The following is a 144,179-nucleotide window of genomic DNA, read 5'->3' on the forward strand; positions in this document are numbered from 1 at the left end:
TGATCAGAGAAATGCAAATTAAGACCACTCTGAGATACCACTACACACCTGTCAGATTGGCTAAGATGACAGGAACAAATAATGATGAATGTTGGAGGGGATGTGGGGAAACTGGGACACTAATACATTGCTGGTGGAGTTGCGAAAGAATCCAGCCATTCTGGAGAGCAATCTGGAATTATGCCCAAAAAGTTATCAAACTGTGCATACCCTTTGACCCAGCAGCGCTATTACTGGGATTATATCCCAAAGAAATACTAAAGAGCAGAAAGAGACATATATGTGCCAAAATGTTTGTGGCAGCTGTTTTTGTTGTAGCTAGAAACTGGAAGATGAATGGATGTCCATCAGTTGGAGAATGGTTGGGTAAATTGTGGTATATGAAGGTTATGGAATATTATTGCTCTGTAAGAAATGACCAGCAGGAGGAATACAGAGAGGCTTGGAGAGACTTAAATCAACTGATGCTGAGTGAAATGAGCAGAACCAGAAGATCACTGTACACTTCAACAACAATACTGTATGAGGATGTATTCTGATGGAAGTGGAAATCTTCAACATAAAGAAGATCCAACTCACTTCCAGTTGATCAATGATGGACAGAGGTAGCTACACCAAGAGAAGAAACACTGGGAAGTGAATGTAAATTGTTAGCACTAATATCTGTCTGCCCAGGTTGCATGTACCTTCGGATTCTAATGTTTATTGTGCAACAAGAAAATGATATTCACACACATGTATTGTACCTAGAATATATTGTAACACATGTAAAATGTATGGGATTGCCTGTCATCGGGGGGAGGGAATAGAGGGAGGGGGGGATAATTTGGAAAAATGAATACAAGGGATAATATTATAAATATATATATATATATAATAAAAAATTAAAAAAAAAAATACCTAGAGCAATGTCCCCAACATCTTGAGACCCATCCCAACTTGTGGAGGATTTCTGGGGTAATACCTCGGTTTTTCACACTGTGCTGTCTGCACACCTAAGAAAGGAGTATTGTTATTAGTGTATTCATGTTACAAGTAATCATTAAAAACCTTATGTTCTGCAAAAAAAATAAAAATAAAATAAAATAAAATAAAATAGGCTTCCAAATTGCAGTTTGGTGAATTCTCTGCTTTCAAAGAGATTACCCAGATTAAAAAAAAATACCCCAAAAGCAGATACGTGACCAAAGGCACCCAGACCAGTAGTGTTTAAAAAATAAATAAATCAATAACACACTCAGAGCTGTGCTTAGAAACACACATATTTACCGTCCAAAGACACCCCGAACTAAGTCATGTTCAGTGAACACCCAGATTTATACCACAAGGCATCATTTTGGCACTTCCCAGAGTTGTATGGCTCATCAGTCCAACATTTTTCGGGGACCCAGATTTGCTAGAAATCAGACCCAACTGAAAACTTTCGCTGCAGGGATTTCAAAACAATTGCTCCACTGTGGCCCAAACAATGGTGTTCATGGTGAGCTCTTCTTGAAGCTGAAACTGCTTTTTCTCTGGGATTCTGGATGAAACCAGATGGCTGGCCTTCTTAAAAGAGCCCAGACCCAGCCTCTTCAGGGCTTCCAGCAGAGACCTGTCCTATAATCTCTAATCTTGCTCTCAGATCTCATCTCTTGTGCAGGCCTCCAGCAATGTAATACCAGAGAAACTGAGGCAAAACAAAGGTTAGAGGTTTTTAATATTTTAAGACTGGAGAATTGGAACAGATTCTTGTCTCTAAGCATCCAGCAAGGATTAAGTAATTCCAGAGACTTTTATAAAGCTCCAACAATCAAGGAAACAAAGACAGGGAGGGGGGCAGAACACCCAGTGAGTAGAAATTCCAGGAAAGACCATGACTTGTTTTTTTATCATATTTTTAATTGACAGAACATCTGCATGGGTAAAATTTCAAGTGACCCTTACAAAAATATTCTGTTCCTTCCCTCCACACACTTCCTTAAATGAAAAAATAAAAAAATAAAAATTAAAAATGCCACAACACCCCTACATATTGATAGAATTCTGGCTTTTAATCCAGTGTATTTCTGGTTTTTGTTTTATGGGAGAATTCATGTCATTCACATTCAGAGTTCAAATGACTGATTCTGTTTTTTCCCCAATCCTTTTGTTCCCCAGGCTACACCTTTCTTTCTCTTTTCCTCCCTCTACATCCTCAGCAGTTTTTTTTTCCTTCTAAACACTACCTCAATCAATCTTTCCTCCTTTTTATTTATTTTTATTCAGTCCCCCCCCTTACTTATCTTTTCCCCTTCTACTTCTCCCCTCCCATGTATTAGCCTTCCTTTTCCCTTTTGCCTTCCCTTTTTATTTTGTTAATCTTTGCTTCTGTATTTAAAGATCAGATGTTCTATTCAACTCTGATGTTTTCATTAAACATAATTGAAAATTACAAAAAAACAAACAAACAAACAAACAAACAAACAAATAAATAAACCAGGGCAGAGCCAAGATGGTAGAGATGATACACACATGATCTAAGCTTTTTCTTGCCCTCAGACACTTCTTTCATGAAACAGAATTCATGATTGACTGAAAAAAAAACAAAAACAAGAATATTGGGAATACAGCATATCACCAATAGAAGGTATCCTTGGAATTTACCAAAAAGAGGTCTGTTTTTGCTTGTGGGCCAGGACAAAGTTGGCAGTGACAGAAGAGAAGGCAGCTCAATGCTGAGCAGATTGGACAGGGGCAGGGTGTGATCTCAGCAAGTGGAAAATTTGCAGAGAGAACTTTACCAAAGGGCAAGCTACTTTGCTCTGGCAACAAGCAGTAGATCAGCAGAGAAGCTATAAACACAAAGGGGAAAGACCATGACCCTAAAACACTAGAATATCTCAGGACTTGGACATATCCACCAAGCACCTGGAGTGACTCAGCACCCTCTCAGAGAGAAACCCACTTACTAAGCAGTCACAGCGCAGCCATGGCTGTCCCACTGCTGCTTCACTGCTACCTCCTGTTGTCTGAAGAGCAAGCTAGATAATACCATACTGCCCCAAAAGCCGACTACAGTTGTCATTTTTTGTTTGTTTGTTTTCTTTGTTTCTTTTTTGTCAAAATGAATAAAAAGTTAAAGTGGGCTCTAACTGTAGATGGCTTTTATATTGATGAAGAATAGACTTCAAACTCTGAGGAGACTAAAACAGATTGTCTCTAGATGAAACCCCAAAGGGGGATATGATCCCATCCCCATCACACAAAACCCTCATAGAAGAAATTAAAAAGTCTCTTACAAGAGAGCTAGAAGAAAAATGGGAAAAGAAAAGGTAAGCTTGCCAAGAGGGTCTGGATAAATCATCCTACTCATTAAAAGATACAATGGATAAAGGAATTAATTCCCTAAAAAACAGAATTATTGAATTGGAAAAAAAAATAGCTCTCTAAAAATAAAAATTGGGGAAATGGAAAAAAAGTCCATAGAACAAAACAACTCATTTAAAAACTCAATTGTACAATTATAAAAAGAAAAAAAAAAGTAAATGAAGAAAACCATTCATCAAAATTTAGAATTGAACAAATGGAAATGAATGACTCAGGGCGACACCAAGAATCCATCAAGCAAAAAAAAAAAAAAAAGAAAAGAAAAGAAAAATTTGAAAAAATAATATTAAATAGCTACTTGGAAAACAACAGATCTGCAAAATAGATCTAAGACAGATAATCTGAGGATTATTAGGCTTCCTGAAGAGTATGAAGAAAAAATAAAACAAAACAAAACAAAATTAAGAAAAAACAATAAAGAGCCTAGATTATTTTTTGGGAAATCATCCAAGAGAACTGTCCAGATGTTAGAAACCGAGGGTAAAATAGACATTGAAAGAATTCACAGATCACCTACTGAAAGAGATCCCCAAATCAAAACTCCAAGAAATATTGTGGTAAAATTCTGGAACTATCAAACCAAGGAAACAACAGTAAAAGCAGCTTTAAAAACCATCAAATACAGAGAAGCCACAAGAAGCATTACTCAGGATCAGGTAGCTTCCACATTAAAGGATCTAAGGGCCTGGATTCTGAGATTCCAAAAGTTAAGGAACTTTTTATGCAACCAAAAATAACTTAGCCTGCCAAAATGAACATTATTTTCCACAGAAAAAGATGGACATTCAATGAAACTGGTGAATTCCTTCTATTTCTGAGGAAAAAACTGTGACTAGGAGGAGGTGGAGCCAAGATGGCAGAGAAGGCACATGCTCTTTAATCTTCTGTCTTGCCCTCAATACCAGTCTTTGAATTTAGCCTTAAAAATAGTGCTTGACTGGGGAAATGCATGAAGATGCAAGGTGCAACGACTTACCAGCTGAAGAGAACCTGGAAGATTGCCAGATCAAGTTTGTCCTGAGAGACAGAAAAAGACAAGAGGCAGGCAGGGAGATAGGAAAGTCTGGTATCCTGAGTGGACCAGGGACAGGGGTAGCCTCTGTGGCTAGAATGGCAGTGGAAACGACCCTGACATAGGCTTGTTGCTTTGCCTTGATTGTAAAGCAGCGGTCCACCACAGAGATTACAACCAGAGGTAAAGGTACTCTAAAAACACCAGAACTGTACCCCCCCATACAGAAACCAGAAGTGACTGAGCATAGACCAGCGCAACTGTGCAGCGGCACGCTGAAGCTTGGCCGGGGCAGCTATAAATCTACACAGCAGGGAAGTGCAGCCTGGGGAAGTCTCTAATCTACACAGTAGGGGCTCAGCCTGGGGCAACAGAACCTCAGCAGCAAGACTGTGCTTCTTAGGCAGAGACACTTCCTGTTTGAGCAGGGCTATTCAGCTAGTCATCTGCTAAAACCCACAGCCTTACAGCGGCTTTGAATTGGGTAGTGACACTTTCCTGCTCACACACTTGCCTCAAGGAAGTCATTAATCTGCACTGCAGGGTTCTTAGCAGGGCATTCGCCCCCCCACCCCATCTCCACTCCCCTAACTGTAAGGTACTGTAAGGGCCCTTTAAATGGGTGGCACCATAGCGCAACAGGAGATTGAGTGGCCCAGAAGTAATCTCTGTGGATATTAGGACTGCCCTGTAGGTGGGATCTTGGCCATATTGAGATAGCTTGGTAATGGGGGACGACTCTCTCGCTGGTTGGCTGTGTGTGTGACCTGACAGGCCCTTTAGAAGGCCACTGCAGACAGCAGTCGCTCTCTTGAACCTGGCTCCCTAACCTGGGCTAGCCAAGCCAAGCCAAGCTGATGGATAGCCGAGAGCTAAGGACTTTGGGAGAGAACACATGGGTCTTCACACCAGGTGTTCACTAGGGAACCAACAAGTCAGGGCATTATAGTAGGAGGTGTAATAAATGTTTGAGCGTGCTACCCGTTATTTAACTATAGATTCAAGAAATCATGGCCAGAGACCTTTGAAGGCCTCAGAGGAGGCAAGCCAGGAAGAGTTGACACTGCAAAAGTCAGTGGTCAAAGGTACTCTGTTGGGCCTAGGGCAGACTAGTAATTGTAACTGCCAGGAGGGCATGTTACAAGGTACTTGACATTCTTTTCAATGGTTTCATTTTTCTGGTTTTGCTTGACTACTTCTTGGTTTGCCTTGAGTCATTCATTTCTACTTGTTCGAGTCTAATTTTCAATGATGTATTTTCTATACTCACTTTTTTGTATCTTTTTGTACTTTTCCAATTGAGTTTTTAAGTGAGTTTTTTTTTTTCTTCTATGGGATTTTTTTTTCCATTTCATCCCTTTTACTTTTTAGAGAGCTGTTTTCTTTTACCAACTCACTAATTTTATTTCTCAATGATTTGTTTTCTTTGTCCACTCTACCTTTAAAGGCCTGGGAGGACTACTCAGGACTCTCTTGCCAAGCTTCCCTTTCTTTTTCATAGCCTTTTTGATTTTCTCTATGAAAGTCTTGTGTATTGAGGAGCAGATCATATTCCCCTTAGGGGATTCCTCTAGAGACAGTCTGATTTTAATCTCCTCAGGGTTTGAAGTCTGCTCTCTATCCATACAGAAGCTGTCATTGATAAGAGACCTTTTAAATTTTTTGTTCCTTTTGTCAGAGCGTGACTCAAAGAAACAAATTGACAAGAAAAACAAATGGTCTGTTTCTGGGAGTGGGGGTTGGGTCTGGATGGTGTAACCGGGCTTCCTGTACAGACTGTGGGAGACAGTAGCGAGGCACTAGCATGACAGCTATTGGCTGTGCTGCATCTGTGCTCTGAGACTCTAAGAATGCACTGAGTCACTCTGGGTGGGGGTGGCCAGGTCCTGAAAGACACTAGTTTTCCGGGGGTGTTATTCTTTACCTCTGGTATTTATCCCTTCTCTGCTGCGGAGTATCCACTCTCGGGTAAAGGTCGTTTTACAGAAATGGAAGGGAAGAAGGCCCCCTCTGGTCTGAGCAGTGTTAGCTGCCGTCTTTGCTCTCTGGGCTTGCCCTTAGTCTGCACCCAGTCTGTTTGTCCCCTCCAACAAGCAAGCACAGAACTTTTCCGGCAAATTTCAAGGATGTCTTCTGTTGGGGACTATTTGTTATTTATTTATTTATTTATTTTTGGTCCTGTCAAGCATTAATTCTAAGGCTTTTCATGAAGTAAGTTCTGAGAGAACATGCAGAGCTCAAGCAGCTCTTTGCCTCCTCTCCGCCATCTTGGCCGGAAGTCAGATTGAATGCAAATAGCTTCAGTTCTTTTTTGGACAGAAACCCTGAAGTTTTCCCCTTCCAGATTCATTCATTCAGGTGTTTATTTAGAAAGTGGAAGGAGGGTGTAGGTGTAGGAGTGCAGATTCTTTGATTGAAATACTACTTAGGCTTACTCATTGGTGTGAAAAATCTCTCTTCTCTTCCCACACTGGCCAGAGGTAAAAGATCTGCCTCATTGGAAAGCATGGATTTTATTCTACAGTGCCAGTTGGTTTTTCAACCTGCCCCCAGTTTTTCCCACTTTAATGTGTTCTCTACTCAGGTGGAAAAGAAATCCTCCAGAAGGGTATCCCCTCAACTTGTTCCTTCAATTTAACAAATACTGATTCCCTATCCAACTCCAAGATTAATTCTCAATAATTTTTGAACATATTCCTATTCACCCCTTACACACAAATAAACACACACACACACACACACACACACACACACTCTCTCCCTCTCTCTCTCTCTCTCACTCACTCTCTTACTTTCTAGGATTCCTCCAGACTTTTTGGTCCCCCATTACTCCAAAGACCTTACTGTCTGTATCTTCTGGGATCCAGTCTCTTTGGGCTTTTTAAATTTTCATCAAAATTCCAACTTTCAACCAGAGTCAGTCCTCCTCCCTGGTTTTCTCCTCATTCATGGTATTCTCTCCTGATTTCTGTGTCTTCGAGTGTCCTTAGGTTCTTTCAAGTACAAGTTAGAAATCAACTTTTTTTTTTTCCTACAAGAACTACTTGTAGAATCCTTATTATGAGCAATTTTCTTTCTTCATTTTGCCTCAAACTATGTTCTGTATGTAGATTGTACATACAGCATTGTTAGTATGTAGTCATCCCTAGTAGACTGGAAGTTCCTTGAGAGACAAAATTGCCTTAGATGACCACCCTTCTTCTCCTCAGCCCCTAGCACTGTGCCTTGGCCAGAGAAGATATTTGATCAGTATTAACTCACTGAACCACCTATTATTTTTATAGATTTTCAAATTCATTATGAATTTACTTACACATGTTGGGATTCCATTACACTTAACAGAATTGAAATGGTAATCCATGTACAAGGTTGAAGTCTAAGAGACGTCATTTGTGGAAGACATTTGGACTTTTATCTTGCCTGATTCAATGATGATGTTTTGATACTAGATTATGTTAGAAAATCCTACAAGTATTTTTTTCCCTTTTTCTCTTTTGGCTAATGCGTTACTTAGCTTAGATTTCAGATAGAATACATTTCTGACAAATAGGATCTGCTTCCTAATACATCTGCAGGGATTTTGGAACATTTTTCCTATTCTATATCCAAATTACAGGAATTTATCTTTTTGAAATCCACAGGTTCTTATTTGACATTATTAACTTTTATATTAAACCACATTTTTCCTATAGATTAATTTTTTTTCCACCAGTGATGTTATCAGATATTTTTCTTTAGAGCATATTTCTCAAAGAAAACCTCAGTTCCTCAGAATCAGTCTGAGGGGACTTAATGTTTAGGAACACTTGGATGACTTAAATCATGACATATGCCCACCAAAGAGAAAGTTCTACTTAATGTCATTGGAAAGGGAATCAGTGCTTTTAATCAATGGGAATTATAAAAATGTAAGCTTCTAAAAAGGTAAAACCAATCAAAACAAACACACCAAAAAAACCTTTTATCTGTGTGGTTAAGAAAGCATACATAGCAAAAAACTTACAACAAAGTTTTGAATCTGGACAACTCTGACAGGTATCATAATCAATCAGCTAATATGAGGTGTTGTTGCATCATAAAGCATCTGTTTTAAAAGTGGACAGAGCAACTAAATGGTGTCAGTCCTGACCATAGGACAGTGAAAAAAGCTGGTTTATTATTGATATAGAAAGACTTTTTTTTCCACAGACAGTCAAAATATACCGAATTTTACTTGAAGCCACGCTTCAGAAATATTGGGTAGGTGCTACTTTTCTACTTTACCATTCATTATCCTTCAGATATTACCATGCAGTATTCTAAAAGTGAAATCCCTTAAACCCACCCTCCTTTGTTTTGTTTTACTGTTTAAATATCTGCCCAGCAAAATAATTGTCTTCCTTAAATAGTTACTACTTCTTTTCCCCTCCTTCCAATAAGTAGCAATGCTTATCTGGTTTGATTTTTAATTCTTAAATTTTTTAAAATTCAATTCAATTTTAATTTGTAGTTATTTTAAAATTTCAATTTTAAAATTAAATTATTTTATTATATTTTATTCATTAATTTGACATTTGTTTTAATTTAATACTTGAATTTCCAAAACCAATCTGATTCTACTTGACCACCAAAAGGTCCTGGATCAAGCCCCATGTGGTCATTGTTTGGGTGTCCATTGACTCAGATTGAATGCAAATAGCTTCAGTTCTTTTTTGGCCAGAAACCTTGAAGTTTTCCCCTTCCAGATTCATTCATTCAGGTGTTTATTTAGAAAGTGGTTTTTCCCACTTTAATGTGTTCTCTACTCAGCTGGAAAAGAGATCCTCCAGAAGGGTATCCCCTCAACTTGTTCCTTCAATTTACTAAATACTGATTCCCTATCCAACTCCAAGATTAATTCTCAATAATCTTTGAACATATTCCTATTCCGCCCTTACACACACACACACACACACACACACACACACACACGCACACACACACACAAACACACACAAGTACACACATTCTCTCTCTCTCTCTCTCTCTCTCTCTCTCTCTCTCTCTCTCTCTCTCTCTCTCTCTCTCTCACTTTCTCTCTCACTCTTACTTTCTAGGATTCCTCCAGGCTTTTTGGTCCCCCATTACTCCAAAGACCTTACTGTCTGTATCTTCTGGGATCCAGTCTCTTTGGGCTTTTTAAATTTTCATCAAAATTCCAACTTTCAACCAGAGTCAGTCCTCCTCCCTGGTTTTCTCCTCATTCATGGTATTCTCTCCTGATTTCTGTGTCTTCGAGTGTCCTTAGGTTCTTTCAAGTACAAGTTAGAAATCAACTTTTTTTTTCCTACAAGAACTACTTGTAGAATCCTTATTATGAGCAATTTTCTTTCTTCATTTTGCCTCAAACTATGTTCTGTATGTAGATTGTACATACAGCATTGTTAGTATGTAGTCATCCCTAGTAGACTGGAAGTTCCTTGAGAGACAAAATTGCCTTAGATGACCACCCTTCTTCTCCTCAGCCCCTAGCACTGTGCCTTGGCCAGAGAAGATATTTGATCAGTATTAACTCACTGAACCACCTATTATTTTTATAGATTTTCAAATTCATTATGAATTTACTTACACATGTTGGGATTCCATTACACTTAACAGAATTGAAATGGTAATCCATGTACAAGGTTGAAGTCTAAGAGACGTCATTTGTGGAAGACATTTGGACTTTTATCTTGCCTGATTCAATGATGATGTTTTGATACTAGATTATGTTAGAAAATCCTACAAGTATTTTTTTTCCCTTTTTCTCTTTTGGCTAATGCGTTACTTAGCTTAGATTTCAGATAGAATACATTTCTGACAAATAGGATCTGCTTCCTAATACATCTGCAGGGATTTTGGAACATTTTTCCTATTCTATATCCAAATTACAGGAATTTATCTTTTTGAAATCCTCAGGTTCTTATTTGACATTATTACCTTTTATATTAAACCACATTTTTCCTATAGATTAATTTTTTTCCACCAGTGATGTTATCAGATATTTTTCTTTAGAGCATATTTCTCAAAGAAAACCTCAGTTCCTCAGAATCAGTCTGAGGGGACTTAATGTTTAGGAACACTTGGATGACTTAAATCATGACATATGCCCACCAAAGAGAAAGTTCTACTTAATTTCATTGGAAAGGGAATCAGTGCTTTTAATCAATGGGAATTATAAAAATGTAAGCTTCTAAAAAGGTAAAACCAATCAAAACAAACACACCAAAAAACCTTTTATCTGTGTGGTTAAGAAAGCATACATAGCAAAAAACTTACAACAAAGTTTTGAATCTGGACAACTCTGACAGGTATCATAATCAATCAGCTAATATGAGGTGTTGTTGCATCATAAAGCATCTGTTTTAAAAGTGGACAGAGCAACTAAATGGTGTCAGTCCTGACCATAGGACAGTGAAAAAAGCTGGTTTACTATTGATATAGAAAGACTTTTTTTTTTTCCACAGACAGTCAAAATATACCGAATTTTACTTGAAGCCACGCTTCAGAAATATTGGGTAGGTGCTACTTTTCTACTTTACCATTCATTATCCTTCAGATATTACCATGCAGTATTCTAAAAGTGAAATCCCTTAAACCCACCCTCCTTTGTAAAATAATTGTCTTCCTTAAATAGTTACTACTTCTTTTCCCCTCCTTCCAATAAGTAGCAATGCCTATCTGGTTTAATTTTTAATTCTTAAATTTTTTAAAATTCAATTCAATTTAAATTTGTAGTTATTTTAAAATTTCAATTTTAAAATTAAATTATTTTATTTTATTTTATTCATTAATTTGACATTTGTTTTAATTTAATACTTGAATTTCCAAAACCAATCTGATTCTACTTGACCACCAAAAGGTCCTGGATCAAGCCCCATGTGGTCATTGTTTGGGTGTCCATTGACTCAGATTGAATGCAAATAGCTTCAGTTCTTTTTTGGCCAGAAACCTTGAAGTTTTCCCCTTCCAGATTCATTCATTCAGGTGTTTATTTAGAAAGTGGTTTTTCCCACTTTAATGTGTTCTCTACTCAGCTGGAAAAGAGATCCTCCAGAAGGGTATCCCCTCAACTTGTTCCTTCAATTTACTAAATACTGATTCCCTATCCAACTCCAAGATTAATTCTCAATAATTTTTGAACATATTCCTATTCCCCCCTTACACACACACACACACACACACACACACACACACACACAAACACACACACTCTCTCCCTCTCTCTCTCTCTCTCTCTCTCTCTCTCTCTCTCTCTCTCACTCACTCTCTTACTTTCTAGGATTCCTCCAAGCTTTTTGGTCCCCCATTACTCCAAAGACCTTACTGTCTGTATCTTCTGGGATCCAGTCTCTTTGGGCTTTTTAAATTTTCATCAAAATTCCAACTTTCAACCAGAGTCAGTCCTCCTCCCTGGTTTTCTCCTCATTCATGGTATTCTCTCCTGATTTCTGTGTCTTCGAGTGTCCTTAGGTTCTTTCAAGTACAAGTTAGAAATCAACTTTTTTTTTCCTACAAGAACTACTTGTAGAATCCTTATTATGAGCAATTTTCTTTCTTCATTTTGCATCAAACTATGTTCTGTATGTAGATTGTACATACAGCATTGTTAGTATGTAGTCATCCCTAGTAGACTGGAAGTTCCTTGAGAGACAAAATTGCCTTAAATGACCACCCTTCTTCTCCTCAGCCCCTAGCACTGTGCCTTGGCCAGAGAAGATATTTGATCAGTATTAACTCACTGAACCACCTATTATTTTTATAGATTTTCAAATTCATTATGAATTTACTTACACATGTTGGGATTCCATTACACTTAACAGAATTGAAATGGTAATCCATGTACAAGGTTGAAGTCTAAGAGACGTCATTTGTGGAAGACATTTGGACTTTTATCTTGCCTGATTCAATGATGATGTTTTGATACTAGATTATGTTAGAAAATCCTACAAGTATTTTTTTCCCTTTTTCTCTTTTGGCTAATGCGTTACTTAGCTTAGATTTCAGATAGAATACATTTCTGACAAATAGGATCTGCTTCCTAATACATCTGCAGGGATTTTGGAACATTTTTCCTATTCTATATCCAAATTACAGGAATTTATCTTTTTGAAATCCTCAGGTTCTTATTTGACATTATTACCTTTTATATTAAACCACATTTTTCCTATAGATTAATTTTTTTCCACCAGTGATGTTATCAGATATTTTTCTTTAGAGCATATTTCTCAAAGAAAACCTCAGTTCCTCAGAATCAGTCTGAGGGGACTTAATGTTTAGGAACACTTGGATGACTTAAATCATGACATATGCCCACCAAAGAGAAAGTTCTACTTAATTTCATTGGAAAGGGAATCAGTGCTTTTAATCAATGGGAATTATAAAAATGTAAGCTTCTAAAAAGGTAAAACCAATCAAAACAAACACACCAAAAAACCTTTTATCTGTGTGGTTAAGAAAGCATACATAGCAAAAAACTTACAACAAAGTTTTGAATCTGGACAACTCTGACAGGTATCATAATCAATCAGCTAATATGAGGTGTTGTTGCATCATAAAGCATCTGTTTTAAAAGTGGACAGAGCAACTAAATGGTGTCAGTCCTGACCATAGGACAGTGAAAAAAGCTGGTTTACTATTGATATAGAAAGACTTTTTTTTTTCCACAGACAGTCAAAATATACCGAATTTTACTTGAAGCCACGCTTCAGAAATATTGGGTAGGTGCTACTTTTCTACTTTACCATTCATTATCCTTCAGATATTACCATGCAGTATTCTAAAAGTGAAATCCCTTAAACCCACCCTCCTTTGTTTTGTTTTACTGTTTAAATATCTGCCCAGCAAAATAATTGTCTTCCTTAAATAGTTACTACTTCTTTTCCCCTCCTTCCAATAAGTAGCAATGCCTATCTGGTTTAATTTTTAATTCTTAAATTTTTTAAAATTCAATTCAATTTAAATTTGTAGTTATTTTAAAATTTCAATTTTAAAATTAAATTATTTTATTATATTATATTCATTAATTTGACATTTGTTTTAATTTAATACTTGAATTTCCAAAACCAATCTGATTCTACTTGACCACCAAAAGGTCCTGGATCAAGCCCCATGTGGTCATTGTTTGGGTGTCCATTGACTCAGATTGAATGCAAATAGCTTCAGTTCTTTTTTGGCCAGAAACCTTGAAGTTTTCCCCTTCCAGATTCATTCATTCAGGTGTTTATTTAGAAAGTGGTTTTTCCCACTTTAATGTGTTCTCTACTCAGCTGGAAAAGAGATCCTCCAGAAGGGTATCCCCTCAACTTGTTCCTTCAATTTACTAAATACTGATTCCCTATCCAACTCCAAGATTAATTCTCAATAATTTTTGAACATATTCCTATTCCCCCCTTACACACACACACACACACACACACACACACACACACACACACACACAAACACACACAAGTACACTCTCTCTCTCTCTCTCTCTCTCTCTCTCTCTCTCTCTCTCTCTCACTCTTACTTTCTAGGATTCCTCCAGGCTTTTTGGTCCCCCATTACTCCAAAGACCTTACTGTCTGTATCTTCTGGGATCCAGTCTCTTTGGGCTTTTTAAATTTTCATCAAAATTCCAACTTTCAACCAGAGTCAGTCCTCCTCCCTGGTTTTCTCCTCATTCATGGTATTCTCTCCTGATTTCTGTGTCTTCGAGTGTCCTTAGGTTCTTTCAAGTACAAGTTAGAAATCAACTTTTTTTTTTCCTACAAGAACTACTTGTAGAATCCTTATTATGAGCAATTTTCTTTCTTCATTTTGCCTCAAACTATGTTCTGTATGTAGATTGTACATACAGCATTGTTAGTATGTAGTCATCCCTAGTAGACTGGAAGTTCCTTGAGAGACAAAATTGCCTTAGATGACCACCCTTCTTCTCCTCAGCCCCTAGCACTGTGCCTTGGCCAGAGAAGATATTTGATCAGTATTAACTCACTGAACCACCTATTATTTTTATAGATTTTCAAATTCATTATGAATTTACTTACACATGTTGGGATTCCATTACACTTAACAGAATTGAAATGGTAATCCATGTACAAGGTTGAAGTCTAAGAGACGTCATTTGTGGAAGACATTTGGACTTTTATCTTGCCTGATTCAATGATGATGTTTTGATACTAGATTATGTTAGAAAATCCTACAAGTATTTTTTTCCCTTTTTCTCTTTTGGCTAATGTGTTACTTAGCTTAGATTTCAGATAGAATACATTTCTGACAAATAGGATCTGCTTCCTAATACATCTGCAGGGATTTTGGAACATTTTTCCTATTCTATATCCAAATTACAGGAATTTATCTTTTTGAAATCCACAGGTTCTTATTTGACATTATTACCTTTTATATTAAACCACATTTTTCCTATAGATTAATTTTTTTCCACCAGTGATGTTATCAGATATTTTTCTTTAGAGCATATTTCTCAAAGAAAACCTCAGTTCCTCAGAATCAGTCTGAGGGGACTTAATGTTTAGGAACACTTGGATGACTTAAATCATGACATATGCCCACCAAAGAGAAAGTTCTACTTAATGTCATTGGAAAGGGAATCAGTGCTTTTAATCAATGGGAATTATAAAAATGTAAGCTTCTAAAAAGGTAAAACCAATCAAAACAAACACACCAAAAAACCTTTTATCTGTGTGGTTAAGAAAGCATACATAGGAAAAAACTTACAACAAAGTTTTGAATCTGGACAACTCTGACAGGTATCATAATCAATCAGCTAATATGAGGTGTTGTTGCATCATAAAGCATCTGTTTTAAAAGTGGACAGAGCAACTAAATGGTGTCAGTCCTGACCATAGGACAGTGAAAAAAGCTGGTTTACTATTGATATAGAAAGACTTTTTTTTTTCCACAGACAGTCAAAATATACCGAATTTTACTTGAAGCCACGCTTCAGAAATATTGGGTAGGTGCTACTTTTCTACTTTACCATTCATTATCCTTCAGATATTACCATGCAGTATTCTAAAAGTGAAATCCCTTAAACCCACCCTCCTTTGTTTTGTTTTACTGTTTAAATATCTGCCCAGCAAAATAATTGTCTTCCTTAAATAGTTACTACTTCTTTTCCCCTCCTTCCAATAAGTAGCAATGCCTATCCTTTCTTAAAGACCAGGATTAATCCTGGTTTAATTTTTAATTCTTAAATTTTTAAAAATTCAATTCAATTTTAATTTGTAGTTATTTTAAAATTTTAATTTTAAAATTATTTTATTATATTTTATTCATTAATTTGACATTTGTTTTAATTTAATACTTGAATTTCCAAAACCAATCTGATTCTACTTGACCACCAAAAGGTCCTGGATCAAGCCCCATGTGGTCATTGTTTGGGTGTCCATTGACTCAGATTGAATGCAAATAGCTTCAGTTCTTTTTTGGCCAGAAACCTTGAAGTTTTCCCCTTCCAGATTCATTCATTCAGGTGTTTATTTAGAAAGTAGAGGGAGGGAGTACGTGTAGGAGTGCAGATTCTTTGCCTGAAATACTACTTAGGCTTACTCATTGAATGGTGTGAAAAATCTCTCTTCTCTTCCCATACTGGCCAGACCTAAAAGATCTGCCTCTTTGGAAAGCATGGACTTTATTCTACAGTGCCTGTTGGTTTTTCAACCTGCCCCTGGATTTTCCCACTTTAATGTTTTCTGTATTTTTTTTCTTTTTTCCCCTTTTTTAATGGACTTAAGCTATCTCTGCATTGTGAGTATATGTGGTATGTTCACACACATTTGTCTATATGAAAACAGAAAGTTAACTTCTCAAATATAAAGGGCACCTAGAACAAGAGAATAGATTGGATCATAGGATATAGTGATGAGAGAAAGGAAAGGGGCAATCCCGCTGGCCTGCACAAAGATCCCAGGAGGCACAGTGTCCTCTGTAAATGAATTTACAGGCCCGAAAAACTAGATTGATAAATAAAAGGTTTATTGTAGAAATTTGGAAGTAAAGTTCAGTTAGAAAGATGCCAGGGCCAAAGGTGGCCGCTGGGCGGGCAGGAACCCTTACCTGGCCAGAAAGATAACCATGTGTTGGGGGGAAGGGCTCTTGCAAAGTGAGAGCTCCAGCTGGGCTCTTTCATACCTAAAAGGAGATTGTGGACAGTGCCAAACTCTTGGTGACCTTTTCAGATAAGGATGAAACTGACTGGGGGGGCTGAGAAAACCCAAGCCAGCTCAGATCCCGTGGGGGCTGGGCCCAGATATTCATCCATGGGGGTTGAGAATTTTAAAGGGAACCTCAACCCTTATCAATAGGCAGAGAAAGTGACAAACTGCAGGAAAAAATGTATGAATTTGATTACTTTTCAAGGCCCTTTCAATAGGTAATGCAAGATCATTATAAAATGAGTCCTTTTCTTATCTAATTTCATAATAATAGTTCAGTCTGTCTCTGCCTTTATCTGTCTCTTCATATGTGAATATATAAAATGATTTCACAGATGTGTATTTATATGTGTGGATATATATAATATTTCTATTTTCATTTTCATCTATTTACATCTATTTTCATTTTAAGGAATGCATCATGTGAAAGTTACATCAAAAACATCTTATTTATTTGAATGTGGTGAGTTTTTTGAAATGACATTAACATTTACAGATTACATAGTTATTGGAACACTACTGAAACGTAACTTTCAGGCAATCCAAGTATTCTATTTTTCTTTCCTGTTGAGAGTTGTCATCTATTGGGTAGGGGACAAGGATGGGGGGAATTTCTACTATGGAAAAGTCAAACATTAATTTCACATTAGGAAAATGACTGATGGTTCATTTTTTTCTCTAAATACTAATTTAAGTCACTTTCAAACGTTTGACTATTTCAGACAATGGTGAAATCCATTTGAAAAAAAAAAGATTCCGGAAAAGTTTTTGTTGGTGAGTTTCTATTGGAATCTCTTAGATTAGAATTAACTTTGTGTTGAGGTCCAATATTCATATTAAATGGGATCATTTAAAACAGCTTATGCTGATACTTATTCAAAATGGTCAAATAAAACAGTGATTGCATAACACAAAGAAAAACATGCTCTTGAAGAAGAGTGGTGAGCAGTGAGGTTCCATCTCTACCAAGGCCCTGGGGATGTTGATCAGTGTACCATTAAATCCATTTCACTCCTTTGGTCTCTCCATTCATCAAGCTAGCTCAGGAAAACTGTGTGAAAAGCACAGGAGAAAGCAGGAGGTGTAACAAAGGAGAGGGGGTGGGGCAATCATTTTTTTCAAGCATGTCTGGGGAATTTCCTATCCTCTCACAGCCAGGAAGGTCTCAATTGGAAATGACTTCTGAGAAAAGCTGCCAGGTTCTGATGAAGCAGCCATCCTAGAAAGGGAAAGGACTTGGCTGAGTCAGAAAAGGGCCAAAATGAGTGACCTTGAAACAACCCATCCAGAAGAAAAAGAATGAATGAATAATATCATATGATCTTTTCTCAAAATAATTGTATTGTGTTCTGCTAGGCGCTTTTCAGTGTAGAGAAAAGATAATTATGAGAAATGTTTTTTTAAGAAATAATGTTGTGTATTTGTCATTGAAATAAGCAGAGAGATGCCATCTCTACACAGCATGCTGACAGACATAAAAATCATCATGGGATATCTCATTACAAAGGGCTTTGAATAAAATTTCAACCTAGTGAGAAATATCTCAGCTTAAACAATTATGAAGGGATCCACATTCAATGGAAATATATGTATCTAATTATATTTTGGCTCTATCTTTGTTTAAGAAATTAAAGCTTTAAAAATAAACCTTGACAGGGATTCTCTATTGTCAGAGCATGGAGTACAATAACCTGTTCAGAATTATTTTCACCATCATGATCTCTTCCAAATTTTTGTTACTCTAGACATTCACAGTATATATATATATATATATGTATATATTTTTTTTTTCTTGGAGACATAAAGTGCCTCACACTAAAGAGGATTCCTCTTCCAGGGCCGTCTAAAATGTAAATGATGGTTTTCTTTTTAAAGATCCTTTAGGCAAATTGAGTCTATCTACCTTTTTAAAATGAGGAATTAACATTTCATGTATTTTTTTATTTTTTTCTCTTTTCAAATGAATACTCCCTGGAACATAAAACAAGGAGAGAAAAAGACAAGTTTTATAATGGTGAGGTTAATTCATACTTTATATTTTCTAATTTCATTATACAGAGATTATTTATTCAGTAACATATATTAAAAAAAAACATTAATTTCATTAAAAAAGAATAAAAAAATACAACATAATAACACAGAACTATAGGGAACCTTACAATGTGTCTAGCTAAATGCCGGGGGGAGGAGTCAATATACATAACAAGTTACCAGTTCAAGAAAGTTGTATATATTAATATAAGAAATTATATTCATGAAAGGTTGCTGTATATTTTTTTACTTTATTTTTTTCTTCCTTTCCTCCCTTCTCTCATGACATCAAGGTGTATTTAGAAAATGATGTATTTATAAATATAAAGGGAGATACATATATATATACATATATATATGCATAAACATATATATATATATATATATATAAAGAACCATATGACAAAAGTATTGCCTTCAAAAGTGGTCTGACATTCTTTTTGATTATCCACTTTATTGCTTCTTTGTTTTGACATTGGGATTTTTATAGTTATAGAGGAATGGGAACATTGTTTTGAAACACCTGACCCACCTGGACAAGCCAAAAGCGACAAAAGTTACTACGATGAAAAGTGAGCTTCCCTTCTTTCCCAAAACTGTAAAGAAATCAGATATATAATGAGAACATAAAAAAGTTTCTCAATATATCCATTTTAAAACAGAAAAATATACTTTGTAAAGAATCTACATGTCTTCAAATGCATCACTCCAAGTGATTTCTGCTTAAAATATAGAGATGTTTGCTACAAAAATAGCATTGCCATACATTACTAGCATAATTTTAAAAAATCATGTAGCCACTGATTTATTGTGACTTTTATCAAATGTTATAAACTAAATTTTGAGGATTTGGGAGTTGAATAGAATTAAGGCCCTTCAAACTCCAAAATCCAGTGCTCTATCCAATGTGTAAATTAGCTGCTGACACATTATTTATTTAAATTTTTTTCTACATTCTATATTTTTATATAAAATGATTAGAAACCAAATGATACTTTCAGTCATGCCAGGGAACAGAATTATTGGAGGAAAAAATTTCGGACTGGTGATTCTACTTGATTGGGAACATGTCTCTTCAAGCAATGACCAAGTGAAATTGGATTTAGAAAGAAAATGGAGACTTGATTGTAGCTCTTAGACCCCAGGAGATAAAGCAAAAATAAATTGAGCAAAGAGGGATCTCTATATGAGAAGACATTATCTCAAAATACATTAAAAAATTGCTGGATTTCAGGAAAATCGGAAACAATAATTCAAGCATTGAAATACATAAGGAGAGGTAAATTGACACAAAAATACTATGAAATTCACAATTACCTTGCCATTTGATATCCCTCGCTTTATGCTTATAATCTCTGAGCAATTTCAGGATATTTATGCTTCTCAACATCTTGGCTGTAGAGGAGAAATCCATGATGTCCCAACTGGGTCAATTTTGCAATTCTAAATACCCAGGTATTAGGTTCATAGACACAAATTCTCACTTTCCTTTCATCAGTGTTAAAAAAAAATGCTTCCAAGAATGGCAGCTACCTTAGTGAGCTATATTGTGAATATGAATTTTATATTTGGAGCTTTACAGATTCTCTGTGTCACACTGAAGAGCACTCATGCAAATGTAAATGATGTTTTGTTTTAGAAAAGATCTTAAATCTAGTTAGGCCTTTCTAGACTCTTTTAGAAAGAGGATTAATGTTTCATTTTCTTCTTCTTTCTTTTCACTTCATTCCTTGCTGAAATATAAAAAGTGATGAAAGTGAAGAAAGCAATTGGTCATCTGATGAGGGTGAGTCCCGCCACTTATTTTGTGTATTTGTTGATTTCAGTATAGTGAGATCATAAGAAGATTATTGAATGTTTTTAGAAAAACTAGTTTATTGCAAAAAATAATACAAACCCATGCAACTGGATAAGAAAACTACAGAGTGAACACTGAGATGTGGCCAGCTATAAACTGGCCAGGATTCAGTGTACATAACGATAAATTGCCAATTTCTTCAAAATGTATATATTTATACATGAAATTATATTCCTGAAAGTACATCTTTCTCCCCTGCAAATAGCTCTTTTGTTCAGCTGTGTATTTTTTTAGTTTATAGTTTTTGCTACTTTTTTTTTTGTTTCCTCTGAACACCATATCAAGTTGGAATTAAAAATTGATATATTTATGAATATAAAGTAAGATAAATTCATATATTTTCATATTATACACATACACATAACTCTCCTTTACACATACACACACGTTTCCTACAACAGTTAAGATTGCTTGAATTCCTCCCCGAATCCTCCAATGATAGCAATTCTGAGCAAACAGCAACCTTAATGAGTGAAATGAGCATGCTTAGGAGGGTCTTCCCTTAGTAGAGAACACTAAAGTATATTTGTCAGTTTCCAATTTAGAAATAATTAAGAGAAACATTCAATTCTATGAAATATCTAAAGTCTCAAAGTTTTTGCTGCTTCAGTCTTTTTCTTCGCACCAAAATGTCTCATACAGGCTGACTTGAGCAATATGGTCAGCATTTGAGTGTCCTTTGCTCTCCCCCTTTTTATTTGTCAGGGGTATGTTGTGCTCTAAATTACACTAACAAACTCCATGTTTGGTCATATTATGCATTGAGTGGATTCTGTAGATAACTGACACACACTGATAATCACATCTTAGGAGAAAAAGTATTTTAGCTGCTTGTTGGCAAAGGTGATGTCCATCTTCATCTTAGCTTCCTTTGCATCCCAGGGAGTGTAGATGGTTTACTATGTTTCCCAAAATGATTTTATTTCCAAGAAATTGCCCCACAGGTCGAAATATCTGTCATAGAGTGTTTTAGATTTCAGTGACATTTTAACTTTTGCAGTAAAGAAGCATGCAAGTCGTTAGCCCTTCGAGTTGATCATACATATTTGGGGGGAAGGAAGAGGTCCTAGAAACCTGTACCTGTGTCATTGTAAGGAACCACATGAGAAAACTATCACTTTCAAAACTTGTCTGATTTATGCATTTGACTGCTTCTTTGGTTTGTTATTGGATATTTTTATACTTACAGATATATTGGAATCGTATTTTCATTACCGTCATAACAACACACCTGAGTCAAACAGGATAAAAGATGAGAAAAAGTGAGCTTCCCTTCTTCCCCAAACACTTTATTCCAATTAGCTCTGTAAGGAGGACCTCAAAAGGTTCAGAATACCTTCATTTTTTTAGAGAAGAAGATACCTTGTATAAAGAATGTACATACCTTCAAATGGAAGGGACATTTCCTTGAAATTTAGAGGTCTCGAATTCAAAAATAGACTTCTCATATATCACCAGCAACATTTCCTTCTTTTAAAATATTTGCATAGTCACTGGGTTGTGACTATGAGTTGTGGAGTATCAGACACTTATTTTTAAGGGTTTCAGATTCGAACTGAAACTGAACTCAGGCCTCCTGACTCCAATGTCTGGTGCACTTTCCAATGTCCCTTCTAGCTGCTGTAACATTATGTTTTACTTTAAGTATAAGTATTTTTCTACATTCTCTATTATCATATTGACTGATTAGAAACCATATGATGCTTCAGTCATTCCAGAGAACAGAATTTTTGGAGGTAATATTCCTTGATTGGGGAGAAGATATGTCTCTTAAAGCAGTGATTGAGTGAAATGGGATTAAGAAAGAAAGTGGAAGCTTAATTGTAGCTCTTACCCCATAGCACTTAAAGCAAAAATAAGTTGAGTAGAGAGGGATCTCTACCTGAGAGGACATTAACTCACACCACAGTAAAAAAGTGCTTGATGACAGGAAAATCGGACCCAATAATTCAGGCATTCAAATACCTAAGGATTGTTAAATTGCCACAAAAATACTATGAAATTTACAATTAACTTGCCATATCCTATCCCCTGCTTTATGCTTATAATCTCTGAAAAATTTCGGGATATTTCTCCTTCTCAACATCTTGGCTGTAGAGGAGAAATCCATGATGTCCCAACTGGGTCAACTTTGCAATTCTAAATATCCAGGTATTAGGTTCATAGACACAAATTCTCACTTTCCTTTCATCAGTGTAAAAAAAAAAAAATGCTTCCGGGAATGGCAGCTACCTTGGTGTGAGCTATATTGTGAATATGAATTTTATATTTGGAGCTTTACAGATTCTCTGTGTCACACTGAAGAGCACTCATGCAAATGTAAATGATGTTTTGTTTTAGAAAAGATCTTAAATCTAGTTAGGCCTTTCTAGACTCTTTTAGAAAGAGGATTAATGTTTCATTTTCTTCTTCTTTCTTTTCACTTCATTCCTTGCTGAAATATAAAAAGTAATGAAAGTGAAGAAAGCAATTGGTCATCTGATGAGGGTGAGTCCTGCCACTTATTTTGTGTATTTGTTGATTTCAGTATAGTGAGATCATAAGAAGATTATTGAATGTTTTTAGAAAAACTAGTTTATTGCAAAAAATAATACAAACCCATGCAACTGGATAAGAAAACTACAGAGTGAACACTGAGATGTGGCCAGCTATAAACTGGCCAGGATTCAGTGTACATAACGATAAATTGCCAATTTCTTCAAAATGTATATATTTATACATGAAATTATATTCCTGAAAGTACATCTTTCTCCCCTGCAAATAGCTCTTTTGTTCAGCTGTGTATTTTTTTAGTTTATAGTTTTTGCTACTTTTTTTTTTGTTTCCTCTGAACACCATATCAAGTTGGAATTAAAAATTGATATATTTATGAATATAAAGTAAGATAAATTCATATATTTTCATATTATACACATACACATAACTCTCCTTTACACATACACACACGTTTCCTACAACAGTTAAGATTGCTTGAATTCCTCCCCGAATCCTCCAATGATAGCAATTCTGAGCAAACAGCAACCTTAATGAGTGAAATGAGCATGCTTAGGAGGGTCTTCCCTTAGTAGAGAACACTAAAGTATATTTGTCAGTTTCCAATTTAGAAATAATTAAGAGAAACATTCAATTCTATGAAATATCTAAAGTCTCAAAGTTTTTGCTGCTTCAGTCTTTTTCTTCGCACCAAAATGTCTCATACAGGCTGACTTGAGCAATATGGTCAGCATTTGAGTGTCCTTTGCTCTCCCCCTTTTTATTTGTCAGGGGTATGTTGTGCTCTAAATTACACTAACAAACTCCATGTTTGGTCATATTATGCATTGAGTGGATTCTGTAGATTATTGACACACACTGATAATCATATCTTAGGAGAAAAAGTATTTTAGCTGCTTGTTGGCAAAGGTGATGTCCATCTTCATCTTAGCTTCCTTTGCATCCCAGGGAGTGTAGATGGTTTACTATGTTTCCCAAAATGATTTTATTTCCAAGAAATTGCCCCACAGGTCGAAATATCTGTCATAGAGTGTTTTAGATTTCAGTGACATTTTAACTTTTGCAGTAAAGAAGCATGCAAGTCGTTAGCCCTTCGAGTTGATCATACATATTTGGGGGGAAGGAAGAGGTCCTAGAAACCTGTACCTGTGTCATTGTAAGGAACCACATGAGAAAACTATCACTTTCAAAACTTGTCTGATTTATGCATTTGACTGCTTCTTTGGTTTGTTATTGGATATTTTTATACTTACAGATATATTGGAATCGTATTTTCATTACCGTCATAACAACACACCTGAGTCAAACAGGATAAAAGATGAGAAAAAGTGAGCTTCCCTTCTTCCCCAAACACTTTATTCCAATTAGCTCTGTAAGGAGGACCTCAAAAGGTTCAGAATACCTTCATTTTTTTAGAGAAGAAGATACCTTGTATAAAGAATGTACATACCTTCAAATGGAAGGGACATTTCCTTGAAATTTAGAGGTCTCGAATTCAAAAATAGACTTCTCATATATCACCAGCAACATTTCCTTCTTTTAAAATATTTGCATAGTCACTGGGTTGTGACTATGAGTTGTGGAGTATCAGACACTTATTTTTAAGGGTTTCAGATTCGAACTGAAACTGAACTCAGGCCTCCTGACTCCAATGTCTGGTGCACTTTCCAATGTCCCTTCTAGCTGCTGTAACATTATGTTTTACTTTAAGTATAAGTATTTTTCTACATTCTCTATTATCATATTGACTGATTAGAAACCATATGATGCTTCAGTCATTAAAGAGAACAGAATTTTTGGAGGTAATATTCCTTGATTGGGGAGAAGATATGTCTCTTAAAGCAGTGATTGAGCGAAATGGGATTAAGAAAGAAAGTGGAAGCTTAATTGTAGCTCTTACCCCATAGCACTTAAAGCAAAAATAAGTTGAGTAGAGAGGGATCTCTACCTGAGAGGACATTAACTCACACCACAGTAAAAAAGTGCTTGATGACAGGAAAATCGGACCCAATAATTCAGGCATTCAAATACCTAAGGATTGTTAAATTGCCACAAAAATACTATGAAATTCACAATTAACTTGCCATATCCTATCCCCTGCTTTATGCTTATAATCTCTGAAAAATTTCGGGATATTTCTCCTTCTCAACATCTTGGCTGTAGAGGAGAAATCCATGATGTCCCAACTGGGTCAACTTTGCAATTCTAAATGTCCAGGTATTAGGTTCATAGACACAAATTCTCACTTTCCTTTCATCAGTGTAAAAAAAAAAAAATGCTTCCGGGAATGGCAGCTACCTTGGTGTGAGCTATATTGTGAATATGAATTTTATATTTGGAGCTTTACAGATTCTCTGTGTCACACTGAAGAGCACTCATGCAAATGTAAATGATGTTTTGTTTTAGAAAAGATCTTAAATCTAGTTAGGCCTTTCTAGACTCTTTTAGAAAGAGGATTAATGTTTCATTTTCTTCTTCTTTCTTTTCACTTCATTCCTTGCTGAAATATAAAAAGTAATGAAAGTGAAGAAAGCAATTGGTCATCTGATGAGGGTGAGTCCTGCCATTTATTTTGTGTATTTGTTGATTTCAGTATAGTGAGATCATAAGAAGATTATTGAATGTTTTTAGAAAAACTAGTTTATTGCAAAAAATAATACAAACCCATGCAACTGGATAAGAAAACTACAGAGTGAACACTGAGATGTGGCCAGCTATAAACTGGCCAGGATTCAGTGTACATAACGATAAATTGCCAATTTCTTCAAAATGTATATATTTATACATGAAATTATATTCCTGAAAGTACATCTTTCTCCCCTGCAAATAGCTCTTTTGTTCAGCTGTGTATTTTTTTAGTTTATAGTTTTTGCTACTTTTTTTTTTGTTTCCTCTGAACACCATATCAAGTTGGAATTAAAAATTGATATATTTATGAATATAAAGTAAGATAAATTCATATATTTTCATATTATACACATACACATAACTCTCCTTTACACATACACACACGTTTCCTACAACAGTTAAGATTGCTTGAATTCCTCCCCGAATCCTCCAATGATAGCAATTCTGAGCAAACAGCAACCTTAATGAGTGAAATGAGCATGCTTAGGAGGGTCTTCCCTTAGTAGAGAACACTAAAGTATATTTGTCAGTTTCCAATTTAGAAATAATTAAGAGAAACATTCAATTCTATGAAATATCTAAAGTCTCAAAGTTTTTGCTGCTTCAGTCTTTTTCTTCGCACCAAAATGTCTCATACAGGCTGACTTGAGCAATATGGTCAGCATTTGAGTGTCCTTTGCTCTCCCCCTTTTTATTTGTCAGGGGTATGTTGTGCTCTAAATTACACTAACAAACTCCATGTTTGGTCATATTATGCATTGAGTGGATTCTGTAGATTATTGACACACACTGATAATCATATCTTAGGAGAAAAAGTATTTTAGCTGCTTGTTGGCAAAGGTGATGTCCATCTTCATCTTAGCTTCCTTTGCATCCCAGGGAGTGTAGATGGTTTACTATGTTTCCCAAAATGATTTTATTTCCAAGAAATTGCCCCACAGGTCGAAATATCTGTCATAGAGTGTTTTAGATTTCAGTGACATTTTAACTTTTGCAGTAAAGAAGCATGCAAGTCGTTAGCCCTTCGAGTTGATCATACATATTTGGGGGGAAGGAAGAGGTCCTAGAAACCTGTACCTGTGTCATTGTAAGGAACCACATGAGAAAACTATCACTTTCAAAACTTGTCTGATTTATGCATTTGACTGCTTCTTTGGTTTGTTATTGGATATTTTTATACTTACAGATATATTGGAATCGTATTTTCATTACCGTCATAACAATACACCTGAGTCAAACAGGATAAAAGATGAGAAAAAGTGAGCTTCCCTTCTTCCCCAAACACTTTATTCCAATTAGCTCTGTAAGGAGGACCTCAAAAGGTTCAGAATACCTTCATTTTTTTAGAGAAGAAGATACCTTGTATAAAGAATGTACATACCTTCAAATGGAAGGGACATTTCCTTGAAATTTAGAGGTCTCGAATTCAAAAATAGACTTCTCATATATCACCAGCAACATTTCCTTCTTTTAAAATATTTGCATAGTCACTGGGTTGTGACTATGAGTTTTGGAGTATCAGACACTTATTTTTAAGGGTTTCAGATTCGAACTGAAACTGAACTCAGGCCTCCTGACTCCAATGTCTGGTGCACTTTCCAATGTCCCTTCTAGCTGCTGTAACATTATGTTTTACTTTAAGTATAAGTATTTTTCTACATTCTCTATTATCATATTGACTGATTAGAAACCATATGATGCTTCAGTCATTCCAGAGAACAGAATTTTTGGAGGTAATATTCCTTGATTGGGGAGAAGATATGTCTCTTAAAGCAGTGATTGAGTGAAATGGGATTAAGAAAGAAAGTGGAAGCTTAATTGTAGCTCTTACCCCATAGCACTTAAAGCAAAAATAAGTTGAGTAGAGAGGGATCTCTACCTGAGAGGACATTAACTCACACCACAGTAAAAAAGTGCTTGATGACAGGAAAATCGGACCCAATAATTCAGGCATTCAAATACCTAAGGATTGTTAAATTGCCACAAAAATACTATAAAATTCACAATTAACTTGCCATATCCTATCCCCTGCTTTATGCTTATAATCTCTGAAAAATTTCGGGATATTTCTCCTTCTCAACATCTTGGCTGTAGAGGAGAAATCCATGATGTCCCAACTGGGTCAACTTTGCAATTCTAAATATCCAGGTATTAGGTTCATAGACACAAATTCTCACTTTCCTTTCATCAGTGTAAAAAAAAAAAAATGCTTCCGGGAATGGCAGCTACCTTGGTGTGAGCTATATTGTGAATATGAATTTTATATTTGGAGCTTTACAGATTCTCTGTGTCACACTGAAGAGCACTCATGCAAATGTAAATGATGTTTTGTTTTAGAAAAGATCTTAAATCTAGTTAGGCCTTTCTAGACTCTTTTAGAAAGAGGATTAATGTTTCATTTTCTTCTTCTTTCTTTTCACTTCATTCCTTGCTGAAATATAAAAAGTAATGAAAGTGAAGAAAGCAATTGGTCATCTGATGAGGGTGAGTCCTGCCACTTATTTTGTGTATTTGTTGATTTCAGTATAGTGAGATCATAAGAAGATTATTGAATGTTTTTAGAAAAACTAGTTTATTGCAAAAAATAATACAAACCCATGCAACTGGATAAGAAAACTACAGAGTGAACACTGAGATGTGGCCAGCTATAAACTGGCCAGGATTCAGTGTACATAACGATAAATTGCCAATTTCTTCAAAATGTATATATTTATACATGAAATTATATTCCTGAAAGTACATCTTTCTCCCCTGCAAATAGCTCTTTTGTTCAGCTGTGTATTTTTTTAGTTTATAGTTTTTGCTACTTTTTTTTTGTTTCCTCTGAACACCATATCAAGTTGGAATTAAAAATTGATATATTTATGAATATAAAGTAAGATAAATTCATATATTTTCATATTATACACATACACATAACTCTCCTTTACACATACACACACGTTTCCTACAACAGTTAAGATTGCTTGAATTCCTCCCCGAATCCTCCAATGATAGCAATTCTGAGCAAACAGCAACCTTAATGAGTGAAATGAGCATGCTTAGGAGGGTCTTCCCTTAGTAGAGAACACTAAAGTATATTTGTCAGTTTCCAATTTAGAAATAATTAAGAGAAACATTCAATTCTATGAAATATCTAAAGTCTCAAAGTTTTTGCTGCTTCAGTCTTTTTCTTCGCACCAAAATGTCTCATACAGGCTGACTTGAGCAATATGGTCAGCATTTGAGTGTCCTTTGCTCTCCCCCTTTTTATTTGTCAGGGGTATGTTGTGCTCTAAATTACACTAACAAACTCCATGTTTGGTCATATTATGCATTGAGTGGATTCTGTAGATTATTGACACACACTGATACTCACATCTTAGGAGAAAAAGTATTTTAGCTGCTTGTTGGCAAAGGGGATGTCCATCTTCATCTTTGCTTCCTTTGCATCCCAGGGAGTGTAGATGGTTTACTATGTCTCCAAAAATAATTTTATTTCCAAGAAATTGCCCCACAGGTCGAAATATCTGTCATAGAGTGTTTTAGATTTCAGTGACATTTTAACTTTTGCAGTAAAGAAGCATGCAACTCGTTAGCCCTTCGAGTTGATCATACATATTTGGGGGGAAGGAAGAGGTCCTTGAAATCTGTACCTGTGTCATTGCAATGAACCATAGGAGAAAACTATCACTTTCAAAAATTGTCTAGCAATCTTTCTGATTATGCGTTTTACTGCTTCTTTGGGTTGATATTTGAATTTTTTATACTTACAGATGTAAAGAATTTTCACTTGGGATTTCATCACAAGAACACCCTTGATCCACTAATAATAGAGGATGAGCAAAAGTGAGCTTCCCTTCTTCCCCCAAATTTTATTCCAATTAGCTCTGAATAGACGACCTCCAAAGGTTCTGAATACATCCACTTTTTAAAGGGAATAATATATCTTGGAAAGAATTTACATACACCCAAATGCATGACTAGAAGTGACTTTTGCTTAAAACATAGATATCTCTGTTAAAAAAATAATTTTGCCCCTTATATTAGCCACATCATTTCCTTCTTTTAAAATATTTGCATAGTCCCCTGGGTTGATATGTGTTGTGGAATATCAGACACTTATTTTTAAGGATTTGAGTTTCGAACTGAAATTGAACACAGGCCTGCTGACTCCAATGTCTGGTGCTCTTTCCAATGTGCCTTCTAGCTGCTGTCCAATTATCTTTTATTTGAAGTATTTTTCTACATTCTCTATTATCATATTGACTGATTAGAAATCATATGATGCTTCAGTCATTCCGGAGAACAGAATTTTTGGAGGTAATATTCCTTGATTGGGGAGAAGATATGTCTCTTAAAGCAGTGATTGAGTGAAATGGGATTAAGAAAGAAAGTGGAAGCTTAATTGTAGCTCTTACCCCATAGCACTTAAAGCAAAAATAAGTTGAGTAGAGAGGGATCTCTACCTGAGAGGACATTAACTCACACCACAGTAAAAAGTGCTTGATGCCAGGAAAATCGGACCCAATAATTCAAGCATTCAAATACCTAAGGATTTTTAAATTGCCACAAAAATACTATGAAATTCATAATTAACTTGCCATATCCTATCCCCTGTTTTATGCTTATAATCTCTGAGAAATTTCGGGATATTTCTCCTTCTCAACATCTTGGCTGTAGAGGAGAAATCCATGATGTCTGAACTGGGTTAACTTTGCAATTCTAAATATCCAGGTATTAGGTTCATAGACACAAATTCTCAGTTTCCTTTCATCAGTGTAAAAAAAAAAAATGCTTCTGGGAATGGCAGCTACCTTGGTGTGAGCTATATTGTGAATATGAATTTTATATTTGGAAATTTGCAAATTCTCTGTGTCACACTGAAGAGCACTCATGCAAATATAAATGATGTTTTGTTTTAGAAAAGATCTTAAATCTAATTAGGCCTTTCTAGACTCTTTTAGAAAGAGGATTAATGTTTCTTTTCCTTCTTCTTTCTTTTCACTTCATTCCTTGCTGATAAATAAAAAGTAATGAAAGAGAAGAAAGCAATTGGTCATCTGATGAGGGTGAGTCCCGCCACTTATTTTGTGTATTTGTTGATTTCAGTATAGTGAGATCATAAGAAGATTATTGATTGTTTTTAGAAAAATTAGTTTATAGCTGGCCACATCTCAGTGTTCACTATGTAGTTATGTTATCCAGTTGCATAGGTTTGTATTATTTTTTGCTAGTGAACACTGAGATGTGGCCAGCTATAAACTGGCCAGGATTCAGTGTACATTACGATAAATTGCCAATTTCCTCAAAATGTATATATTTATACATGAAATTATATTCCTGAAAGTACATCTTTCTCCCTAGCAAATAGCTCTTTTGTTCAGCTGTGTATTTTTTTAGTTTATAGTTTTTCCTACTTTTTTTTGTTTTCTCTAAACACCACATCATGGTGGAATTACAAATTGATATATTTATGAATATAAAGTATGATAATATAAGTAAGCTAAGTTCATATATTTTCATATTATACACATACACATAACTCTCCTTTACACATACACACATGTTTCCTACAACAGTTAAGATTGCTTGAATTCCTCCCCGAATCCTCCAATGATAGCAATACTGAGCAAACAGCAACCTTAATGAGTGAAAAGGGCATGCTTTGGAGGGTCTTCCCTTAGTAGAGAACTCTAAAGTATATTCGTCAGTTTCCAATTTAGAAATAATTAAGAGAAACATTCAATTCTATGAAATATCTAAAGTCTCAATTTTTTTGCTGCTTCAGTCTTTTTCTTTGCACCAAAATGTCTCATAAAGGCTGACTGGAGCAATATGATCAGCATTTGAGTTTCCTTAGCTCTTCCCTCCCCCCCCACCCCCCGCTGTGATTTGTCATTGGTATTTTCTGCTCTAAATTACACTAACAAACTCCATGTTTGGTCATATTATGCATTGAGTGGATTCTGTAGATTATTGACACACACTGATAATCACATCTTAGGAGAAAAAGTATTTTAGCTGCTTGTTGGCAAAGGGGATGTCCATCTTCATCTTTGCTTCCTTTGCATCCCAGGGAGTGTAGATGGTTTACTATGTTTCCCAAAATGATTTTATTTCCAAGAAATTGCCCCACAGGTCGAAATATCTGTCATAGAGTGTTTTAGATTTCAGTGACATTTTAACTTTTGCAGTAAAGAAGCATGCAACTCGTTAGCCCTTCAAGTTGATCATACGTATTTGGGGGGAAGGAAGAGGTCCTAGACATCTGTACCTGTGTCATTGCAATGAACCACAGGAGAAAACTATCACTTTCAAAAATTGTCTAGCAATCTTTCTGATTATGCGTTTTACTGCTTCTTTGGATTGACATTTGAATTTTTTATACTTACAGATGTAAAGAATTTTCACTTGGGATTTCATCACAAGAACACCCTTGATCCACTAATAATAGAGGATGAGCAAAAGTGAGCTTCCCTTCTTCCCCCAAATTTTATTCCAATTAGCTCTGAATAGAAGACCTCCAAAGGTTCTGAATACATCCACTTTTTAAAGGGAATAATATATCTTGGAAAGAATTTACATACACCCAAATGCATGACTAGAAGTGACTTTTGCTTAAAATATAGATATCTCTGTTGCAAAAATAACTTTGCCCCTTATATTAGCCACATCATTTCCTTCTTTTAAAATACTTGCATAGTCACTGGGATGTGACTATGTGTTGTGGAATATCAGACACTTATTTTTAAGGGTTTGACTTTCGAACTGAAATTGAACACAGGCCTCCTGACTCCAATGTCTGGTGCTCTTTCCAATGTGCCTTCTAGCTGCTGTCCAATTATCTTTTATTTGAAGTATTTTTCTACATTCTCTATTATCATATTGACTGATTAGAAATCATATGATGCTTCAGTCATTCCGGAGAACAGAATTTTTGGAGGTAATATTCCTTGATTGGGGAGAAGATATGTCTCTTAAAGCAGTGATTGAGTGAAATGGGATTAAGAAAGAAAGTGGAAGCTTAATTGTAGCTCTTACCCCATAGCACTTAAAGCAAAAATAAGTTGAGTAGAGAGGGATCTCTACCTGAGAGGACATTAACTCACACCACAGTAAAAAGTGCTTGATGCCAGGAAAATCGGACACAATAATTCAAGCATTCAAATACCTAAGGATTTTTAAATTGCCACAAAAATACTATGAAATTCATAATTAACTTGCCATATCCTATCCCCTGTTTTATGCTTATAATCTCTGAGAAATTTCAGGATATTTCTCCTTCTCAACATCTTGGCTGTAGAGGAGAAATCCATGATGTCCCAACTGGGTCAACTTTGCAATTCTAAATATCCAGGTATTAGGTTCATAGACACAAATTCTCACTTTCCTTTCATCAGTGTAAAAAAAAAAAATGCTTCCGGGAATGGCAGCTACCTTGGTGTGAGCTATATTGTGAATATGAATTTTATATTTGGAGATTTGCAAATTCTCTGTGTCACACTGAAGAGCACTCATGCAAATGTAAATGATGTTTTGTTTTAGAAAAGATCTTAAATCTAATTAGGCCTTTCTAGACTCTTTTAGAAAGAGGATTAATGTTTCTTTTCCTTCTTCTTTCTTTTCACTTCATTCCTTGCTGATAAATAAAAAGTAATGAAAGAGAAGAAAGCAATTGGTCATCTGATGAGGGTGAGTCCCGCCACTTATTTTGTGTATTTGTTGATTTCAGTATAGTGAGATCATAAGATGATTATTGATTGTTTTTAGAAAAATTAGTTTATAGCTGGCCACATCTCAGTGTTCACTATGTAGTTATGTTATCCAGTTGCATAGGTTTGTATTATTTTTTGCTAGTGAACACTGAGATGTGGCCAGCTATAAACTGGCCAGGATTCAGTGTACATTACGATAAATTGCCAATTTCCTCAAAATGTATATATTTATACATGAAATTATATTCCTGAAAGTACATCTTTCTCCCTAGCAAATAGCTCTTTTGTTCAGCTGTGTATTTTTTTAGTTTATAGTTTTTCCTACTTTTTTTTGTTTTCTCTAAACACCACATCATGGTGGAATTACAAATTGATATATTTATGAATATAAAGTATGATAATATAAGTAAGCTAAGTTCATATATTTTCATATTATACACATACACATAACTCTCCTTTACACATACACACATGTTTCCTACAACAGTTAAGATTGCTTGAATTCCTCCCCGAATCCTCCAATGATAGCAATTCTGAGCAAACAGCAACCTTAATGAGTGAAATGAGCATGCTTTGGAGGGTCTTCCCTTAGTAGAGAACTCTAAAGTATATTTGTCAGTTTCCAATTTAGAAATAATTAAGAGAAACATTCAATTCTATGAAATATCTAAAGTCTCAATTTTTTTGCTGCTTCAGTCTTTTTCTTTGCACCAAAATGTCTCATAAAGGCTGACTGGAGCAATATGATCAGCATTTGAGTTTCCTTAGCTCTTCCCTCCCCCCCCACCCCCCTCCGTGATTTGTCATTGGTATTTTCTGCTCTAAATTACACTAACAAACTCCATGTTTGGTCATATTATGCATTGAGTGGATTCTGTAGATTATTGACACACACTGATAATCACATCTTAGGAGAAAAAGTATTTTAGCTGCTTGTTGGCAAAGGGGATGGCCATCTTCATCTTTGCTTCCTTTGCATCCCAGGGAGTGTAGATGGTTTACTATGTTTCCCAAAATGATTTTATTTCCAAGAAATTGCCCCACAGGTCGAAATATCTGTCATAGAGTGTTTTAGATTTCAGTGACATTTTAACTTTTGCAGTAAAGAAGCATGCAACTCGTTAGCCCTTCGAGTTGATCATACATATTTGGGGGGAAGGAAGAGGTCCTAGACATCTGTACCTGTGTCATTGCAATGAACCACAGGAGAAAACTATCACTTTCAAAAATTGTCTAGCAATCTTTCTGATTATGCGTTTTACTGCTTCTTTGGATTGACATTTGAATTTTTTATACTTACAGATGTAAAGAATTTTCACTTGGGATTTCATCACAAGAACACCCTTGATCCACTAATAATAGAGGATGAGCAAAAGTGAGCTTCGCTTCTTCCCCCAAACTTTATTCCAATTAGCTCTGAATAGAGGACCTCCAAAGGTTCTGAATACATCCACTTTTTAAAGGGAATAATATATCTTGGAAAGAATTTACATGCCCCCAAATGCATGACTAGAAGTGACTTTTGCTTAAAATTTAGTTATCTCTCTTGCAAAAATAACTTTGCCCCTTATATTACCCACATCATTTCCTTCTTTTAAAATATTTGCATAGTCACTGAGTTGATATGAGTTGTGGTGCATCAGAAACTTATTTTTAAGGGTTTGAGTTTGGAACTGAAATTGAACACAGGCCTCCTGACTCCAATGTCTGGTGCCCTTTCCAATGTGCCTTCTAGCTGCTGTCCCATTATCTGTTATTTAAGTATTTTTCTACATTCTCTATTTTCATATTGACTGATTAGAAACCATATGATGCTTCAGTCATTCCAGAGAACAAAATTTTCTGAGGTACTATTCCTTGACTGGGGAGAACACATGTCTCTTAAAGCAGGGATTAAGAAAGAAAGTGGAGGCTTAATTGTAGCTCTTGCCACATAGCACTTAAAGCAGGATCTCTACCTGAGAGGACAGTAAAAAAAGTTCTTGAGTCCAGGAAAATCGGACCCAGTAATTCAAGCATTCAAATACCTAAGGATTGTTAAATTGCCACAAAAATACTATGAAATTCACAATTAACCCCTGCTTTATGCTTATAATCTCTGATCAATTTCAGGATATTTCTCCTTCTCAACATCTTGGCTGTAGAGGAGAAATCCATGATGTCCCAACTGGGTCAACTTTGCATTTCTAAATCTCCAGGTTGTAGGTTCACACACCCAAATCCCCAGTTTAATTTCACATGTGTAACAAAGCCCTCTGGGAGCACCAGCTACATCTGTGTTCTCACATAATTCCAACCTATTGATCATCTTTTATGTACTTTAGACTGTGATTACTCTGAGAAGCTGCACCTCGCAAAAGAAATGCTTCTCTTTGAATTAAGTGTCTTTCTATTTCAAGAAATATTTCTGAGTCTATTCAAAGACAATCAAATATGCTGCCCTTTAGCTCTTTAGTTTACAAAGCTAAAATAAAAAGGAACAAATTGACATTGCTAAACTTTTTATTTTAAAGGAGAGATTCTTTTTTTTTCTCTCTTTTTGTGTCTGAGACTGAACTGACTTTAGCTAAATTCCCTTGGTTGTCATAGCAAAACTGTCCCTGGATTGTCCCTTCTCTCTTCTCTTACTCTTTTCCATTCTTCACTCAGGCTCTTAGCTCTTAACTTTATCTTCCTTTCATGAACCTGGTGTTCAGAAGATATTGAAGATTTCTTGAGACCAAGACACACTTTTTATTTGGGGGAGTTGTTCTATAATGTTTTATTCCACACACATTTATAATCTATTGCCAGCCCCAGTGTTATTCCTCCTCATAAATACCAGTGTATGGAAGAAGAAATCAGTATCACTGAGTAGACCTTAGGTTCCTGGGGAAGTGACCCATCTGTCCTCTGACAAGGGAAGTGCTTGGCAGATAGGAAAAAGGCCTGAAGATACACCAGAGGCAGCCGGGTCGCAGAAATTTTTTAACAGGTTAGGGAGGAATAGGATTGGGTCAAGTTTGAAAGCATTGATTGAAGGAATTCTCCTATAGAAGGAAACTACTTCCATTCCCCCAAAGCAGTTGGGAACCTCCATGTCAAAATCTTTTCATACCTATGGAGTCCACCCAGAGCTGCAGTGACTTAGTCCATATTCAAGCAGCAAATATACATGTCAGGCTCAGAAATGCACTCTGCTCGTCCTCACTAAGTTGTCAATTCTTCTCTAAATCACGTTGAACTTCTCTGAACTCAGTTTTCCCAGGAGGAGGAGGATTGTATAAGAGACACTGGTCTCTAATTGTTTCCAGAACCACCTCCTTCCCCTTCCCCAATCCTCTCTACACTCTGTGATTGAGTTGGGACTTGACAGCAGGAAAACAATTCTTGTCATTGGTTTTTGTTTTTTTGCTGGCAAGTTCTCGACTTATCATAACTTTGTGAACTTCTTTACCTTTTAAAACTGCAGTTATCTGGCCCAGACACACAAACCCCTGCTTTAAGTTCACCAATATAAAGAACCCCTCAAGAGCAGGCTAGATGTGATGTGTACTATGGATGTGAACATTATTCTTGGAGACATGCCCTGACTCTCCCACAATAAAAAGGATTCCTTTTCCAGGTCCCTACAAATGTAAACAATGACTTTTTACAATGCCCTTTGCTCAAATTGAGCCTATCTGCCATTGTAAGTGAAGATTTACCTTTCATGTTTTTGATTCCTTTCAAGGATATAAGAAATCCCAGATAAGGAAAAATACACCCTCTCAAAGTAGTTAATGCACCTTCTTTCCAAAAATGTCAGATGCCTAGAGCACAGAGAGTGTAAGTGATCTCAGTGTCCACCCACAAGTCCATGTGTTAAAAGACATGAAGGTATGAAACTGAGACTGGGCCCTTCTGTCTGGGTGACATTAGGACAGCTGATTAATTTGAGTGAGCTTCCTTTTTGTGAGCATTTTCATGAGCTTTAATAGATTGGATGGGTCCTGTCTGACACAGCAGAAAAAAACAAAGCTCCTTTTTACATTCAGAAGCTTGTTTCATGTCTTACTTCAAGGTTTGTAGAACTTCATATGTTTAGTTCCACATGGTCAACTCCTAGAAATTTCTTTAAATCCCCTTGTGGATATGAATACTCTCAAAATTCTTTGAACATTTCTAATGGAAAAGACATCATCTTTAGCAGATTAGATGTATGAGAGATACTTAGAATGTGAAAATTTATTCTTAAAGGTATATGATTTGGCTTTTCCATAATCAACTGGATTCTCTTGCAAGGACTTTCCAGATATAAAAGAATGTGAAAGAAATAATTTTCTGAAATGTCATGTTGATATTTTCTTTTAAAGCCTGGATTTCATGGTGGTTGTTTTCATTTGCTATTCTAGGCATGTTTCTTTAAGCTACGAACCCAAAATTATTGAAGAAAGCATGCCTAATGAGAATGGTAAGTTTCTTCATTTTTGAAATACATCATTTAACCCAATTTGAAACGGATTTTTAGCAAGTACAACCAAATCTAGAGAATTTTTTTTTAATTTTTAAATTTTTTATTTTTGAGGAGCTCTCCTTACAAATAATTAATCATTGTCTTTGACTCAGGATTATTCAGCAAGTACAATCCATGTACTGGAACTTCCAAAGGTCACTCTAGTCCATAACAGGAGAGTCCTTCCCTGAAGCTGATACTCCAGTTAGTGCTACACTGTTTTTCCTATCCCTTTCTAACCCTACTACTTTCCCTTCTCCCCAAAATTTATTTATGTCGCGCTTGTCATCGTTAACTTTCCTTTTTCTATTGCCAGCAAGAGGACCTTGGTGTGGATACTTGAGTATTTGTGTTCAGCTACAGGATAAATTCTAAGTAAAGATTTGTGTAAATACTCAGGGAAATTGTTTTTCATGGCCTTGTACAAGGCAAAGTAAGCTCATTCAGACACTCATGTCCTCATTTCTTCTTTCCTTCCCTAGCACCCCTGGCAGAATAGTTGTTATAGATGTACACTGAATTGGTTTTAATTCAGCGGGAAGAAATACAACCTGACATAAAAAGTTTAACTTTGGCCCCCTTTTCAGGATTTGACTGTATTTCACTTATTACTCACCAGAGCTGATAATCACTACTTTTGGAGAGGTAGAATTGTAATAAAAATCTCAGAGATTATAATAATACCAATGTTTTATGTAGAAAGCTGTAAGGTTAATTAAAACTTTCTCATGAGTTGTTTTCCATAGATTTTCTAAATATTTTCTAAATAATCTTACTATGATTGATATTAATCTTTTTTATTTATTCAAAACAAAATACACATTTAGAGAAAGACTAGAAAGGAAAACAAAACCAAACATTGTTTATAAGTGCAGTGAAACCTGAGAGGATTCAAAATATGTAACAATTTCTATTTCAAGAAACCATATATCATAATAGAACAGATCCCTCTTTTCTTTCTTGTGGGTTATGTTTTTGATCGGTGCTCTACACTTTCACTTTACTCTTTTTTCCATTTTTAAATCCCCCTATTTCCCAAATAAGGCTATAAATTAACCCCCTAAGAATAGAGAGATGTGCGTATTTGTGTGTAGTGTGCACACACACACACACACACACACACACACACACATATAGTAGTGACATAATGTAGATTTCTCTTGATTTAGTCTTCAAATTTGGTTGTTGTCTGAGATCAGCGATTACTAATCTTCTTTTTCTTTCTTAATAAATTCTATTCCTGATCCTTATTGTACCTGTTTATTTCTTCTGCATGCTAACTCTTCTACTTCTAATCCTTAACTTTCCTTGTTATTTCATATAATTTACCTCCCCCTACCCATAAGTCCTTGCCTTATTTTCTCCCCCAACCACCTTTTCCATTTCTCTTTATCCCTGTGCTGTTAACCTACATACCTTGTCACTGCCATATATCTATACAACCTTCTACATCTCACTTTATCATGGCATATATGACATATTTATATCTATGTCTATCTATCTATATACACACATATACATGTATATATAGATACATATATGTATGCATATATATAAACACACATATGTGGGTGTGTAAAATATATACATATATGTATGTATGTATGTATGTATGTATGTATTGTTCCCTTTTTAACCCATATTCCTATTTTGAGTAGGTTTTCAGAACTACTAGTTCTTCTCCTAGCTCTATATCTCTCTGTCAATTCTTCATCTGGATCTCATTTATATAGAATCATTATAATTTTTATCTTTTACTAGATAGTTTTATTTTTTACTCTTCGATAATACTCAGCTCTATCCCAATCTGTCTTTTAGCCTACCTCATGACTGATGGAAATCTGAAATATATGGTACACAATTCCATGTACCATAAAAAACATTTTCCATAAAAACTTGTCCTTGAGTCACTTGAAATTAATCTTTGATGTCGGTTCTTCTCTGTTATTTAAGTTTGCCTTTAGTTGAGACAAAGTCCTGGAAATCTTCAAGTTCATGGAATGTCCTTTTTTATTCACATGTTAATTTTGCTAGATAGGATATTTTTGGGCCCAGGCCTAGTTCTTTTAACTGTCAACAAATATTATGCCAGGATCTACAGTGTTTTTAAGGCAGCTGATAATTTCCGTACAACTCTAAATGGACTTCAAGCATATTTGAATTCCATTTTTGGGGTTTTATTTTGTTTCGTTTTGGATTGTTGTTTCTTATAAATTTTTTTCTGTGATTTGGGGGTTTTAAAAGGTTGAGTCACACAATAAATATGTGTGTATTGTTTTTGTTTTTGTTTTGTGGTTAGTTTTTGCTGAGGCAACTGGAGTTGAGACTTGCCCAGGGTCACACATCTGGGAAGTGTGTACTGTGAGAACTAGGTCTGAACTCAGGTCCTCCTGACTTCAGAACCGGTGCTCTATCCTTCGCGCCACTTAGCTGCCCCATCCTATGTGTGTTGTTTTATGTAGAATCTTCTTGGAATGGTCTACTTTCCCCACTAGGACAATTGTCCTCCAAGACAATTTTCTTTAATTTCTTGCACTATTTTGACAAGGTACTTCTTTTGGTGACAGCTTTCAGGTACAATCCACTTATTTTTAAATTTTCTTTTCTTAATATACTCTCCAGATCTGTTGTTTTTCTTATGTTTCACATTCTCTTTTATCTTTTCATCCTCTCTGTTTTGTAATTTCTTGGTCTCTTATACATTCACTGCCTTCTCCTTCCCCGACTGTTATTTTTATAGAATTGGGTTTATTATTTTATTCTTTTTTAAGGATATATCTCATTTTCTATTGGGTTTAACTATGTTATTGAATGGTTATTAATTATTTTTTAAATTTTTTTTCTCAAATCTATCAGATTTTGGAAGTCTTTTTTGCATTTTTCTATACATTCTTTGCAGGTACGTAGCCATTGAGAGGCTTTTTAAAAAAAAAACCTCAGTGTTCTCATCTAAAGATGAACCCTACTCTTCCCTATTCCCATAGTAAATTTCTATGGTTGGGTGCTTTCTTTTTTTGGCATCTGTTCATTTTTTTTAATGGAAAAAATAGGTGTTGCTCTTACCTAGAACCCCAAACCAAAAGCATCGCTCTCCCGCCCCCAGCAAATGTCTGCAGCCAACAGTCTTCCTGCTCCTCTGGAGAGCTTGGAATTTTATACCCTACTCTTGCATCTTCCCAGAATATCCTCCATCTGCTACTATTTTTAGGGAATATAGTCTTAGGGAAAAAGCCAGAGAGCAGCAACTAGAATCACTCAGAGTAGCAGTCAGTGAAGTGAGTGAAGCTGGATTTGAATTTAGAGAATGTCCAGTCCAACATCAGTGGCACTTTATGCATGAGGCCATCTGGCTGCAGTGAAGCTTGATTCCTCCCCAAAGAGATGCCTCTTTTAGATGACTGTCACTTGGGACACACATGTATTGGTATATAAAAAAAGACATTATTTGGATCCGCATGATTTGGATAGACAACCTGGATAGAAGGCATTTTATGAAAGAGATTTTATCTTGAGTTCTGTAACTTAAGCTGCCCTCTTGCTTGGTATTGTGAATTCCAGCACATTTTTGGAGAACCACTCAGTTTTCTCTGAGAGATTAATCACCTGGCCAACTGAGCCTGGCCTTAGAAGCCTGGTTGGATAAGCAAGGGTCCAAATGCAAATAGATGCACCTCCTTGGCCAGCCTTTTGAGGCTACTTCACATTCTGCTTCATTTTAATGATATTAGCAAGGTGAAATTAGACTGTTAAATATTTGGCTAAGTGGATTATGCTTTTGAATATCCCAATCCTGCTTTCTTGGTGTGAAATTGCTCCTTGCCAGGGAAAAAAGTTCCTGAAAAACAGCACAGATCATAAACAAATAGTGTTAGTGAGATGGTTGCAGGCCATATTGTTTAGCTCCCCTTTGTGCAGTGAAAAAAAGCCTTAGAGCATACTAGTTAGTCACCCATCTGGGACTTCAGTTCTCCTGTCTCACACTGGAGGGATATGGCTTTCCCTCGTCAGTTTTTCCTCCCTGTGGCTGCTGTTTCTTGCAAATACTAATCGGACACTTTTTGTGTTTCCCTCATGAAATTATTCTTATTCTTTGACTCAGTAAAAGAAACCAAAAGAAAAACAGATAAAAAAAGAACAAAAGATAAAAAACAAGAGAAGAAAGAGAGACAAGAAGACAAAGATAAAAAGAATAGTATATTGGCATTATTTACTAGGTAAGTTCTTTCTATATTTATAACAAAAATTCTTATTGAATAAAACCCATTTCTACCTACTTGGCCCTTGTAAGCCTTAACCACTTTTTTTTTTTCTTTTTTGTCTTACATTCCCTTTTACTATTACAGTCCCTCTTAATTCCTAAAGTGATTGATAGGTGTTCATGCTTTCTGTCTCTCTTTATCTCCTTCCATGCCTCTTTCTGCCTTCCTTCCTCCCTCACCCTGTTTCCATAGGCCCCCTATCTCCTTCCCTTCCTTTCTTTGCCTCTGTTTTTCTCTCTCTCCCAGTCTCTCTCCCACCCCTCAACTCCTAATCCCCATCTCCTACTCTTATACAACACAAACATTTTAACCTATTAGTTTACTCTTAGCTTGTTTTTCCTAAATCTAGTCAGTGTCTTAGCTATAAAGTCTATATATATATATAGCTTGATTATATTTTACATAGAGCTCAGAATATGCAGTAAATAAACCTTATAAACTTACTCTGAATTACAGATTATTCCAGTGCCATAAGAAGAATCAAAAGAAGTATATAATCACAGATGTAAAAAGGTATTATTTTATTTATGACACATTAGTAAAAAAATTTAGAATTTATTAGAATGCTGTAGTTTTTAGGCCAGGAAGCTTCCCATGGATTTGTGGGATAAGACAATAAGACATTCCTCTTTATGGAATTCAGCTATTTCTCAGATCTCTGAGGAGATAATGTTCCCAGAGGTGCTTTGTTTCTTGGAGTTGATGTCAATCTTCAGACAAAAAATAAGAGTAACAGGATGGTACCAGTTCCACATAATGAACATATACAAGACACAGATACGCCCAAAACCCCTGGCATACACCCCAATTCCCCCCAACTCCCCACATACTCACACATTGCCCACACACAATCCTGGAAAAGCTATCCTGTTTCTACTACGCCCCCCTCAAAAACATGCAATGTGAAAGACTTGTGTCATCCTAAGCTGTGTTTTTGTCCTCTATTGCAAATTGTAAATTTTTGACAAGATGTTTCATATAAGTATCATTCAGCATCATGTTACAAAATCTTTTCTTCTTTTCCTCTTTAATTTCTTCTCTCAAACAGGAATGAAGCTAGAGAAAATGCTCAAACAAACAAAGCACTGAAAAGCTGTTTTTGTAGAGGGATGTTCAAATGTTGGAGAAATTAAAGCAAATGTCAGAAATTATACCCATAGTTGTCATCTTAAATGTAATGTGAAAATTGAAACATTCTAACCAGTCAGTAACCATTTCTTAAAGCCCACCTATGTGCTAATACACTATGCTCAGTGCTGAAAGTGGAAAGAAGCCAGAGTAGCCAGGAGAGGCAGAGATAGTAGGGAGAGAACTCTAGAAAGAGCTACATTAAAAAGGTTCCAAGCAAATGGCAGCAATGTTTCATTCAGCCATACTGCAATAATTCAGGCAAGACTTGACAGCTGGCACCAGGGTGGTGGGCGGGGTCAGAGGAGAGAAGGGGGCATATGTCAGAAATGTTGCAAAGATGGAATCTCCAGGTGTAAGCAACAGATGGGTTGTGCAAGTGAGAGAGGAGGAGAATTTGAAGATGACATCTAGAGTGTGAGCCAGGGAGACCAGGAGGATGGTGGTCCCCTGGACTGGAGCAGGTGAGTTTGGGAAGGGAGCCATTGTGATTTTTCCATTATGTTAATAAACAATTATTAAATTAGGAGTGTGGTCCTTTTCGTTTGTGTGCTTTCCTATTTCCTCATTTAAGTCGCAGTCTCTGTGGAACATTCAGCCCAACACAAGGGAGACAGATCAAATTGGCCAACTATCCAGGTACCTGCTCCTCCACTTTGAGCAGGACCCATCTAACTAGGAGATGTTAACTCTCTTGCACAGTATAAACAGAATGTAAGCCAGGTGAATTCCAGCCCTAAAGCAGTAAGTCCATGCCCTAAACACCTCAACTGAAGTCTAGGGAAACCAGCTAATGAAGGAGAAAAGCAACCAGGATAGTTCATTTCTCAGACTCCCTTCTGTTTAGAGATGACTCACCCACCCACTTTTGGAAATAATTCTTTGGGAACTCTGGACCAGATTGTAGGCTAGATCAATTTATTTTCAGGAATTGCTAAAATGAACCCATCCTGTATTTTTTTAAATCAACTATAATATTCTCTCTCTTACCTTCCCTAGAGGGAGAACTGCAACTTGAATCTTATAAGGTTTTATTGCCGTCTTTTTTTTTTCCCTTCTAGCAGGTTTTTGGAAGACTGCTTCTTTGTCAGACTTTAAAAGTAGCCAAGCTTTTTCTGTTCCTTTATCTTTTAAATTAGTACAAACAGGTTACAAGTAAGTCCAACAAGAAGTAAAAATAACTTTTCTTTTATGCGACTTTTCTTTTTATTTTTCTTTTCTGCTAAGGACCTTTGCAACATTGAAACAATCAATTGCCAAATTGTATAATCATTGTTCTTAAAACATAACAGAACTTCTTAAAACAAAAAGACAGTCAGTCAAATCACAAACACAGACAGGACACACACAACATTTATGACATGCAAACTAGGGACTAATTCCTAAAGTCTCAGGAGTGCCATGAGGGGAGTTTTCAAGTCAACAATTTCTCCCTCTCAGAAACTCAAATTGAACCTTTTAAAATAGGCTTCCAAATTGCAGTTTGGTGCATTCTCTGCTTTCAAAGAGATTACGCAGATGAAAAAAAAAAAATACCCCAAAAGCAATTATGTGACCAAAGGCACCCAGACCAGTAGTGTTTAAAAAATAAATAAATCAATAACACACTCAGAGCTGTGCTTAGAAACACACATATTTACCGTCCAAAGACACCCCGAACTAAGTCATGTTCAGAGAACACCCAGATTTATGCCACAAGGCAACCCTTTGGCACTTCCCAGAGTTGTATGGCTCATCAGTCCAACATTTTTCGGGGACCCAGATTTGCTAGAAATCAGACCCAACAGAAAACTTTCCCTGCAGGGATTTCAAAACAATTGCTCCACTGTGGCCCAAACAATGGTGTTCATGGTGAGCTCTTCTTGAAACTGAAACTGCTTTTTCTGTGGGATTCTGGATGAAACCAGATGGCTGGCCTTCCTAAAAGAGCCCAGACCCAGCCTCTTCAAGGCTTCCAGCAGAGACCTGTCCTATAATCTCTAATCTTGCTCTCAGATCTCATCTCTTGTGCAGGCCTCCAGCAATGTAATACCAGAGAAACTGAGGTAAAACAAATGTTAGAGGTTTTTAATATTTTAAGACTGGAGAATTGGAACAGGGGTAGCCAGCCAGCTGGATAAGATTTTTGTCTCTAAGCATCCAGCAAGGATTAAGTAATTCCAGAGACTTTTATAAAGCTCCAACAATCAAGGAAACAAAGACAGGGAGGTGGGCAGAACACCCAGTGAGTGGAAATTCCAGGAAAGACTATGACTTGTTTTTTTATCATATTTTTAATTGACAAAACATCTGCATGGGTAAAATTTCAAGTGACCCTTGCAAAAATATGCTGTTCCTTCCCTCCACACCCTTCCTTAAATGAAAAAAATTAAAAATTAAAAATGCCACAACACCCCTACATATTGATAGAAGTCTGGCTTTTAATCCAGTGTATTTCTGGGTTTTGTTTTATGGGAGAATTCATGTCATTCACATTCAGAGTTCAAATGACTGATTCTGTATTTCCTCCAATCCTTTTGTTCCCCAGGCTACACCTTTCTTTCTCTTTTCCTCCCTCTCCATCCTCAGCAGTTTTTTTTTTCCTTCTAAACAGTACCTCACTCAATCTTTCCTCCATTTTATTTATATTTATTCAGTCCCTCCCCCCTTACTTATCTTTTCCCCTTCTACTTCTCCCCTCCCATGTATTAGCCTTCCTTTTCCCTTTTCCCTTCATTTTTATGTTGTTAATCTTTGCTTCTGTATTTAAAGATCAGATGTTCTATTCAACTCTGATGTTTCATTAAACATAATTGAAAATTACGAACAAACAAACCAACAAACCAGGGCAGAGCCAAGATGATAGAGATGATACACACATGATCTAAGCTTTTTCTTGCCCTCAGACACTTCTTTTATGAAACAGAATTCATGCTTGACTGAAAAAAAAAAAACAAGAATATTGGGAATACAACATATCACCAATAGAAGGTATCCTTGGAATTTACCAAAAAGAGGTCTGTTTTTGCTTGTGGGCCAGGACAAAGTTGGCAGTGACAGAAGAGAAGGCAGCTCAATGCTGAGCAGATTGGACAGGGGCAGGGTGTGATCTCAGCAAGTGGAAAATTTGCAGAGAGAACTTTACCAAAGGGCAAGCTACTTTGCTCTGGCAGCAAGCCAGTAGATCAGCAGAGAAGCTACAAACACAAAGGGAAAAGACCATGACCCTAAAACGCTAGAGTATCTCAGGACTTGGACATACCCACCAAGCACCTGGAGTGACTCAGCACCCTCTCAGAGAGCAACCCAATTACTAAGCAGTCACAGCGCAGCCATGGCTGTCCCACTGCTGCTTCACTGCTACCTCCTGTTGTCTGAAGAGCAAGCTAGGTAATACCATACTGCCCAAAAAGCCGACTACAGTTGTCATTTTTTGTTTGTTTGTTTTCTTTGTTTCTTTTTTGTCAAAATGAATAAAAAGTTAAAGTGGGCTCTAACTGTAGATGGCTTCTATATTGATGAAGAATAGACTTCAAACTCTGAGGAGACTAATAACAGATTGTCTCTAACAGATTGTCTCTAGATGAAACCCCAAAGGGGGATATGATCCCATCCCCATCCCCTAGAAGAAAAATGGGAAAAGGAAAGGTAAGCTTGCCAAGAGGGTCTGGATAAATCATCCTACTCATTAAAAGATACAATGGATAAAGGAATTAATTCCCTAAAAAACAGAATTAGTGAATTGGAAAAACAAAATAGCTCTCTAAAAATAAAAATTGGTGAAATGGAAAAAAAGTCCATAAAACAAAACAACTCATTTAAAAACTCAATTGTATAATTATAAAAGAAAAAACGAAGTAAAGAAAACCATTCATCAAAATTTAGAATTGAACAAATGGAAATGAATGACTCAGGGCGACACCAAGAATCCATCAAGCAAAAAAAAAAAAAAAAAGAAAAGAAAAATTTGAAAAAATAATATTAAATAGCTACTTGGAAAACAACAGATCTGGAAAGTAGATCTAAGACAGATAATCTGAGGATTATTATGAAGAAAAAACAAAAAACAAAATTACGAAAAAAAAAAGAAGAGCCTAGACTATTTTTTGGTAAATCATCCAAGAGAACTGCCCAGATGTTAGAAACCGAGGGTAAAATAGACATTGAAAGAATTCACAGATCACCTACTGAAAGAGATCCCCAAATCAAAACTCCAAGAAATATTGTTGTAAAATTCTGGAACTATCAAACCAAGGAAACAATAGTAAAAGCAGCTTTAAAAACCATCAAAAACTGGTGAATTCCTTCTATTTCTGAGGAAAAAAACTGTGACTAGGAGGAGGTGGAGCCAAGATGGCAGAGAAGGCACACGCTCTTTAATCTTCTGTCTTGCCCTCAATACCAATCTTTGAATTTAGCCTTAAAAATAGTGCTTGACTGGGGAAATGCATGAAGATGCAAGGTGCAACGACTTACCAGCTGAAGAGAACCTGGAAGATTGCCAGATCAAGTTTGTCCTGAGAGACAGAAAAAGACAAGAGGCAGGCAGGGAGATAGGAAAGTCTGGTATCCTGAGTGGACCAGGGACAGGGGTAGCCTCTGTGGCTAGAATGGCAGTGGAAACGACCCTGACATAGGCTTGTTGCTTTGCCTTGATTGTAAAGCGGTCCACCACAGAGATTACAGCCAGAGGTAAAGGTACTCTAAAAACACCAGAACTGTACCCCCCCCATACAGAAACCAGAAGTGACTGAGCATAGACCAGCGCAACTGTGCAGCGGCATGCTGAAGCTCGGCTGGGGCAGCTACAAATCTACACAGCAGGGAGGTGCAGCCTGGGGAAGTCTCTAATCTACACAGTGCGGGGCTCAGCCTGGGGCAACAGAACCTCAGCAGCAAGACTGTGCTTCTTGGGCAGAGACACTTCCTGTTTGAGCAGGGCTATTCAGCTAGTCATCTGCTAAAACCCACAGCCTTACAGCGGCTTTGAATTGGGTAGTGACACTTTCCTGCTCACACACTTGCCTCAAGGAAGTCATTAATCTGCACTGCAGGGTTCTTAGCAGGGCATTCGCCCCCCCACCCCATCTCCACTCCCCTAACTGTAAGGTACTGTAAGGGCCCTTTAAATGGGTGGCACCATAGCGCAACAGGAGATTGAGTGGCCCAGAAGTAATCTCTGTGGATATTAGGACTGCCCTGTAGGTGGGATCTTGGCCATATTGAGATAGCTTGGTAATGGGGGACGACTCTCTCGCTGGTTGGCTGTGTGTGTGACCTGACAGGCCCTTTAGAAGGCCACTGCAGACAGCAGTCACTCTCTTAACCTGGCTCCCTAACCTGGGCTAGCCAAGCCAAGCCAAGCTGATGGATAGCCGAGAGCTAAGGACTTTGGGAGAGAACACATGGGTCTTCACACCAGGTGTTCACTAGGGAACCAACAAGTCAGGGCATTATAGTAGGAGGTGTAATAAATGTTTGAGCGTGCTACCCGTTATTTAACTATAGATTCAAGAAATCATGGCCAGAGACCTTTGAAGGCCTCAGAGGAGGCAAGCCAGGAAGAGTTGACACTGCAAAAGTCAGTGGTCAAAGGTACTCTGTTGGGCCTAGGGCAGACTAGTAATTGTAACTGCCAGGAGGGCATGTTACAAGGTACTTGACATTCTTTTCAATTGTTTCATTTTTCTGGTTTTGCTTGACTACTTCTTGATTTGTCCTTGAGTCATTCATTTCTACTTGTTCGAGTCTAATTTTCAATGATGTATTTTCTATACTCACTTTTTTGTATCTTTTTGTACTTTTCCAATTGAGTTTTTAAGTGAGTTTTATTTTGTCCTTCTATGGGATTTTTTTCCCATTTCATCCCTTTTACTTTTTACAAAGCTGTTTTCTTTTACCAACTCACTAATTTTATTTCTCAATGATTTGTTTTCTTTGTCCACTCTATCTTTAAATGCCTGGGAGGACTTCTCAGGACTCTCTTGCCAAGCTTCCCTTTCCTTTTCATAGCCTTTTTGATTTTCTCTATGAAAGTCTTGTGTATTGAGGAGCAGATCATATTCCCCTTAGGGGATTCCTCTAGAGACAGTCTGATTTTAATCTCCTCAGGGTTTGAAGTCTGCTCTCTTTCCATACAGAAGCTGTGATTGATAAGAGTCCTTTTAAATTTTTTGTTCCTTTTGTCAGAGCGTGACTCAAAGAAACAAATTGACAAGAAAAATGATCTGTTTCTGGGAGTGGGGGTTGGGTCTGGATGGTGTAACCGGGCTTCCTGTACAGACTGTGGGAGACAGCAGCGAGGCACTAGCAGGATAGCTATTGGCTGTCCTGCATCTGTGCTCTGAGGCTCTAAGAATGCACTGAGTCACTCTGGGTGGGGGTGGCCAGGTCCTGAGAGACACTAGTTTTCCGGGGGTGTTATTCTTTACCTCTGGTGTTTATCCCTTCTCTGCTGCGGAGTATCCACTCTCGGGTAAAGGTCATTTTACAGAAATGGAAGAGATTGCACCCTTCGCCCCCTCTGGTCTGAGCAGTTTTAGCTGCCATCTTTGCTCTCTGGGCTTGACCTCAGTCTGCACCCAGTCTGTTTGTCCCCTCCAACAAGCAAGCACAGAACTTTTCTGGAGAATTTCAAGGATGTCTTCTGTTGGTGACTATTTGTTTGTTTGTTTTTTGTTTTTTTTGTTTTTTTTGGTCCTGTCAGGCATTAATTCTGAGGCTTTTCATGAAGTAAGTTCTGAGAGAAAATGCAGAGCTCAAGCAGCTCTTTGCCTCCTCTCCGCCATCTTGGCCGGAAGTCAGATTGAATGCAAATAGCTTCATTTCTTTTTTGGCCAGAAACCTTGAAGTTTTCCCCTTCCAGATTCATTCATTCAGGTGTTTATTTAGAAAGTGGAAGGAGGGGGTAGGTGTAGGAGTGCAGATTCTTTGCCTGAAATACTTAGGCTTACTCAATTGGTGTGAAAAATCTCTCTTCTCTTCCCACACTGGCCAGACCTAAAAGATCTGCCTCTTTGGAAAGCATGGATTTTATTCTACAGTGCCTGTTGGTTTTTCAACCTGCCCCCAGGTTTTCCCACTTTAATGTTTTCTGTACTTTTTCTTCACTTTTTCTTTTTTTCCCTTTTTTAATGAACTTAAGCTATCTCTGCATTGTGAGTATATGTGGTATTGTATTGTGATTTTAAAGAAACGTTCGGATTCGCTCATATAAATGACGCTCTCAAGCTCAATTGAAAAATAAAAATAAAACATTTTAATCAAACAAGACAAGGTACAGACAATTTAGGTTTACACAAACAAATAGAAATAAGAACAATTAACAACATGACAATTATAGCAGATAGAGGAAGAGAATACATCACCAACTCAAGGCAACCTCAAAAACTTAAATGGCTGGGATTCCGGTTTCAGCCTCAATCAACTTGAATTGTGCAAAGATTTTTCCAGAGGTAGGACTCTCAGTCTTATATACCTCTCTTAAACAAAGAGGGCTTTCAGCCAAGAAGTCTGACATGTGTGACCATTTAGTATTTTGACTCACTTCATATATCATCTTGACATATGTATATATCAAATATCTAGTATTTTGACTCATTCCATATGTCTACATCTTGACATATTTCCTTAGTAATTGAATATGTTCGGGGGGGCGGGGGGGAAGAGAGCCAACCACCTTAAGCATAAACATTCCCAGGAATGGCTAGTTCCTGGTATCTATTGTCAAGGACATATAGAGTTCATGGAATGGTCAAAGTCCCATAATTTAGAAGCTCAGGCCTGTTAGATTTGAGTGAGCTTACAATTCTAATATGAAATTTTAATTTCTTATTCATTTGGCCTTAAGATCACGAAAATAATAAGAGGACTGAGCTAATGGAGGAAAATTAGAATAAATTGTTTTCATCTTCCAATACATATAACAATTACACATAGGGTATTACAAAAAGAATAACAACAACAATATGGGTATGGCTAAACTATTAAAATAAGTGGTAGTGCTACCTGATCTAAAGAAGAAGCCATACCCATGATGATTAGTATCTGATGTCACTAAATGAGAGGCCTCAATAAGTTATCCTGCAGCTATATGAGTCTGTATCCGATGTTCATTTAACGCGTGCTGATTAGACTCTAACAGTTTCTTCATAACTAAAAACTTGTTCAGGATATCCACAAGAGGTTGTAGTGACAAGGAGACATGGCGTAAAGGAAGAAGCTTGGGTACCCAGGTTATTAGAAGCTATGTTGCGAAGATACCTCATATATCATGGAGAAGTTATTCACAGGGTACAATGTTAAATCACACAAATTGGATGAATGTGAGAGAAGGCAGGGTTCCATATGCCGAAACATCATCCCACAAACAATCCCCATATCAGTTGCAGTACAGTCAGACAAAGTGTGGGTTACATTATTCAAATCTATGCAGTTTCCATACAGTTTCCATATAGTTTCCATATATATGAGGTAAAGCAAAGTAATTAGGTAAGACAAAAGGTAACACATGAAATTGACACATAACAGCCCATATCTTAACTTGACAATACACAATAGTTCCAGTACACCAAAAAGAAGTACACATAGCATTTTCAGGTCATTCTTTTTTCCATGCTTCTGGTAAATTAAACATATAATCCCACATTGCAACAATCTCTGAGCATTTTCTTTTTGTATCAAGGTATACATAATTTGTAAAGAGCATTTGGTCCAATTAAATAATTTACTAATATTTCCATTAAACCCAAACTAGTAATAATACTATCATTAAAAAACTTGTAAGAATTGGCTTTAATAATTTAAAGTACTTTGGTTGGTAGGGTAGGATCATCGTGGGCAACTCTTGAGCATTTACAGTCAAAGCTTGAGAAACATCTTGCCCAGCACTGCGCAGTCTGCTGGCCAAGGTCTCAAGGTCTATTGAATTAACTATACCCAAACCAGTTCCAGCACCACCAAGTAGGGTATCGTACCAGGTTCTTTTCTTTCTAACACAATTCATCAGAGGAGGAAAAGTTACATTATTGGTACAAGTTTTTAGGAACTCTTATGATTGATGGAGGATGTTTTGTAGGAGGGGGAGGTGTCAGTAATAGATATTTTATCTAATAGTGAGCCTTCAATACCGCTATCAAGATTTTACATGCACAGTTCATCAGTTGCTTTTCAATGTCTGTCTCAGCTTGTTCTCTGCATTCAGTTGGGAAGTCCACACCCTCGGAGTCCACCAGTCCTTTAATTCTGGTATGTTGAGTCCACTCTCTTTCCTGTGTAGCACTTCTGTATCTGGATCTGGATCAGTCCTTTCCAGCTCAGGGTCAGCTTGTCCTCCTTCCATGTCCGAACCAGGACCCCATCTCCAAGCTAGAACTCATGCACTGTTGAAATCCTAAGGGAGGAGTCTGAGCAATAAGCCTGTTTAGTTGTAAAGTTTTCAGATGTTACAGTAAAGACATAACATATTTCCTTAAAAACAAATCCTTGGTTTCAAGTATTGGATACAAGGAAGAATTTTGAGTCCCTTTTGGATAAGGGTGACCATACAATAATTCATAAGGTGACAATTCCACATCTCTTCAGGGGTTTTGTTTTAACTCTTAATAAGGCAAGGGGAAGGCACTTGGTCCAGGGCAATTGTGTCTCTAATGCCAATTCAGTCAGTTGCTGTTCAATTTCCTTATCCATCCTTTCCACTTTACATGATGAGGGAGGATGCTATGGGGCATGTAAGTCCCATCATATTTCTAGAGCTTGGATCACAGATTGGAGGATCTTAGCTGTGAAACAGGTGCCTTGGCCTAAATCTGCCTGCTCCACCATCCCATACCCTGGAATGATATGTTCAAGAAGTACTTTTACAATTACTGAGGCTGCTGCCCAGGCAAGGGGAATGGCCTCCACCCATAAGGTCAGATGGTCCACTACGACCAACAACTATTTGAGACACCCCACTGACTTGGTAAAGTCCACCTGTATGCTTTGGAAAGGCCTGATACCAGGAGGCCTTCTTCTTTTTAGACTTGTCATTGGGCCGCCCTATTCATCCTCTGACAAACAGGACACCCGCTGACCAGTTGCCTGCTATTGTGTATAATAAGCCAGTGCCACAGACCTAGTCAGCATCACATCACACAGGTCTCAGACATCCCAATGACTGCCCTGATGTAAATGTTGGGGTACATGTCTCATACCTGCTGTGGTCAGTACCTCTCTGCCATTAGGGAGGAGCCAGTGCCCTCTTTATCCTCCTGAGCACCAAGACTTTATATTTCCTGCTTCTCTTCTGGGATAAGGGAAAGTGGAGACACTGGAGGCAGAAATGCCAGAATTAGCACCATCATCTCCTCCCTACTTACAGATTTCTCTTCTCCAGGCTGCTTTGCCTCCTCATCTGCAAAGTAGTTTCTCCTTATCTCAAATGAATCTCCTCTTTGGTGCCCTTGCACAGGAATCACTGCTGCATTCTTAGGTAACATAAGATTAGTCAAAATTTCAGTGACCAATGCCTTCTGTGCCAATCCCTTTCCTTTACTGTTTACCATTCCCCTTTCTTCCCATATTTCCCGAATATATGAACAATTCCCCAAGCATATTTTGATTCAGTCCTTCAAGCAATTTTAGGGCTTGATTTACTGCATATAATTCACAAATTTTGAGCTGACCACTCTTTTGGCAAGAATCCAGCTTGAACCAGAGTCAAATCTTCCCCATTAACAATAGTATAACCATTTTTTCTTTTTCCCTTAACTATTTGTGAGGAACCATCTATGAACTATTCAGTGCCTTTCAACAAAGGGACTTCCTACAACTCTTCCCTAATCTTAGTTTGGTAATCAATCACATTTGGACAATCATGTTCAAGGGACACATGTTCCCCAGGAGAAGCAGATAAGAACATGGCTGGATTAAAAGTTATGGTCTGGTGAGAGTGCCAAATCATCTCTTTCCAATAATATTGTTTCATATTTTAAAATCCTTGAATCAATTAGCCACCTCCTGGCCTCTTTAATTCAGAATTGATTGAACCTGGTGCAGGACACACTATTAAACTACCCCAAAGGTTAATTTCTCACTTTTCTTCTACCAGAAGTGCTGTGGCTGGCCTCACTTTAATTGTGATAACACTCCTAAAGCCACATTATTTACTGTATTTATATATTGAACTATATCAGGCTTCTCTTCCAACAAATGAGTTAATAAAGGCTTAGTTAATAATGCATATTCATCAATCCAGGTTATACAATAGTCCATCCATCCTAGAGATCTCTGCAGACTCTTTTTCGTTCTAGGCTTAGTAATTTGAAGAATCCCCTCTACCTATACAGGATCTACTTTCTTTTTTTTTTTTCCTAAGCTTATAAAATGGCCTAAATATTTTACCTCATGTTTCACAAATTGCAATTTGTCTTAAGAAATTCTCAATCCCTGGGCTCCTAAGTAATTTAACAAACTGATAAGTGATTTGGACAAGGCCATTCTTTTTCTTCCTGCCACAAAAAGATCATCTACATTTTGTAAGACTTTTAACAATAAGAAATTTATCCCAGAATGTTCACACAATTCTTATATACCCAAGTAGATGTTTCATAAGTTGAACATTATACCAATTATTTTGTTTTTAAAATACCCAATACACAGAAAAATCCCAAATTACATATTGCCATAACAAAAACATTTTCAAAAGGACTATTATACTTTGAGTCCCTTTAAATAATTGGAATCAATACAATTAATTAAAACTTCTATTTTCACATAAAAGTATCTGAACAGTTCTTAAAAATATCAATTAAACTTTTTTTAATAACCCTTTCAAACTATATATCACATTTCTGATCATATTCTTTAAACACAAAAACCATTATGTATCTAAGGAAACAAATGTTCAATAAATTAACATCTTGTAAGAGCAGCTTGACCCTTTATCAGTTTGTTTTCTTCAACCAAAAACAGCTGCAGCTTCCTACTGCTGCTCTCCCCTGCAAAAACACATCCTGTCTCACAGTCATCTTTCTGTGACTCCCCTTTCCAACCAGTTCCTTCTTTTCCCCACTGATTTCTTCTTGAAATCTTTTGCTCCCACTTATCAATCCTTCTTTAAATCACCTTTTCTTTTAAATGTTAAACTTGAAGATTCATAACTCATAATGATAACAAATTACCCAATGTTTCAGAAGCAAACCAAATAGTTTTTCTTTTTCTTTCTTTCTTCTGACTGCGTGCTTCAAGGCCACTAGTAAGAAGCTTCCCAGGTGGTATTAAGCGGATAAGATTGTATTGCCATTACTCTTCTTCAGCAGACTTTGAAAATCTGCTTTTCAGAGAAAACTTCCCCACCAGTTTAAAATAGTCAAGTTTTTTTTTTCTTTTACTTACAAATTGGTACAACAGATTAAAAAGTTTAAAATCACAAACAATTTTTATATTAAGTAACATTAAAATAATCAATTCCCAAATTTCTTAATCATTGTTTTTAAAACTTAACAAAGCTCTTAAATCACCAAAACAAAGTAGAGGCTTTTCCTAAGACCCTCACTGCCAGAGAGAAGTTTGTTTCACGTTGAACATTCTTCCCTCCCAGAATCCAAACAGAGTTTCTCTAAAGTTCAAAGCCCATTTTAATGCATTTCTCTGCCTTCACAGAGAATGCCTAGATATTCCATGATTTAAGACCACTCTGAAAGAATTACTATTCTGAATGAATTCCAAATTCCCCAATTCAGCCTGATATTTTTCTAAGCCTGTAACACAGAAGCTGTTCTTATCTTATGAGCTTGCTAACTTTTAACACAGAACAACAACAAAAAAATTCAAAGCAGACAAACATACACAGACAGACACAGAGCTCGATTTTTCTTAAAGAGAGGCATTTATACAGCGAATCCTGCCGACTACGCCAATTTATGTATTGTGATTTTAAAGAAAAGTTCGGATTCGCTCATATAAATGAAGCTCTCAAACTCAATTGAAAAATAAAAATAAAAAGTTTTAATCAAACAAGACAAGGTACAAACAATTTAGATTTACACAAACAAACAAATAGAAATAAGAACAATTAACAACATGACAATTATAGCAGATAGAGGAAGAGAATCCATCACCAATTCAAGGGAACCTCAAAAACTCAAATGGCTGGGAGTCCTGTTTCAGCCTCAATCAACTTGAATTGTGCAAAGATTTTTCCAGAGGTAGGACTCTCAGTCTTATATACCTCTCTTAAACAAAGAGGGCTTTCAGCCAAGAAGTCTGACATGTGTGACCATTTAGTATTTTGACTCACTTCATATATCATCTTGACATATGTATCAAATATCTAGTATTTTGACTCATTCCATATGTCTACATCTTGAGGTATTTCCTTAGTAATAGTATATGTTCGGAGGGGGGGGGGGGGAGAGGGAGCCACCCGCCTTAAGCATAAACATTCCCAGGAATGGCTAGTTCCTGGTATCTATTGTCAAGGACATATAGAGTTCATGGAATGGTCAAATTCCCATAATTTAGAAGCTCGGGCCTGTTAGATTTGAGTGAGCTTACAATTCTAATATGAAATTTTAATTTCTTATTCAGGTATGTTCACACACATTTGTCTATATGAAAACAGAAAGTTAACTTCTCAAATATAAAGGGCACCTAGAACAAGAGAATAGAGAGGATCATAGGATATAGTGATGAGAGAAAGGAAAGGGGGAACCCCGTTGGCCTGCACAAAGATCCCAGGAGGCGCAGTGTCCCCTGTAAATGAATTTACAGGCCCAAAAGCCTAGATTGATAAATAAAAGATTTATTGTAGAAATTTGGAAGTAAAGTTGAGTTAGAAAGATGCCAGGGCCAAAGGTGGCTGCTGGGCAGACAGGAACCCTTACCTGGCCAGAAGGATACCATGTGTTGGGGGGAAAGGCTCCTGAAAAGAGAGAGCTCCAACTGGGCTCTTTTATACCTAAAAGGAGATTGTGGGCAGTGCCAAGTTCTTGGCGGGTTTTTCAGATAAGGAAGAAATTGTTGCTGGGGGCTGAGAAAACCCAAGCCAGCTCAGATCTGGTAGGGGCTGGACCCGGATATTCAGACATGGGGGTTTGGAAATCAGAAGGGAATCTTAAAGGGACCTCAACCCTTATCATTTCCCCCCTTAAACAATTGAGACTTAAATTCATTTAAGAAAAAAATTAGGAGCAGTGTCCTTCATTTAAGGCAAGGCTGAAGATTTTCACCAAAGATCTTCAGAGTAGAGGGGTCCCCTCATCTTGTTCCTCCCTCAAACCATCATCTCCAGATGCATGTGAGAAAAAGGGGCGTCGATCTCCACTTAACTGCTTCGAGCTGACAAGGATTATACAGATTTGGGGTTTCATGGCAGGAGGTGAGGCGTGAGGTGTAGGGGATGGCAGCAGGGCATCGAGGGGGTGTCCCGGTCAGTTGTCCCCAGTCAGTTGTCCTCAGTCAGTGTTCTCCAGGCTAAAGGGCAGCTGAGATTCCAAAGTATGAAACCTAGAGAAAACAGATCTCGGGAACAGATTAAAAGTAGGGTGTCAAGCAGGGTGGAGAGGGTAACATTCAGGAGACTGGGGCCTTTAGCTAATGGCCCATCTAACTATCAAAGAGAAATAGGAGAAAATGCTGAGAGAAAAGATAAATAAAAGGTTTTTGTAGAAATTTGGAAGTAAAGTTCAGTTAGAAAGACGCCAGGCCAAAGGTGGCCGCTGGGCGGGCAGGAACCCTTACCTGGCCAGAAGGATAACCATGTGTTGAGTGGAAGGGCTCTTGCAAAGAGAGAGCTCCAGCTGGGCTCTTCCATACCTAAAAGGAGATTGTGGGCAGTGCCAAACTCTTGGTGACCTTTTCAGATAAGGAAGAAACTGACTGGGGGGGCTGAGAAAACCCAAGCCAGCTCAGATCCCTTGGGGGCAGGGCCCAGATATTCATCCATGGGGGTTGAGAATTTTAAAGGGAACCTCAACCCTTATCAATAGGCAGAGAAAGTGACAAACTGAAGTAAAAAATTTATGAATTTGATTACTTTTCAAGGCCCTTTCAATAGGTAATGCAAGATCATTATAAAATGAGTCCTTTTCTTATCTAATTTCATAATAATAGTTCAGTCTGTCTCTGCCTTTATCTGTCTCTTCATATGTGAATATATAAAATGATTTCACAGATGTGTATTTATATGTGTGGATATATATAATATTTCTATTTTCATTTTCATCTATTTACATCTATTTTCATTTTAAGGAATGCATCATTTGAAAATTACAGCGAAAACGTCATATATATTTGAATGTGGTGAGTTTTTTGAAATGACATTAACATTTACAGATTACATAGTTATTGGAACACTACTGAAACGTAATTTTCAGGCAATCCAAGTATTCTATTTTTCTTTCCTGTTGAGAGTTGTCATCTATTGGGTAGGGGACAAGGATGGGGGGAATTTCTACTATGGAAAAGTCAAACATTAATTTCACATTAGGAAAATGACTGACGGTTCATTTTTTTCTCTAAATACTAATTTAAGTCACTTTCAAACGTTTGACTATTTCAGACAATGGTGAAATCCATTTGAAAAAAAAAAAGATTCCGGAAAAGTTTTTGTTGGTGAGTTTCTATTGGAATCTCTTAGATTAGAATTAACTTTGTGTTGAGGTCCAATATTCATATTAAATGGGATCATTTAAAACAGCTTATGCTGATACTTATTCAAAATGGTCAAATAAAACAGTGATTGCATAACACAAAGAAAAACATGCTCTTGAAGAAGAGTGGTGAGCAGTGAGGTTCCATCTCTCCTTTGGTCTCTCCATTCATCAAGCTAGCTCAGGAAAACTGTGTGAAAAGCACAGGAGAAAGCAGGAGGTGTAACAAAGGAGAGGGGGTGGGGCAATCATTTTTTTCAAGCATGTCTGGGGAATTTCCTATCCTCTCACAGCCAGGAAGGTCTCAATTGGAAATGACTTCTGAGAAAAGCTGCCAGGTTCTGATGAAGCAGCCATCCTAGAAAGGGAAAGGACTTGGCTGAGTCAGAAAAGGGCCAAAATGAGTGACCTTGAAACAACCCATCCAGAAGAAAAAGAATGAATGAATAATATCATATGATCTTTTCTCAAAATAATTGTATTGTGTTCTGCTAGGCGCTTTTCAGTGTAGAGAAAAGATGATTATGAGAAATGTTTTTTTAAGAAATAATGTTGTGTATTTGTCATTGAAATAAGCAGAGAGATGCCATCTCTACACACAACATGCTGACAGACATAAAAATCATCATGGGATATCTCATTACAAAGGGCTTTGAATAAAATTTCAACCTAGTGAGAAATATCGCAGCTTTAAAACAGTTATGAAGGGATCCACATTCAATGGAAATATATGTATCTAATTATATTTTGGCTATATCTTTGTTTAAGAAATTAAATGTTTAAAAATCAATCCTTGACAGGGATTCTCTATTGTCAGAGCATGGAGTACAATAACCTGTTCAGAATTATCTTCACCATCATGATCTCTTCCAAATTTTTATGTCACTCAAGGTGATGTTGCTTTCATCGACTCCAAGCATAGTCAGTACTAAAGATGTAATATCTGCCTAACTAAATTATCCTACTATTTCCCATTCCCCACTGTATGCTTACAATCAATGAACAATTTGAGTCTATTTCTGAACTCTCTAGGACCCTAGTTTTAGAGAAGAAACCAATCATCTCACAACTTGGTCAACTTCTTTGCATTTCGAAATCTCTCCACTTAACTAAATCCATACACACAAATTCCAATTTTACTTTCACATTTGTAAAATAGTCCTCCAAGAGAGGAGATATATATATATACTGTGGATGATATATTTGTAGCCACATGAACAAGTGCTCCAAATCACTATTGATCAGAGAAATGCTAATCAAGACAAATCTAAGATATCACTACACACCTGCCAGATTGGCTAAGATGACAGGAAAAGATAACGAATGTTGGAGGGGATGTGGGAAAACTGGGAGACTGATACATTGCTGGTGGAACCGTAAAGAGATCCAACTATTCTGGAGAGCTGTTTGGAACTATGCTCAAAAAATTACCAAACTCTGCATATCCTGTGATCCAGCATTGTTTCTATTAGGATTATATCCCATAGATCTTAGAAGAGATAAAGGAACCCACACGTGCAAAAATGTGTGTGGAAGTCCCTTTCATAGTGGCAAGAAACTGGAAACTATATGCTCATCAATTGGAGAATGGCTGAATTATGCTATATGAATGTTATGGAACCTTATTTTTTTGTGAGAAATGACCCGAAGGGTGATTTCAGAGGGGCTGGGAAAGGCTGACATGAACTGATTCAAAGTGAAATGAACAGAACCAGGAGATCATTATACACGTCAACAACAAAACTGTACAATGATCAATTCTGATGGACGTGGCTGTCTTCAAAATTGATGATTCAAACCAGTTCCACTTGTGCAGTAATGAAAAGAACCATTTACACCTAGAGAGTGAAATGGGAACAGTGTGTGGAAAACAACATAGCATTCTCACTCTCTGTTATTTGCTTGCTTTGTTTCTTTTTTTTTCAGTTTTTCTTTTTCTTCCTTCTTGATCTGATTTTTTCTTGTGCAACTGGATCGCTGTGTATGCATATTGGACCTGGAATGCATTTTGGCATAGTTGGCATGTGTTTTGGCATATTTGGCATGTTTTTACTGCCTACTGGATGAAGGAGCAAATAGGGGGATGAAGGGGGAATTTTGTAGCTCTAGGTTATTCAGTGGTTAATGTTTGAAAAATTACACATGAATATATGCTTTGTGAATAAAAAGCTGTAACAAAAAAACTGAAAAAAAATCTGTGAAAACTAGTTATACGTTCTGATGAAGCAGTCTTCTGAACAAAGACTCGTCAAGTCAAGCAAAGTCCAAAATGAGTGAGCTGAAACAGCACATGAGGAAGAAAAAAAAAGCTAAAGCTATCATATATTCTCACTATCCCCAAACTAGCAGTATTGTTTTCCACTAGAGGCTTAGCATAGTAGAGTAAGCATAATTATGGGAAAAACACTTATAACAATTTTAATATTCATTATAGAAGGATTTAACATATAAATGGATTTTCTATTCCAGGAAAGGGATGGAAAACCAAGGAGAGGACGACAAATAGAGTAAAGCTAATCGTGAAATTATTTTACATAATGAATTCAATACTTTTTTTGGTTATGTATGCGTTTCATAACAAATTTTCTATGGAGCAATAGTGAGGATGCAACCATATTTTTACATTATGACATACTTGTCGACATAAGGCTGTTTTTCAAAAAGTTTTCAAAATGATAGAATCAAAGACCACCCCCTTGTACTTTTAATAGTATCTTATGCATGTTGGCTATTTACAACTGGTGCCACAGAAAGTTTAAGATATCCACCATTCTGTACATAGGGAATTGCCTAGTATTGACTTTCCCCCAAGCTCAAAACAAATAAGGGAATAATTGTTAATAGGATGATTTCTAAAAAGACATAGCAAGACATCAGTGTATAGAACTATCATTGTCAAACAATTATACTATAAATCCTACATCAGAGACTAAAAACATTTCTGATTCTAAAGGAGGACTGTTGACTCTCACTTGAAATCTCTCGCAGATGTCATTGGAAGTGAAAGAATGGAAAACCTCATGGTCCAGAAAGAGATGGGATACTACAAATGAGGGTGAGCAAATTTAGCCCAAAGATGCTTAAATACACAGCCTTACTTTAACAAAGAGTTAAAAACTGAATAATAACCTGTGAAAATAAGCAAACAACAGAAAAAGATTCTGATGATAAAAAGTTACTATAGTGACAAGGAAGATCAAAATAAACACTCAGAAGAAGGTAAAGTCAAGGTTACTATTTCTAAAGCTTTCAATAAAAGTAAGAATTGGGTTCAGCCCATGAAGAGCTCAAACGGGATTTTGAAAATCGAGGAAGAGAGAGAGAGAAAAAAAAGTCAGAAGATAAATGAAAGTGATGCAAAAAGAAATACAAAAAGCTACTGAGAAGAATACCTTAAAAAAAAACAACAAAATTGGCCAAATGGTAAAGGGAGCTACAAAAGCTTAATGGGGAAAATAATTCCTTAAAAATCAGAATTGAGTAAATAGAAGCTAATGGCTTTAAGAGAAAGCAAGATAAAATAAAAAAATGCCAAGTTCTCCATGAAATTTCTCCATGAAAAATGGGGGAAAATGTGAAATGTCTCATTAAAAAAACTGGAAAATAGATCTAGGAGAAACAATTTAAAAATTATTACTCCATCTGAAACTCATGATCAGAAAAAAAAAAACCTAGATGTTTTAATTTCAAGAAATTATCAAGGAAAATTTACCTGATATTCTAGAATCAAAGGACAAAGTTGATATTAAGGATCCCACTGATCCCCTGCCTCTGAAAGAGATGTCAAGATCAAAAATATTTCTAGGAATATTATAGCCAAATTCTTTAACTTTCATGTCAAGAAGAAAATAATGGGAGCATCCAGCAAAAAGCAATTCAAATAATATGGAGCCACAGTCAGGATAACAAAAGATTTAGCAATTTTTACACTAAAGAACCAGAGAGCTTGGAATATGATATTTTGTAGTGCAATGGAGCTAGGGTTATAACCAAGAATTTGAATGCAATCCTTCAAGGAAAAAAGGATATGAAAATTCAGTGAAATAGAAGACTTTCAAGCCTTCACGATGAAAAAATGAGAGATGAAAAAAAATTTTGACTTTCAAATCCAGGACTCAGGGGAAACATAAAAAAAAAAAGTAATTTTAAAAGAGAAATCAGAAGGGATTTACATTTCTGTACGGAAGGATAATACTTGTAACTCATAAGAACTTTCTTATTGTTATGTAAGTTAGTAGGAGTAAAATATGGACAACAGAGCACAGGTAATAAAAAAGAGGTGAGAAAGTATGAAAGTATGAAAGTATGAAAATTCAGTGAAATAGAAGACTTTCAAGCCTTCACGATGAAAAAATGAGAGATGAAAAAAATTTTGACTTTCAAATCCAGGACTCAGGGGAAACATAAAAAAAAAAAAAAGTAATTTTAAAAGAGAAATCAGAAGGGATTTACATTTCTGTACGGAAGGATAATACTTGTAACTCATAAGAACTTTCTTATTGTTATGTAAGTTAGTAGGAGTAAAATATGGACAACAGAGCACAGGTAATAAAAAAGAGGTGAGAAAGTAATGCACTTGGAGAAAGGAAAAAGGAGATTTAGAATACCATAATTTATCCACCATAGAAGTATCAAGAAAAAGCTTTTAACAATGGAGGGGAAGAGCAAGAGAAAGGATTAAGTGAATCTAACTCTCATCTAACTCAAAATCTAATCTAACTCAAAGAGGAAATAACATACATACTCAGTATGGGTATAGAAATCTTATCTTACCCTGCAGCAAAATAATAGGAAGGAAATATGAGAAAGATGGAAGGTGATAGAAGAGAGAGCATATTGGGGAAGGGGATGGTCCAAAGTAAAACACTTTGAAGGAGGAAGAGGGTAAAAGGAAAGAGAAAATAGTATAAACTGGGGTAATTTTGAAGCAAATTTCTCTGATAAAGGTCTCTTTTCTCAAATGTCTATGGAATTAAGTCAAATTTATAAGAAATAAGAACCATTACCCCACTAATAAATGATCAAAAGATATAAATTACACCCCAGGTCTATAAGGTCATGGATATACTTTACCTTACAATACTATGACTAGGCACGAATACTGAAAGAGATTTTTAAAAGAAAATATTGTATATGCAAAAATATATATCTTTTCTAAGGATAACCAATTGGAAACTGCAAGAAGGTTCATCAGTTAGGGAATGGCTGAATAAATTTTATGTGATTATAATGGAATATTATGATTTTACAAGAAATGATGAACAGGATATTTAAAAAAAAAACTTGGAAAGTCCCATATGAACTCAAGGAAAGTGAAATGTAATGTGTACAAAATAATAGTAATGTTGTAAAGATGATCAGTTGTAAATGACTTTGCTATTCTCAGCAATACAATGATACAAGACTACTTTGAGGGACTTATGATGAGAAAATGCTACCCATATCCATAGAAAGAACTGATTCTGTTTGAATACAGACAGAAGCATACTTTTTTCTTTATTTTAAGTGATTTTTTTGAGGGGTAGGAGATCTATGTTTTCTTTCACAACATAAATTTGATGGAAATGGTTTATATAACTTCATATGTGACTTCTAAATGGGGGTGTTGGGGAAGTAAGGTGAAAATCGGGAACTTTAAACTTAAAATTTATACATATCATTTAAAATGTAAATGGAGAAATAAAAATAGTTCTACAAAGCAATGTTACCACAATTTTAAATGAGTATTAAAAAAGACCAATGGAGGCACTGCAGAAGAAAACATGTAGGAAGAAAATGAATGCTGAGGTTCTGTTTCAACATCTTAACTGATTAGAAATTCATTTTATCCTAAGGCCAAAGTGTAAACTGCTTAGCACCATTTAAACAGCTTCTCGTTTTTTATATACTATAAGTAAAATCGTAATCACAAAACCACAAAAACTTCAAGGGAAATTATTTATGGCATTATGTTTGGGAAAACATTTTAAATGAGGCAAAAATGTACTAACTATTTAAAACTGAATGGTCATTCCTACAAGGACAGTAAATGCAAGTAAGTTATCACATTCCAATTTTTAAAATATATTTTAAAATAGACTCTACTATTATACTGAGCTTTTTTATGGCCAAACCTATTATCAGTTCCTCTGCAGAGTAAGAAGTTTTTCAGTCCATCACAGCTTAAACCTTTATCACTGGAAAAGATGGGAAAAAATGGTGGCACTATACCTGGAAAAATGGAATTGATGAAAGACTATATTGATAAAGATCTTAAAGGTGGGAATACCTGGAGGCAGAATGTAAAATGTAACCTTCTACTTGACATTCTAACCTAATTAGAAATGTTTATCCTGAAGTCTAGGATACATCATGTATATAAGACCATTTGAAACACTTGATACACATTTTTGGGGTGAAAATCTCAGAATAAACCAATCATCACAAAAGCAGACAAGCCAAATGAAAATGTCTCCGGAAATCCACTTCTAAAAAATTTCCTCAGAAATAAGGCAAAATGTAACAAGTATATAAAACATGAGTGGTCAATTTTGGAAGGAGGGTAATTGCAAAAAATAACTTATCCTACTGCACTGTTTAAAAGTGCTATCAAAAGAAGCTATTTTTATATTCATCAGTTTTCAGGCCATTTCTTTTTTTCTTTTTTTTTTTCTTTTTTCCAAGTCAAGAGATAAAAGCTTCATTATAATATGTATAATGCAAGCAATGTTCCCTAGCAGAACTTCAACTTACAAGGGAAAAGTGGGGACCTTTTATCTGAAAGGACTTAAAAATAAGGTAATGTTGCCTCAGAAGCTAATAACTTGGAAGGCTGACATCTATAGCTTAGCTTCCTGGTTGTCTACAGTAACAGTGGGAGCCAGGATAATCCTATCCCTGTAAGTTATTCAATATGGGCCCACTTCCATAAAGGCCTACTGAAGAACAACCAAGGCCAGTGAAGAATTAAGGCAATCTTGTCAATATGCTTTCCTATCACCCACTTAAGACATTGGGCTGCTGGTAAGGATCTGGCCTTTTCTGGGCTCTTGTTCATCGCATCATTTGCCTGTCAAACCAATGGGACCCAGAACCTGTTGGGGTATAGGTTGGAGATCTCATCTTCTGAAACTACTTTCTGCGGAGACTGGATGTAGAGCTGTCCCTACCTTACAAGTCCCACTGGAAGGGATGATGAGCTCAAGAGCCCAGAAGCTGGTCTAAGCAGCAGCCAGTGGATGCTGAGTCTTGGGATCAGAACCAAGATGGCATCCAGCATCAACCATCGTTTGAATATATGGCAGGATCCAGCACCCTCAGCTCTGGCTGACCTCATGGAAGAGTCACAGTAGACTTCCAATCATGCAGTTATCACAATTCAGGAATAATCAGCTGGGAAACACAGAAACTAATTAGAAAACCAATCCCAGAAGGATCCCACCTTACATGAAGCCAAAGGCTATTCTCCCTGGTTTTGCCCAGATACACACCTCCACCTATAATATTTTGCCATTTCTCTCAAGCAGTGGGTTACTGACTTAATGACCAATCAGAAAATTATATATGCATACAAAACTCAAAAATAGCATCCTTCATCCCATGACATTTTATCTCAAGTAGCTAATCTGAGTAATCAAGAGATTTAGGTGAGCTCAGTTCTCAAGGATCATACAATCACTTAATAATGGATCCAACTGGCTGGACTTGTTTTTTTTTTTTTTGTTTTTTTTTTTTTTTCCTTTTCCCAACTTATTAAAATGTTCTGGGAACTCTCAGAAGAGATTGAATTTCCCCCTCCTGTTCCCTTCATTAAGTCTCCCTTTTGTTTTATGGGGGAAAAAAAGACAATCCTTAAAATTCAGTTAAGACCCCGTGTTACAAAAATGGCTGTAAATCTCAAATAATTGACAATCAAGACTCTAAATTCCAATTTCAAGATTCAATTACACTTTAAAAACTTACAATGCCACTGAGGAGCATTGAACTTTATATTGTAAGGCTGCCACATGCTAGTAAAATTTTCCAAACAATTTCACTCAGCTTGTGTTAGTTTCCCAAATGACACATAACTTTTTCATTGATTGTTGCGAGGAAAATCATTAAATACAATTTGTTTTCAGAATTCAAGCTTTCATCTTGGAATTTTCAGTGACATAGCCCCTCCACCCCCAATCTCGTGCCTTGATTCTTTTGCTCTTTCCACTCACCCTTGCTGTTGTCAGGAAGAGAAAAAATTGAAGTCTAATTCTTAGGGGAATTTTCACAGGGTGAGAAATTGTATGAAAAGTATTCACAGGGTCAGGTCATCTTTGATTCAAGTGGCAAGCAGCTTTATACTATGACAGCATAAGGGGGCTATGTTCCCGATCAGGACTCACCTTTCTGTCCTTTCCTTTCATCCAGGAAGGTTTTGAGTCAACTGATTTCCAAAGTACTCAGGGTGTTCAATTAGCAATGCAGCACTCAATGAATTGTTTCTGGCCAATGGGCCTTGAGATGGGAGGCTTAGGAAAGGGCTACGTCCATGACCCTGAAACACTATCCAATTCAACAATCATTTGACTAAAAAATAACAAGTTTCTGCCCCCATATTGGAACTATCAATCACGATGAAGCATCTGATTTAGGAAAAAGGATTATGTAAAAATTCCAATAAATTGAGAACATTGATATGCTGCAGACTAAGAGGACTCAGTTTGCTACACACAGTAGAGATGGCCCTCATTATACTTACGAAACATCCATACTCAAAAAAATTTCTTGGATTCATTCAAAGAAAATAACACAAAAATAAGCCACTTGGAAAGTTGCCTCTTTATCTCAAAATCTAGAAAGTAATAGGAAAGAAGTATATTTATATTTTATTTTACTATTATTCTCTCAATATTTCATTTTCTAATTACATGTAAAGATAGTTGTCAACATTCTCATTTGTAAAATTTTGAATTCCAAATTTCTCTTTCCATCCCTCTCTTTCTTTCCCTTCTTGCCTCTCCCTTCCCCAAGATACTAAGCAATCTTATATAGTCATTATAAGCTTTTCCATGTTTCCTATGTTGTGAAAAAAAAGTCAAAACAAAAGGTAAAAAACAATGGGAAAGAAAAAACAATTAAACAGTTTGAAAGAGTATGCTTTCATATGCATTCATTTTCCATATTTCTTCCTCTACATGGCGATAAAATTTTCCTTTCAAGTCTACTGGAATTTTTTTGATCACAGCATTCCTAAGAGTTAAGTCTATCATAAATGGTTATCACAAAATTTTGCTGTTACTAGTATACCCTATACTTGGGTTTAGGTTCTCCTGGTTCTGCTCATTTAACTCGGCATATTGATTCGTGTAAGTTTTTCCAGAGCTTTCTAAAAACACTTATTAATCACTTCATATAGAACAATAACATTTCCTTATGTTCATACACCACAACTTATTCAGTCATTTCCTAATTTATGGTCATTTATGCCATGTCCAATTTCTTGTCACTACAAATAGGGCTGCAACAAATATTTTTGGCAAATGTGGATCCTTTTCCCTTTTTTATATTCTCTTTCTATAGCCCTTTGGACATAGTGCCATGTTGGATCAGTTCACAATCCTGCCAACAATTAATGAGTGTCCCAGTTTTCCCACATCCTTACAACATTTTTCATTATTTTTTGCTATCATCTTAGCCAATCTGATAAGTGAGTGTGATACCTCAATAGTTGTTTTAATTTCCAATATTCATCCATTTCCTTCTTTTCCTCTCATATAATTTCTTTCCTCTTCTCCCATATAATCCTTTTTCACCCCTTAATTTTTTAAACGATTGCATCAAACTAAACCTATACCCAGCTACACTAGGTATGTAAGCTATGTCTAATTGCCCTATTTACAAAGATACAGTTATCAAAAGTTAAAAATATGATTTTACTGTGTAGAGCTATAAATACTCAGTTTACCTTTCTATGGTTCTTTTTTGAGTCTTTTATTTGAAGATCCAATTTTCTGTTCATCTCTCTTTTTTTTTTTTTTACATTGGGAATAAGTGAAAATTCCGTTTCATTGTATATCTATCTTTTCCCCTGAAAGATGATGCTCACATTTGCTGAGTAGTTCTTAGTTGTAGTCCAAGATCCCTGTGCCTATTGAAATATGTTTCAGGCCCTCTGATCATTTCATGTGGAAGCTGATCTTTTGGATAATCATGGCTTTGCTTCTTTGATATTTGAATTGTTTCTTTCTAGCTCCTTGTTAGGATTCTTACAAGGTGCTAAGTCATTGGAATGGATATAATAATATAATTTAGCATGGTACTTAACAATTCTCTAGTTCAGAATTCACAGCTTTCACACCATTAAGAGAGCATACTTTTAAGGAGCTCCCACAAGCCCCCAGAGTACCCACAAGCCCATTCTCTGGGAGGCAGAGTCAGATTCATTCCCACATCTACCTTCATGCTGGCTGGAGACATTGGGAGGATGAGAGTCTGAACCTGGCTGGAGACATTCTGATGAGAGCTCTCAGGGAACCAAAGAGAGAGCTAGGCCTCTAAGAAAGCTAACCAGGCCCAGCAAAAGATTCAGGACTTTGAAAGACAAAGTAAAGGATCCGGACTTTAACTCCTGGCTGCATTTTGGGATTATTGAACTGAGCTGAAATCAAAGCTGCCTCCAGAAGCTTCCTGAGAAACCTCCTCCCAGAGAACAATTATAATTTAGAGAAAGAGAACATTAATTTTGCCTTGATATTATCATTCTGAAATTCAGCTACAATATTTCTTGGGGTTTTCATTTTGTATGTTCTTTCAAGAGTTCAGCAGTAGATTCTTTCAATGTCTTTTAACCTCTGGTTCTGGTATATTGGGGCAATTTTCTTAAAAAGATTTATTGAAAGATGTTTTTCAGGTTCCTTTCTTGATCATGGCTCTCAAGTAGTCTAACAATGTTTACATTATCTCACCTGTATCTATTTTCTAAGTTGGTTGTTTTTTCCAGGAAGAAATTTTATGTATTTTCCTCTATTCATTGCCTTATATTTTGTTTGAAGGATTCTTGATGTTTCATTCAGGCAGTCATTTCCTTTTGTCCATTTCTAATTTTAAATGAATTAATTTCTTTGATTAGCTCTTTTAAACATCTTTTTTCCATTCGGTGAATTGTGCTTTACAATTAAGTAGTTTGTTTTTTTTTTCCAAATTTTTGTCAATTGTACCAAATCTATTTTTAAGGAGTTGTTTTCTTCAGTCAGTTGGGCTCTTCTGTTCATAATGCTGAAATAAAAAAGGAAAAAAAATAATCAAACCTTATATTTTAAAGTTTAGATTTTTTTCTCTTCTCACATCTGAGACTCAATTTATTTTACCCAAATTCCATTGGCATAACAGAAATGTCCTTGAATTGTCCCTTCTCCAATCTTCTTAGTCCTTTATGAAGGTTCATGCTTTCATGTCCCTTCCATGGATTCATGTTAGGATTACTAAGTGAGAACTCGGGTTGTCTGGATAGTGACAAGGTGAGAATTCAGGTTGGACAATTACAAGGTGAGAACTCAGGTTGACTTGATAGAAGGAGCAAGCCCATTGGCTGAAGTGGTTCTTCCCAGAAGCCCTTGCATTATCCCACGCCCATTCTCTGGGAGGATAAAGAGGACAGCACTCCAGGAAGAGGAGGAGACTCTGAATTGCATCAGGCTTGACGGGGCTCTCTGCAGGAAGGGAAGTCACTTCTTTGGACAAGAGTTAACAGCAACTGCCTGGAGACAACGGTTCGTTACAGGAAGAAGAATCTGTTGGAGAGATTTGAGTAGACACAGCAGATCTCTTCCCAGAGAGCGATCCAGCAGCTTCTGGAGACGACAGCTCGTTACAATTGGCGTCCACACGTGGGGCAAGGACATTTGCTTATCCTGACAAGAAGAGCTAGACCAGACCTTCGCATTTTGGCGCCCGAACAGGGACAGACACGGTCCTGATTCCAGTGGAAAAGCTTCCGATCTAGATCTCAGTCTCTCTGACCCAGAACCGTGAGTAATGAGGAAACTTTGTTAAAGATTAAGTGAGCATGCTAATAAATAAATAAGGAACTTAACTTGTTAAGGGCTAAACCAGGAATCTCTTATAGCTGAAATGGGGCAGATGTTAGCTATATTCAATCCCTGGACCTCAGCCGACTCATCCCCAGCCCCAGAAGCAACCTCAGCTCCACCCTCATTCAGGAGTGGTACTATAGAGAGTATAATCAAGATAATTGAGGAGCAGAGTTTACTTGTAACCTGGGTACAGATTGCTAAACTCTTGGCTGCATTAAGATGCACTTCCCCTTGGTTCTTAGAGGAAGAAAAGATAGATGTAGATAAATGGAAGCTAGTGGGATATGAAATGAAAGAATTTCAAGCAAAAAATGGGCCTCGTTCAATTTCTGCAGAAGTATTTTATATCTACAACATAGTTCAATTAGCCTTAAACTATCAAGCAAGTTGTAGGAGAAGGAAAAGTTCTAAAAATGAACAGAGGAGGAAGTGTGAGGATAAAAGGAAAGATCAAGATCTTGCCCTAGAGCAAGAGGATTTAAATGAGGAATTATGGTATGATTCTCTTGAAGAAGCTTCAACCCTGCCTAGAGAACAGATTATTGACAGGCCCACATCAACCCCACCTTCAGAGATGGAGGAAGAAAGAGGGGAAGAGGCAGAAACACAAACAGAATTGCCTGTGAAGAAGCCTAAGCCTATGACAAGATTAGAAAAAGCATTGGTTAAAGCTAAGAGAGAAGGACAGGATATAAGTGATTTTATACATGCATATCCTGTGATTGAAAATACTGACTCTGTAGGTAAAAAAAGGAGAAGATATGCACCTTTAGATTTGAATAAAATTAAGGATTTGAAAAAAGGTTGTACCCTTTATGGGGCTACATCAGCTTATGTCAAAATGTTACTAGATGGTTTGTCTTATGAAGTCCTAACCCCGAATGATTGGAAATCCATAGCAAGGACATGTCTGGAACCTGGAGAAAATTTATTATGGCTTGCAGAATTTCATGAATTATGTAAAATTCAAGTCAGATGCAATTTGGAAATAGGAGTTAACACACAATTCACTTTTGAGCACTTAGCTGGTGAAGGTCAGTATGGAGAGAATTTGGAACAGATTAATTATACCATGACAATATATGAACAAATTGCTAAGGCTGCAATAAAAGCTTGGGGTGTCCTTCCTGGACAGAAAGATCGCGGAGAGGCTTTCACTAAAATACAGCAAGGTCCCAATGAACCTTTTGCAGATTTTGTGGGACGTTTGCAAACTGCTGTCAAAAGAACTATTGGAGAAAATTCAGCTACAGAAATAATGACCAGACATCTGGCTAAGGAAAATGCCAATGAGATTTGCAAAAGAATTATATGGGGATTAGACAAAGATGCTCCTTTAGAGGAGATCATAAGACGTTGTGCTACAGTGGGAACAAATGCTTTTTACACCCGGACAATGATGAATGTGGAAAGACAGGGTCCCTCCTGGCAAGGGACTTCTAGAGAAACTCGGCGATGTTTTCAATGTGGAAAAATTGGGCATCTAAGAGCTCAGTGTAGATATGGAGATACAGTGAGAAGACAGGGTGAGAGAAGACCTAAAACCCCATGTACAAAATGCAACAGAGGACTCCATTGGGCATCAGAGTGTAAACTAATTCAGGGAAATGGGATGAGGGGCCCAGGTCCAGGGCCCCAGGCAAAAAAGACTTGGGGCATGATGGCAGCTGATGTTACACCCAAAGAGCCTTTAGAAGGCCAGGACTCTGATTTAATCAACCAGCAGAAAAGCAATCACATGGCAGAAAGGGATTACCTGATAAGTGAGCCAAAAGGCAATCAGATTGCAAAAATGGATTACACTTGGGGAGAATACAGGCCTTTTAAACCAACAGGGCTGTGTCCAGTGCAAACAATTCCAATGTAATTGCCAGATGATGAGAAGAGATTTAGAAAGTGGTAAATAGAAGGTAATTAGATAGGTTAACTGCCTGGGGGAGAGGGTTTGCTTGTATTTCTTCAGCAGGAGAAGGAATCAGATGGGTGCCAACAAGTCATATTCGCCTTGTCCATCAGAAAGAGACAGAAAAAGAGAAAGACCTCAAAATAAAGGAGAAGATCTAAGAAACATCTGACACTGAAAGAGCATGGATAATAAGAAGACTGTTAAAGAACTTTAAAACCAGCAGGAATCATTGGACTTCCTCACACAAGATGAGACTAATGGACAATGGACTTATGGACATTTATAAATTTTCAATTTATGATTATGTTATATACTTCTAGCATGTGTTACGTTACTATGTTACTATGTGCTTATGTAATTTATGTAATTATCTGTAATACTTCCCATATTGATGGATTTATGTTTCAAGGTCATTTATGTAATTATCTGTAATACTTCCCATATTGATGGATTTATGTTTCAAGGTCATGACTGTCCTATGTTCTAAATCAAAAGAAAGGGGGAGATGTTAGGATTACTAAGTGAGAACTCGGGTTGTCTGGATAGTGACAAGGTGAGAATTCAGGTTGGACAATTACAAGGTGAGAACTCAGGTTGACTTGATAGAAGGAGCAAGCCCATTGGCTGAAGTGGTTCTTCCCAGAAGCCCTTGCATTATCCCACGCCCATTCTCTGGGAGGATAAAGAGGACAGCACTCCAGGAAGAGGAGGAGACTCTGAATTGCATCAGGCTTGACGGGGCTCTCTGCAGGAAGGGAAGTCACTTCTTTGGACAAGAGTTAACAGCAACTGCCTGGAGACAACGGTTCGTTACAGGAAGAAGAATCTGTTGGAGAGATTTGAGTAGACACAGCAGATCTCTTCCCAGAGAGCGATCCAGCAGCTTCTGGAGACGACAGCTCGTTACAGATTCATTGCTCAGAAAAGATACTGAAGACTTTGTGGGGCCATGACACACTTTAAAATACAACTATTTTACAGTGTTCCATTGCTCTCATTATATTTATAATCTATTGGCAGCCCATGATATTCCTGAACATAAGTATCTTTGGTTTAGAGAAGAAATCAGTATCATTAAGCCACATAGACATTAAGTGTCTAGGTGGAAATGGGAGTAATCTTCAGTAGGAAGGTTCACATATTGACTCATTTGTTCCCTGAATAGGAAAACACTTAGCAAGTAGAAAAAAGGCCTAAAGTTACACAAGAATTGCTTTTTAAGAGATGAAGGATGGTGATGGTTCAAGTTCAAATGCACTGATTGAAGGAATGCCTCCACCAATGCAATTCAGAGACTACTCACAAAAATAACTCTCTAGCTCACAGAGAGCTGCAGTAACTTAGTCAACATGCAGATATACATGTTAGATTCAGAAATGCACTCCTCTCTTCCTCACTAAGATGTCAGCTCTCTGCATCTGGTAAAAGTCACTTTAACTTGTCTGGATTCAGTTTTTCCAGGAGTTCAATGAAAGAATAAGACCAGTTAGCTTCTTTGTTTTGTCCTCTTTTCCAAAACCTTATATGTTAAAAGTTTAACCTGCTTTAATAATCCTGAGACTAGATAAGAGTTGGAGTTCCATAGATCAAAAGTCCTAACAATATTTATCAGGATGGGAAAAAAGGCTTAAAGAAGAAGGTAAATGAAAAGGGAGGTCTGAGTCCTCCAGAGATTCCCCTATATCCTATGGGAGAAAGTACTCCCTCTGTCCCCCCTCTGTTGTTTTTCATTTGTGTTTCCATTCTCATCTTTATGTTGTTCTGAACTGAGAGAGAGAGAGAGAGAGAGAGAGAGAGAGAGAGAGAGAGAGAGAGAGAGAGAGAGAGGAGAGAGAGGAGAGAGAGAGAGAGAGAGACAGAGAGAGAGAGAGAGAGAGAAAGAGAGAGAGAGAGAGAGAGAGAGAGAGAGAGAGAGAGAGAGAGAGAGAGAGAGAGACAGAGACAGAGACAGAGAGAGAGAGAGAGAGAGAGAGAGAGAGAGAGAGAGAGAGAGAGAGAGAGAGAGAGAGAGTAAATTTGTCAGGACTTCATGTGCACAATGGGATATGTTTGGTTTGCTACAGCTTAAAGAGGGTGGTTATCTACATATAAGAAATCAGAACTGACTACAAGGTAAAGTAACTTTAAAAGGGGACCAAACCCAACTGTCAAAAATTCCAAGTGTCATTCTCTAATTCTGACTACCCAAAATGTAAAGCAAAGAGCGTATTGGACTTATGGTTTGGGAGTAGATATAACAGGTACAGATTCCTAAGGGAGATTTGGAATCAAGATTCTTAAACTACAGATGGAAAAAGGATCTCAATGCAGCTATAGTACATCCAGTAAAGGACTAGGAATCTCCAAATGACTCTAAAGTTGTAGATGTTATCAGAGTTAAGGATCTTAGACAGATGATGAAGATAGAAAAAGGAGATGGAGACACCAAAGCCTAGCTAAAATGGGTACAACATAATGTACTATGCTGGGGCAATTGGTCTTCCCCATACGCAGATGGCACCCATTGCCCTAATCCATGGAGAAATATGGGTATGAATTCAAATGCATGGTCCTCCTGTTCCATAGTAAGGGCCCTGAAAAGGATGTAGTGACTTGCCCCTTCTGTGGAGAAGAGGGCACACTAAAGCCATACCAGTTCTGTTCAGACTTGGGAAATTATTTGGCTTATCTCTCACAATAGTGTGAAGGATTCCAAAACCTAGGAACCTGGCTTTCACATATTCAGAGCTGGAATACAACTGGAGCTAACTCTGGTAATCTCTGAGAAATGAATATAACTTGGAAGTGACTTTTTGTGTTATTAGGAGAAACACGCTCTGACCCACTCTGGCTGGGCATTGGGCAAGCACATGTGCCCTAGTCCAATTGCCTATTCCTTTTACTCTGACATTCGAGAAAGGAAAGGAGGGTCAAACAATCAGTTTCAAAAGGAAGGAGATTAGTTCACCATATGAGTCATTTGATGAAAGAATTTATTTAAATAGTATAGGAGTATCTGATGAATTTAGGAAGTCAGATGACTGCTGGGAAAATATATTGGCTCAAGATGTATTAGCAGAACAAGCAGGAATGTGCAAAATGATAAGGGGGGGTAGTTGCTGTACTTTTATCTCAAATGATACCACATGTGATGGAACTGTGACAAGGCCTTAGGAGGACTTTCAGCACTTTCAGAAGAATTGGCACTCAACTCAGATACCAATAGTCCTACAACAGGTTGGTTAGAATCATGGTTAGGCAAATGGAAAGAGTTGGAAGTCTCCACCATCATTTCCCTAATTTTGGTAGCTGGAGAATTAATGCCTGTAAGGTATTACATAATCTCTTATTTGAGAGGCCGGGTACAAAGACTTATTGATACCTCCTTGACCAATCAAAGGTCAATTTGGAATAACCAGAGTAATCTATTCAAAATGAAGGAACAAGGCCATTTGGAAGAGTCCTGTTCTCTTACCTAGAGAAATTTGAAGAGAGATTTGAAATAGAAGGATGTAAGAACATAAAAAAAACAGTCAAAAAGAGGAAAGATTGTGAGAAACAAGAAATAGTTATGTTCCCATAGTGGAGGACAATGAGAAGTTTGCCACCAGAACTATTTTAGGGAAGGGGAGCTCTGGAAATCAGTTTTAACTAGATAAAACTGGACAGAGCTGTGTAATTAAAAAAAAATGGAAGGCAGGACAAAGGTTATAGTGTGCTTAATTGCTTGTTAAATATTAACTTGTTCCCAGGATTGCTAAAGCTCATTTTCATGATCATACAATGTATGTAGTAAGGGGGGACCATAGAAAGGAGTGCATGTTGTAGGAGGCTCCAGAAAAGTTAACAGCTCATCTCTACCACTGGGGAGGTGAGGACCAGGAGAAGGGATTACATAAAGGCTTTGCTTTTGCTACCATAAGGTGTGTAAGCTCATTTTGAGTTTCACACCTGCTTCTAACAGGAATGCATTAAAGGCTTAAACTGATTTACTCATCCCTATTGATCATGTTCTGTGCCCTCAGAATCTAGTTTTCAACAATTTCCTCATTAATATGCCCACCCTTTTATTACTTCTTCACCAACCCGGTTAATTTTCCCTGCAAGGGTCATTCCTTTTTCTCAAAGTATTAAAGGATTTCATTATTTCCATTAAATGTCTTTGAGAAAGTCTACTGAGAAAACCACTAACCATGAATTTGTTGATGATCAGCTAACAGACAGATTAAGATTTATGAATTAACCAGAAACCTGGTTTCTCCAGCTTGTCATTCCTCTCACTCACTGTGGCCAGTCACTGTGGCCAAAGACTAAGGGATTAGGGTTCTGCACTCCAGAATCTTAGCAGAGAACTTCCCTGTATCTGTTTGGGCCAAAGCGGCTTTATCCATAAGGGGGAACTTTCTGTTAGGACTCTGGCTATGACTTGACTCTCCCCCTAGATCAACAAGTAGATTTTCTTTGAGTAAGTCTGTGTGTTCTCTGTCTGTTTTCTTTGTGCTACAGACTTCTGATTCTCAGGCTTACCAATGGGACTGTAGGGGAAGGTGCTTCAATGGACCGTGTGATATGTGAAAGAAGTCTAATGAAATGTGGACTGAATGAAAAAAAAAAAAAAAAAAAAGGAAAACCTGGGCACACAGTCTGAGGGGCCACTCAAAGGGGAAATTCAGGGCACTTATGGACTTCAGTCCACAAACTTCAGTTTGCTTGCAAGGAACCACACAATGCTGGCAGTGTAATAGTGTTTCCACAAAGAAAACTGGGCCAGTGAGCTGATTGTGCATCTCTCCAATTAATAATCCTTGCTTTTTCAAGTGTTTGGGTTTGTATATAAGATAGCAGATTTTTTTGTTAGATTAAGCTGTGTGTGGAAGGATTTCCTTCAATAAAATAAAAATTAAGCAGTTTTATTCTAAGTAGAAAAAAACTGCCTTTTCAGCCTCAGCAGCCAGGTAAGGTAGACAAGTGCTAGAAGTTTGAAAGAATGTAAGGGAGAAGGAAATTGTGTCAAAACTTTTAATTTCTGATCACTAAGGCTCTATGTGTTCTGTGTTTGTATTTTTTATCTTTTTGTCTTTTGTGTATTTGTGGTAAGACTTTGCCTTTGTTATTTACTTTTAAAGATTAATGGAAGAAACAATTTCTTTAAAAAACAATCTCTGTCTTTGGAGTAGGACTAAAATCAAGAACTAGAAAGGGATATGGGACGTTTCCTCCAATTTATAAAAGTACAGATTTCAAAGGAGATTGAGAAAAATAATTTTTCTTTTGAGCATTTCCATGAAGTCACCACATCATCCCTGTTATTTTGGTTTAGATTTGGAGGGTAGAGTATCTTCAACTTTAATTTGCAGAGGTAAGATTTTAAATAAAGACACTAATAGAATCTTAGTTGAATAATTCATCTTTCAATAAATAAATCATCCAAGTAGAATTTTAACAAGTAGTGAGTGTGAAGATACATTTTGGTCTGGTGGAGGTGGTTACTTCTGGCTTTCTCTGGATTCCTAAAATCCACCTGTGAACTATTAGGGACAGATTTTCCTACGCAGATTTTAGAACTCTCTACTCCACAATGGTAGAGGGTTCCCTACAAACTGCCCACCCTAATCAAGCAATGTGTCTAAAAATGTAAATAATTAAACAAAAAACAAATAAGATTTTACTTTAAACTTTTTTTTTCCATCATAGTATATTATAAAGACAATTTCAGCAATATATGTTTAAAATGTCCCTTACCATTCTATAACCAACATTGGTTAAAATCGTGAAAGAAATACAACTTTCTTGATTTATGACTTATTTACTGTTTTGAGATTCTGGGGGGTGGAGTAAGCAGGAAAGTGAATTGAGTTAATTTGGAAAAGGGTTTTGAGTTAATTTCTGTAAATTACATAAAAGATCAGCTGTTGACCAGGTTGGGAGAACCGAGGAACTCTATTCCTGGGCTTCGGTAAGCCTTTTTAAAAGTTTTTCTAAGTACTAAAAATATTTTAATGGATCTTTTTAAAAAGAGTTTGTCCTACAAACTCCTGGGCCTAGGATTAGGGAGCACAGATTCCATCTCCCTGGGAGAGGTTGGGAGGTCTTTGATCTTGTAAATAACATCTGATTTTCAGCTAATCAAGCAACAGCTTATAATGGTTATTAATGAAGAAAAGCATCTGGGTTGAAATTAACTTTGGGCAGTTTAATAGCAGTATATGCTAGAACTATGAAGGAAATATTCGGGAAAATGAATATAGCCATTCTGTGCTTTACATGTAATGGAAAATGGTTTAGTTTGAGTAATGAGTTTGGAAGATTTGGAAAGAGAAATAAAGGCTCCAGGTAAAATAGTGAATGGGAGCAGGTAAATATTTCTTAGATGCTAGAGGACCTTAGGCCTAAGTTTCAGGTAGTGACAGCATTGCTAATCATTGGGCAATGGTTTCTTCCTTTTCAGTCCATCCAATGAATTTAAACATCAACAGAAAGGATGGTTATGCCTTCAGTTTTTCTACCATTTAATCCTTTCTCTATTTCTTACTGGAGGGGAGGGGGGGGACACACACCATGCTGGATGGCTGAACTGCTGTTCTTGGACCCTCCTTGCTCTCTGTATTTGGAATTTCCTGGAGGACTTCATTTGGGTAAGGGGGGAAGGGTCTAGCACCCCATCCTACACAACGTGAAAGGTAGAGAGCAGGAACTGGGGATGACGTCCTCCTCATACAGAAGGTAGGGAACATCTCCAAACTCCTTTTGTCCCAGGAGACTTCTGGGTTACTGTAGCTGTGTTTCAGATGGTTTAAGCCCATTGAGAGGATGGGAAAAGTGCTGATTTGGTTGAAGTAGAAACACAGAATGGAAATTTTGTAGTTGAATTTCAATGCTACTTGCCAAAGTGTATATGGAGAGTTTGGGAAAATTTGGTAACTAATTGCCTTCTTAAGTTTGAGGACAGGAGTAGATTACTATCACTTTTAAAATAGTCTACAGTGAGTTAGCCAGAAATAGTGAATTTTGTAATATGAAATGCTGGAGTAAATAGCCTGTGAGAAAAATACAACACTAAATAACTGATACTATAAATTGGGTTATATGTGATGCCAAAATAAATTAGGTACTATTGCATTTATTCTGTTCTCCTTTTAAGTAAAATGTATTATTATTGTTTTATGATTATGATGATGATTATATCATATCAGGAAACTTGTTATATCTATGGTTTTGAGCTAAGCTACCCTAGCTATGTAATTTGTGATCTGTCTAAATATAATTCAAACATTAATATAAGTGATGTGGTTAATTATAACAGGAACTATTATAATCAGAATTCTTCACACTGTTCCTTGTTTTAGAGTTCTGGCACAGAGAATGCCATCCTCATCAGAATGTTTGGTTTAGCTGTCAAATAAAGCATCCCAAAATGTAATCAAACTTATGTATTGATTGAGCAGGTTGCTGGTATGGTGGAAAAACCACGAGGCCTTAGATCAAGAAGATCTGAATTTGAATCAAGGCATATATACATACTTACAAATTGTCTGATCCAGGCCAAGTCATATAATGCTTGTCTCAGAGGTTCCTTATCTGTGAAATGAGGACACATTAGAAAAAGACATGACAAAACACTCTATATCTTTACCAAGAAAATGCCACAGAGTCAACTCTGAGATTTTTCTTTCAAATCTCCAGAAAATTTCATGTGAAAAACTTCAGCTAGCCATGTAACATCCTTAACTGGAGGATCAGCCCAGGACTCCCCAAAATTACAAGGAATAAGGATTATCTGGGATGGGGACAAGCTAGAAGCCTTTTCAATAATATCAGGGTAAGGATGTTATTATCACCACTATTACTCAATATTGCACTAGCAATGTTTTCTCTAGCAATAAGGGAAGACAAAGAAAGTGAAGGAATTAGGACTGGCAATGAGAAAATGCAACTGTCAGTCTTGCCAGAGAAGATGATGGTAGGCTTGGAGAATCCTAGAGAATCAAGGCAGAACTACTTAACTTTACTTTACATAAGTTAACTTAGTAGTTAACTTAACGTTAACAAAGTTGCAGGATATAAAATACATGCCCATAAATCACTAGAATTTGTTTAAATCGGCAAGAGAGCCAGCAGCACGAGAGAGAAATCCCATTTAAAATAACTCACAATATAAAGCGTTTGGGAGTCTCTCTGCCAAGACAAACCCAGACGATCCCAAAACACTTGCTTGTCTCATGAATAAAGTCAGATCTAAACAATTCAAAAGATCTCATCTTCTCAAGGGCAGGCCCAGCCAATATCATGAAATAACCATTTCACCTAAATTAACTTGTTTGGTGCTCCTTCCTGTCAAATTACCCAAGACAAAGAGGAGAGTAAAATATTTGACAGAGCTAGTCAAAATAACCAAATCCACGTAAAAGAACAAAGAGGAAGGATATCAAGGAAATCAACGAAAAGGGCAAAGGAAGGAGATCTGGTCTTACCCCCTCTCCAATATAAAAGTGGTTAGTTATGTGGCAGCAGCCACTGCGGCCCCAGTGTGCGAGTGACCATGGCGCTGGCGCCCCAACGGCTGTAGCTGCGCTGGGGCCGGTACTGGACTGGCGGCAACGCCAGCAGCCCCAGGAAGGGAGACTTCAACCGGAACAGATGCCCGGGAAGCGAGCTCGCCGCGTGCAGCCGCTCCTGAGCTGCAGATTCTCACCTTCCCTCCCTCCCAAACCCTCACTGAGAATGCCAGCCGTGTTTGGGATTCTGACTACCCCTTCCCTCAATCGGCCCGCCCTCCCATCACCATGTTTCCTTATCCCCTTCCCTCCCACCCTGCTGTCCTGTAAGATACATTTCTGTACTCAATTGTACATGTTTGATATTTCCCAATTGAGCCAAGCATGTTAACCCGCCTTCTACTCCTTATCTCCCTCCTCTTCCTTTCCATTGTAAAAGCTTTTTCTTCCCTCTTTTATGTGTCACAATCCCATTCTACCTTTATAGGTTATAGGTTAACAGCTTCCTCCCTATATATTCCTCTCAGCCCTTCATCTTTTTTTCTTAGATATTCCCATTCAACTCCCACCTGTGCCTTCTATGTATACTCCTTCTAAGTGCACTAAAAATGAGAAAATTCTGGTAAGTTACCAGTCTCATCTTCCCTTGGAAGAATGTTCACAATTTTACCTTATTAAGTCCTTCATGATCTTCCTTTTTATGTTTGTCGAGAGTCTAATATTCCAAAGTCAAATTTTCCATTCAGTTCTGGTCTTTTCATGAAGCATGTTGAAAGCCCTTTAGAAAATGTAGTTCATCTTATACCTTCGGAATCCAATTCTTATCTTCCAACAAGAAATTTGGTTTTACACACATATACTGTATCTGGGATATACTGTAACACATTTAACATGTATGGGATTGCCTGTCATCTAGGGGAGAGGGGAGAGGAAGGGAGGGGAAAATTTGGAAAAGTGAATGCAAGGGATAATGTTGTAAAAAAACAAACAAACAAAAATGTCCATGCATATGTACCGTCAAAAAAATTATAAAACTAAATTTTAAAAATGTAGTTTAAAGAAAAACTGCTTTGGCATCAAATAATGCAAATGAAGATAGGAAGAATCATAATAAACGGGATTGAATTTTATGCCCAGCCTAAGTCAGGGGCCATCAGAATTGCAACGTCTTTTAATTGCTTTTCACAGAATGCCCTACATCTTTAACTTTGGTTCATCTGCTTCCAGCAAAATACAAAACATTCAACAGGTTTTGCACAAGAAAATGTGTCGGCTTCTTAGGGAGCTTTCAACTTCTAGACATCATTCTTGCTGCCAAACATTTGTTGAGTCACCTGGGGCAATCACTATGTCTGCATACCTGAAGACACAAGGGCATAGGCTTTGGAAGATGGGACAAAACCACACAGCTGTTGCTCTTTGGTGAATCACAGACAACCCACAACATTTCCTCCTCTGAACGTGTGCCAAGTTCTCTGGAAAAAAAATAAATGAAGGATATTTCCCATGTGCTGTATTTTTGTTTCAGCCTCAAGGAAAAATTCTCGGAATCATCTCTTTATTCGAGTAGTTTGCCTACTGAAATATTAAAATGTGACTTTTGTCATAGAAATTCTCTTAACTTAGGCAAAAAATATATAAGCAAACTTAAGTAAAAACAACACCTCAGTCCTAACAAACCTTGGCCGATTTAGAAAAGGAATGCAGGTTGCCCTTTTCCCAGGTGGATTTCTGTCAAAACTAATTTCCCAACATCCAGAACATCAAAGGTAGCCTTTACCTCTTCAACTCACTTCAACAGGAATTGTGCCTTATTTCGTTTGGGTAAACTTGGATTGTTTTAAGGAGAACTATCTTTGTGACATCAGAAGTCCCTGTAAGCAGGGTTGAGTCTGAAATTGAGGATGTTGTTGAGGGGAAACTTTGATGTTGTTTGATTGCTTAGGACATAAGAGGGGCATTCAGTGTTAACAGCTAATATTTGTTACTATACATGAATTTAAGCAGCATTGTGATGGCCAAATGCATACCCTCCATAATCTTTAAAAAATAATTCAAAAAACAAAAAGAAACATTCCTATTCCCTAAGCAGCTTGGAAGCCCAGCCCTTATGTCTCCTGATGGTGTTAGTTTGCAGGAGGTTGTGTGGCTGGGAGTCTACAGATATGTCTGTCTTAGTGTGTGTGCATATGTGTGCATATGTGCATGAGAGCAATCCTTAGTGGGGGCTGCTTCTGCAGATTAAGATACAAATGTCATTTTAATAAAGGATGAATAATAAACCAAAATAAGTTTCAGTTGGACATTATATACAAAGTATAAGTCTGAATTAGAATATTGATGGCCAGGATTGTGTTATCAACTGAGGGAAAGGAAAGATCTTAATCATGAAAAGTGAACATCATTAGCTAATGTTACAGTCTCCACTGGAATTGTGATTTCTCAAGAAAAATCTGAAATGATTCAGATAAGAATCGGTTTATTAAAACATATCTATTTTTCCCTCTATGTTTTAATGGCATCAACAAATAATAGAGTCAAAGCACTCCAGGTAGCAATAATTGAAAACCTAATAAAAAGGAAGTATTTCACCATTGTTCTTGTAATTCTCTCATACCCAGATTGATTTCAAGATTGATGCAGTAAAAAAAAAAAAAAAAAAAAAAAAAAAAAAAAATGTGCAGTTTGTTGAAAAAAAGAGCAATTTGTGTTTGAATTGTAAAAGTGTTCTATGCATAATCTTCTGGATTTCAGTTAACTGTGTGGTTCATCTTGGAATATTCTTTCTTAGCAGACAGTGAATAAAGTAGTGGTAATTTCCTTGCCTTCCTCCCTATCGTTTCTGCCTTATTCTTTTGAAAATCTGAGCATCAGGCTAGCTGCCTCATAATCAGGCATTTAATGTGATGTCACCTACTTGGCCTTGTGTTGAATCCTAAAGTCCGCCAGAGAAATAGCTTTGGGTTCCAGTTTTTTTTTTTTTTTAATTGGCTTAAGGATTAAGAATAAGATGAAGAAAGCATCAGTGAGTCTCATCTGAATCTACCCAAGGTCTACTTTCATTGTTTCCAAATGCAATTCTATTTCTACCAATAATTAGCCTGGGCCCTTGCCACCTGTACTTAAGTTGAAATTGTGAGTGGGGAGAAAAATAGATCTACCTTTCCTCATCTCCTTTCCACCAATATTGATAGAATTATTGACAATGAGTGTTCTCTGTTTCTAGCAGAAAAAACAAAAAACAAAAAAACAAAAAACAAACAAAAAAAAAAACATCCCCTTGTCTCTCTGTTTTAATTCTGTTTCCTCCTGTTCTTTGTCTAAATAGCTAAAAATTTCTGCCCTAGAGAATAAAAGCCTTTCAGGATTATTTCGCATAGTGAATCTCTTTCCATTTAAGGTAAAAATGAGGTCACCAGAACCAGGAGAAGCCAAAGGGAAGAGGCCATAACTCCTGGACTTGGAGATCTTTGAGACTGAAGGAGAACTCAAAAAATGGTGAGACCAAATGTTCATTAGCTAGGCAACTAATTCACAAGGTTACCTTGGACAAAAATAATTGAAAATGCTTTAGAAGCCCAGAGCAGCTATCCAATGGAATTTTTAAACATTTTTTTTTTCATCACTGCGTTTAGTTATCGAGGTTTTGATAACTTTATTTGAGACGGACGTTGGATTTGCCCCATTGCTGTTTGGACCATAATAAGTATTTATTATTAAAAGTATCACCTCAGACAAAATGATTGTTCTTTCTAAACCTTTAAATCACTAATCAATATTGGTTATATAGGGCAAATGATAACTTTGGTAATGCTGGGAAATAATACTTGGGCCCCTATTTTAATAGCTGTCAGTCATGATAAGGAGGCTTTATTGAGATCTATTCTAACATCAAAACAACACAGTGCTGAAACACAAAAAAACACTCATGTTTTCTAATCAGTTTTACCAAAGGTTTATCTCTTTTATGTTTTTTTCATAAAATCAACTCTTATTTTTAGTTATTAATTCAATAGTTTTTTTTTTTATTTTCAATTTTATCAATTTCTCCTTTTAATTTTAGAATTTCAAGTTTAGTATTTGATTGGAGGTTTTAATTTGGGCTTTTTCTAGCTTTTTAAGTTACAAGCCAAATTCATTGATCTTTTATTTCTCTGTTTTATTCAAGTAAGTCTCTAAAGATAAAAAAAATTTCCTGTTATTACCGCTTTGGCTATATCCCACAAATTTTGGTATATTGTCTCATTGTTGTCATTCTCTTGAGTGAAATTATTGGGTCTATGTTTTGTTGTTTCACCCAGTCATTCTTTAGGATGAGATTATTTAGGTTCCAATTACTTTTTGGTCTATTTATCGCTAGTTTGTTATTGAATGTAGTTTTTATTGTATCGTGATCTTTAACTTTTCTTATTTGTTTTATGGTTTGATTTATCTAATTCTGAGAGTGCAAAGTTGAGATCTCCCACTATTATAGTTTTGCTCTATATGTCTTCTTGCAACTCTCTTAACTTTTCCTTTAGGAAGTTAGATGCTACAACACTTGATGCATATATGTTTAGTATTTTTATGGCTTCATTGTTTGTGCTACCCTTTAGCAAGATAATATGTCCTTCCTTATTTTTTTAATTAGATTAAATTTTTCTTTTGCTCGATCTGAGATAAGGATGGCTACCCCTGCTTTTTTTTTTTTTTTTTTTTTACTTCACCTGAAGTATAATAGATTCTGCTCCAACCTTTTACCTTTATTCTGTATGTATCACCCTGCTTTAAATGTGTTTCCTGTAAATAGCATATTGTAGGGCTCTGACTTTGGATCCAGGCTGCTTTCCTGCCTCCACTTTACAGGGGAGTTCATCCCATTCATGACTAATTCTGTATTTCCTGCCATCTTATTATCACCAGATTATGCTTTTCTTTTTTCTTATCCCCCTTACCGCCCTCCCCAGTATTAAACTTATGGATACCACTGGCCTCAAGCACCTCTCCCTCTTTATAGTAGTCCCTCTGCCCCCTGTGAATCTCTTCCCCTTTCTTATACCGTATTACTCTTTTCCTTTTCCCTTTTCTTCTTCCACTTTTTAATGAGGTGAGAAGTTTCTCTGCAAAGCAAATATGTCAGTTAATTTCTCTTTGAACCAAATCTGATGAGAGTAAGATTCATACAATGTTACTCCCACTCCCTAAATTCCTTCAAATAGGATAGGTTTCCTTTGCTTCTTTGTGGGATGTAGTTTCCCTCTTTTTATCTCCCCTTTTCCCTTTTTCTGATACTATCCCCTTTCCATTTCTACTTTCCCTTTTTTATATTATATCAGTAAAATCAAATTATACATGCACTCTTTATGTATGTCCATAACAGAAATACAGTTCTCAAGAGTTCTTTTTACCTTTTCCTGATACTTTTGAATCCTAGATTTGGAGGTCAAAATTTTTGTTTATTTCTGTTGTTTTTTTTTTCTTTCCATTAGAAACAAGTGGAATTTACCTGTTTCATTATGTGTCCATCTCCTTACCTGGAAGAAAATTCTCAGCTTAGCTGGTAGTTTATTCTTGGCTGCATTCCAAGTTCTTTTGCCTTTTGGAATATCAGATTCCAGGCCCTTTGATCCTTTACTGTGGGAGCAGCTAGATCCTGAGTGATCCTTATTGTAAAAATAATTTTCACATTTATAAAAAGTCTTCGTAAGGCTTAATTCACTCTGAGTTTATTTAACTTCTGTTCTGTATTGTTATAAGTTAGAATGGATGCTCCCTCCCTCAGGCAAAAAACAAATAACTATATATTTTGATAATTTTTAAGAGAACAAGGTTGGCTAAATACTGGTTTTCAAATGGGATTTTTCATTTATAAGGAAATATAATGAAAGTTGGCCTAATCTCTTAGAAAACAAAGATGAAGTAGACAATGAATGTTTAATATAACTATATTCTTAAGCAATTCTTATTTTTTAATTGCATTTTTGTCAATCAATTAAAATATGCCTTCTCTCAAAAAAAAAAAAGTGGCTATCATAAAAACTAAGTGATATTGGTGATGAATTGAACTGATGATGAGTGGAAATGATGAGATACACAAAGCAAAGAAGTAAATTCTATATGTATAAACTTTTCCTGGTGCAAAGGATTAATTATTAAATGAGCTTATAGATTCTTAGTGAGCACTTTCCTTATTTAGAACTGTACTTCCTAAAAAGGCTTATTTCTTAGGGCTGATAACCTTGCTTACCCTCATTATTTCAATAAAACTGGTAAGCTTATAAATTAAAGTGAGGTGAAAGAAGCCCCACGGAATTGGCTGAGCTTGTTTCTCAACAAATTCTTTATATTTTTATGGACTATTATGTTAGATACTTCCATACATGAAGTGGAACTGATAACAACTTCACCATTCATATACTTGAGAGTGAACTGATAAAGCCTTCATTTCTTCCCTGTTGTTCCATATACAATAATGATCAGTTTTAACATGATGCCAATACCTCCAAATAACTTAGTCAACCATTTTAGGTATTTCTTAAGTAATAGCCAGGTAGTGTTACTTGTAACTTCCTCTTAATATTCTAGCCAAGGTGAAAATACCTAATTTTTTAAAATTACGTTTACAAAAGATAAAACAGGATTAGCAAGGGTAGGTAAACTGTCCACCTTCTTTTAGTTGATGAATCTATTCTGTCCCTCAACTGTTGAGCTGGGAATTTCTCCAGGAGAATTTCTATTTCCTTAAATAATTTTTCTTTTGTTTTATGTTTTAGGGAGAAAATAAGGAACATTTTTTTAAGAGGGAGAGAACAGATTTTAAAATTCACTTAACTTTAGTTCATGAGATTGCCTAAATTCTAATTAAGTGTTCTAGAGAAACTGAATTGCCATTTGGATATTTTCCAGTTCATACAAATACTTCCCTTTTTATGAACCAAGAAGGAGTTAAGATGTCAGTTTTTTGTTACTGGTCACTGAGAAATCTGACTCTAGATAACTGAAAAGTAGTGTGTTTGTTGCAAGAGTTTTTGGTTTGTTTGTTTTTGTTTTTTAATAGCACTAAACTGCTTTTCTGTTTTTGCAAATTTCCAAACTCTTACATCTTCTTTTAACACAGTTAAAGTAAATAGATTACAATTTACATATCCCATTAGTGGGCTTTAGTTAGAGTTCCTTAAGAACTACTTTTACTATCACATCTCAAATAACAGAATTCACTAAATTATCTAATTTTGTTTCTCTTCCTCTTACCCCTTCTTCCAGTCAGGGAAAGAAGGAAGGAGCAAGAAAGAGAAAGGGATTCTATGCACTATTCTCCTAGGCCTGGTGAGGCCTTAATTTATTTGAATTTGCTTAATGTAATTTAGAAACACCCAAGCAGCTATCTCACCACTGGATTTGTATGTTGGTCACATCTAACATCCCATATAAAGTTATCAAATATAAAGCAATTTTGTCCAATAGAGCCGGTAACATTCTTATAGCATTTGCCATATGCTAAACACTTTTGCAATCATGGTCTTCACAGCAACAATCATAACCAATTATCTTTCCAAATCAGAAAACTGGGCAGAGATAGACTAATTTGCCATAAATCATATGGCTAATACAGTTTTGTAACTGAAACAGAGAATGGTGGGTTTGCGGAAAACAGGCTTTCTCCCCTCACACTGCCATGCTGGTGCTGCCAGGGGTGCCCAGACTCCTGCCAAGCAGTTGTTGGACAGAACTCATGAAGGCTGGAGTAGCTGGGACCAGGATTTCCCTTTGATGGTAGTTTCAGGTGCCAAGGTTTGGGGAATGCTGACCTTGCAGCCTGACTCCCACTCTATCCTCATTCCTCTCAGCCAGGGTGGGGAGATGTTTGGTCAAGGGTGTGTGGAATCTCCATGGCTGTTGCTGCTTTCCCAACAGCACTTCAGCATTCTCTTTTCTTATTCAGATCCCAGATGAGAGAAGTTAGCAAGCAGAGCGATTTGGGCTATAAAGATCCTGTTAGCAGTCCTTACAAAAGATGGGCATCCTGGAATTTGGGGAGCAGAGCAGCCAAGTGACCAGGGCTGTAGAGAGGGTCCCCTTAATTCCATCTGGGGCCCCTTTCCCAGAGGAATAGAAGGAGCCTCCAGACAAGACAGAGGTGCTAGCAGAAAGTTGCCATTTTTCTAGTTGTTGTTTTGATTAGTTGCCAAATTCCTTAATCAGTTTCTCTCAAAACCTTGAGAGAATCTGCTGTCATTTTTGCTTTTCTATAATTTTAATGAGTAACCTATTTTCTGCAGCTCCCAGTGAGGCTAGAACTGGGTCCATAGGGAAAAAGTTAGGCTGTTTTCCTTGTTAAAATGGGACTAAGGGATGCTAAGAATCTTTCTTGGTAGCAAAATCTAGCTCACAGAACAAACATGACACAGACATTATGCACAGAGACACAGACAAAATCACCAAGATAAAATGACATGAAAAAGATTCTATTAAAAAGCTATTAGAAATAATTCAGAACCTTAGCAAAGTTTCAGGACAAAATAAATCCACATAAATCCTCAGCATTTTTATACTTTACCAATACAATCCAAGAGCAAGAGATACAAAGGGAAATTCCATTCAAAAATGGTCGATAGTATAAAATATTTGGGAATATATCTACCAAAGGAAAGTCAGGAATTATATGAGCAAAATTACAAAACACTTGCCACAAAAATAAAGCCAGATTTAAATAATTGGAAAGACATTAAGTGCTCCTGGATAGGCTGAGGGAATATAATCAAGATGACAATACTCCCTAAACTGATCTATTTATTTAGTGCTATACCAATCAGACTCCCAAGAAACTATTTTAATGACCTAGAAAAAATAACAACAGAATTCATATGGAACAACAAAAGGTCGAGAATTTCAAGGGAAGTAATGAAAAAAAAAATCAAATGAAGGTGTCCTAGCTGTACCTGATCTAGAACTATATTATAAAGTAGCAGTCACCAAAACCATTCGGTATTGGCTAAGAAATAGACTAGTTGATCAGTGGAAGAGGTTAGGTTCACAGGACAAGATAGTAAATAAAAATAGCAATCTAGTGTTTGACAAACACAAAGATCCCAACTTTTGGGATAAGAATTCATTATTTGACAAAATCTGCTGGGAAAACTGGAAATTAGTATGGCAGAAACTAGGCATGGACCCACACTTAACACCACATAGTAAGATAAGATCAAAATGGGTCCATGATTTAGGTATAAAGAACGAGATCATAAATAAATTAGAGGAACAAAGGATAGGTTTACCTCTCAGACTTGTGGAGGAGGAAGGTATTTGTGACCAAAGGAGAACCAGAGATCATTATTGATCACAAAATAGAAAAATTTGATTCTATCAAATTAAGAAGCTTTTGTACAAACAAAACTACTGCAAACAAGATTCGAAGGGAAGTAACAAATTGGGGAAACATTTTTACAGTTAAAGGTTCTCATAAAGGCTGCATCTCCAAAATATACAGAGAATTGACTCTAAGTTATAAGAAATCAAGCCATTCTCCAATTGATAAATGGTCAAAAGATATGAACAGACAATTTTCAGATGATGAAATTGAAACTATTTCCACTCATATGAAAGAGTGTTCCAACTCACTATTGATCAGAGAAATGCAAATTAAGACAACTCTGATATACCACTACACACCTGACAGATTGCCTAAGATGACTGGAACAAATAATGATGAATGTTGGAGGGGCTGTGGGAAAACTGGGACACTGATGCATTGCTGGTGGAGTTGTGAAAGAATCCAACCATTCTGGAGAGCAATCTGGAATTATGCCCCCAAAGTTATCAAACTGCATACCCTTTGACCCAGCAGTGCTACTACTGGGCTTATATCCTACGGAAATACTAAAGAAGGGAAAGGGGCCTATATGTGCCAAAATGTTTGTGACAGCCTTTTTTGTAGTGGCTAGAAACTGGAAAATGAATGGATGCCCATCAATTGGAGAATGGTTGAGTAAATTATGGTATATGAATGTTAAGGAATATTATTGTTTTGTAAGAAATGACCAACAGTATGAATACAGAGAGGCTTGGAGAGACTTACATCAACTGATGCTAAGTGAAACGAGCAGAACTAGGAGATCATTATACACTTTAACAACATTATATGAGGATGTATGCTGATGGAAGTGGATTTCTTCAGCATAGAGAAGAGCTAATCCAATTCCAACTGATCAATGATGGACAAAATCAGCTACACCCAGAGAAGGAACACTGAGAAATGAGTGTAAATTGTGAGCATTTTTCTCCTCAGGTTATTTTTACCTTCCGAATCCAATTCTTTTGCAACAACAACAACAACAACAACAAAATTCGGTTCTGCACATATATAGTACCTAGGATATATTATAACATATTTAATATGTATGGGAATGCCTGCCATCTGGGGAGGGTATAGAGGGAAGGAGGGGAAAAATTCGCAACAGAAGGGAGTACAAGGGATAATGTTGCAAAAAATTACCTATGCATATGTACTGTGAAAAAATGTTATAATTATAAAATTAATTTAAAAAATTAAAGAAATAACATTACCATCAGTGGAATGATAAGACTTAGATGTCATAACCACGTTAAAGAATTAAACTCTTTAATGGAATGTCATATATCAGCAATCTTCCCAGCCTCTAAGCCTTCTGCTGAGGCGTGATCAATAATAATTTTCTTGAAATCATCCATATCTTATCCTATACTAGAGTTTCCCAGATGTCTTATAAATATTTCCTTATTTACTCCTAAGGAAACTTTGTCTTGTACCAAGCTTGGTAATACACAGAAGTATTTGTGTCTATAATCACAATTCATAAAGGACCTGATTTCTATTGCATCTTCATTCCCTCTATCCAAAGTTACATCTTTCAAATTATTCAATAGATGGCAAAATTTTAATTGCTACTTAAAAACTGGAATTGCGAATGATTACATTGGTTTGTAAGTTTTCTATGAATTTTGCTTGTTGTACATTGGTTTTCATACTGTGCTACCAACATTCCTAAAGATGTAGTGGATGTCATTATAGAAGCAAGCATAATTATCCCTAAAACTATACAAGAAATGCACCTTTTTTTCCCTTATGTGTTATCACTAACTTTTTCTCACATGTTTTCAGAGAATGCTCAGCTGAACGACCATGCCAGTTGCTCATGTTAGAACAAATAGCAGTCATTGGGCTATAAAAACCAATTTACTCCCAACTTTATTACCAATACATTGTGTGATAGTATAATTGATACAAGTAACATTCCAAACATCACCTTTTCTTGTTACATTTGAATTTTTACCCACAATAAATGCAAAAACATTAGTTCAGCAATTACACATCTGTAGTATATAATTGTTATGTATGAAACTCTGGTAACATTCTTTATGATTTGTGGAAAAGGGTAAAACAGTCCATAAATATAGGGAAGACTCTAGAAATAATCCTACGGGTTGGATAATGACAAATTTTAGGGACAGATATTAGGGAGACTGGACTCATTGCGCCAATTGAATTCTAGCATCTTTGATGGTGAAAGTGATTTTTGGTTTCACCCGTTTCCCATAGTGAGCCTACAACTTGTGTTTGTGTTTTATAAGGCAGATAGAAGGAGATGTGATGTTAGCATTGGAGAAACATATGGGGAGGGAGAGGTTCAAGAAGAAGCCAGGAAAATTCATTATTACAGGAAGTGTAGAACAGTTTGAACCAATTTCTCTGTCCAGTGCTTTCTCAAAGATCTATTGTACAGTACCAAAGATACCACCCTGCATGATCCCATCCAGTTTTTAATCTTCCCAAGTTATAAGATTGAAGCATCGTGATTTATATATGTAAACCCAATGCTGAGCACCAGAAACCAGTCCTATGAGGGACAGCATGGTGAATGTGACTAGAAACCATCTCATTATATGATGTCTTCTCCTTTGTCCATTTCGTCTCTTTTTTGACTGATATTTTCCTCATTTGTCATGAGATATGGGTTGAATTTCTTCTTTATTAGAGGAGATGCATTGGGGGTATCATTCTGGTATCCACTTTGTTTCTCCATCTGTGGAAACACAAGCATATTCTGGTCCTTCAGTTAGCATCCCAAGGATCTTTCCTCATGACCTCAGCTTGAGTGACAGAGAAGGAAACTATATCTTTCTGTTGTTTTTCTGTGGGTATAAGCCCATTATAATTTAATATAAGGAAATACAAGGTGTACATGGCCTTATTCAATCTTCTAGAAGGGGTATTTTATCCCCATCTTTCCAGTTTTGGAAGGGTTGCCTTGATGTCTCTGTGCCATTGTTTGAAAAGTGTAATGTTCTGGTTAGCTTTCTGAAGGTCTTGGAACTAGCCTTTGTTTCAGCAGAATAATCACCACCAGAATAGTCAGAGATAAAATCCAAAGTCTGTCTCCTTCGCCTAGGGCTGGGCTAGCTTTCTGGAGGTCCTCTGGAATGGGTCTTGGTCTCAGTGGAAAAATGCAGGAGGCAGGAGAGTCACCATGGGCTGGTCAAGTCTATTCTCTTAAAGTTCAAGAAGCAGGAGAACCATCAGGAGAATCTTTATCTTGAAGTCTGTCTCCTCTCCCAGATCTCTTTAATTTTTATATACTCTATTATAATTACATCATTGTAGGTTTCAATCTTGTAGAATAGATGTCAACTTGTAGAACTACTAAGTACCAAGTACATGTAAACTAGAGAATAATTATCTTGATTCTATTGTTAACACCTTGTTTTAGGATTAAATCAATCATACTGAACTAGAGAACCTGTTAATCACCATGCTAAACTAGATAATAGTTGTCTTTATCAATCCACTGAGTTAACACCTTGTTGTAGGATTAAATCCATCATACAGAGTTCCTTTACAGAAAAGAGCTGGCCCTGTAGGATTAGAGATTATAAGCAGTCCCTATGACATGGGTGATATGATAGCATAAGCAAAAAGTCTTGGGAGCTTTATTAATGTAGAAGGAACCGTTACCAATTTTAAGCATCCTTAGTCCCCTAAGGCAAAAGCAATAAGGAGATGATCTATACTATTTTAACCGATATGAACAGTAGCTATAATAAATGAAGCGTAAGTATAGATGGAGACATAAACATATTGAGATCTACCAAAGTCAGGGGTTTATGAAATCCATCTGTCACATCTACAAATTTCAGGGACCTCAAGGGTTAATAGTTGCAGAGGATGGTTGATGAGCAAAAGTTATTTAATAGAATCAGGGGATGGTTGAGGCATTTAAGTTATATAGGAGGGTCATTCTTTCACTAGTTGACGTACTTGTTCCCTTGTGATATGGAGCAACTTCAGAAGAAATTGGGAGGATTGATGCCAGATATTATGGGGTAGTGACGCATTTTCATAAGCAGTGAGAAAGATTACAGGATGACTGAGAGGGTGATCAACTTCCCCATTCTCTAGAAAAAAGAGGACCAGGCAAATGAATATGAGATGGAGTATGCATTATGTAAACAGGTGCAGATCTTACTCTGATGTTTTGGAGGGACAAAAATGCTGCCCCATTTCATCCCTAGAACCTTTAATTCAGTTGTTTCAATGCTTTCTAGAACTTCTATTATATAATGACTATCAAATACAATATTGAGATCTCTGGATTATTCTTCTAATAGTGTTAAGATAGCACAAAATTATTTTTTCTGAGTGGATGTAAAAATGTTTTAATTATACTTTTAATCTTTTTGTGTGGTATGTAATAAGGTGTATGTTTCCTTAGTGACATCAGTAAAATAAAATAAAATACATAGTAATGCCTCTGGAATAAGTGTGCATTTGACTATTTTCTATAATCCATTGTTATTTCTGTATAAACCCAGGCAAAGGAAAGAATGCATTGTCCATTTCTCCTTGAGAAATTGTAAATATTATAAATATTATATGCCAATCAGAGCTGTTGACTATTAATTCTTCCTTTTGTGATGTGTTGTATGCCAGAAGTATCTTTATAGGAACCCTATAAAGATACTTGTCCACTTAGTTGAATTCCTCTTTTTGCAGTTCATATAACTAATTGTGCCACTAAGTTAGAGGAAGGAGTTATGACTTTACTGGGTGAAGGAGTGGGACTAAACTATTCAGTGACGTCATCTCCCTGGTGAATGATGCTATTGGATAAATATGAATGGTGATCATAGAAATTTTAAATGGTTAGTAAGGATTTCCCCTGTAAATCCAAGCCATTTTCGATCTTCTGTAGCTTGTTCCTCTCAGCGATCTGGGAGAATTGAGGTCAGGACCTTTTTTTGAATATATTAAATAAATGTGTCAATTCATAATTGGGAATCCCCAATGATGGCCATATCCAATTTATATAAATCAACAAATTTTGCAAGTCCCTCAATGTCTTTTAGGACTGTCTTTTAATTTTTACCTTTTTTGGTCTTATATCTTCATTGCCAAAAATATATATCCTAAAGAAGTGTAGGGAGAATGTTTTTGTACTTTCTCAGGCCCTATTATAAATCCCCATCTCTTCAGACGTATTTCCAAGTTGGAAAGAGCTTATGTCTTAATGTTGACATTGGGGTGTACAAAAAAGATGTCATTCATATACTGTATGATATGATATACATGCCTATCCCTCTATATGACTGCAATGCTCTACTACAAGGTTTATTTTTGGAGTCACAACATTCAGTTAATACAACTATTCTATATTTTCTCTTCTTAATCTGTTCTCCAGATCTGTCACTTTTTACGTTTCATGTTCTGTTCTATTTTTTATTCTTTCCAATCTGTTTTGTTATTTCTTGGTTTCCCATAGCTTCACTGACCTCTTCCCCTTCCCTGCTGATCTTCAGTCATTTTCATCTTTAAGACAATTTCTCCTTTTCTACTGTGTTAGCACTTTTTTCATAATCTTCTTGTTTTTCTTAATTTTTTTTTAAATTTAGGTTTTCCCCAATGTGCTTTATTTGATTTTTGCATTCTTTTTTGAGTTCTCTCTGGGCAGGGAACCATTTCACACTCTTTGGTGTAGAAGCTTTTTTTTTTTTTTTTTTTTTTTTTTTTTGCTCTAGTGTTCTCCTTTGAAGATGAGCCCCAGGCTTCTCTGTTCCTGTAATAACTTTATATGATGAGGTTCAAATGTATTTGTTTTTTAATTTGGTTTTAAGAAGGAGGTATTAATGTATGTAAAGGTATTAATCTCATCACAGGGCAGGGGGATGGTGCCTCTAGCTTCACTTCAGCTTTCCTCTCTGCCCTAGAAGCCCAAACCAAGAGTTCAACCTCCTGCAAGAAACTGTACACAGCAGTATCCCTACCCTACTGCTTCTGCACAATTAGGCACTGGTTCCTTCTTGCCCAGAGCCATGTTTTTGCATTTGTTTGCAATTTCTCTAATTGGCTGAATTTCACTCAGTCTGCTTCTCATAGCTCAACTCCATATTGTTTCCAGGAGCTGAAAGACTCTGTGCTTCCTTCTGAGGTTCCAATCACACCCAGCTAGGGGGTCCCTGCTTGCTACATATCATGGAGTTAGCCTGAAGGTGTTTGCACTCACATGGGTTAATCCCTTGTAAGACTTGCTTTAAGTCATCTCAGGTGGTAATAGGGGGACCTCAATTCTGTCCCAAGTCTTCTTGATATTTCACCAGGTTACATTCACCCTCAGACCCAAATTGGTCCTGTTTGTGAGAGAAATCTGAAGAGCTGGCAATTTATCCACCTACTCTATCATCTTCCCAGAATTCTCCAATGACATCCGTTCTTAACCAACTACAACTTTACTGAATGAAAAATTTTAGAAAGACATGCATTGAGGATTCTCCCTCAGTATAGAACACTACCTATTCTAGTTAGTCTCCAATTTAGGAATAATTAACAGAACCATTCTATTCAATGAAATATCTAAACTCTAAAATGTGTTGTTACCTCAGTCTTTTTCTACACACCACATATGCAATTTGCCCTTACTTTGAGTATGTTTATTAAACTTTGTTTCACACATCATGCCTTTCTTTAACGTTATGGTCACTCAAGCAATGTGGAGATTTCACATATTTGAAGAAAACAGATAGTTGCCAGCATTAGTCCAAATTAGGAAAAGCTTTTAAAATGCTATCTTTAGGAGATCTCTTTGTTATTGAGTCCATATTTAATCCTATTTAGAATGGTACTAGTGAATATTCAACAAGATAATCCCAGTACTGGAACTTGGCCACACTTTGCCAGATAATGAAAATTCCTTTCCATTGCTCATGAAGACATGCTGGTATGCTATACCTAGTCTTCCACTAGTGTTCCAGTCTACTTGATCAGAAGTCCCTTTGGCAACCTTCCCATAGGCAATAATATCCAAGGGAATGCTCAATACTTATTTTTTGATACAGCATAAATTAGGGAAATGGATGTTAATCACCCAGACTCAACTAGCATTCTAACAATAGAATAAAAGCTGTTGGAGGACAAAGGCAAGACTGTGCCCTTACTTATCTTTGATTGTCTAGAATGTAAGAACACAATTTTGATTTATTAATATTTCTATTATTGATAAAGTGCTAACAGAAAGTTTTCTATATTAACCCTTTGTAACATTGGAAATTGCTTGCAATACATTTGCACTTAGGATAATTATTGGTTTGGTCTTTTAGCTGAGAGTCACCTCTGTTAGATTTTCCAAAGTAGAAAATTCCTTACTTAATCATTTACTGCATAAAACTATAGAGATCATCTCTCTAATATTTCATTTTTCTCTACCTTCAATCTCTTTATTATTGCAGATGAGATCATAATAGATGTAAATGTCATGAAAAATATGAACACAAAAACGACAAAGATATAGATAGACACAAAGGAAGAATATGAACAGTGAGTTTTCTTTTTGAATTCTCTAAATTTATTAGAATGTACTTTGTATTGAGGTCTAAGAGATGTAAACATCAGGCCATTTTAAAGTTTATACATGCATGTTGAAAAAATCAAAATAAAATATAATCAAAAAGACATAAAATCGCAAGCAGAATACCTCTGTAAAAATATCTGTAATACAGTAGAGGTCATCGATACAACAATAATAATTGCATTACTGCATAAATCTATTGAGATCAACTAATATTTCATTTTCTCTACATTTAATCACTTAATTATTGCAGATGAGATGATAATAGATCTAAATGTCAATGAAAAATATGGACATAAAAAAGACAAAGATATAGATAAAGACATTAATCAAGAAATCACAAAGGAAGAATGTGAATGGTGAGTTTTCTTTCTGAATCCTCTAAGTTTATTAGAATATACTTTATATTGAGGTCTAAGAGATGTAAGCATGAGACGATTTTAAAGTTGCAGACGCATTTTGAAAAAAAAAATCAAATTAAAACATAATCCGAAAGACATAAAATCCCAAGTAGAATACATCTGTAAAAATATCTGTAATACAGTAGAGGTCATTGCGACAATAATAATAATTGCACTTTAATACCTATCCTATTGCATTTTTAAAAATATTTTTAAAGTTCTTTCAAATAGACTTTTATTTTTATGTTGATCAGTATTCACTTTTTATTGTCAGTCTGTCCACTGAAATTAAATGTCTGAGTCAACATATTTCCAAAATAATCCAGAATATTCAAGAAGAACATATCACTTTACTATGTAACTGATTGAAGTGTTTCCGCTCCATGAATCTTGAGATTTTGAAACTAGGAAATAATTTGTTTACAATATTTTTCCTGAGCCACTATTTAATTCAATTACTTGTTGACCATAAAGAATACAATCTCTTCTATGATTGTAATGTTAAACCTCAGGAAACATCTGTTATACAAAAGCATTTCTCATATAAGTCCAACATATCGATCCATATTTATATACTTAGGCTATGAGGGCTCTGAGAAGCTGCAAAACACAAAAGAAATGCTTCTCTTTAAATTAAGTGTCTTTCTATTTCAAGAAATATTTCTGGGTCTATTCAAAAATCAAATATGCTGCCAGTTAGTTCTTTAGTTTACAAAGCTAAAATAAAAAGGAACAAATTGCCATTACTAAACTTTATATTTTAAAGGAGAGATTCTTTTTTTCTCTTTTTGTGTCTGAGACTGAACTGACTTTAGCTAAATTCCCTTGGTTGTCATAGCAGAACTGTCCCTGGATTGTCCCTTCTCTCCTCTCTTAATCTTTTCCCTTCTTCACTCAGGCTCTTAGCTTTATGCTCCTTTCATGAACCTGGTGTTCAGAAGATAGAGAGATCTTCTTGAGACCAAGACACACTTTTAATTTGGGGAAGTTATTCTACAGTGTTTTATCCCACACACCACACATATTTGTACTCTATTGCCAGCCCCAATGCTATTCCTCATCATAAATACCAGTGTATGCAAGAAGAAATCAGTATCACTGAGTAGACCTTAGGTTCCTGGGGAAGTGGGAAGCAGGAAGATTCCCACACTGACCCATCTGTCCTCTGACAAGGGAAGTTCTTGGCAGATAGGAAAAAGGCCTGAAGATACACCAGAGGCAGCTGGATCTCAGAAATTTTTTTTAACAGGTTAGGGAGGAATAGGATTGGGTCAAGTTTGAAGGTATTGATTGAAGGAATTCTACCATAGAAGGAAACTAGGCCCATTCCCCCAATGTAATTGAGAACCTCCTCGTCAAAATGTTTTCATACCTATGGAGTCCACCCAGAGCTGCAGTGACTTAGTCCATATTCAAGAAGCAAATATACATGTCAGGCTCAGAAATGCACTCTGCTCGTCCTCACTAAGTTGTCGATGCTTCTCTAAATCACGTTGAACTTCTCTGAACTCAGTTTTCCCTTGAGGAGGAGGATTGTATAAGAGAAACTGGTCTCTAATTGTTTCCAGAACCACCTCCTTCCCCTTCCCCAATCCTCTCTACACTCTGTGATTGAGTTGGGACTTGACAGCAGGAAAACAATTCTTGTCATTGGTTTTTGTTTTGTTGCTGGCAAGTTCTCGACTCATCATAACTTTGTGAACTTCTTTACCTTTTAAAACTGCAGTTATCTGGCCCAGACACACAAACCCCTGCTTTAAGTTCACCAATATAAAGAACCCCTCAAGAGCAGGCTAGATGTGATGTGTACTATGGATGTGAACATTATTCTTGGAGACATGCCCTGACTCTCCCACAATAAAAAGGATTCCTTTTCCAGGTCCCTACAAATGTAAACAATGACTTTTTACAATGCCCTTTGCTCAAATTGAGCCTATCTGCCATTGTAAGTGAAGATTTACCTTTCATGTTTTTGATTCCTTTCAAGGATATAGGAAATCCCAGATAAGGAAAAATACACCCTCTCAAAGTAGTGAATGCACCTTCTTTCCAAAAATGTCAGATGCCTAGAGCACAGAGAGTGTAAGTGATCTCAGTGTCCACCCACAAGTCCATGTGTTAAAAGACATGAAGGTATGAAGCAGAGACTGGGCCCTTCTGTCTGGGTGACATTAGGACAGCTGATTAATTTGAGTGAGCTTCCTTTTTGTGAGCATTTTCATGAGCTTTAATAGATTGGATGGGTCCTGTCTGACACAGCAGAAAAAAACAAAGCTCCTTTTTACATTCAGAAGCTTGTTCATATCTTGCTTTAGGGTTAGTAGAACTTCACATTGCCAACTCCTTGAAATTTCTTTAAATCCCCAGGTGGATATGAATACTCTCAAAATTCTTTGAATATTTCAAATGGAAAAGACATCATCTTTGGCAAATTAGATGTATGAGAGATGCTTAGAAAGTGAAAATTTATTCTTAAAGGTATATGATCTGGCTCTTCCATAATCAACTGGATTCTCTTACAAGGACTTTCCAGATATAAAAGAATGTGAAAGAAATAATTTTCTGAAATGTCATGTTGATATTTTCTTTTAAAGCCTGGATTTCATGGTGGTTGTTTTTATTTGCTATTCCAGGTATGTTTAAGCTACAAACCAAAAATTATTGAAGAAAGCATGCCTAATGAGAATGGTAAGTTTCTTCTTCTTTTCTTCTTCTTCTTCTTCTTCTTCTTCTTCTTCTTCTTCTTCTTCTTCTTCTTTTTTGTTCTTGTTGGTTTCATGTTGGAGGAATTGTCTCATTCAACCCAATTTGAAACAGATTTTTAGCAACTACAGCTAAATCTAGAGAATTACTTAAAATTGATGTATTTTGAGGAGCTCACCATATAAATAACTAATCATAGTCTTTGATTCAGGAATATTCAGCAACTAGAAACAATGTACTGGATCTTCGAATGGCCATTGAAGAGAGTTGTTCACTGAAGCTGATACTTCAGTTAGTGCTGTACTATTTTTTCCTAAACCTTTCTAACCTTACTCCTCACCTCTCCTCCCAAAACTTATTTATGTTGAAGTCATAGCCTTTATCTTTCCTTTTTCTTTTGTCAGCAAGAGGATCCTGGTATATTCTTGAGCACTTAGATTCATCTACAGGATAGATTCTAAGTAGATATTTGTATAAATACTCAAGGAAATTGTTATTCATAGCATTGTGCAAGTCAAAGGAAGTGACTTTAAGGCACTGACCTATGTCCTCATTCTTCTTTCCTTCATTAGTGCCCCTGGCGAGTAGTTGTTTTATCTTTTATCTGTATGCTGAATTGATTTTAATTCAATGAGAAGAAATACAATCTGAGTTAGAAACCAATGACATAAAAAGGTTTTAGCTTTATCCCCCTTCTCAGGAATTGATTGTATTTCACTTATTACTAACCAGAACTAATAATCAATATTTCTGGAGAGAAAAAATGGTATAAAAATCTCAAAGATTTTTCTGTAGAGAGCTATAACGTGTACTAAGACTTTTTCAAGAATTGTTTTCCCTAGATTCTCAAAATAATCCTACTGTGATTGATACTAGTCTTTATTTATTCAAAACAAAATACAAAGTTAGAGAAAGACAGAAAACGAAAACAAAACAAAATGTATGTTTAGCAAAACATCAAAGGATTCACAATATGTAATAATTAATGTCCAATTCAAGAAAACATACATAATAATTGAAGAGATCCTTCTTTTCCTTCTTGTGGCCTACTCTTTTGATCTCTGCTCTGTCCTTTTAATTTTACTCTTTTTTTCCCATCTTTCATCTCCCCTACTTCCCCAAGTTGGCTATACTTAAGTCCTTAAGCATGGAGATGTGTGTTTGTGTGTGTGTGTGTGTGTGTGTGTGTATGTGTAAGAATATGTATATATATATATATATATACATATATGAAATATAATGTAGATTTCTTTCTTGATTGAATCTTTTAAGTTTGACTGTCTGAGATCAGTGATTATAAATCCTGTTTTGTTTTTTTTTAATAAATACTACTTCTTATCATTTTTGTATTGTTTGTTTATATGTTTTATTTCTTGGGTCTGCTAACTCTTCTTTTTCTTCTAATTCTTAATTTACCTTACTATTACATCTACTTAACCTCCCCCTACTCATAAATTCTTCCCTTATTTCTGCCCCCCATCTTTTCCCTCCCTCTTTATCTCTGTCCCATTTATCTAAATACCTTGTTCCACTGCATATATCTATACATCTTTCTATATCCCACCTTATCCTATTCCCTTCTACATTATTTCTTTATATATTTTGAAGGGTGCTATTCCCTTCATAGTATATATGATATATACACATGCATATTTATGTACATACATGCATATACACAAATACAGATATATATGTGTATATATATATATATATATATATATATATACATGTGGGTATATAAAAATATATAAAGATATGCATTGTTGCTTCTTTTACCCATTCCCATTTGGAGTAGATTCTCAGAACTACTAGTTCTTACCCTCAATCTATTCCTCTGTGTCAGTTCTTCCTCTGCAGGTCATTTATATTGCATCATTACAATTTTTATCTTTTCCTGGACAGTTTTGTTTTTTAGAATTAAATAATAGCTCTACCACAATTTTTCTTTTAGACTACCCAATGACTGATGAAAATCTGAAACATATATATTTCCATGTAATGCATTTCCATAAACATTGTGTCCTTGAGTCACTTGAAATTAATCTTTGATGTTGGTTTTCTCTATTAAATTATCTGTTAAGTTTGGGTTTAGTTGAGACAAATTCCTGAAAATCTTCAAGTTCATGGCAAGTCCATTTTTTATTTATATGTTAATTCTGCCAGATATGTTACTTTTGGTCACAGGCCTAGTTCTTTTAATTGTCTGTATATATTATGCCACGATGTTATGCCACAGTCTCCTTGAGCTGTTCTGCCTCAGTTTCCCTGCACTAGTTTCCCTTATTGTCCTGACTGAGTTTCCCTGAATTGTTCTATGTCAGTTTTCTTAACTGTTCTGCCTCAGTCGTCTTAAGTTGGAAACCCCCCCCCCCGGTTCATTAATACTGAGGACCATTTGATCTAAAGTTATAAATTGTCAATGGGAGGTGAAGAGCAGATCAGACATCCTGGCTCCTAGCTCCTTCTGCCTTCAAAGAATTTTTAACACTGTCCATCCAAGAGATGAGATCATCCTGGATATTTCAATTGATATTCTTACTCCTGACTCTGGTTTAGAGTAAGGCTTTTATTACTCTACCCATCCTGACAAAATAAGAACTTTTCCCGCTCTTCTTTTCATTGTTTGAAAGCTATAAAAGGGTTTGTCATTCCCCCATTCATCACTGGATAATTTGAGATGAGAGTCCTGTCCAGTCAATTAAACTCTCCAATTAATAAAATATTAAAAACTCTCTAATCTCTATCTTGCCTCAGTTTCTTCGGCATTCCATTTAGGACCTACAATGGTTTAAGTTAACAGCTGATAAATTCTGTACTAGTCTAAATATAACTCCAGCATGTTTCAATTGGGTTTTGTTTTGGTTTGGTTTGGTTTGGTTTTTTAATTAATATTTTTTTTTCTTTGCTTTGGGGCTTTGAAAGTTGACCATAATAATCTTATGTGTTTTTTATGTAGAATCTCCATGGGATATTCTATTTTCCTTCCAGAACAATTGTCTTCCAAGACAATTTTCTTTGATTAATTTCTTGTCACGGTACTTATTTTGGTCACAGCTTTCAGGTATAGTCCACTTATTCTTTTATTTTCCTTTCCTAATCTATGCTCCAGATCTGTTGTTATAAAATGAGCTTGGAATTTTTTGCCCTATTCTTCTATCTTCCTTTCTTTGTTACTATTTTTAGGGAATATAGTCTTAGGGAAACAGCCTGAGAGAAGCAACTAGACTCACTCAGAGTAGCAGTCAGTGAAGTGAGTGAAGCTGGATTTGAATTTAGAGAATGTCGAATCCAACATCAGTGGCACTCTATGCATGAGGCTATCTGGCTGCAGTGAAGCTTGATCCCTCCCAAAGAGATGCCTCTTTTAGATGACTGTCACTTGGGACACACATGTATTCGTACATAAAAAAGGACATTATTTGGATCCGCATGATTTGGATAGACAACCTGGATAGAAGGCATTTTATGAAAGAGATTTTATCTTGAGTGCTGTAACTTAAGCTCTCCTCTTGCTTGGTATTGTGAATTCCAGCACATTTTTGGAGAACCACTCAGTTTTCTCTGAGAGATTAATCACCTGGCCAACTGAGCCTGGCCTTAGAAGCCTGGTGTCTAACAGAGCAAATAGGGATAGATAAGCAAGGGTCCAAATGCAAATAGATGCACCTCCTTGGCCAGCCTTTTGAGGCTACTTCACATTCTGCTTCATTTTAATGAAATTAGCAAGGTGAAATTCTACTGTTAAATATTTGGCTAAGTGGATTATGCTTTTGAATATCCCAATCCTGCTTTCTTGGTGTGAAATTGCTCCTTGCCAGGGAAAAAAGTTCCTGAAAACAACACTGATCATAGAGAAATAGTGTTAGTGAGATGGTTGCAGGCCATATTGTTTAGCTCCCCTTTGTGCAGTGAATAAAAGCCTTAGAGCACACTAGTTAGTCACCCATTTGGGGCTTCAGTTCTCCTGTCTCACAGTGGAGGGATATGGCTTTCCCTCGTCAGTTTTTCCTCCCAGTGGCTGCTGTTTCCTGCAAATACTAATCGGACAATTTTTGTGTTTCCCTCATGAAATTATTCTTATTCTTTGACTCAGTAAAAGAAACCAAAAGAAAAACAGATAAAAAAGAACAAAAGATAAAAAACAAGAGAAGAAAGATAAGAGACAAGAAGACAAAGATAAAAAGAATAGTATATTGGCATTATTTATTAGGTAAGTTCTTTCTATATTTATAACAAAAATTCTTATTGAATAAAACCCATTTCTCCCTACTTGGCCCTTGTAAGACTTAACCACTTTTTTTTTTTCTTTTTTGTCTTACATTCCCTCTTAGTATTACAGTCCCTCTTAGTCCTAAAGTGATTGATAGGTGTTCATGCTTTCTGTCTCTATCTCCTTCCATGCCTCTTTCTGCCTTCGTTCCTCCCTCACCCTGTTTCCATAGGCCCCCTCTACCCTTCCCTTCCTTTCTTTGTCTCTGTTTTCTCTCTCCCCCAGTCTCTCTCCCAGTCTCTCTCCCACTCCTCAACTCCTTTTTTTTCTATTTTTTAAGCTTTTTCTTTTCATTTTTTTTTATTTTATAATTTTTTGACAGTATATATGCATGAATAACTTTTTTTTATAACATTATCCCTTGTATTTATTTTTCCAAATTATCCCCTCCCTCCCTGTACTCCCTCCCCTAGATGACAGGCAATCCCATACATTTTGCATGTGTTACCAGATAACCTAGATACAATATATGTGTATAAATCCCATTTTCTTGTTGCACATTAAGTATTAGATTTCCAAGGTGTAAGTAACCTGGGTAGATAGACAGTAGTGCTAAAAATTTACATTCACTTCCCAGTGTTCCTTCTCTGGGTGTAGTTATATCTGTCTATCAATGATCAACTGGAAGTGAATTGGATCTTCTTTATGTTGAGGATTTCCACTTCCATCAGAATACATCCTCATACAGTATTGTTGTTGAAGTGTATAGTGATCTTCTGGTTCTGCTCATTTCACGCAGCAACAGTCTCTCCAAGCCTCTCTGTATTCCTCCTGCTGGTCATTTCTTACAGAGCAATAATATTCCATAACCTTCATATACCATAATTTATGCAACCATTCTCCAATTGATGGACATCCATTTATCTTCCAGTTTTTAGCCACTACAAAAAGAGCTGCCACAAACATTTTGGCACACACAGGTCCCTTTCCCCTCCTCAGTATTTCTTTGGGATTTAAGCCTAATAGCAGCAATGCTGGATCACAGGGTATGCAGAGTTTGATACCTTTTTGGGCATAGTTCCAAATTGCTCTCCAGAATGGTTGGATTCTTTCACAACTCCACCAACAATGCATCCGTGTCCCAGTTTTCCCACATCCCCTCCCAACATTCATCATTATTTATTCCTGTCATCTTAGCCAATCTGACAGGTGAGTAGTGGTATCTCAGAGTTGTCTTAATTTGCATTTCTCTGATCAGTAGTGATTTGGAACACTCTTTCATATGAGTGGATATAATTTCAATTTCATCATCTGAGAATTGTCTGTTCATAGCCTTTGACCATTTATCAATTGGAGAATTGTTTGATTTCTTATAAATTAGGATCAGTTCTCTATGTATTTTGGAAATGAGACCTTTATCAGGACCTTTAACTGTAAATATATTTTCCCAATTTGTCACTTCCCTTCTAATCTTGTTTGCATTAGTATTCTTTCTACAGAAACTTTTTAGTTTGATGTAATCAAAATCTTCTATTGTATGATCAATAATGATCTCTAGTTCTCCTCTGGTCATAATTCCTTCCTCCTCCACAGGTATGAGAGGTAGACTTTTCTCTGTTCCTCTAATGTATTTGTGATCTCACTCTTTATGCCTAAATCATGGACCCATATAGCGAATATAATAAAGATGACAATACTCCCCAAACTAATCTATTTACTTAGTGCTATACCAATCAGAATCCCAAGAAACTATTTTAATGACCTAGAAAAAATAACAACAAAACTCATATGGAAGAATAAAAGGTCGAGAATTGCAAGGGAACTAATGAAAAAAAAGTCAGAGGAAGGTAGTCTAAATGTACCTGATTTAAAGCTATATTATAAAGCAACAGTCACCAAAACCATTTGGTATTGGCTAAGAAATAGACTAGTTGATCAGTGGCATAGGTTAGATTCACAGGGCAAGATAGTGAATAAAAATAGCAATCTAATCTTTGACAAACCCAAAGATCCCAAATTTTGGGATAAGAATTCATTACTTGACAAAAACTGCTGGGAAAACTGGAAATTAGTATGGCAGAAACTAGGCATGGACCCACATTTAACACCACATACTAAGATTAGATCAAAATGTGTCCAAGATTTAGGCATAAAGAACGAAATCATAAATAAATTGGAGGAACATGGGATGGTTTACTTCTCAGACTTTTTTTTTTTTTTTTTTTTAATCTTAAAAGCCTTTATTATACCTACTCACATAATGCCCTAACTGATGCCCTGACTTGTTGGTTCCCTGGTGAACACCTGGTCAGAAGACCCATGTGTTCACTACCAAAACCCTTACCTCTTTTGGCTATCCATCTTGGCTTGGCCACCCAGCTGGGGAGCCAGGGTGAACAGCAGGAGGTTAAAGAGAGCGGTTGCTGCCTGCAGTGGGCTTATATAGGGCCTGTGAGGTCACACACACAGCCAATCAGCGAGAGAGTCACCCATTACGAAACTATCTCAATATGGCCAGGATCCCGCCCAAGGGCAGTCCTAATATCCACAGAAAGTACTTCTGGGCCTCAATCCCGATGCACTGTGTCCGCCCATTTAAAGGGCCCTTACAATTCCCTTTCTCTTGTTTTGCGGGAACCGCACATCTCACCAAGCTAAACTTTTAGCACCAGCTGTAGTTCACTTGGTCCATGAGATGACAGAGTGTTATGCCCAAGGAGGTACAAAGCAGCAAATCAGTAAACAGAAGTATGACAATGAGAACCAGGCTCAACAGTGGCCCAAATGTTCAACCCATTCATCAAAGTCATACTCGAGATAATAGGCCAAAGAGATTGGATGCCAATGAGGTAGGATGTCAACACTGAGGTGGGAAGTCAACAAGGTAAAACATCACAATTCTAGTTAACAAATATCAGTAGGTAGGTTGTCACAATTCTAGTTACATTTATCACAGTTCTAGACCAATTCTAGTTTCTTACAATTTTCTGTTGCACTTTTCACACTCCTAGAACAATTCTAGCTTATCACAATTCTCAATTGCACTTTTCACAATCCTAGAACAATTCTAGCTTATCACAATTCTCAATTGCACTTTTCACAATCCTAGAGCAATTCTAGTTTCTCACAATTCTCTATTACACTTTTCACAATTCTAGCTTATCACAATTCTCTATTGCACTTTTCACAATTCTAGAACAATTCTAGTTTCACAGGTGCACATAAGCAAAGTCATGTCCAGTAACATTGTCTCAATAACAACGGCAGGTGGGTGTGTTGGTTTTTCACCCACTAATTTAAAAGCATAGTCCTTCAATAGAAAGCATAGGGCAAAGCCTCTTCCCAGGCCACCATATGGCAAGTAGCCACGGGAGAAGCAAGCAGGCCCATTGTCCATTTACAGTCTTTATATTGCGTATCACCCAAAACAGTCCATTTCAGCTGCAACACTGGAACTGTGTCTGCTGTCTCTGGTGTCATGGTCAGGAGGGACATTGCTGCCATCAGCGTCTGAAGGGCTGCTGACATCTGGCTGGTCTCTCTGGACTGTTGTCTGGTCCTTCTCTTGGATCCCCAGGTTACAAATGTCTCTGGTGGGGATGAACTCTACTGCTGGATCTGCACCTAGGAAGGAATGTACCCAGGGCCCAACTTGGGCCTTTCCAAATGCCATCCAGGCCTTTCCACATCACAGTGGAAACAAAGTTGTTGTCAAAAAGATCAAAAGTCAGACAAAAGTTAGTCTGTCACTTAGCTGCACTTTCTCTGTATGCCCGAAGTGCATTGCTAAGGTAAAATGCAAAGAATTTAAAAATGTAAAACCAAAATAATTTAAAAGTGTAAAACCGAAATAGATTAAAAATATAAAACCAAAATAACTTTAAAATGTAAAATCAAAATAATTTGAAGATGTAAAATCAAAAATGTTTTAAAATGTAAAATCAAAATTTAAAAATTGTAAGCAATCACATATCCCAAAATTCCCTTCTCTTGTTTAGAAGAGAAGATCTTGGGGATAGTCTGTGCAGTAATGACTTTACTAGAACACTCGGCTATATCCCTGAATTCTTTTGCCTAAAAATCAAAGTTTGAATTTCTGATACCGAATTGTACTCCAGGAGTGTGAATCAATAAATCTGATATTACTTTTCCTCCTGGGTCAAAGATCACACACTGTCTATTTATTCTAGTGATTAAAACAACAATTTTCCAACCCATTCTAGACATAAACACTGTTTTATAAGTACCCGTAGGGGGTTGGGAAATCAAGCTCACCTGTGGAAGTGGAAAATCCACGAGGTAAGAAAAGAGGAGTTCCAACTCTCCAAAGACGATCCTAGCAGTTTTACAAGTATAAAACTCCACTCTCTCTAACTGCAAGGTCTTGTCCCTGTAAGGTTTCTTAGAAATTAACTGAACTGTATTTTTAAAACTTTTCTGATTATACTCAATACCCCACAATTCCTTTTTGCCTTGGGGCATAAAGCCTACTCCTGTCCTTTGAAATGAAGACACAGGAGTTTTAAATGGATTAATGGGCAGTGCTGATGGTATTATCACCCTTCCTTTTCCTCCTCCCCCTTCTCCCTTGGCCCAAGAAGGTGAGGCAGAGGGAAGAAGAATTGGAAAATTCCCCAAAGGCTGATTTAAAATCAAACCTGAGCTTTGCACATAAAAAGAACTAAACTTCTTCTCAATGAAAGAGTAATCAATAAATTCCTTAAAACAACAATGCACAAGGTAAACCAACAAAACGCTAAGAAGAATTTCTACAACTGAAGTCCATGTGATTCGTTTATTTCCTTCCTTAGTTTCAGCCACTGGTTTGAACTCTTCCTGTTCTATCTGTAGTAACCTAGCTTTTTCTTCTTTCTCTATCTCCATCTGTAGTTTAACCTGCAATTCCAGCAACTCTTGCTGTGGCATTTCGTACTCTATACTGTCATACATACGCATTAGCTCTAGGTTGCTCCCTCTCCGAGCTATATTTACTGGGTGTGGGGATAGCCTTTGTGGAGCTTGATTACAAGCTTCCTGCTGTTCTTCAGTGGTGATCTTTGTTAAAAGATCTTCCATCTGGCTCTTTAACCTCTTTATATAATAAGCATTATGTTCAGCTGTGTCCTTGAGCCTGATCCCAGAGTTACCTGGGTCCATATTGCTTCTCTGTCTTCCCTCTTAAGTGGCGTTTCTACCGGATCTTTCAGAATCTTAATTCTGAATATTAAATATTTTCAAAACCTGATAATTCCTTATGTGTCCACGTTGAGCGCCATTTGTAACATGCTCTCCTGGCAGTTACAATTACTAGTCTGTCCTAGACCCACCAGAGCACCTTTGACCACTGTCCTTTGGAGTGTGAGCTCTACCCGGCTCGCCTCCTCTGAGGCCTTCTAAGGTCTCTGGCCACAATCTCTTGAATCTATAGCTTAGTAACCGGTAGCGCACTCAAGAACAACCACATGTAATCTTAAAAGCCTTTATTATACCTCCTCACATAATGCCCTAGCTGATGCCCTGACTTGTTGGTTCCCTGGTGAACACCTGGTCAGAAGACCCATGTGTTCACTACCAAAACCCTTACCTCTTTTGGCTATCCATCTTGGCTTGGCCACCCAGCTGGGGAGCCAGGGTGAACAGCAGGAGGTTAAAGAGCACTTCTCAGACTTGTGGAGGAGGAAGGAGTTTGTGTCCAAGGGAGAACTAGAGACCATTATTGATCACAAAATAGAAAATTTTGATTACACCAAATTAAAAAGTTTCTGCACAAACAAAACTAATGCAAAGAAGATTAGAAGGGAAGTAACAAATTGGGAAAACATTTTTACAGTTAAAGGTTCTGATAAAGGCCTCTTCTCCAAAATATACAGAGAATTAACTTTAATTTATAAGAAATCAAGCCATTCTCCAATTGATAAATGGTCAAAGGATATGAACAGACAATTTTCAGATGATGAAATTAAAACTATTTCCACTCATATGAAAGAGTGTTCCAAATCATTATTGATCAGAGAAATGCAAATTAAGACAACTCTGAGATACCAATACACACCTGTCAGATTGGCTAAGATGACAGGAACAAATAATGATGAATGTTGGAGGGGATGTGGGAAAACTGGGACACTAATACATTGTTGGTGGAGGTGTGAAAGAATCCAACCATTCTGGAGAGTAATCTGGAATTATGCCCCAAAAGTTATCAAAATGTGCATACCCTTTGACCCAGCCATACTACTACTGGGATTATATCCCAAGGAAATACTAAAGAAGGGAAAGGGACCTGTATGTGCCAAAATGTTTGTGGCATCCCTTTTCATAGTGGCTAGAAGCTGGAAGATGAATGGATGTCCATCAATTGGAGAATGGTTGGGTAAATTATGGTATATGAATGTTATGGAATATTATTGTTCTATAAGAAATGACCAACAGGAGAAATACAGAAAGGCTTGGAGAGACTTACATCAACTGATGCTAAGTGAAACGAGCAGAACCAGAAGATCATTATACACTTCAACAATGATATTGTATGAGGATGTATGCTGATGGAAGTGGATATCTTCAACATAGAGAAGAGCTAATCCAATTCCAATTGATTTATGATGGACAGAATCAGCTACATCCAGAAACGGAACACTGGGGAATGAGTGTAAACTGTTATTTTTACCTTCTGAATCCAATTCTTCCTGTGCAACAAAAAATTCGGTTCTACACACATATATTGTATCTAATACATTCAACATGTATAAGACAGCCTGCCATCTGGGGGAGGGGGTTGGGGGAGGAAGGGAAAAAATCAGAAAAGAAGTAAGTGCAAGGGATAATGTTGTAAAAAATTACCCATGCATATGTAATGTCAAAAAAAAAAGTTATAATTATAAAATAAAATAAAAATTAAATTAAAAAAAAAAAAGACTAGATTGCTATGATGTACAATTTGTTGTCCTTTGTATCTAATCTGTTCCACGGATCTTCTGGTCTATTTCTTAGCTAATACAAAATGGTTTTGGTGACTGCTGCTACATAATATAGCTTTAGATCAGGTACACCTAGACCACCTTCATCAGACTTTTTTTTTTCATTAGTTCCCTTGCAATTCTCGACCTTTTATTCTTCCATATGAATTTTGTTGTTATTTTTTCTAGGTCATTAAAACAGTTCCTTGGGAGTCTGGAGTCTGATTGATATAGCACTAAATAAATAGATTAGTTTGGGGAGTATTGTCATCTTTATTATATTCTCTCGGCCTATCCAAGAGCACTGAATATCTTTCCAATTGTTTAAATCTGACTATTTTTGTGGCAAGTGTTTCAAAATTTTTCTCATATAGTTCCTTACTATTCTTTGGTAGATGGATTCCCAAATATTTTATACTCTCAACATTTGTTTGGAATGGAATTTCTCTTTGTATCTCTTGCTGTTGCCAAATTTGTTGGTGATATATAAAAATGCTGAGGATTTATGTGGATTTTGTATCCTGCAACTTTGCTAAAATTCTGAATTATTTCTAATAGCTTTTTAGAAGAGTCTTTGGGGTTCTCTAAGTATACCATCATGTCATCTGTAAAGAGTGATAGTTTGATTTCCTCATTTCCTACTCTAATTCCTTGAATCTCTTTCTCGGCTCTTATTGCCGAGGCTAGCGTTTCTAGTACTACATTGAACAGCAATGGCGATAGTGGGCAATCTTGTTTCACTCCTGATCTTACTGGGAAAGGTTCCAGTTTATCTCTATTGCATATTATGCTTATTGACGGTCGTAAATATATGCTCCTGATTATTCTAAGGAATAGTCCATTTGTTCCTATACTCTCAAGCATTTTTAGTAGGAATGGATGTTGGGTTTTATCAAATGCTTTTTCTGCATCCTTTGAGATGATCATATGGTTTTTATTAATTTGATTATTAATATGGTCAATTATACTAATAGTTTTCCTAATATTAAACCAGCCCTGCATTCCTGGTATAAATCCTACTTGATCATACTATATTATCCTGGGGATGATTTTCTGAATTCTTTTTGCTAATATCTTATTTAAGATTTTAGCATCAATATTCATTAAGGAAATGGGTCTATAATTTTCTTTCTCAGTTTTCGATCTACCTGATTTAGGTATCAGTACCATGTCTGTGTCATAAAAGGAGTTTGGTAGGATTCCTTCATTCCCCTATTTTTTCAAATAGTTTATATAACATTGGGGCTAATTGTTCTTTAAATGTTTGGTAGAATTCACATGTAAATCCATCTGGTCCTGGGGATTTTTTCTTGGGGAGTTGGTTGATAGCTTGTTCTATTTCTTTTTTCTGAAATGGGACTATTTAGGCAATTTATCTCCTCCTCTGTTAATCTAGGAAGCCTATACTTTTGGAGGAAGTCATCCATTTCACTTAAGTTATCAAATTTATCGGCATAAATTTGGGCAAAATAACTCCTTATTATTTCTCTAATTTCCTCTTCATTGGTGGAAAGAGCCCCCTTTTCATTTGTAAGACTAACAATTTGATTTTCCTCTTTCCTTTTTCTGATCAGATTTACCAAAGGTTTATCTATTTTATTGGCTTTTTCATAAAACCAACTCTTGGTTTTATTTATTAATTCAATAGTTTTTTTTTTAACTTTGAATATTATTGATTTCTCCTTTTAATTTTTGTTTTTCAAGTTTGATTTTTGGTTGGGGAGTTTTTATTTGGTCTTTTTCTAGCTTTTTAAGGTGCAGGCCCAATGCATTGATCTTCTCTTTCTCTATTTTGTTCAAATAAGCCTCTAAAGATATAAAATTTCCCCTTATTACCGCTTTAGCTGCATCCCATAGATTTTGGTATGATGTCTCATCATTGTTATTATCTTAGGTGAAATTATTGTTTCTATAATTTGCTGTTTCACCCATTCTTTAAGATGAGATTATTCAGTTTCCAAATACTTTTTGGTCTATTTACCCCTAGCTTCTTAGTGAATGTAGCTTTTATTGCATTGTGATCTGAGAAGAAAGCATTTATTATTTCTGCCTTCCTGCATTTAATTTTGAGATCTTCATGTCCTAATATATGGTGAATTTTTGTATAGGTTCCATGAACTGCTGAGAAGAACGTATATTCCTTTCAATAGCCATTCAGTTTTCTCCAAAGTTCTATCATACCTAGTTTTTCTAATGTTCTATTTACTTTTTAAATTTCTTTCTTATTTGTTTTGTGGTTTGCTTTGTCTACATCTGAGAGTGCAAGGTTGAGATCTCCCACTATTATAGTTTTACTGTCTATTTCTTCTTTCGACTCTTTTAACATTTCCTTTAGAAAGTTAGATGCTATACCACTTGGTGCATATATGTTTAGTATTGATATAGCTTCATTGTTTATGCTACCTTTTAGCAGGATATAGTTTCCCTCCTTATCTCTTTTAATTAGATCAACTTCTGCTTTTGCTTGATCTGAGATAAGGATGGCTACCCCTGCTTTTTTGGCTTTACTATAGCATAATAGATTCTGCTCCAACCATTTACCTTTACTCTGTATGTATCTCCCTGCTTTAAGTGTGTTACCTGTAAACAACATATTGTCGGGTTCTGACTTTTGATCCAGTCTGCTATCCATCTCTGTTTGATGGGAGATTTCATCCCATTCACACTTACAGTTAAAATTACTAATTCTGTATTTCCTGCTATCATATTATCAAAAGATTATGCTTTTTCCCTTGACCTCCTGAACCCCTTCCCCAATATTTAATTTATAGACCCCACTTGTGACGCACAGCCCTCCCTTTTTAAGTATCCCTCCCCCCTCCCCTTTCGTTATTCCCCTTTTCATTTTCCCTTTTCCTCTCCTCCTTTTAATGAGGTGAGAGAGAATTCTCTGAAAAACAGATATGTCAATTATTTACTCTTTGAGCCTCTTCTGATGAGAGTAAGATTCACACAATGTTTCTCCCCCTCTCTAAATTGACTCAGATGTAGTTTCCCTCTTTTTTATCACTGCTTCCCCTTTTTCTGTTACTACCCGCTTCCCTTTACTACTCCCCCCCTTTTTTATATCAGTAAAATCAAATTATCCATGAGGACTTTCTATATATCCACAACAGAGATACAGTTCTCAAGAGTTCTTTTTACCTTTTTTTTTGTTTCTCTTCAGTCTTGTGGATGTAGATCAAATTTTTTGTTTAAGTCTGTTTTTTTTTTCTTAGAAACAAATGGAATTCCTCTGTTTCATTGAATGACCATCTTCTTCCATGAAAGAAAATGCTAAATTTAGCTGGGTAGTTTGATACTTGATCCCTTGCCTTTTGGAATATTAGGTTCCAGGCCCTTTGATCTTTTAATGTGGAGGCAGCCAGATCTTGAATGACCCTTATTGTGGCCCCTTAATATTTGAATTGCTTTTTTCTAGCTGCTTGCAATATTTTTTCCTTTGTATGGTATTTCTGCAGCTTAGCTACAATATTCCATGGAGTTCTTTTTTTAGGGTCTTTTTCAGAAGGTGTTTGATGAATTCTTTCCACGCCTATTTTCCCTTCTGTTTCTATTATCTCTGGACAGTTCTGTTTGATGATTTCCTGTAAAATAGAATCTAGGCTCCTTTTTTGGTCATAGGTTTCGGGAAGTCCAATGATCCTCAGATTATCTCTCCTAGATCTATTTTGCAGGTCTATAGAATTTCCCAGTAAATATTTGACATTATTCTCCAGCTTTTCATATTTTTTTTTGTTTGATTCTTGGATTTTCAATGAATCATTCATTTCAATTTGTTCCGTCCTGATTTTTAATGAGTTATTTACATTTTTAGTGCTTTTTGTATATGCCCAATTGAGTTTTTAAATGAATTATTTTGCTCTATTGAATTTTTCTTACATTTCTCTCATTTTTTAGATTGTTATTTTCTTCTTTCCAATTTAGAAATCTTACTTTCTTGAGACTTTATCTTTTCCAATTCAGAAATCCTAATTTCTTGAGAATTTTTTATCTTTTCCAATTCAGAAATCCTACTTTCCTGTGATTTTTTTACCTTTTCTAATTCACAAATTTTGTTTCCCTGCATCTTCTGTGAATTCCTTATTTTTTCCAAATCAAATTTCAGGACATTGATATTCTCTGTCATAGCTTCTCTTTCCTTTCCCCATTTTTCTTCAAACTCTCTTAACTTTTTAGTAGTCTCTTCTAGGAGAGAGTTATGTGATGGGGGGCAGGCATCTTTCCCCTTTAGGCTGTTATCTGCTGACTCTCTGCTGTTAACTTCCTCAGGGTTGGATACCCGCTCTTTCTTTGTGTAGAAGGAATCAATGGTTCTCTTTAGCTTTTTACTATCCTTTGGGGTCTGCCCTTGGGGTAAGAAGTTTATTTATTTATTTCTTTACCAGATTCCTCCCAGACTGGATGGTGGCTACTGTGCCTGATCTAAGGGATAGCTCTGGGAGAGAGTTCCCCTCCCCCTCCCTGGAAGTGCCTCAGGGGTGATTAGTATGGCTGTGCTGTGAGGGTTGCCCAGTGAAGGACCCCCGCTGTGTGTCCTAGAGACTTCCCTGAGGTTTAAGACTGAACAGTAAAGGTGACACAAAGTCAAGCCAATGTGTCTCGTGGGGCGTGGATATCAGCAGCTGATGCGAAAAGCCCCTGGGCTCAAACTGGAAGTGTCTGCCCAGAAACCGCGGTCCCTATTTCAAAGGTTCTGCTTCTCTGGGACTTCCATGGCTGAGTGCCACAGCCTCCAGCCAAGCCAGGCACTGTGTGAATGAGATGTTGCCTTGGGCCATGTCCCCACTTTTCAAACTCTTAACTACCCCCAGGTGAAGCCCCGAACAACAGAAAGCAGCTGCACAGCCTTGCCTAGATCTGTTAGGTCACTTCCAGATTGGGGTGTTTCTAGTATCTGGCTTTATATTTTAAAGTGGCTGGATTTCTCTTCTGAACTGCTGTTTTATAAGCAGAGAAGAGCTAACAGCCTGTGCCAGATTCCCCTATCTCAATGGCTTCTCTGATCCCAGAGTTTTCCCAAGGCCAATCAGCAGCTCAGTGTGCTAGCACCTAATCTTCTGTGCTGGCCTTTTTTCTTCCTCCCCTGGGAACAGACCATTTCTGTTGAAACTCTAGATTCTCTTCAGCTGGTAAGCCATGCTTCCAGTCCTTGTGGTTTCTATCAGTCCAGCCTTATTTTTGAGGCTGATTTAACTAATTGGTAATGAGGGAAGAAGGGAGCTCACAAAACCGAGGGTATCTTCAGCGCCATCTTGTCTCCCCCCCCCCAACTCCTAATCCCCATATCCTATTCTTATAAAACACAGTTTAACCTATTAGTTTCCGCTCTTACCTTGTTTTTCCTTAATCTAGTCAGTCTCTTAGCTTTAAAGTCTCTCTCTCTCTCTCTCTCTCTCTCTATATATATATATATATATATATAGCTTGATAATATTTTACATAGAGCTCAGAATGTGTGCAGTAAATAAACCTTAGAAACTTACTCTGAATTACAGATTATTCCAGTGCCATAAGAAAAATCAAAAGAAGTACATAATCACAGATGTAAAAAGGTATTATTTTATTTGTGACACATTAGTAAAAAATTTAGAATTTATTAGAATGCTGTAGTTTTTAGGCCAGGAAGCTTCCCATGGATTTGTGGGATAAGACAATAAGACATTCCTCTTTATGGAATTCAGCTATTTCTCAGATCTCTGAGGAGATAATGTTCCCAGAGGTGCTTTGTTTCTTGGAGTTGATGTCAATCTTCAGACAAAAAATAAGAGTAACAGGATGATACCAGTTCCACATAATGAACATATACAAGACACAGATACACCCAAAACCCCTGGCATACACCCCAATTCCCCCAACTCCCCACATACTCACACATTGCCCACACACAATCCTGGAAAAGCTATCCTGTTTCTACTACGCCCCCCTCAAAAACATGCAATGTGAAAGACTTGTGTCATCCTAAGCTGTGTTTTTGTCCTCTATTGCAAATTGTAAATTTTTGACGAATTGTTTTATATAAGTATCATTCAGCATCATGTTACAAAATCTTTTCTTCTTTTCCTCTTTAATTTCTTCTCTCAAACAGGAATGAAGCTAAAGAAAATGCTCAAACAAACAAAGCACAGAAAAGCTGTTTTTGTATAGGGATGTTCAAATGTTGGAGAAATTAAAGCAAATGTCAGAAATTATACCCATAGTTGTCATCTTAAATGTAATGTGAAAATTGAAACATTCTAACCAGTCAGTAACCATTTCTTAAAGCCCACCTATTTGCTAATACACTATGCTCAGTGCTGAAAGTGGAAAGAAGCCAGAGCAGCCAGGAGATGCAGAGATAGTAGGGAGAGCACTCTAGAAAGAGCTACATTAAAAAGGTTCCAAGCAAATGGCAGCAATGTTTCATTCAGCCATACTGCAATAATTCAGGCAAGACTTGACAGCTGGCACCAGCGTGGTGGATGGGGTCAGAGGAGAGAAGGGGGCATATGTCAGAAATGTTGCAAAGATGGAATCTCCAGGTGTAAGCAACAGATGGGTTGTGCAAGTGAGAGAAAAGGAGAATTTGAAGATGACATCTAGAGTGTGAGCCAGGGAGACCAGGAGGATGGTGGTCCCCTGGACTGGAGCAGGTGAGTTTGGAAGGGAGCCATCGTGATTTTTCCATTATGTTAATAAACAATTATTAAATTAGGATTGTGGTCCTTTTCGTTTGTGTGCTTTCCTATTTCCTCATTTAAGTTGCAGTCTCTGTGGAACATTCAGCCCAACACAAGGGAGACAGATCAAATTGGCCAACTATCCAGGTACCTGCTCCTCCACTTTGAGCAGGACCCACCTAACTAGGAGATGTTAACTCTATTGCACAGTATAAACAGAATGTAAGCCAGGTGTAAGCCAGGTGAATTCCAGCCCTAAAGCAGTAAGTCCATGCCCTAAACCCTTCAACTGGAGTCTAGGGAAACCAGCTAATGAAGGAGAAAAGCAAGCAGCGGAGTATGATCAAAGAAGGATTTTTTCTTTCACTTTACTGGAGGAAACTAATTGATATAATCAAGACACGTTCTCAGTAGTAACAGAACTGAAGCCTGCTCATCTACTTCCTCATTAATATGGACACTCCCTCCTTTCTCCTGTCAGTGGCATTCCTTTTTCTAAAAATATTAAGCATTATTCAGCATATTCATTATAGATGTCTTTAGTTACTGAGTAAAACCCCTAAACACTAATTTATTGATTAATTAATCAATATCAAATCAATAAATCAAAATAAAAATCACTCAATCAGCTAGCTTAATTACCTAACTAATTATAAATTGCCCCAGCTTCTCATTCATCCCAAGATGGGAAAAGCATAAGAGAGCTGGTTTCTGGATTCCAGATTCCAGATTCGTATGAGAAAACTCCTCGAGGGGGGAGGTCAGTGGTCTAGTGGATAGAGCACCAGCCCTGAAGTCGGGGAGAAGCTGAGTTCAAATCCCACATCAAACATTTAACACTTCCTGGCTGTGTGTGACCCTGGGCACATCACTTAATCCCAATTGCCTCAGCAAAAGAAAACAAAGAAACAAACAAACAAAAAAACAAACAAACAACAAACTATTTTTTGTTGTTGGGGGGGGCAAAGTGAAAAATTTATACATAAAGGGAACTTTCTGTAGGATTTAAACATATATCTCCTTTCCCTATGACCAGAAAGTGGATCAGCTCTGGGTAAGTCTGTGGGTTCTGTATCTGTTGTCTCCTTTCTCTATGACCAGAAAATGGATCAGCTCTGGGTAAGTCTGTGGGTTCTGTATCTGTTTTCAGTGTGCTGGTCTTTTTTCGCTCTAAACATGGGCAGCGGGATAAAGGGAGGGGAGAGTTGTATCAATAGAATGTGTGCTTATTAGAAAGTGGTCTCCTGAAGGGGACTTAATAGTGATAAAAAGGAAAACTGTGTAAGCAGTCTGAGGAGACACCTGGGAAATTCAGGACTTTATTGAACAAATTCCAATGTGCTTGCAGGGAACTACATGATGCTAGCAATGTCACTGGATTTCCAACTGGAAATCTGGGTCATTGAGTGGTGAGGGTTATCTCTCCAGTTGTAGTCTTTGCTTTCAAATCTTTGGGGCTACACTCAGATAGCAGAGATGTTATGTCAGAGCACCACCAAGTGATGGGTAAATTCACTTCTCCAATTCCTCAGTATCCCTAAAACCTACGTGTTAACTATTTAGGGAAAAGATGGCCTAGCCAAATGTTAGAAATCCCTACTCTCTGATAGTATTCTCTTCGCAACATTTTGTCCACCACAACTAAACCACTGTGTTCAAAATTGTAAAAAGGTGTTTGTTTTGGCCTATACCAATTTTGTCCTGTCGTGTATTAATTGAAACACCTCACCATTGCTGCTCATTAGTTTCAGATACCCTGTATTTGTAGACCATTAAGTTGTTATCACACAACCAGCAATATCTGTGATGTTAGCATGTTGGTGAGATAGAACTGGGCAGAATAACCTAAGGTAAGAAATACATTATTTCTTTCTAAATCTCTCCCTGGTCTTAGGGTTATTGCTCCATCCTCCCTAGGAGCTATACCACCTCCAATGATCAGCAGAGCAGTGTAGTACAAACACTTCTAAGTCTTGGTCTGTGCTGAAGATTTCTCAGGAATGATTGTTCTTTGAAGCTGAAGCTGTGCTCGAGTAATCATTTGGTTACAAGGATGTTAGCTTAGTGGGCATTTAGCTAAAGGGAATTTAGCCTGAGAAAGAAGAACTGTTGCAGAAAAAACGAGTGAAGAAATAAATTAGCAAAGAACTTTGCTTGTAGGCTTGTGCTTTTCATCTATATGTACTGTGTGAACCTTCAGTGAACAGATCAATCTTTCATGAGATCTCAACTGCTCTGATCATTCAGCATCCTCACAAGCCCACCTTTGCAGGCACTTGGTCAGCTGGCAACAAGGGATGCTGGAACAGGACACAAGCACTGCCTCTGGTGGCTTTTGTGAAGCATCCCCTGGAGGAGCTCATCACTCATGGTGAAAAGATAAAGGAATGCTGAATGAGCTGCTCTTCAGGATTAATAAATAATGAAGCTGCTTTTCCAAGTTTAGAGACAGCTGCATTCCACAAGCATTACTTAGAGAACAATTCTCATCAGGTAGCTACCAGGAAAAGAGCATAATCCTGACAGCTATGCTAAAGTATTAAGTCTCATTGAGGGAGAGAGGAGTATATGTAACAACAAAGCAAATTAAAGAATTTTAGATGGTGTATATATACACACCATTTCCCCCCACTCCCTTGGTTTCCAAAAAAGGAACCTTAGATTGTCAAAAATGGAAGGTTTCAGAGAACAACTGAATGAATATTCTCAGACCACTAGACTGGATAACTTTCTAGTCTCTGGGTTTCCCATATATAATATTGTAAAATTAGGTCTTTAGTCTGAGGATCATTATAAAGAAAGTAGGCAACTTGATCCGAGTTTACAAACAGGAGAAGATGGTGAAGGAGAGGAACCAACATGCCTATGTATTCAGGTATTTGGCCTCCATCTCCATTTCGTGATGAAACTTGACACTGTAATACAGAAATAGTCTATCACCCTATGGTAACATATACTTACCCTAGACTGGATTACTCCCCATGTAATATATACACTCCCACCTGGTCACATAACTAAGATATTCAAAAGATCAATGCAGAAAGGATAAACAGGAGGATTTTGGAGAGTTTGTTCAATATATATAACTCATTGGAGAAGGAATGGATTCAAGACAAGAAAAATAACAAAGACTCCTTCCAATCTGAGTTTGTATCCTGTTCTTGAGACACCAGATCCCAATAACCCAAATGCACCTAATAGAGAGTATGCTGCTTTGGAGCCAAAATTAATAAAGGGACTAAAATGGGCCTCCGTAAAATATGGCTCCACATCACCTTGGTGATAACTTAGTTAGTCTTAGCTAAGTTTTTTTTTTTAGGTAAGCTTATTAGCTTAAGTCTTAGCCAGTCCCTTAGATGGGCTATCTTTACCAGCACTTCCCTCTCATGACTTGACTTCTCTTGCAAAAATTTGCCTTCGTCCTGGCAAACTGAATCCTTTGGCCATCTGAATTTACATTTTAATGCAGGAATCAGGCACTTCCTAATGAACTTCAGGAAATCAATATAGTCTTTGAACAACTGATTAGAACTGGCCGGTATCAAACCCTAAATCTTCAATGACATTTTCCTTTAGAAGCTAATGTTCAGATTATGCAATGTTCCTGCAGAGCATGAGTCTCTTTCCTGTGCCAAGAGGATTGTGGGCAATCATTTACTAAAGTTCTGCGAAAATCCACTGAGACTTGTACTGATCTCCTGGCCCAACTCACAACTGCAGGAATCAGAGCCACAGGAAATGGCAAGGCTACAAAAGCATTTATTGACTCATTGGCTCTTGAGATCTGCAATGCTGATTGTAGGAAGACTTTTCCAGGATGTGGAAAGGACATGGTATGCCAATGCTTCCAAATAGGCACACAAACCTTGCATCAATTCCTCCTGATAGCTATCTGCCTAGGCAAAGGAACAACTACAGAAGGTAGAAAATGAAATTCAACAGGCTTGAAATTACAAGGTGATATCTTCACCAACTCTATGACAGCTCTAGGATTGCCATTTATATTTATCCCATGGGCATCATTCGCCAGGGCGATACCTTCACTGAATCGTTTAGTCCCCCTCATTCACCCAGTAAAGACATAACTCCTTCCCCTGACTTAGTGGCACTATAGTTATACGAAATTGTCAAAAGAGGAATTCAACTAACTGAATGGTTTCCTATAAAGATACATGTGCCATAGATCAAATCACAAAGGGAAGAATTAATAGCCAACAGCGCTGATTGGCATATAATATTTACAATTTATCAAAGAGAAATGAACAATACTTTCTTTCCGTTGCCTAGGTTTATACTATGTAGTTTCTTTTACTTTACTGAAGCCATTAAGGAACACACACCTTATTACATTCCACACAAAAAGAATAAAAGAATAATTATAACATCCTTTACATCCACTCAGAGAAAAAAAAAAATGAACTCTGGGCTATTTTAACACTATGAGAAGAACAATCCAGAACTCTCAGCATTGTATCTGATAGTCATTATATAGTAGGAGTTCTCCAAGACATTGAGACAACTGAACTAAAGATAATAGGGATGAAGTAGGGCAAAGTTTTTTTGTCCCTCCAAAGCACCAGAGTAAGACCTGCGCCTGTTTACATAATGCATACTCCATCTCACACTCATTTGCCCAGTTCTCTTTTTGCAGGGAATGAGGAAGCTGATCGCTTCTCAGTTATCCTGTAATCTTTCTCACTGCTCACGAAAAGGTGCCAATTTCCCCAAATATCTGGTATCAATCCTCCCAATTTCTTCAGAAGTTGTTCCATGTCACAAAAGAATAATAAGCATGCCAGCTAGTGAAAGATGGTCCCCCCCATGTGTTAGGATTACTAGGTGAGAACTCAGGTTGTCTGGATAGTGACAAGGTGAGAATTCAGGTTGGACAATTACAAGGTGAGAACTCAGGTTGACTTGATAGAAGGAGCAAGCTCATTGGCTGAAGTGGTTCTTCCCAGAAGCCCTGGCATTATCCCACGCCCATTCTCTGGGAGGATAAAAGAGAGGACACCCAGAGATAGAAGAAGACTCTGCATTACATCTTGCTTGACGCAGCTCTCTGCAGGAAGGGAAGTCGGCTCTCTGCAGGAAGGGAAGTCACTTCTCTGGACAAGAGTTAACAGCAACTACCTGGAGACAAGGGTTCGTTACAGGAAGAAGAATCTGTCGGAGAGATTTGAGTAGACACAGCAGATCTCTTCCCAGAGAGCGATCCAGCAGCTTCTGGAGACGACAGCACGCTACAATTGGCGCCCAACGTGGGGCAGACACGGTCCTGATTCCAGTGGAAAAGCTTCCGATCTAGATCTCAGTCTCTCTGACCCAGAACCGTGAGTAACGAGGAAACTTTGTTAAAGATGAAGTGAGCGTGCTAATAGATAAATAAGGAACTTAACTTGTTAAGGGCTAAACCAGGAATCTCTTATAGCTGAAATGGGGCAGATGTTAGCTATATTCAATCCCTGGACCTCAGCCGACTCAACCCCAGCCCCAGAAGCAACCTCAGCTCCACCCCCATTCAGGAGTGGTACTATAGAGAGTATAATCAAGATAATTGAGGAGCAGAGTTTACTTGTAACCTGGGTACAGATTGCTAAACTCTTGGCTGCATTAAGATGCACATCCCCTTGGTTCTTAGAGGAAGAAAAGATAGATGTAGATAAATGGAAGCTAGTGGGATATGAAATGAAAGAATTTCAAGCAAAAAATGGGCCTCGTTCAATTTCTGCAGAAGTATTTTATATCTACAACATAGTTCAATTAGCCTTAAACTATCAAGCAAGTTGTAGGAGAAGGAAAAGTTTTAAAAATGAACAGAGGAGGAAGTGTGAGGAAAAAAGGAAAGATCAAGATCTTGCCCTAGAGCAAGAAGATTTAAATGAGGAATTATGGTATGATTCTCTTGAAGAAGCTTCAACTCTGCCTAGAGAACAGATTATTGACAGGCCCACATCAACCCCACCTTCAGAGGTGGAGGAAGAAGGAGGGGAAGAGGCAGAAACACAAACAGAATTGCCTGTGAAGCAGCCTGAGCCTATGACAAGATTAGAAAAAGCATTGGTTAAAGCTAAGAGAGAAGAACAGGATATAAGTGATTTTATACATGCATATCCTGTGATTGAAAATATTGACTCTGTAGGTCAAAAAAGGAGAAGATATGTACCTTTAGATTTGAATAAAATTAAGGATTTGAAAAAAGGTTGTACCCTTTATGGGGCTACATCAGCTTATGTCAAAATGTTACTAGATGGTTTGTCTTATGAAGTCCTAACCCCGAATGATTGGAAATCCATAGCAATGACATGTCTGGAACCTGGAGAAAATTTATTATGGCTTGCGGAATTTCATGAATTATGTAAAATTAAAGTCAGATGCAATTTGGAAATAGGAGTTAACACACAATTCACTTTTGAGCACTTAGCTGGTTGAAGGTCAGTATGGAGAGAATTCGGAACAGATTAATTATACCATGACAATATATGAACAAATTGCTAAGGCTGCAATAAAAGCTTGGGGTGTCCTTCCTGGACAGAAAGATCATGGAGAGGCTTTCACTAAAATACAGCAAGGTCCCAATGAACCTTTTGCAGATTTTGTGGGACGTTTGCAAACTGCTGTCAAAAGAACTATTGGAGAAAATTCAGCTACAGAAATAATGACCAGACATCTGGCTAAGGAAAATGCCAATGAGATTTGCAAAAGAATTATATGGAGATTAGACAAAGATGCTCCTTTAGAGGAGATCATAAGATGCTGTGCTACAGGGGGAACAAATGCTTTTTACAGCCGGACAATGATGAATGTGGAAAGGCAGGGTCCCTCCTGGCAAGGGACTTCTAGAGAAACTCGGCGATGTTTTCAATGTGGAAAAATTGGGCATCTAAGAGCTCAGTGTAGGTATGGAGATACAGTGAGAAGACAGGGTGAAAGAAGACCTAAAACCCCATGTCCAAAATGCAACAGAGGACTCCATTGGGCATCAGAGTGTAGAATAATTCAGGGAAATGGGATGAGGGGCCCAGGTCCAGGGCCCCAGGCAAAAAAGACTTGGGGCATGATGGCAGCTGATGTTACACCCAAAGAGCCTTTAGAAGATCAGGACTCTGATTTGATCAACCAGCAGAAAAGCAATCACATGGCAGAAAGGGATTACCTGATAAGTGAGCCAAAAGGCAATCAGCTTGCAAAAATGGATTGCACTTGGGGAGAATACAGGCCTTTTAAACCAACAGGGCTGTGTCCAGTGCAAACAACTCCAATGTAATTGCCAGATGATGAGAAGAGATTTATTTAAACAGTGGTAAATAGAAGGTAATTAGATAGGTTAACTGCCTGGGAGAGAGGGTTTGCTTGTATTTCTTCAGCAGGAGAAGGAATCAGATGGGTGCCAACGAGTCGTATTCGCCTTTTCCATCAGAGAGAGACAGAAAAAGAGAAAGACCTCAAAATAAAGAAGATCTAAGAAACATCTCACACTGAAAGAGCATGGATAATAAGAAGACTGTTAAAGAACTTTAAAACCAGCAGGAATCATTGGACTTCCTCACACAAGATGAGACTAATGGACAATGGACTTATGGACATTAATAAATTTTCAATTTATGATTATTTGATTATGTTATATACTTCTAGCATGTGTTATGTTACTGTGTTACTATGTGCTTATGTAATTTATGTAATTATCTGTAATACTTCCCATATTGATGGATTTATGTTTCAAGGTCATGACTGTCCTATGTTCTAAATCAAAAGAAAGGGGGAGATGTTAGGATTGCTAGGTGAGAACTCAGGTTGTCTGGATAGTGACAAGGTGAGAATTCAGGTTGGACAATTACAAGGTGAGAACTCAGGTTGACTTGATAGAAGGAGCAAGCTCATTGGCTGAAGTGGTTCTTCCCAGAAGCCCTGGCATTATCCCACGCCCATTCTCTGGGAGGATAAAAGAGAGGACACCCAGAGATAGAAGAAGACTCTGCATTACATCTTGCTTGACGCAGCTCTCTGCAGGAAGGGAAGTCGGCTCTCTGCAGGAAGGGAAGTCACTTCTCTGGACAAGAGTTAACAGCAACTACCTGGAGACAAGGGTTCGTTACAGGAAGAAGAATCTGTCGGAGAGATTTGAGTAGACACAGCAGATCTCTTCCCAGAGAGCAATCCAGCAGCTTCTGGAGACGACAGCACGCTACACCCATGTAACTTATATTCCTCAACCACCCCATGCTTCTAATAATCTCGCGCTCATCAGCATGTATTAGCTCTAGAATTACCACAGTTATCCAAGTAGGCGGGAGCGAGCGATCAAAGGAACCATAACTGATTTAATGAGCCATTCGCAGTTTCACTGTACCGGCCGTGTGTATTTAGACATGCATGGCTTAATCTTTGAGACAAGCATATGCTACTGGCAGGAGATGTGGCAGATGGATGTCACACATGTTCTTGACTTTGGTAGATCCAAATATGTTCATAGCTCCATTGATTCTTTCTCTTCATTTACTATAGCTACTGCACATACTGGCGAAGCAGTTAAAAATAATATAGATCATATCCTTATTGCTTTTGCATTAGTGGGCTGCCCGGGTGCTTAAAACTGATAATGGTTCCTCTTACATTAGTAAAACTTTTGCTTACACTATCATATCACCCATGTCGAGGGATGCCTTATAATACTACAGTTTAAACTCTTTTCGAATGAAGATACAGGGATATCACAGCAATCCTTCCCAAACTGGAAAGATGGCATTAAGATACTCTTTCCAGATCTGGAAGGTGCAGGATTTACTCTGATTCTTTGGAGGGACAAAAAAACAAAAACAAAAACAAAAACAAAAACAAACAAAAAAAAAAAAAAAACCACAACCTTGCCCTATTTCATCCCTATTATCTTTAATTCAGTTGTCTCAATGCCTTGGAGAACTCCTACTATATAATGATTATCAGATACAATGCTGAGACTTCTGGATTGTTCTTCTAATAGTATAAAAATAGCACAGAGTAAGAAATGGCCAACAGGATGAATACAGAGAGGCTTGGAGAGACTTATATCAACTAATGCTGAGTGAAAAGAGCAGAAGTAGGAGATCATTATACACTTCAACAAGAATACTCTATGAGGATGTATTCTGATACAAGTGGATATCTTCAACATAGAGAAGAGCTAATCCAATTCCAATTGATCAATGATGGACAGAATCAGTTACACCCAGAGAAGGAACACTGGGAAATGAGTGCAAATTGTGAGCACTTTTTTTGTTTTTCTCCCCAGGTTATTTATACTTTTCCGAATCCTATTCTTCCTTTGCAGCAACAACAACAACAACAAAAACAACAATAACAAAATTCGGTTCTCCACATATATATTGTACCTAGAATATACTATAAGATATTTAATATATATGGGAATGCCTGCCATCTAGGGGAGAGGGTGGAGGAAAAGAGGGGAAAAATTCAGAACAGAAGGGAGTACAAGGTATAATGTTGTACAAAATTACCTATGCATATGTACTGTCAAAAAATGTTACAATTATCAAATTAATAAAAAAAATTAAAAAAGATACTCCTCCTAGAAGATTTAATATGGCCATGTACACTCTGTATTTTCTCATAGTAGATCATACTGTGATTACAGGCACAAAAAAACAATGGAACTATAAAGTTCCCTTCTCTGCCACTTAGTTTCAGGTCATGAGCAAATATCCTAGGGATGGTTCCTGGAAAGCATAAAGCAAGCTTGTAATTTAAGGACCAGAATATGCTTGCGGAAGAACAAAGGTGGATACCAGAAGGAAAGCCCCGATGCATCTCGACCAATAAAGAAGATATTCGACCTATATCCTCTGATAAATGGGAGAAACATCACTCAAAAAAGAAAGAGACAAAATGGACAAAGGAGGAGACACTGTGTAATTAAATGGCTCCTAGTCACATTCACTCTGCTGTCCCTTATAGGACCAGCTTCAGATGCTCCGTGTTGGATATACATACATAAATTACCATGGCTCATTATTTTCACTTGGGAAGATCAAAAAACTGGACATGATCATCCAGGGCGGTATCTTTGTGACTGGACAAGAGATCTTTGGGAAAGTATTGGAGAAATTGCCTCAAATTCTTCTCCACCTCCTGTAATAATGAATTTTATTGGCTTGTTTTTGTACCCCTTCTTCCCCATATGTTGTACATTTCCTTTGTATCTCCCTTGTAAAATACGTATAAAAGCTGTAGGCTCACCATGGGGAAAAAGAGGTGAGACCAAAAAATCACTTTCACTGTCACAGATACTAGAATTCAGCTAGAAAGTAATTGATATGAGTCCAGCCTCCCCAAAATTTCCCTTTCCTATCAGTTGTTATCTAACCCATTGGACTATTTCTGGAGTGCCCCTACATTTATAGACTGTTTTGCATTCTTCCTCAAATAAAAATGTTAGAAACATATAAAATCCACTCCTTTTCACATTCTCCTCTTTGGAATTATAATTGCATTGGACATTGAGTGGTACCTATATAGATTTCCCCCACAGGACAAATCAAGAAAGGCCTATGGAAGGGATGGCTGCTATACAAAATATATTTTTTTTTCACATGATGCAAATACCACAGTTTTGTACACAGAAATCATATAGTGCAGATGTGTGTTTGTTTAAAGTTTTTTTCTTTCTTTATATTAGGTAGAAATCCAAATGCAACAGCAAGAGGAGGCAATGTTTGCGATGTTAATTGTATCAATTGTACTATCACACAGTGTACTGGTAATAAAGTTGGGAATAAGTTGGTTTTCATACATAGTCCAAGAACAGTAATTTGTTCTCACCCCTTTAAAGTGAGCAACTGCTATGGTAGTCCAACTGAGCATACACATGTTATATGAGAAAACATTGGCAATACCACATAGGGAAAAAGGTGTATTTTCTGTATAGTTTTAGGGATAATTATGTTTGCTTCTATAATCACATCCACTACATCTATAAAAATGTGGGTACACACTATGAAAACCAAGGTACAATGGGCAAAATTCATAGAACAAGGGCAACCAAGGCCGTAGTAGCACAAAATAAGATCAATTCCAATTTTTACCATGTATTGAATAATTTGAAAATGTAACTTTGTCCATAGAGGATGAAGTAAGATGTCATAGAAATCAGGTCCTTTATGAATTGTGATTAGAGATACAAATATTTCTATGTATTCTCTCAGACTTGCAACAAGACAGAATTTCCTTGAGAGCAAATAAGGAGACATTCACAATGCATCCGGGGAAACTCTAGTACAGGATTAGATATGGGTGATTTCAGGAAAATTATTAATGACATTGATCACACCTCAACAGAAGGCTTAGAGCCTGGGAAGGTGGTTGATAGGTGACATTCCATTAAAAAGTTTAATCCTTTAACTTGGTTAGGACAACATCTCAGTCTTATCATTCCACTGGTGGTAATGTTATTTCTTATTATTCCTCCTTTGTGGCCCTACTACTTAGTTCACACAGTCCCTGTCAACCCAACTGCATCATGTTAAGCTTCAGCAAGAGAAAGGGGGAGATGGTGGTCAGCAGAACAGTGCAGCAGAAAGACTCCAAAGCCTTGGTTTGTGCACAGTGCTGGCCAGGCCCTGAAGCTTGAAGCTGTGCTCCAGTAATCATTTGGTAATGATTAGCAAAGAACTTTGCCCATAGGCTTATGAGTTTTGTCTAGGTATGCTCTGTGTGAATCTGCAATAAAAGGCTCAATGCTTCATGAGACCCTGCCCTGTACTCGTCATTCAGCATCTTCACAAACCCAGCCCACCGGCAGCTGGTGGGCTTGCAACATTTGGCCCACCTTGTGGACTCGGACAAGTGGACAATAACCCTTTGGCCAATCTACAGGTTGTAAGATGGGCCTTCCCCAAACATTTCTAAAGGCCCTATCAAGAGAAATGTCTCTATTTTCTCTGCCAAATGCCCCACCCTTTTCAATGATACTGTCCCTAGCCTCTGCTTGTTAAACTTGTTTCTTCTAGCAGGTGATCAATTCACCTTGGAATGACCTGCCCTAGGCACTATATGGATCAGCTTCAGGGATCTTGATCCTGAGACTAAGAACCCACTGCAGGCTTTTTCAAGCAACTACAGATTCCTCAAGCTCACCACCCCTCCAAATTGGAGCCCTGTAGGATGCAGTCAGCTCCACACCCATTCCCAGCAGAAGTAGCTTTGAAAAATGGAAGCAGTGTCCCATACCCCAAAGCATTTGGCGCCCCATTATGTTTTTTGGTGGAGAGAAGCTGATCGAAACTGACCCTGTGCTGATCTCAGCCATTGTGCACTGGTTAGCCACTTTGTACTCCTCCAGAGTTACCGGACTTTGGTCTGAATTTCTGCAACCCTCCCTCCTTACAACACAGTGTATTTCACTTATAGCTTCTGGAGACTCAGCAAGTACCTCTGGATTCGACTCTAAAAATGTTGGTGTTCATTTCTTAGACTCCCTTCTGTTTAGAGATGGCTCACCCACCCACTTTTGGAAATAATTCTTTAACAAACTGAAAGAGTGGGGCATGACGGGAACTCTGGACCAGATTGTAGGCTAGATCAATTTATTTTCAGGAATTGCTAAAATGAACCCATCATGTATTTTTTTTTAAATCAACTATAATGTTCTCTCTCTTATCTCTCTTACCTTCCCTAGAGGGAGAACTGCAACTTGAATCTTATAAGGTTTTATTGCGGTCTTTTTTTTTTTTTTTTTCCTTCTAGCAGGCTTTTGGAAGACTGCTTCTTAGTCAGACTTTAAAAGTAGCCAAGCTTTTTCTGTTCCTTTTTCTTTTAAATAAGTACAAACAGGTTACAATTAAGTCCAACAAGAAGTAAAAATAACTTTTCTTTTATGCGACTTTTCTTTTTATTTCTTTTTCTTTTCTGCTAAGGACCTTTGCAACATTGAAACAATCAATTGCCAAATTGTATAATCATTGTTCTTAAAACATAACAAAACTTCTTAAAACAAAAAAACAGTAAGTCAAATCACAAACACAGACGGGACAGACGCAACTTTTATGACATGCACACTAGGGGCTAATTCCTAAAGTCTCAGGAGTGCCATGAGGGGAGTTTTCAGGTCAACAATTTCTCCCTCTCAGAAACTCAAATTGAACCTTCTAAAATAGGCTTCCAGGGCGGAGCCAAGATGGCGGAGAAGAAACACACGACTCAGTGAACGTCCTCACTCCCTCACAACCAATTAGATAAATTAAGTCTCAAAATAAGCTCAGGACTGACAGATACCACAAGGACTGGAAGCACGACTTACCAGCTGAAGAGAATCTGGAGTTTCAACAGGAAAGGTCAGTTCCCAGGGGAGGAATAAGAGAGACCAGCACAGACGGTGGGGTAGGGGCACACTGCGCCCATTGCGCTGGGAAGGGCTCTGGGATCAGAGAAGCCACTGAGGTAAAGGAATCTGGCACAGGCTGTTAGCTCTTCTCTGCTAATTGTTTAGCAGTTCAGAAGAGAAAGCCAAAATATTTTAAAACTCAGATTAGATTTTCCCCGGACCCTGGAGGTGACTCAGCAGATCTCGGCACCAGGGGGCGTGACCTCAGCTACCACCTGAGAATAGTTAAGAGATTGACAAGTGGGTGGATACGGCCCAAGGCAACACACACTGCCTAGCTTAGCTGGAGGGAGTGGAACTCAGCTCCAGGAAGTCCCAGAGAAGCGGAACCTTTGAACTAGGGACCGCGGTTTCTGGCAGACACTTCCAGTTTGAGCACAGGGGCTTTTCACGTCACCTGCTGCAGACATCCACGCCCCACCGGGACACACAGGCTGGGCTTTGTGCTGCCGTTACTGTTCAGTCTCAAATCTCAGGGAAGCCGCTAAAACACAGCGCCCTTGGGGCACACCAGTGCTAGTCACCTCTGAGGCACTTCCAGGGAGGGGGTGGGGAACTCTCTCCCAGAGCTCTATCTTAGCTCAGGCGCAGGAGCCGCTGCATCCATCCAGTCTGGGAGGAAGCTGGTAAAGAAGAAAATAAATAATTTCCTACCCCAGGGACAGACCCCAAAAGATTTTTCAAGTATGAGCAAGAAGCCCAGAAAAACCATAGATTCCTTCTATACAGAGAAAGAGCGGGTATCCAACCCCGAGGAAGTTAACAGCAGAGAGACAGCAGATAACAACCTAAAGGGGAACGATTCCTGCCCTCCATCACATAACTCCCTCCTAGAAGAAACTCTTAAAAAATTAAGGGAGATTGAAGAAAAATGGGGAAAGGAAAGGGAAGCTATGATAGAGAATAACAACGTCCTGAAATTGGAGTTGGAAAAAATAAAGAATTCACAGGAGATGCAGGGAAACAAAATTTATGAATTAGAAAAGGTTAAAAAAACACAGGAAAGTAGGATTTCTGAATTGGAAAAGATAAAAAAGTCTCAAGAAAATAGAATTTCTGAATTGGAAAAAGAAAATAATTCTCAAAAACAAAATTAGGGAAATGGAAAAAAATTCAATAGAGCAAAATAATTCATTTAAAAACGAAATTGGGCATTTACAAAAAGAACTAAAAACTGTGAAAGAAGAAAATAACTCCTTAAAAGTCAGGATGGAACAAATAGAAATGAATGATTCACAGAGAACCCAAGAATCAGTCATACAAAACAAAAAAAATGAGAAGCTGGAGAACAACGTCAAATACTTACTGGGAAAATCTATAGACCTGGAAAATAGATCTAGGAGAGATAATCTGCGGATTATTGGACTTCCAGAAAACTATGACCAAAAAAAGAGCCTAGATTCTATTTTACAGGAAATTATCAAAGAGAACTGTCCAGAGATAATAGAAACAGAAGGGAAAGTAGATGTGGAAAGAATTCATCGAACTCCTTCTGAAATAGACCCTAAAAAAAGAACACCACAGAATATTGTGGCTAAGCTGCAGAATTACCACACAAAGGAGAAAATCCTGCAAGCAGCTAGAAAAAAACAATTTAAATACCAAGGTGCCACAATAAGGGTCACCCAAGATCTGGCTGCCTCCACATTAAAAGATAGAAGGGCCTGGAACCTGATATTCCGTAAGGCAAAAGATCAAGGACTGCAACCAAGAATGAACTACCCAGCTAAGTTTAGCATCTTTTTCCATGGAAGAAGATGGTCAATCAATGAAACAGAGGAATTCTATATGTTTCTAAGAAAAAAACCAGACTTAAACAAAAAATTTGATCTACATCCACAAGACTGAAGAGAAACAGAAAAAGGTACACAGAACCCTTGAGAACTGTAACTCTGTTGTGGGTATATAAAAAGTACTCAAGGATAATTTGATTTTACTGATATAAAAGAAAAAAAGGGGGGTGTAGTAAAGGGAAGGAGGTCGGTTCAGAAAAAGGGGAAGGAATGATAAAAAGAGGGAAACTACATACCAGGAAGAGGCATAGAAAATACACCATATCTGAGGGAACTTAGTGAGGGGGAGAATCATTGTGTGAATCTTACTCTCATCAGGAGAGGCTCAAAGAGTAAATAATTAACATATTTGTTTTTTAGAGAATTTTCTCTCACCTCATTAAAAGGAGGGAGAGCAAAAGGGAAAAGGAAAAGGAGAATAAGTGAAGGAACTTGGAGGGAGGGGGGAGGGATCCTAAAAAAAAAAAAAAAAAAAAAAGAGGGAGGGTTGCGCGTCACAAGGGGGGTCTGTAAATTAAATATCGGGGAGGGGGATCAGGGGGGTCAAGGGAAAAAGCATAATCTGGGGAATAATACGATGGCAGGAAATACAGAATTAGTAATTTTAACTGTAAATGTAAATGGGATGAACGATCCCATCAAACGGAGACGGATAGCAGATTGGATCAAAAAGCAGAACCCTACAATATGTTGTCTACAGGAAACACACTTAAAGCAGGGAGATACATACAGAGTAAAGGTAAAAGGTTGGAACAGAGCCTATTATGCTTCAGGTAAAGCCAAAAAAGCAGGGGTAGCTATCCTTATCTCAGATCAAGCAAAAGCAGGAGTAGATCTCGTTAAAAAAGATAAGGAAGGAAACTATATCCTGCTGAAAGGTAGCATAAATAATGAAGCCATATCAATAGTAAACATATATGCACCAAGTGGTATAGCATCTAACTTTCTAAAGGAAAAGTTAAGAGAACTGCAAGAAGAAATAGACAGTAAAACTATAATAGTGGGAGATCTCAACCTTGCACTCTCAGATTTAGACAAATCAAACCACAAAACAAACAAGAAAGAAATTAAAAAAGTAAATAGAACATTAGAAAAACTAGGTATGATAGACCTTTGGAGAAAACTGAATGGCAATAGAAAGGAATATACTTTCTTCTCAGCAGTTCATGGATCCTATACAAAAATAGACCATATATTAGGACATAAAGATCTCAAAATTAAATGTAGGAAGGCAGAAATAATAAATGCCTTCTTCTCAGATCACAATGCAATAAAAGCTACATTCAGTAAAAAGTTAGGGGTAAATAGACCAAAAAGTAATTGGAAACTGAATAATCTCATCTTAAAGACTGACTGGGTGAAAGAGCAAATTATAGAAACAATTAACAATTTCACCCAAGATAATGACAATGATGAGACATCATATCAAAATCTTTGGGATGCAGCTAAAGCAGTAATAAGAGGAAATTTTATATCTTTAGAGGCTTATCTGAAGAAAATAGAGAAAGAGAAGATTAACGAATTGGGCTTACAACTTAAAAGGCTAGAAAAAGACCAAATTATAAACCCCCAACCAAAAATTAAACTTGAAATACAAAAATTAAAAGGAGAAATCAATAATATTGAAAGTAAAACTATTGAATTAATAAATAAAACCAAGAGTTGGTTTTATGAAAAAGCCAATAAAATAGATAAACCTTTGGTAAATTTGATCAAAAAAAAGAAAGAGGAAAATCAAATTGATAGTCTTACAAATGAAAAGGGGGATCTTTCCACCAATGAAGAGGAAATTAGAGAAATAATAAGGAGTTACTTTGCCCAACTTTATGCCAATAAATTTGATAATTTAAGTGAAATGAATGACTTCCTCCAAAAATATAGGCTCCCTAGATTAACAGAGGAGGAGATAAATTGCTTAAATAGTCCCATTTCAGAAAAAGAAATAGAACAAGCTATTAATCAACTTCCCAGGAAAAAATCCCCAGGGCCAGATGGATTCACATGTGAATTCTACCAAACATTTAAAGAACAATTAGTCCCAATGTTATATAAATTATTTGAAAAAATAGGGGATGAAGGAGTCCTACCAAACTCCTTTTATGACACAGACATGGTACTGATACCTAAACCAGGTAGATCGAAAACTGAGAAAGAAAATTATAGACCAATCTCCTTAATGAATATTGATGCTAAAATCTTAAATAAGATATTAGCAAAAAGACTTCAGAAAATCATCTCCAGGATAATACACTATGATCAAGTAGGATTTATTCCAGGAATGCAGGGCTGGTTTAATATTAGGAAAACTATTAATATAATTGACCATATTAATAATCAAATTAATAAGAACCATATGATCATCTCAATAGATGCAGAAAAACCATTTGACAAAATCCAACACCCATTCCTACTAAAAACTCTTGAGAGTATAGGAATAAATGGACTATTCCTTAGAATAATCAGGAGCATATATTTAAGACCTTCAGTAAGCATAATATGCAATAGAAATAAACTGCAACCTTTCCCAGTAAGATCAGGAGTGAAACAAGGTTGCCCACTATCACCATTACTATTCAATATAGTACTAGAAACGCTAGCCTCGGCAATAAGAGCCGAGAAAGAGATCCAAGGAATTAGAGTAGGAAATGAGGAAATTAAACTGTCACTTTTTGCAGATGACATGATGGTATACGTAGAGAACCCCAAAGACTCTGCTAAAAAGCTACTAGAAATAATTCAAAATTTCAGCAAAGTGGCAGGATACAAAATAAATCCACATAAATCCTCGGCATTTTTATATGTCAGTAACAAAATGCAACAGCAAGAGATACAAAGAGAAATTCCATTCCAAACAAATGTTGAGAGTATAAAGTATTTGGGAATCCATCTACCAAAGAAAAGTCAGCAATTATATGAGAAAAATTACAAAACACTTGCCACAAAAATAAAATCAGATTTAAATAATTGGAAAGACATTCAGTGCTCTTGGATAGGCCGAGCGAATATAATAAAGATGACAATACTCCCCAAACTAATCTATTTATTTAGTGCTATACCAATCAGACTCCCAAGAAACTATTTCAATGACCTAGAAAAAATAACAACAAAATTCATATGGAAGAATAAAAGGTCGAGAATTGCAAGGGAACTAATGAAAAAAAACTCAGAGGAAGGTGGTCTAAGTGTACCTGATCTAAAGCTATATTATATAGCAGCAGTCACCAAAACCATTTGGTATTGGCTAAGAAATAGACCGGTAGATCAGTGGAACAGATTAGATACAAAGGACAAAAAAGGATACATATATAGCAACCTAATCTTTGACAAACCCAAAGATACCAACATTAGGGATAAAAATTCATTATTTGGAAAAAACTGTTGGGAAAACTGGAAATTAGTATGGCAGAAATTAGATATGGATCCACACTTAACATCATATACCAAGATAAGATCAAAATGGGTCCATGATTAGGCATAAAGAGGGAGATAATAAATAGATTAGAGGAAAAGAGGATAATCTACCTCTCAGACTTGGGGAGGAGGAAGGAATTTATGACCAGAGGAGAACTAGAGATCATTATTGATCACAAAATAGAAGATTTTGATTACATCAAACTAAAAAGTTTCTGTAGAAAGAATACTAATGCAAACAAGATTAGAAGGGAAGTAACAAATTGGGAAAATATTTTTAAAAACAAAGGTTCTGACAAAGGTCTCATTTTCAAAATATATAGAGAACTGACCCTAATTTATAAGAAACCGAACCATTCTCCAATTGATAAATGGTCAAAGGATATGAACAGACAATTCTCAGAGGAAGAAATTGAAACTATAATCCACTCACATGAAAGAGTGTTCCAAATCACTACTGATCAGAGAAATGCAAATTAAGACCACTCTGAGATACCACTACACACCTGTCAGATTGGCTAAGATGACAGGAACAAATAATGATGAATGTTGGAGGGGATGTGGGGAAACTGGGACACTAATACATTGCTGGTGGAGTTGCGAAAGAATCCAGCCATTCTGGAGAGCAATCTGGAATTATGCCCAAAAAGTTATCAAACTGTGCATACCCTTTGACCCAGCAGCGCTACTACTGGGATTATATCCCAAAGAAATACTAAAGAGCAGAAAGAGACATATATGTGCCAAAATGTTTGTGGCAGCTGTTTTTGTTGTAGCTAGAAACTGGAAGATGAATGGATGTCCATCAGTTGGAGAATGGTTGGGTAAATTGTGGTATATGAAGGTTATGGAATATTATTGCTCTGTAAGAAATGACCAGCAGGAGGAATACAGAGAGGCTTGGAGAGACTTAAATCAACTGATGCTGAGTGAAATGAGCAGAACCAGAAGATCACTGTACACTTCAACAACAATACTGTATGAGGATGTATTCTGATGGAAGTGGAAATCTTCAACATAAAGAAGATCCAACTCACTTCCAGTTGATCAATGATGGACAGAGGTAGCTACACCAAGAGAAGAAACACTGGGAAGTGAATGTAAATTGTTAGCACTAATATCTGTCTGCCCAGGTTGCATGTACCTTCGGATTCTAATGTTTATTGTGCAACAAGAAAATGATATTCACACACATGTATTGTACCTAGAATATATTGTAACACATGTAAAATGTATGGGATTGCCTGTCATCGGGGGGAGGAAATAGAGGGAGGGGGGGATAATTTGGAAAAATGAATACAAGGGATAATATTATAAATATATATATATATATAATAAAAAATTAAAAAAAAAAATACCTAGAGCAATGTCCCCAACATCTTGAGACCCATCCCAACTTGTGGAGGATTTCTGGGGTAATACCTCGGTTTTTCACACTGTGCTGTCTGCACACCTAAGAAAGGAGTATTGTTATTAGTGTATTCATGTTACAAGTAATCATTAAAACCTTATGTTCTGCAAAAAAAATAAAAATAAAATAAAATAAAATAAAATAGGCTTCCAAATTGCAGTTTGGTGAATTCTCTGCTTTCAAAGAGATTACCCAGATTAAAAAAAAAATACCCCAAAAGCAGATACGTGACCAAAGGCACCCAGACCAGTAGTGTTTAAAAAATAAATAAATCAATAACACACTCAGAGCTGTGCTTAGAAACACACATATTTACCGTCCAAAGACACCCCGAACTAAGTCATGTTCAGTGAACACCCAGATTTATACCACAAGGCATCATTTTGGCACTTCCCAGAGTTGTATGGCTCATCAGTCCAACATTTTTCGGGGACCCAGATTTGCTAGAAATCAGACCCAACTGAAAACTTTCGCTGCAGGGATTTCAAAACAATTGCTCCACTGTGGCCCAAACAATGGTGTTCATGGTGAGCTCTTCTTGAAGCTGAAACTGCTTTTTCTCTGGGATTCTGGATGAAACCAGATGGCTGGCCTTCTTAAAAGAGCCCAGACCCAGCCTCTTCAGGGCTTCCAGCAGAGACCTGTCCTATAATCTCTAATCTTGCTCTCAGATCTCATCTCTTGTGCAGGCCTCCAGCAATGTAATACCAGAGAAACTGAGGCAAAACAAAGGTTAGAGGTTTTTAATATTTTAAGACTGGAGAATTGAAACAGATTCTTGTCTCTAAGCATCCAGCAAGGATTAAGTAATTCCAGAGACTTTTATAAAGCTCCAACAATCAAGGAAACAAAGACAGGGAGGGGGGCAGAACACCCAGTGAGTAGAAATTCCAGGAAAGACCATGACTTGTTTTTTTATCATATTTTTAATTGACAGAACATCTGCATGGGTAAAATTTCAAGTGACCCTTACAAAAATATTCTGTTCCTTCCCTCCACACACTTCCTTAAATGAAAAAATAAAAAAATAAAAATTAAAAATGCCACAACACCCCTACATATTGATAGAATTCTGGCTTTTAATCCAGTGTATTTCTGGTTTTTGTTTTATGGGAGAATTCATGTCATTCACATTCAGAGTTCAAATGACTGATTCTGTTTTTTCCCCAATCCTTTTGTTCCCCAGGCTACACCTTTCTTTCTCTTTTCCTCCCTCTACATCCTCAGCAGTTTTTTTTTTTCCTTCTAAACACTACCTCAATCAATCTTTCCTCCTTTTTATTTATTTTTATTCAGTCCCCCCCCTTACTTATCTTTTCCCCTTCTACTTCTCCCCTCCCATGTATTAGCCTTCCTTTTCCCTTTTGCCTTCCCTTTTTATTTTGTTAATCTTTGCTTCTGTATTTAAAGATCAGATGTTCTATTCAACTCTGATGTTTTCATTAAACATAATTGAAAATTACAAAAAAACAAACAAACAAACAAACAAACAAACAAATAAATAAACCAGGGCAGAGCCAAGATGGTAGAGATGATACACACATGATCTAAGCTTTTTCTTGCCCTCAGACACTTCTTTCATGAAACAGAATTCATGATTGACTGAAAAAAAAACAAAAACAAGAATATTGGGAATACAGCATATCACCAATAGAAGGTATCCTTGGAATTTACCAAAAAGAGGTCTGTTTTTGCTTGTGGGCCAGGACAAAGTTGGCAGTGACAGAAGAGAAGGCAGCTCAATGCTGAGCAGATTGGACAGGGGCAGGGTGTGATCTCAGCAAGTGGAAAATTTGCAGAGAGAACTTTACCAAAGGGCAAGCTACTTTGCTCTGGCAACAAGCAGTAGATCAGCAGAGAAGCTATAAACACAAAGGGGAAAGACCATGACCCTAAAACACTAGAATATCTCAGGACTTGGACATATCCACCAAGCACCTGGAGTGACTCAGCACCCTCTCAGAGAGAAACCCACTTACTAAGCAGTCACAGCGCAGCCATGGCTGTCCCACTGCTGCTTCACTGCTACCTCCTGTTGTCTGAAGAGCAAGCTAGATAATACCATACTGCCCCAAAAGCCGACTACAGTTGTCATTTTTTGTTTGTTTGTTTTCTTTGTTTCTTTTTTGTCAAAATGAATAAAAAGTTAAAGTGGGCTCTAACTGTAGATGGCTTTTATATTGATGAAGAATAGACTTCAAACTCTGAGGAGACTAAAACAGATTGTCTCTAGATGAAACCCCAAAGGGGGATATGATCCCATCCCCATCACACAAAACCCTCATAGAAGAAATTAAAAAGTCTCTTACAAGAGAGCTAGAAGAAAAATGGGAAAAGAAAAGGTAAGCTTGCCAAGAGGGTCTGGATAAATCATCCTACTCATTAAAAGATACAATGGATAAAGGAATTAATTCCCTAAAAAACAGAATTATTGAATTGGAAAAAAAAATAGCTCTCTAAAAATAAAAATTGGGGAAATGGAAAAAAAGTCCATAGAACAAAACAACTCATTTAAAAACTCAATTGTACAATTATAAAAAGAAAAAAAAAAGTAAATGAAGAAAACCATTCATCAAAATTTAGAATTGAACAAATGGAAATGAATGACTCAGGGCGACACCAAGAATCCATCAAGCAAAAAAAAAAAAAAAAAGAAAAGAAAAGAAAAATTTGAAAAAATAATATTAAATAGCTACTTGGAAAACAACAGATCTGCAAAATAGATCTAAGACAGATAATCTGAGGATTATTAGGCTTCCTGAAGAGTATGAAGAAAAAATAAAACAAAACAAAACAAAATTAAGAAAAAACAATAAAGAGCCTAGATTATTTTTTGGGAAATCATCCAAGAGAACTGTCCAGATGTTAGAAACCGAGGGTAAAATAGACATTGAAAGAATTCACAGATCACCTACTGAAAGAGATCCCCAAATCAAAACTCCAAGAAATATTGTGGTAAAATTCTGGAACTATCAAACCAAGGAAACAACAGTAAAAGCAGCTTTAAAAACCATCAAATACAGAGAAGCCACAAGAAGCATTACTCAGGATCAGGTAGCTTCCACATTAAAGGATCTAAGGGCCTGGATTCTGAGATTCCAAAAGTTAAGGAACTTTTTATGCAACCAAAAATAACTTAGCCTGCCAAAATGAACATTATTTTCCACAGAAAAAGATGGACATTCAATGAAACTGGTGAATTCCTTCTATTTCTGAGGAAAAAACTGTGACTAGGAGGAGGTGGAGCCAAGATGGCAGAGAAGGCACATGCTCTTTAATCTTCTGTCTTGCCCTCAATACCAGTCTTTGAATTTAGCCTTAAAAATAGTGCTTGACTGGGGAAATGCATGAAGATGCAAGGTGCAACGACTTACCAGCTGAAGAGAACCTGGAAGATTGCCAGATCAAGTTTGTCCTGAGAGACAGAAAAAGACAAGAGGCAGGCAGGGAGATAGGAAAGTCTGGTATCCTGAGTGGACCAGGGACAGGGGTAGCCTCTGTGGCTAGAATGGCAGTGGAAACGACCCTGACATAGGCTTGTTGCTTTGCCTTGATTGTAAAGCAGCGGTCCACCACAGAGATTACAACCAGAGGTAAAGGTACTCTAAAAACACCAGAACTGTACCCCCCCATACAGAAACCAGAAGTGACTGAGCATAGACCAGCGCAACTGTGCAGCGGCATGCTGAAGCTTGGCCGGGGCAGCTATAAATCTACACAGCAGGGAAGTGCAGCCTGGGGAAGTCTCTAATCTACACAGTAGGGGCTCAGCCTGGGGCAACAGAACCTCAGCAGCAAGACTGTGCTTCTTGGGCAGAGACACTTCCTGTTTGAGCAGGGCTATTCAGCTAGTCATCTGCTAAAACCCACAGCCTTACAGCGGCTTTGAATTGGGTAGTGACACTTTCACTGCTCACACACTTGCCTCAAGGAAGTCATTAATCTGCACTGCAGGGTTCTTAGCAGGGCATTCGCCCCCCCACCCCATCTCCACTCCCCTAACTGTAAGGTACTGTAAGGGCCCTTTAAATGGGTGGCACCATAGCGCAACAGGAGATTGAGTGGCCCAGAAGTAATCTCTGTGGATATTAGGACTGCCCTGTAGGTGGGATCTTGGCCATATTGAGATAGCTTGGTAATGGGGGACGACTCTCTCGCTGGTTGGCTGTGTGTGTGACCTGACAGGCCCTTTAGAAGGCCACTGCAGACAGCAGTCGCTCTCTTGAACCTGGCTCCCTAACCTGGGGTAGCCAAGCCAAGCCACGCTGATGGATAGCCGAGAGCTAAGGACTTTGGGAGAGAACACATGGGTCTTCACACCAGGTGTTCACTAGGGAACCAACAAGTCAGGGCATTATAGTAGGAGGTGTAATAAATGTTTGAGCGTGCTACCCGTTATTTAACTATAGATTCAAGAAATCATGGCCAGAGACCTTTGAAGGCCTCAGAGGAGGCAAGCCAGGAAGAGTTGACACTGCAAAAGTCAGTGGTCAAAGGTACTCTGTTGGGCCTAGGGCAGACTAGTAATTGTAACTGCCAGGAGGGCATGTTACAAGGTACTTGACATTCTTTTCAATGGTTTCATTTTTCTGGTTTTGCTTGACTACTTCTTGGTTTGCCTTGAGTCATTCATTTCTACTTGTTCGAGTCTAATTTTCAATGATGTATTTTCTATACTCACTTTTTTGTATCTTTTTGTACTTTTCCAATTGAGTTTTTAAGTGAGTTTTTTTTTTTTCTTCTATGGGATTTTTTTTTCCATTTCATCCCTTTTACTTTTTAGAGAGCTGTTTTCTTTTACCAACTCACTAATTTTATTTCTCAATGATTTGTTTTCTTTGTCCACTCTACCTTTAAAGGCCTGGGAGGACTACTCAGGACTCTCTTGCCAAGCTTCCCTTTCTTTTTCATAGCCTTTTTGATTTTCTCTATGAAAGTCTTGTGTATTGAGGAGCAGATCATATTCCCCTTAGGGGATTCCTCTAGAGACAGTCTGATTTTAATCTCCTCAGGGTTTGAAGTCTGCTCTCTATCCATACAGAAGCTGTCATTGATAAGAGACCTTTTAAATTTTTTGTTCCTTTTGTCAGAGCGTGACTCAAAGAAACAAATTGACAAGAAAAACAAATGGTCTGTTTCTGGGAGTGGGGGTTGGGTCTGGATGGTGTAACCGGGCTTCCTGTACAGACTGTGGGAGACAGTAGCGAGGCACTAGCATGACAGCTATTGGCTGTGCTGCATCTGTGCTCTGAGACTCTAAGAATGCACTGAGTCACTCTGGGTGGGGGTGGC

At 37.0% G+C, this 144,179-nt stretch overlaps 3 long non-coding RNA genes across 4 annotated transcripts; 2 read left to right on the forward strand and 1 right to left on the reverse strand.

The window, feature by feature from the left end:
• The first annotated feature begins 18,395 nt into the window (after window positions 1-18,395).
• On the forward strand, window positions 18,396-20,332 carry LOC141559498 (uncharacterized). Of its 2 annotated transcripts, none has more exons than XR_012487443.1 (3): window positions 18,396-18,529; window positions 19,037-19,118; window positions 20,295-20,332. It is a non-coding gene; the product is annotated as an uncharacterized LOC141559498 (long non-coding RNA). The 2 variants fall into 2 exon arrangements; XR_012487442.1 differs by lacking the exon at window positions 20,295-20,332 and adding an exon at window positions 19,548-19,820.
• Window positions 20,333-34,523: 14,191 nt separating this feature from the next.
• Window positions 34,524-42,526, forward strand: LOC141559499 (uncharacterized). The gene is made up of 4 exons (XR_012487444.1): window positions 34,524-34,597; window positions 37,596-37,654; window positions 41,796-41,910; window positions 42,412-42,526. It is a non-coding gene; the product is annotated as an uncharacterized LOC141559499 (long non-coding RNA).
• A 25,121-nt stretch (window positions 42,527-67,647) lies between these two features.
• On the reverse strand, window positions 67,648-81,243 carry LOC141561384 (uncharacterized). Its single transcript, XR_012488042.1, has 3 exons — window positions 81,098-81,243; window positions 80,152-80,204; window positions 67,648-69,923 (listed from the first exon to the last, which is right to left on the reverse strand). It is a non-coding gene; the product is annotated as an uncharacterized LOC141561384 (long non-coding RNA).
• Window positions 81,244-144,179: the final 62,936 nt, after the last annotated feature.

This window comes from Sminthopsis crassicaudata, chromosome 3 (genome assembly GCF_048593235.1).
Source record: "Sminthopsis crassicaudata isolate SCR6 chromosome 3, ASM4859323v1, whole genome shotgun sequence".
NCBI lineage: Eukaryota > Metazoa > Chordata > Mammalia > Dasyuromorphia > Dasyuridae > Sminthopsis > Sminthopsis crassicaudata.